Raw genomic sequence first — 132475 nt, 5'->3', positions numbered from 1 at the left:
CCACTGCCGCGATTAACTTATTTGTGGCAATCAAGGTCGTGAAATCGGGCAAAACTTACCTAAAAGATTTCTCACTTAGCAATGGAAATTTTTGACTCGATTGTTGTCAGGGCTACCTATGCTTTTATTTATTATACATTGCCTATCTCACTCTGTAAGGGACTGAGTGGCTGACAAACCAAAAGGCCATTAAAATCCTTACAAAAATATCAAAATTAAAAGGACAGAGGGAGCATTCTCAAACACCACTGCCAGGAGGACTACATACCACTCCTGGATTCCCATGTTAGCAGGACCAGATTTTTAACACTCTTCCAGAAGGCCAGAAGAGGGAGCGGGGCCAACCTCACCTCCGGGAACAAGATATTCCATGGAGTGGAGCGGTGCAAAAAAGGCTTTCCCTGAATTCCACCAGTCGAAATTCTTTAGCTGACAGGGTCTGTGGCTGGACTTCCTTCTAAACTAGTTGGGGTGGGTCAGTTGCAATTGGGACAAGACGATTCCTCGGATAACCTGAGCCCATGCCATGATGGGCTTTAGCAGTTATATCCAACACTCTGAACTGGACCCCAGCATCCAATGCAGCTCACACAGATGCGTTACACACACACAGCCGTAGAATAGAATTCCCCAACCTTTCTGACTTCACAGATTTAGGGCGGGGGGGAGAGGATTGTGTGTGTGTGGTGGGCACATGCATGCTCGCCCGCTAGTTGTGCACTTGCCCGCTGTTTGTTCAAGTGGCAATGTGAGCGCTCATATCCCCCGCTTCTGCAGCTTGGTTCCAAAAGGCTCAAGGCCCAGTAGAGAACTTGCGGCCCTGGGGGTTGGGGACCCCTGCCTTAAGAGGCATCCATAATGCCTGCACTGCTGCATTCTGCAAGAGCTGCATCTTCCAGGTATTTTACAACGGTAGTAGTGTGAAGAGTATTGGCAGTAGTTTGTATGGGGGATGACCAGAGAATGAATGAGAGAGAAGGGCTTCCCAATCCAAGAGAAGGGACAACTGGTGTACAACAAACCACAATAAAGGCCTTCCTAGCCGTTTTCTGCTACCGGCTCCTTGAAATAGGAGTTATGAATCTTGGTGGATCCCTGCATTATGCACTGGGTCCAGCTAAGACACTTCAATCCCATCCAGGATCAATGATGATAAACCCCCAGATACAGAACAGCCCTACAGCCACTCTGTCTTCCCAAGGTTCAGTTGAAGCCCGTTGTTCTTCATTCAGATGCCCACGGCTTCCAAGCCCTGCAGAACATCATCCATGGCATCACTCGGTTCACCCCAGACAGAGATGTACAACTGGGTATCATTCACATGCTTATGATACTCATCCTGTAGTGATGGGTAATCTCACTCGGTGGGTTTCATGTAGGTCAGGAGTGTCAAACTCAAGGACCACAGGCCAGATCCAGCCTGCAAGCTGCTTAGATCTGATCTGCAAGGACTGGCCCGCAGTGCCTCTACCAGCAAAAATGGAGCTCAGGTGCACCACACACAGCCCTCCCAAGCTGTCGCAGCTGAAAATGGAGCCACCACAGGTGCCCCCGACACAAGTGACATCAAGCCGGCCACACCTACCCTGGACCTCCCGAGGTCAAACACAACCCTGATGTGGCCCTCAATAAAATCGAGTTTGACACCCCTGATGTAGATGTTAAAAGGGAACAGAGGGAGCACAGAACTCTGTTGTACCTCATAGTTGAAAGGAGATCACTTCTTAGCAAAGCAAAGTAAGATTAGCAACAAAAAAACGAGAGAGCAGGTTGCACGTGGGGTGCCCAAAATACACTTCAGCTTCAATTCTATGTTTCTTTACTAAAGAAAAGCTATCAATTGTATATTTCTTTTTATCAAAATAGCAACGTGTGGATGGTGTCTTGAGCTACATAAATGGAAATAAACTTCAATATAAGGCACATACAATAGCTGCCCCTGAGCATACATATGTACCAGAGTCATATATGTTTCAAAGAATACATACGATGTACTGTCATTTCTGTATACAGCAAAATCAATTACGAAGTTCAGATCTTTGATCATCAACAGAAGAATACATAATAACATACACCACTGGATGTATTACAATGCAGTTACCAGGCAGTTTGTTATCCAGAGATTTGGATACATCACAAGTACAGTTTGATTAGCTGGATCAAAATCAATAGCTTTGATTTGTAAAAGGGAAAAAAAAAAGCAGCCAAATTACCCCCGTTTGTCTCTTCAGTTTTGAGTACAAATCAGATGCATACAAAAATATGTTTTTATAAGGAACCTCTTTAAAAAAGTATTTCAGGTTAGAAAAATGGTTGATTAATATATCGGAGGGGAAGAGACAGAGTCCTATTCAAATAGAGCATTGTAACAGTTTAACAGCTAAAATAAGAAAAATAGGAGGAACGTATTAGCAAAAAAGAAACAAATGGTTGCTACTTGTAGTAAATGCTGAGCATGATGATATTCTCACAATATGGTGAAGATAAACCAAATTCCCAGTTGAGTTTTGGCTTAGATTCCAGGTTGTCATATGGCACTTCTGTCAAGGGTTTTTTCTTCTTCTTAAAACAGTCACTCCCTTCTCCCCATAACAAAACACACCAAACATTGTTTAAATTGGCTATCCATGCCACACAGCCAGACTTCAGCTTATTTTGGCAAAACCAGAACACACAAAAAAACAGTTTGTTGAAGTTACCTGGATATTGACTTATGAGCTCCCATATAAACAATTTCCTTCAACTACCCACTCCCATCAGCAAAAAACAAAAACAAATTGTTTAGAACAAAGGCATATTTTTGCAAGTAAAAAATGTAAACAAAGTGTCTTTTACTTGGCTAAATCCCACATTCATAAAAGCATTGGCAACAGTTCTTTGGGCTTTCACTTCAAAATTCCTCAGGCCCTTTCCTAGAAGTTCATTAAAAGCTGTAAGAGTTGAATCAGGATGGATGGATGGAAGGAAGGAAGGAAGAAAAAGAAAGGAAAAGAAAGGAAAGGAAAGGAAAGGAAAGGAAAGGAAAGGAAAGGAAAGGAAGGAAGGAAGGAAGGAAGGAAGGAAGGAAGGAAGGAAGGAAGGAAGGAAGGAAGGAAGGAAGAAAGAAAGAAAGAAAGAAAGAAAGAAAGAAAGAAAGAAAGAAAGAAAGAAAGAAAGAGAAAGAAAGAAAGAAAGAAAGAAAGAAAGAAAGAAAGAAAGAAAGAAAGAAAGTGCATCCCACCATGGCCTTCTTTCCTGTTTTATCCTAGAAACAAAGATCTGCCAATATGAACAAGACTTGTCTTTTCATCCTCCTGCAAGATAGTTCAAGCATATCTGTATGTTGACAAGAGCTTCTACTGCATCTAACATACTTGCTAAAGGAGTGTGTTAGATTTGTAGAACTACATCAACTTCATAAGACCCATGGTAAAGGGCAAAGCAGCCCTCAAGAAAGAAAGGCAGATGGGAAAAGAAAAGAAATCTATGTAACAGAAAGCGAAATGGATAAGGAAAGGAGAAAAGAAAATGGGAAGGGAAGGGAAAGGAAAGAAAGGAGAAGGGAGGGAAGAGGAGAGAGGGGGAGAGGGGATGGAGAGAGGAGAGAAGAGGAGAGAGGAGAAGCACTAAGCAAAGCTTAAGAATGTTCAAGACAGTTTGTCAGGATCCTCATTAACAGATCAGGCAAGGAGCAGGACTTACAATAACTCTCTTTGGGGAGATTCTGAAAAATCAGTACATGTCACAGAACACACAAAGTGAAGCATCAGATTTCCCATTTGAAAAGCAAAAGGTTTAGCAATATGAATTTCTGTTCCTGAAAGCCCTTTGAAGTGTGGATGAATCAACACTTGAGTAATCCAACCCAGATAACAATTCAACAAACTAATCACAACGCGAGACGACGTCAGGTGACAAGAAAAGGGAAAGACCAAACTATACTTGCCTGGACCTCACCCATATATCCTTTATTGAAATGTTATCATTTTTAAAAGCCTTTTAAAAATGTTTCACATTAATATTTGGAATCAAACAGATGGAGAGTGCGCCTCTCATCTGAACACGTTCCCCATGCCGAGATAGCCAACAGTGTAGGTCTGTCCTGACCGGTGTCTTGGCAATTTAAAAAAGAATTGTGAAGGCGTATACAAAAATAATCTTCTGCTCCCATTTTTTTTTTTTTTTTGTGGAGCTCTGCAATGTGCTAAGGCAAGGCTTTAGTGTCAAACTGTTAGCCACAGGAATGCGATAAGGCAGCAGTATTATTATGTGTAAACTGTTATTAAAAAAATTATTAGAGGGGGGGGAAAAGGGGGCTATCCAAAAGAGACCTTTGGCAAAGAACCCATAGATGACCGAGATGCCTCAAACCAGGCTGTCCCAAATACAAACAGACCTCCAAGAACACCACTGGAGATCAACCCAGGAATACGGAATGCGCATGCATGGTGACAAGAGAGACGCCACTATATAAAGTCCTAACGTTTTCAGGGTGGGAAAGGATTTCAATGGCCAATTTCCTGCAAGACGATCCTCTCTGTTTTCATGCATGTTGTCAAGAGCTTTGTCCTTCCCACCCTTTCAATCCTAGCACAGCCAGGACAGTTTGGGGACTAGTCTGAGTGTATCCGCTTGGTGAGGGTTCACGTTATACGCATATTCACAAAGTCTTTTGTACAGTCTCTTCCCCCATGCTTAGGGATTCGCTGGGGTGCTACCCTTCACCTGCGTTCTTGTCCTGAAAGTACTGATGGTGCAAGGCTTGGAAGGCAGATATACGCTTCAGTGGGTTGAATGTCAGCATTTCCTAGAGAGATACAGACACAAAAAAGGAAATCCATTACATACAATCTCATGAAAACATACATGCACACGTTCATCCACCACCGCAGCTGTGTTCCAAATCCCTCTTGAGCAAGAGCCACAAGAGAGGGCCTGAAGGCAAGCAAACCAAGAACTGGAGCCATGGAGATGGGTCCAACTTCAGTAGTCCTCAGATCCTAGAGACAGATCCCTGGCGTGCCTCTAAAACTTGAACTTACTCTGAAAGTACTGCTCATGCTATTCTCCGATTAATGTTGAATTTCACACAGTACATTATTCAGATGCTAGTTGTAGTTGCCACCAGCAGCATGACTGGAGGAAAATTAAGTCGCTCCTGGTTATCAAATACTGAGTCACCAAAACTCGGTGGGGTGCAAAGAACCAATGACTTAGTGACTCATGGAAGCTACCTAGATCGGAAATCTCTCCCCTTTGTTGCACATTTCCAGTCTCAGAATAATACCAAGCTCAGGCTCTCAATGATCATTCTATCCCCAATGCTCAACTCCCATTTTGCTCTTGTTTGTGCTGAAATTACTCTGGTGTCTCGGAACTTACCAAAAGCAGCTGAGCTCCCAGGACCTCGATTTCTGGGACAAAGTTCTCCACAGGCTGTGGCGAACGAGCAGCAAAGGCACAGCGTGGTAGAGACACGTCCAAGGGCCAATCTTCCTCTGAAGGGAGACCAATCAGGCTGAAGGAAAGAAGGGGGAAGAACATGAGCTAGATCCAACTCAAGACTGGTTTCAAGGCTGCAACTCCGAAGGCTTCCCAGCCATAGCCCCAATCTTCAAATTACACGAATGAATGGTTTTTCATCTTGTAATCATTGTTCTAAATCAGGATTTCCAGAGCTTGTAAGCGCAGAACAAGATTAACTCCCCTAAATAATACTTCCCCTGTGGCCCTGCCTAGTATGAAGATCATGCAATTTAACTGGAGTCAAGCACAACTAACCATTAAACTTCAACGATAAAACAGACCGAATTCTATTCACGTAGTTTCTTACTCTCTTTTTTTAGTACATTAATTGGAAATCTGTGTTCTCCAGATATTGTTCAACTACAGTTCCCAGCATCCTCCATGAGAGGCCCTGCCCCTTGAATGTTACAATGTCCTTGCTTTAACCCGCAAGAAAAGCCAGTGGCCAAACCCCTATTACTTCTGGCCATTTGCTCAATTAGAAAGATCAACAGAATAGGATCCCGCAGCTATAATGAGTCACTTCTGCTTTCTCTGGCTCACCAAACCCAACTCACAAGCCTTTGCTCTGCATCTTTACGTAGCGCAGGATCAGTCAAGCTTCCTCAAGTCACATTGAGCAAAACCAATGCTCTAAATAATGATAACAACTTCCTCTTTGTGATGATTTACTGACCCACAACCTTTGGTACATAATAAGAAGTTGAGACTCACTCAAAGATCTTGCCCAGTTGGTCAGCTTCTGATTTGCCACAGAAGAGAGGTCTAGAAAGAAGACAAAAGGGAAACTGTGGTCATGGCAGTTTATGACTGTAAGGGATATACACCCTAGCAGAACCTGCACGGCAGTCAGGCAGGCAGGCAAATATGTGAGACAAACGTGTTTGTAGCTTACACTCAGTAAAACAGATACACTGTGCTAAATAGTTTTATTCCAGTAAGAGTTTTTTAGCATAGTCAAAAACAGTCCATATATCATACACTAGTTCAGTCCGTCCGGGGATTATTCAGTTGCAAAGTCTAGTGTCGAAAAAGAGGTCAGTAAACTTACAAATATCAGTCCAGTAATATATCTCCTCGCAGTAGAGATATGAAGAAGTCAAACCTCTTTTCTTCCTTCAGCAACAGGGAACACGCAGTTATCAAACCATCAATCCATCATCGTCAGCAAGCAATCCAGTAAGCCAGCAATCAATCAAGTTCTCTTGCTCCCTCTTATGGCGATTTTACAACCGCACCCAAAATTACATGCTTTGCACTTTAAAGTGACACACACTTAAATTCACTATCATAGTTTATATATATTATTTTACCCAAACTACGTTAGGTAACCATGTTATTCCTAACAATGACGCTCACAAGTTTTGACTCTCTTAAAAACCAGGACTTCTCCTTCCTTATTTTTTCCTGATATCGAAGCACTGAGGTCAAACATAGGGCTTGGTTAATGTTGTATTATTCAAGAGCAAGTGTAGGAGTCCATTAGAAGGTTAACTATTTTAGGGCAGCTGTGATTCAATCCACTGAACTGATAAAAGTAACAATTTAAAAAGACTTCATAGAGACAGGCTTTGAATTATCTCAAGATAATGTAGGAGTCAAGCTAGACCACTGGAATTAGCAAGTAATGGCCATTGGGGAAGGCCTGGCCACAGACAGGAGATGACTGTATCTATTGATGGAGTCTACTGATAAAGATATATTATGCAGGACAGCCCAATTCTTCATCAGATTGCCCAAACTATTATTTCCAATTCATCAATATCCAAGGTTCCATCAAACATGAATCTCTCTCTCTCACTCACACACACACACACACACACACCTTTTTTCCAAATTTCTAGTTCTTGGCCAATGAATGTTGAGTTTTAAGAGTTGTATAAAAGATCTAGGAAAACACTTCATGCATCATTAGATGTGCCTCCTCTCCCAAATGAAAACAGTAGGTCTTGCATAAGGTGCGGTGCCCCTTCAATCAGATATTACAAAGCTATAGGCAAACTCAATGGAATTGCCTCCTTTAATTAGAAATCGAAAAGATGACGGACAATTGTTAACTAGGCTCACAACTAATACTGGATTGACTACAGTGTCTAAAGACCAAATGTCTTAGAAAGAAAAACAAGAGATCTATGCAAAGAGATGAATAAAAGCTTGAAAGAAACTGATAAAAAACCTAGACCAGATGTATCCAGCCTGCAGGACACATGCAGCCCTGGACTAATGCAGCCCCACAAGACTGTAAACTTTTAATATTATGTGATTTATATACATGAACTACTGTATATTATATGTTTTATGTGCAGCCCAAGATTGTTCCTCTTTATTCAATGTGACCCAGGCAAGCCAAAAGGTTGGATATCCATTTTCCTAGACCAGTGGTTCTCAACCTTTTCTTTCACCATCGATCCCCTTTTAAAAACTTTGGTGGCCATGGAGCCCCCAAGATATTTCTTCAAGCCTTTGCAGCCCCCTATGACAACATCACAGCCCTCCAGGATCTGTTGACCATGCAGATGGAAAACCACTGTCCTAGACCAGTGGTTGCCAACCGATGGGCCGTGAGAAAATTTTGGTGGGCCGCAGAGAAATCTCACCCCCACAGCAACCCCCCCCCAAAGCAATTAATCCAGGCTCCACAGAAACACAAGGCTGCGCTGCCCACATGGCCCGCGGGAACTCTCCCCGCCCACTCACTCCTTACCCAGCAAACTTGCCTGCTAAATTACTATTTTTCCTTTTTCCGACCATCAGGTGTTCTGCTGTGCCGGGAGATTTAGATTAGCTAGGAAGCAGGAAATGGTTGGATTTCTTGCTTTCTAGCTAGTCTCTAGATCTTTTACTCTGCTTCTAAGCAGAGCGAACCTCCCTTAGGACTGAAGGTTCTATTATTCAGTGCAGACTCACGGCAAGCAAATTTTGAGAGACTGAGCTAGCCGATGGCAGAAAGATCACTGAATGATTCTGTGAGCAACTCAATCTGCCTGCCTGCTTTGCCTGCTTTTGGGTAAAAGTTGCTCTTTTTTTTTTAATAAAAAAATTCCACATTTACATACATGGTGTGTTGTGAGTTAATTTTGTGAGTTTGCTTGCCAGCAAATTTTATGTGACAGACTGAGCTAGCCAACGGCAGATAGATAGATTTCTGAATAAATCTGTGATTCTCTGAGCAACTCAATCTGCCTGCCTGCTTTGCCTGATTTTGGGTAAAAGTTGCTTTTTGTAATAAAAAATTCAATATTTATATAAATATTTATAATATTTACATACAAGCCATGCCCAGCCAGTCATATGACCACCAAGCCACACCCACAAATTAGGCCACGCCCACAGAACCGGTTAGTGGGTCCTTGGGATTTAAAATTATGAGTTTGGTGGTCCCTGAGGTCCAAAAGGTTGGCGGCCCCTGTCCTAGACCATCTGATAGCCAGAATTTATGCTAAGTACCTGACATTCTATGTAGAAAAGGGAAGCTTGGACATTCAAGTGTGGCTGGCCAAAGTTACAAAGCACAACTGGCTTTCACTGATAAACCCCACGCCACCACGTTCCCTTCCTTTCCTACAATTGTATGCCCAAGGGACCAGCTCTTGCACAAAATCTCTGAAAGCCGGTGATGGCTTCTTTTGGGCTGTCACCTTCTATTATGCTACTCCCTCTGCTGGCTTTGAGCCGATAGAACAGCTGAACAGAACATTTGTTGAGATGCTTCCAAAAGAAGCAATTAAGACTCCAAAGGACAGGCTACTACGGTATTATGCTATGACAACATGAGGGTTAGCCTTGTGTATCATACACAAGGTTTACTGCACATTTAGTAAACCTACAGCAGGAGGAATTTGGAGGAATTCAAAAAGAAGGGAAAGCCTTAAAGGAAAAGTTACAGGAAAAATAAGAGAGAGGTTGAGAAATGCAAGTAATCATTCCCACGTTGCTGCAGCCATGAAAAGTTATCGAAAGAGAAATTCAGGCAGATGCAAAACACAATTACAGAGTTGCAAAACAGGAAAATCAAATGCCAGCAATAATAGAGCTAATTTTAGCCTGGCAATCCAAAATTTAAACATGAAAAATGTTTCGACTATTCGGTACAAAGATATTCCAACCATAGAGGTAATGAAAGAAGAATGGATTAGAAAAGATTACAAAGCGGTTACATGCACGAGAACAGGAGATTCCCAACTGTTGTCCCTGATGGGCCCTGTTATATATTGAACCCCAATAGCATTTATGATATAACAATGCTACTTGAAGCAACGCATTCGAAAGACAGCAGCGGAATTATAGCTGCTCCATTGTTCATTATAAATATTTTAAGGGAAGGATGACCCAGTTCGGTGTAGTGGTTAAGGCATCAGGGTATAAAACCAGAAGAGTCTGACTTCAGGCGTGAAAGCCAACTGGGTGACTTTGGGCCAGTTATTCTCTCTGGCCAGTCCACTTCACAGGATTGTTGTTGTGGGGAAAATAGGAGGAAGAAAGAATATTAGATATGTTGCCACCCTGGCTGATTTATAAAAAATAATAGTGAGAGATGGGTAGGTAGATGAGTATAGAAGTATGGATAGCAAAATAGATTACAATAGATAGATAGATAGATAGATAGATAGATAGATAGATAGATAAAGACAGACAGACAGAAGCAGATGATCACCAAACAGACCCTTGGACTGGACTGCACTGCATGAGGAAAAGTAAGTAAAATTAATTCTCAACACGAACTTCTACCAGTAATGATGAAGAAATGTACTGCAGTCATTTCCCTGCCAACTAATTTGAATAATCAATACAGCCAATATTTTGCAGAGATCACAAAGGAACAGGTAAAGTGATGAAGAGGACTGGTGAGAAGATATAGCAAGAAAAAATGGGTTAATTTAGGCTCATGGTATCTCAAAAGGGAACTAACAAGAAACAAATGGCATTTGTTAATTAAAGGAAATGGGAGAAAACAGCTTAGTAGGATGGAAAACTAATTGCAGATGGAATCTTAAAAACAGATAATAGAAAGGATATGAGGAGGAAAAAATAAGCATCAAAACAGTAATCCAAGATGTTTTTAACAACAGACCATAGAAATAAAGGACATATAATGTCTGAATAAGGATTGCTTAGCAGAAGCAAGTTCCACTACTTAGTAATACTTGGAAAGATTGAAATACAACTGGAAGATTATTACATAATGGATTGGTGATTAGGAGTGTGTGGAAGCAGTGCAAAAGGCAAAGATAATAATGGCAGAACAAGGGGAAGAAATATCATTGTAAAACAGGGGGAAACAGAAAACAAACTTGAATGAAGCTAAGAAAAAGTAGCTTTAATGGGTGAAAAACACTCTTTCTGAAGATCCACTGATAAAAAACTAAGATGGGAAATTAGTAAAGATAAAGATTCATTTGGGGATGAATTTATTTATTCAACTTGTGGTAAAAAATCTATATCTAGACATAGATATGCTCAAAAAAATAAAGGGAACACAAAAATAAGGCATCCTAGATCTGAATGAAATTTTCTTATTAAATACTTTGTTCATTACATAGTTGAACCTGCTGACAACAAAATCACACAAAAATTATCAATGGAAATCAAATTTAGCAACCCATGGACATCTGGATTTGGAGTTACACCCAAAATTAAAGTGGAAAAAAACGCCACAGGCTGATCCAACTTTGATGTAATATCCTTAAAACAAGTCAAAATGAGGCTTAGTAGTGTGTGTGGCCTCCACGTGCCTGTATTACCTCCCTACGACGCCTGGGCATGCTCCCGATGAGGTGGCTGATGGTCTCCTGAGGGATCTCCTCCCACACCTGGACTAAAGCATCCCCCAACTCCTGGACAGTCTGTGGTGCAACGTGGCGTTGGTGGATGGAGCGAGACATGATGTCCCAGATGTGCTCAATTGGATTCAGGTCTGGGGAACGGGCGGGCCAGTCCATAGCATCAATGCCTTCGTCTTGCAGGAACTGCTGACACACTCCAGCCACATGAGGTCTAGCGTTGTCTTGCATTAGGAGGAACCCAGGGCCAGCCGCACCAGCATATCGTTTCACAAGGGGTCTGAGGATCTCATCTCGGTACCTAATGGCAGTCAGGCTACCTCTGGTGAGCACATGGAGGGATGTGTGGCCCCCTAAAGAAATGCCACCCCACACCATTACTGACCCACTGCCAAACTGGTCATGCTGGAGGATGTTGCAGGCAGCAGAATGTTCTCCACGGCGTCTCCAGACCCTGTCACGTCTGTCACATGTGCTCAGTGTGAACCTGCTTTCATCTGTGAAGAGCACAGGGCACCAGTGGTGAATTTGCCAATCTTGGTGTTCTCTGGCAAATGCCAAACATCCTGCACGGTGCTGGGCTGTAAGTACAACCCCCACCTGTGGGCATTGGGTCCTCATACCACCCTCATGGAGTCTGTTTCTGACCGTTTGAGCAGCCACATGCATATTTGTGGCCTGCTGGAGGTCATTTTGCAGGGCTCTGGCAGTGCTCCTCCTGTCCCTCCTTGCACAAAGGCGGAGGTAGCGGTCCTGATGCTGGGTTGTTGCCCTCCTACGGCCTCCTCCACATCTCCTGATGTACTGGCCTGTCTCCTGGTAGCGCCTCCATGCTCTGGACACTACGCTGACAGACACAGCAAACCTTCTTGCCACAGCTTGCATTGATGTGCCATCCTGGATGAGCTGCACTACCTGAGCCACTTGTGTGGGATGTAGACTCCGTCTCATGCTACCACTAGAGTGAAAGCACCGCCAGCATTCAAACGTGACCAAACCATCAGCCAGAAAGCATAGGAAGTGAGAAGTGGTCTGTGGTCACCACCTGCAGAACCACTCCTTTATTGGGGATGTCTTGCTAACTGCCTGTGCTTTCCCCCTGTTGTCTATTCCATTTGCACAACAGCACTTGAAATTGATTGTCAATCAGTGTTGCTACCTAAGTGGACAGTTTGCTTTCACAGAGGTGTGATTGACTTGGAGTTACATTGTGTTGTTTAAGTGTTCCCTTTATTTTTTTGAGCAGTGTATATAGATACACACACACACACACACTCACGAATAGCCATGTTGGCGAAGTGGTTAGAATGCATATTGCAGGCTAACTCTGCCCACAACCTGGAGTTCGATCCTGATATGGCTCAAGGTTGACTCAGCCTTCCAAAGTTGGTAAAGAGAGGACCCAGATTGTGGTGGGCCAATATGCTGACACTTAGAAACTGCTAGGAGAGTGCTGTAAAGGTATATAAGTCTAAGTGCTATTGCTAAGTGCTGTTAGAGATGATTCAGTATTAAAGCTTTAATTGTGGAAAATACAGATGATGTGATAAAGAGGAAAAGCCACTTCTCCAAACACGATTTGAGAATATATTTATGAAGCCCTACAGGATTCCGAAAGACAAACTGTAGATAGTAGGAGTGTCCATATCACTCTCTTGAGTGGACATTTAAAGTGCACAACAAGGTTCCTTGGATCGTTCTGGAAGGGTCTAAGCTCAACATACTTCCAAAATGACCAGGACTGCCCATTTCACACCAAAAACAGGTTATTTTTACATTCAGGTAAGGGTGTCTCAATCTTCAAATAGTTCAAATTTGAAATTCAGGTACACCCCTGCTAACGATCCAGAAAATAATATATTAGAAAATAAATGCCTTAAATATGAATTCTATAATAATAAAATTACCCAATTACCAACTGAGCAGATACAAAGTACGATTCTCTTTCTTGATTTAGTAAAACAAGAACTGATGGGAAGCAGGCACAGAATTGACTAAACCCAACCTTATAAAGAGGCACAATTACTAAATAACATGAGGCCAGGCAATACTACTCAGCCAATCAGAGAAAACATTGTAATGTTTCTATGGTAGTTCTGCTAGAAATTATATGGACTTTGACAGATTATCATATCAACAATAAAGGGCTATCCATGGGTAATCCATGGTTACAGCAACTCATTCACCGACTGTTCAAAATTACAATGTCAGCACCCACCAGCCCAGCCACACTCAATAGTCTCATCCACCTGCCGGCCTCCTTGTAAGGCAAAACTTATTGGGCCTGGGACTTGAAAATTCCTGCCAGCTTTCCCACTGATTTTGCTAGTTGGAAGTCAAAAGGCAGTCACATATCATGATCAATGAGGTCTTCGCTCAACATCACATAATCCTCACTTAACAACAGTAAACCAGGATTAACATCACTTAGAGATGCAGTCACACAATGTCATGCTTTATGACCACAATGAAGCTTAGTAACCAAAATTCAGGCCCCAATAACCATCATTGCGGACTATCTGTAAGAATACACACTTACTGATTATAAACTTTCTGACAATGAAAAGTATTCAAAATATGAATAGATTTCATTTTCAGCTGGATATAAGAAAACAAATTTCCTGCTTTTCTAAGAGTGAGGATAGTGCCTTCCCCTCTCGAATAAGCAATCTTATAAAAGAGAAATTTAATTTGAATTTACTTGATCTAATTATTCTTTGCAAAATTATATTTATTATAATTTTAGGTTGCCAGAAAAGAGTGGCTTTTCATTTTCTTTATAATGAAGTTTCAATCAAAAACAAATCATAACCAATGAGAAACTAATTATCCATCTAGAAAATAAATCTGTAATATTTTCTTTATATTGGAATGGACTTAAATCAGGCAGAAACATCAAAATCCTTCTGTAAACATACGATTTAGTTAACTATCATTTACATAAAATTATGTATCTGTCTCTTTCACATCAACACTTTGATTCAATATACTTGAATAATACTGTATATGTGTTCTATGGTGAGATCACAATTCTATAAATCATTTACTTTTTTTAACTGAAATTCGAAGAGTCAATTTATCCTCAAGTTTTGTAAGAGATATACCAGGGGTGGGGAACTACGATCTGTAAACTTCAATTCCCAGAATTCCCAAGCCAGCCATGCAGAAAACATAAACGTAGTTAATTTTAAAAAAATTAAGATCAATATTATACAAGAAGAAAAAAGCTTGAAAAGGAACAAAAACATACAGGACAAATGTTCACAGATGTTTAGCTCTTGAAAAGGACCAAGTAATGTACTGACACAGAATATGCATACTGAACCGAAGGTCAGGAAAAAAAGAAAGAAAGACCCGCACCATTTACTTCCTGATTTAGTATCTCTGTTGTCAGGTTAGATTCTAACAGCTTCCTTAAAAAGCTGATATAGGATGACATAAAGACCATCTTGTGAATCCACAAACCGAATAGTAGAATAACTTCATTGTGCCATTTGCATGTTAAGTAGCATAAGAAGAAGTACGGTTTCTTCAGAAGAGACCCACACTGTATTATCTATTTGCTAACATGTGGAAACTGTCACAAAGACCGCTATTTTAGTAACTTTCTGCTTTCTGTTTCCAAAATACCCTAGAATAAGGCAGGGGCTGCTCACATCTGGTAAAACAGATACATTTGTCGAATTTTAAGAATATGAAATTTGGGCTATCTGACATTTGGGGGTACATTATTTCTAACTATCAGGAATGAAATAATTAGGAACAACTTGCCTCTAGAAGTTGTGAATGCTCCAACACTAGAAGTTTTTTAAAAGATGGTGGATAACCCTTTGTCTGAAGTGGTGTAGGGTTTCCTGCCTAGGCAGGGGGTTGGACTAGAAGACCTCCAAGGTCCCTTCTGTTATTCTATTCTATTCTAAATTCTTTTCTTTTCTTATTCTTATTCTATTATGAGAATAAGTGCCTATTATTTTATGCTTGTTTATAGTCCAGAGATGCTGTTTGGAAGTAAAGGAGAATATCCCAACTGTAGAATTTTGGACATCTGCTGTGTTTCACAAAATACACCCCTCCCAGATAAAAACCCTTAGCATCCAAGGATGTAAATAATACCGTCTGTTGCAAAATCAGCTCAGAACTTTTTTTACTTTTAAGTGGCAGTAAACTGAAGATTGTTGGATGAAATCCAGTAATGAACTATTCATGTGGTACGTGCTGCAAAGGAAGCCTTTTCTGTTGGCTTCACTCTTGAATTTGGCCAGAAGAAATTTATGAGAGCAAATTATGTAAGTAGTGAGAAATACATTCCCAAGTTATGTATACCCCGATTTGAACAATTCTAGTTCGGAAACATGGTCAAAATAATCAGACCTGATTTGATTCCAGAGCAAACCTGCACACTTCAAATACCACAACCTATAGAAATAACGGATGGGCATTTTTTCCCCCTTATGCAAATGAAGGCAGCAGTACTTTAACTCACTTAAGAATGGAGAGAAAAACTGGCAAAAAAAAAACCTGTTTAATTAAAACGGGGATTTTTGTAAACTTGTCTGTTTCCTCCTCACTGCAGCCGGAACATTTTTAAACTCCACAGTGAAGAGATTAAGCACGTGAATCTGTGTGACTTGTGATTGTGATTATTATTATTATTATTATTATTATTATTATTATTATTATTATTATTATTATTTTGGGGGTGGGGGAAGTTACCCTTAAGTTACCCTCAAACGTAAGTTACATGCAAGATGATTTCAGGCTCTGTAGTCTCCCTAATCCTATCTTCTCTTGAAAGGGGAGCCTAAGGAGAACAAGAGCAGGTCACTGGCTCCTCCCTATCAATCCTTCGCCTGAAAGATAAGCAAGACAGAATTCTGGCAGGCCAAGCCTTAATCTATTGTTTCCCATCTGCTGACTGGGATCATGTGCTAGCAAAAAAGTATATTCACCAACTCTGCTCTGACACAAGGACAGCAAAGGTGGCAGGCCGTGAGTCTACTTGGAAGACAGAACATGCCCTGGGTCAGGCCTTGCCTTGCTGCTGGCCTCTCTTCCAACCATTCTTTTTATTATCCCTTCTTTTATCAATCTTCCCCTCGTTTCAAATTATCTCATTCTGTCCTTAAGGCTGTGGAAAAAGGAGGCACAGCATATGCAAATGCAACACCCTCACCAAAGGCTTCTCAGGGGTCCCCAAACTTGGCAACATTTATGAACTTCAATTCCCAGAATTCTCCAGTCAGCTCTGATGGCTGGAGAATTCTGGGAGTTGAAGTCCACAAGTCTTAAAGTTGCCGAGTTTGGGGACCTCTGGCTTATGTCATGGTCCTGAGCAGTGAGCCCAATTGAATCAGGACTCGGAAGCTCCATTCAGGCTTGGAAGACCTTTTTATTGAGTATAGCCTACTTGAAGCTAGCTCTGGGTAATTCCCACGCTTCAGAGTAATAAAGAGAATAGAAACATCCCACCCCACAACCCCCAGGTGTCATGGGTCACGTTAACCAATCAGTCCAGCAGGATCTTCCCCTTATCAGATGTTCGTTGTGGCGCTGCGCCTGATGGATATTTTGTCTAGTGCAGGGGTCACCAACCTTTTGGACCTCAGGGACCACCAAACTCATAATTTTAAATCCCACGGACCAGAGACTCTGGGAAAATCCCAAAAAAAAGTCTGCAGGAAAATCCCCCCCACCCTGTTTTCCTACCGATGGATCATTCTTTATTTGGGATTGCAGGGAGGGAGGGAGGGAGGGAGGGAGGGAGACAGACAGACAGACAGACAGACAGACAGATAGACAGACAGACAGAGAGAGACAGATTTTTGGCTTTGTGCAAGGAAAGCAGCAGAAGCAGAAGTCTTTCTTTCTCTCCCCCAAACTACACCAGAAATGAGTCTTTGTGAGGCCTGTCGCGCCAGCGCAGCCTCTTGGAGCAGGATGCCTTGCAGGGTCCCAAAGACTCATTTCTGCAGAGTTTGGGGGAGAGAAAGACTTTTGCTGCCTTCCTTGTGTGTGGCCAAAAGCAGAAGAAGAAAGAAGTGGAAAGAGGCAGCTCAGTGGCCAGGCCAGGCACATCGGGGGAGTGGGGCAAGTTCCCCCCCTCCGCCCTTTCCCCCCTCCCCTCACTACCTCATGCTCTTCGCAATGTAAGCGATGCAAGCCTTGTGTTCCCGCACAGCCTGGATTAATTGCTTTGGGGGGTGACATTTCTCTGCAGACCACCAAAATTTTCTTGCGGACCACCAGTGGTCCCTGGACCACTGGTTGGTGACCACTGGTCTAGTGGGATCGGGCACTGCATTCCAGTTCTTTCTAGCTCCCCCCCCCCCCCCAAAGAGTGGCAACTAAGAAACGAAGCAAAAATAAATATGGCATCGGCCGTGGTCATTTCGAAGTTGACAGCTTACCCAAGCACACCCTGAAAAATCATTCCCACCCAGACTCAATACTATAAACACCTATAATGATATTCTGAGGAAAGTCCACCTCATGAAATGTTTTTTTTTAATAAATAGAAAATGCAAGATTCAAAATTGGGGAGAAGGAAGATGCATGAAATTGCAGGCATTATGAGGACCTATGCAACTGCTTTGGAACCATCTGAAATCAGCTAACTGAAGCTCTGCTACAACCCTCCATGATTTGTTTTCCCAACACCTCCTTCCTCTTCCTTCCCCTCAACCACTTACTTCCTTCGGAACATCTCTGCAAAGATACACCCCACACTCCATAAGTCCAAAGGAGTAGCATAGGTTGACTGGAGCAGCACTTCGGGAGCACGATACCAGAGGGTGACCACCTGGATGAGAGGAGAACACGAGAAGCATGAAGATGGAGAAAAGCCCACAGAAGGAGACTCAAGCTCCATGCTGGAGGTGAGGCTAAGTTCCATAAGAAAACATCCTGCCTATTCCCTGGGCTTCCATCCGTCACAGTTCCTACTCAGTCCAAACTACCCACTTCCCCCATTCCTACCAGGACATCTAAGCATCTGTTTTGGTTTGGAAATGATATTGTTAATATTGAATGAAGATCTGCAGAGGCACCAGGCTACTTTCCATTACGCCTACCAAGACCACAGAGATTAAGGAATACCCCAGGGATGTCAAACACGATTTCACTGAGGGTCACATCAAGGTTGAGTTTGACCTTGGGGGAACAGGGGGGGGGGGTAGCTGGGGTGGGCATGGCCAAGTGCTAAGACAGGACTTCCCTCTCATAAAAATCTTCCTCCCTCCCTCTTTTTCCTTCCCTCTCTTCCTTCTTCTTTCCTTACTTTTGCTTCCTTGCTCTTTTCCCATCTTCTCATCTTTTCCTTTCCTGTCCCTTCTTGCTCAAATGCAAAAGGGGAAACATTTCTCCTTTTGTTTTGTTTTGAGTTTGCTTTGCTAGCCCTCTGCAGCGAAAACGGATGGGGGGGGGGGCATACGGTCCTCCTGAGCTCTGTTTTCGCTGGCAGAGGCACCACAAGCTGGTCCTTTTCTGTTTCCAGGGCAGCCCCACGGGGCCAGATCGAAGCACCCCAAGGGCCGGGGGATCGGCCTGCAGGCCTTGAGGTTGTCACCCCTGGAATACTCCTTTTCCCACTATCAACAGTAAAAAAAAAAAAACAGCAACAAAGCAGGCCCGTCCTATTAGCTGCAAAGATATCTAAAGGTAGAAACAGTCACTAGGTGTTATAACCTAGCAGCCCCCAACCTTTTGGATGCCAGGGATTGGTTCTATGGAGGGCAGTTTTTCTGGGATCAGGGGGCGTGGTTTCACACGCTACCTGGATTCCACGCACGTGCAGATGGGCTTTCGCTCGCTCACGCAGCCCAATTCCTGGTGGTCCACGTACCAGTGGCAGTCCACAGTCCGAGAGCTGGGGACCCCTATTATAACGTAACAGTTTGGGATTCTAGTAGCTGGAAGTCTACAATATTGGGATATAATTAGCTGATTTATTCCCGTCGTCGTGGATCTCCCATCTTAGCTATGGTACTTTAGCGGGAACAGACCTTTTTCTTTCCCATAAGATCTGGACAGCACTCACCAATGGTGTCAGGGCCATCTGGCAGCTGTAGATACGGGCCAGTCCAAAGTCAGCCAACTTGACTTGCCCAGCGCTGGTCACCAGGATATTCTCTGGCTTAAGGTCACGGTGAACAATGCAATTCGAATGTAAGAAATCCAAACCACTCAAAAACTGACGCATCATGTCCTGGAGGTGAGAGGTGGGAAGAACATGTGACATCGACATCTCTGCTTAGGTTTCCTTGTATTTCTTACCAATCAGCCCAGAACAGAGTACTGGATATCAATCTAAGGCTGATTTACCTTTATTACTTCTGCGGGTAAGCCAGGAGGCGGTGTTTTTTCCAAAAAGGCTTTCAGGTCCTGATCTACATGCTCAAAAACCAGAGTCACTTTGGTTTCTCGTTCAGTCCGGGTGGTTGTGCACACATCCATTAGTCTAAAGAGGAATGAAAGAAGAGACACTCAGCAAATGTTCCACAACGGCCGAGGAAGATGGAGACTGGTGAAATGAAAGTCTTAAATCAAAAGGATCCTTGAACAGAATTTCGCTGATCCTGAATCACATCCAGGCCCATCGAATGTCCTGAATAATGTGCAGATGGGCTTTTGCTTGCTCACGCAGAAAACTTACAGCTTGCAAGAAGTAAGATAGGTCTTTAAATAATGGATTTAATTTATCAGGCTCTTAAGGGTTCATACCGTCTGGCCCATATGCTTAAATTTTCTTTGTCTCACAAGCCTACCAAGATATTTCTATTCCCGTCTCAAGATCCTCCTATAAAAATTCTATTGATATACCCCTTCCCCCAATCTCTCTTCACTCCCATCCCGTGTTTATCTCCCATTCTAATTCTTTCAGTTCACCCAGTTTCTGCTGTGAGTCATCCTTAAGACAAATACTGACCATGTTGTAAATTATCAATAGAGCCAGGGCCTCCGCTCTGCCTTTGTCAACACAATAACAGAGAGCCAAGTGGGGAGTGGAGGGGGGGAAGTCTCTGAGCCCACCAGATTCCCCTAGACCCAATTTGTGATCTTATTTGCTAAAAGTGATCCTTTATAATCCGGCTCTCCACATACATTAGATCTGAAACTTCAACCAGTCTCTTTCTGTTGCCCAGATATGGCACTGTAAAGACTAGGCTGCACTTTCAGTAAAAGATCTAACCAATATAGCCTATGCCCTTAATTGGCCTGCTCCACACAACAAAGGCAGATGAAAGTGCCCATTGTTACTTGGAGCATGGAAGAAAGAATTGAGAAGACCAAATAAGTCAAGAACTATATAATCAGAGACAAATTATTCTAAAATAGTTCTCACAAATTATTCTAAAATAGTTCTCACAAATTATTCTAAAATAGTTCTCACAAATTTAGATCACCTGCTGTACAGTCATAATCTGATTGTTTCGGTTTAGGCTCAGCGTGAGACAGAAATCCAATTAACGTGGCTTGCAAACCATGAGTTAAAGTTTAGCATAATTTATAAACCTAAACAAATTGTGGTTTATTCGATAAATCAGTTCAGCAAGCCAGGTCTTAGTTGGCTACCATCCAAACTCCCATATATATTCGTAATTACAGCATATACTTGAAGAGGGGCTACTACCTTCTCCACAAGTAGTTACGGCAGTTATCAATATGCTCAGTCCTCTTTCAGATTGTGATTATCCTAACCGAGCTAGGAAGTGCAACAGCATTGTGCTCTAGATAGACGGCTAAAAGGCCAACCCATACTTATCACACTACACATAGATTTTCCTTCCTGTTTAAGACTGTATGATCCCATTCTTCAAATCATCTTTCTCCAGGAACAATTTTCTTCTGTGTACAATGGCCACACTGACCAAAGATTGTTAAAGTTGTAGTTCTACCTACTACAATTCCACTTAGACTACCAGTTTCCAGGCCTAATCCAATTCACTTAAAAGAGGCACGCTGAATTTGGAAATTTGCTATAATTGAAGAACAGCTCCACTTGCTAATTCTCAAACATTACCAACTAAACCCAAGCAGCAATAAAGCAGACCGCTGAATAAATTTGCACTGAATCTCTCATACTCCTTCTATTCAGCCCTTGATATGAACCAAGTCTGATCCTGTCTTCATCCCCCAAGACTCAAGTCTATAATCTCACACACGCAGAACAAAAGGCCATTGAAGAAAAGCTTTCCAGTGAATTACACTTTATCTAGAAAAATAAATGGTTTCTGGTCCCCCTGTTAGTATTAATTTACTTAAATGGTGAACATCAACTTCTGTTCTTTTGCATACATGGAAACATTAACTGAACTGTCCAAAGAATGGGGTTTATGGCTGTATTATACCATTTAAAGCCAACTACACACACAGGCACATATTCTATATATGTGTGTGTTTATGTGTGTATATGTATAGCAATAGCGCTTAGATTTATATACCACTTCATAGTGCTTTACAGCCCTTTCTAAGTCGTTTACAGAGTCAGCATATTGCCCCCAACATTCTGGGTCCTCATTTTACCAACCTCGGAAGGATGAGTCAACCTTGAGCTGGTCAGGATCGAACTCTTGGCAGTGGGCAGAGTTAGCCTGCAATAATACATTCTAACTACTGCGCCACCACGGCTCGTGTTGACTTGATGGCACATATGGGTTGAGAATTACTCATCATCAGATGAACTTTACAAAAGCATACGCCACAGTAATACATTTGTACTATTTGTATTTGCAAAATAATTACTATTATCTCTGCAAAGATACAAAATGTGCAATTTGAGCCAAATCTTTACTACAATTAACTCTCAAAGGCTGCAGTTCCAGGTCTCCAGTCCTGCACCAGCTGCAAATCTACCAACCCCAAAACCCAGTGGTGGGCTGCTGCCTGGTCAGACCAGTTTGGGCAAACCGGTAGCTATGATCACTGGCTGGGCCTGTCCACCAGCCCCTGTGCTATGCTCTCCCTATATAACTAACCTTCTAGCTTGTTTCCCCCGTCCATGCTGCCCAGCTGTGTTCTACGCGACGCCTACTGTACATGCTCACAAACAGCGAACCAGTTGTTATCGTAAGTGCAGCCCACCTCTACCTAAACCCCACCCCTGGAAGGCTTGTAGTCACAGATGAGGCTCTCACCGCACGATGTTGGGGTGGTCAAGGTGCTCCAAACGTTTCAGCAGGGCCACCTCTCGGACTGTTGACAGAGGGAGTCCATTCTCACTGTTCTGCACTCGTACATTCTTGAGAGCCACAAATTTGCCACTCTGCAAGTCCCGGGCCTTGAAGACAGTGCCATAAGCTCCAATACCAATTTCAGCCACAGGTTCATATTGTTCCTGCACGCCCATGGCCATCCTGGCAATCCCTTGCTGGAATCACTGAAGTTCTAAAAGAGTGAGGAAGAGGAGAAAGGCCACATCTAGTCTATCTCTTCTCATAGCAAGCTCCTTGAGTACCCCGTGGACAATCCTTTTGGTTTTAAACCAAAGCAATTTATTCCTCCTATGTCAGTGTTTTTCAACCTCAGCAATTTTAAGATGTATGGCCTTCAACTCCCAGAATCCTGAGCTGGCTGGGGAATTCTGGGAGCTAATGTAGACACATTTTAAAGTTGCCGAGGTCAGCAAACATTTCCCAAGGTTCCATCCACACAGCACCTCCATTCCTCTCTGCCTGACAGTTTCTTTCTGCACCTCACCTGACTATACGCCTCCAAGGGAGGATCCCGATTATTTTGATAATGAAATGGATTCGGAACTCTTTCCATCTGCATTCAAGCCAGTAGTGGATCTGTTTCAGCAGACAGTGCTAGCAGATTGAGATATAACAAGATGTAAATAATTGTTGGTGCTTTTAATATTGAAACGGAAGAGGGAATTTTAGCAGGTGCTGCTTTTCTCAATCTTGAATGAAAACTGGCACTTTGGGGAACTCCACCTTCTAACAGCACTGCTAGGGATATAATCAATGGAAGGAGGAAGACATAAATCGGGAACCTGAGAGCATTCACTAGGCTTCCCACATAGGCCCAGATGATACATGGATATAGAAACTTTCCAGTCCTTTTATTTGCAATGACACAACTGGGGTGCATTCCACCAAATAATATTACTATTTTGAGCGAACCAAGTTGTCATAAGTGTGTGCTTTCGACATGTTCACTTGGCAACAGGGGAGAAAGGAAAAACCCTAAACTTTATACATCTTCAGTCAAGTGGACTACACAGCTACTAAGTGAGCATAAAGAGGGCAGTAACGCTTTCTGTATATACATAAAACTATATATGTATAGATCATACTCCGCAATTATTCTGAAAGGTTATTGAAGGCATGTTAAGCTTAGCTAGGCTTCTCCAATTCCCCCTTGTCCTCCTCCTCCACACCAGATCCTGAGCAGGTACATTCATGTTGTCTGAAAAGAGCAGCTGTATCATAATTATAACTGGAGGAGGAGGAAGCTGGCCTTTCCTCACATTCTAATAAAGGGGTAAAAAGAGATATTACACGGGCATAATTTTAGGCTCTGAAATTATATGTAACTTGTTCAATTCTACCCAAATCAGTCCTCCTTTGTCCCACGGAGGTATAAGTAAGGTAATAAAATCACATTTGCCTTGTCTTTTCAAGTTGCCAATTTTTTTTGCTAGCTATCATCATTTTTGCCCACAAATTCTCCAAACCGGCCATTTCTCTCTGGGCCACGGATGGCGTTTTTAATACTCTTATCAATCGCAAACCATCTCCACGTGCCCGTCCCCAAACAGCGTTTAAAAAAAAGAAAGAAAACCTTTTCCCACAGCAAAGCTGCTGCTCCTGCAGCAAACGAGGCGCCGAGGCCCAACAGCTTCCTTAAAGGAAAAGGAAAAGAAGAAAAAGAAAAAAAGGGGGGGGAGGGTTGGCTTATCGGCGTTTTCAAACAATAAAAGACGCCCGTCCGGTTGCGGGACGGTGGGTTCAGAGTCCGCAGGAATCATGAACCTCAAGTCGTCGGAATGCAAAACTTTTACGAGAGTGGAATAAACGAAACCAAGCTAAACTAAACTCCCCGCTAGCGCTTTGCTCTTGTGCATTTCACACTCCGGCGCTCCCCGCACCCGGACTCCACAAGCAAGAAACAGTTACATTTCAAACAACGCCCTAGCCTCCCCATTCCCCGGTGCGATCCCGGTGGATCCCAAACTCTTACCCGAACAAAAGCCTAGCGAGGGCTACGCTTCCGACATCGCCGCCGTTTTCTCCCCCTCCTCCTTTTGCAGCCTCCCTAAAACGCACACGGCACACCGAGGCAGAATCGGAAAAGGGGGGAAGCGTCCTCTTCCCCCTTCGTAGCTTCATTCACCAAACTGCAAGAACGGATTAAAAAAGAAAAAAACGTTTGCAAATTATATATATATTTTTAAAAAGCCTCTTAAAAAACAAAACCCACCCCAGGCCGAAGCCGCCCGCGGCGGCGATCCAAAGACCTCTCCGCTCGCCCCTTCCCCCAACGACGGCCGCCCTCTGACTCACCGCCGGTGCAAGGCTTTCCTTACCGGGATAAGCATTCCCCGCTCTTGAAAGAGCCACGCGGAAGAAGCGCAGGAGCGCGTGCTCCGCAGCAAGGAACTTCCCCTCCTCCCTCCCTCCGTCCCCCGCCCCACCCCCCTCCACCACGTTCCAAAGAAGCAGGGCCCGAACTCACCCCGGGCGAGGAGCCGCGAAAGGGGCTACAGCTCAGCAGCGTTCTGGGTAGCGGGCTGGGGAGGGGGGCGGGGCTGGAAGACCCGGCGAAACCAGAGAGGCGTTACAGCCAGAGTGGCTCCCAGAGAAGGAAGTGGGTCTCCATAGTTACCATTCTAAGCCGAACAGTCCCCTTTCTCCCCCCCCCTCTTCCCTTCAAAGAGGCGGGAAAGTGCTTTACTTCCTCTTTGCTGTCAAGATGCGAGTACCGGGGCCAGGTGTCTCTTCCTGCTCTGTTTTAAAGGACAAAAGGGGTTGCCATGCACGTATTGCATGGAGAGGGAGAGCGAGCGCTTGTTTTGCATTGGATAGCCTTTAACCCTCAAAGGGCTCCAGCGCCTTTTATTTATTTTAAGTGGGAGTCACGACAAAGGCAGTTTGTTAACCCTTACCCCCAATGCTTTGCTGTCCCCCCCCTACTTTTTTTTTTTGCTTAGTTTTGGATTTCACCTTTGTTGTGTCCCCCGTCCCTACCCCCACCCCGGATAGGGCTGCTGAAATTAATGGGATCCGAGATCAAGCACATTCAGAGGCCAACAGGTGAGCTGATGTAGAATGATGTAGACTCAAGGTCCATCCCACCCCTGAAAGGACCTAATGGTAAAGACTGCAATGACAACACCGTTAAAGCCAACCTCTTTAACACATTCTTTGGCTCAGTATTTGTAACAGCAATGGATCATGCCCAGTATTTCCTAGTAGAACCACAGACAACTACAATGATCTAATACATATCGATTTTACAGAAGACAATGTTGAAAAAGCACTACGCAATCTAAAACCATCTCTATCTATTGGACTGGACGGAATATGTGCCTACTTCTTAAAAAAGCTACCCACTGCCATAGCCGAACCTCCAAGCATAATCTTTGAAAAATCTTTCAGAACCAGCTCCTTGCCAAAACTATGGTCACAAGCCACGGTCATCCCCATCTTCAAAAAGGGAGACCCAAGCCTAGTTGAAAATTACAGACCAATCTCTTTATGCTGCATCACCTGTAAAGTCATGGCATCAATTATTAACCAATCCATCATTCTCCACTTAAAAACAAACAACCTGCTCTCTAATAAGCAATTTGGTTTCAGAAAAAAACTATCCTGTAATCTGCAACTCTTACACTGCAAAAACATGGACTACACAACTCGATCAGGGCAAAGCAATAGACACAATCAACATAGACTTTGTAAAGCCTTTGATTCAGTGGTACACGACAAAGTATTCCTAAAACTAAAATCTTATGGTATCTCTGGACACCCGCATAACTGGATAGAGGCATTCTTATCAAACAGACAACAAATGGTCAAAATTGGGAACGTCCTATCAAATTCTGTACCTGTCAATAGTGGGGTCCCCCAAGGCAGTGTTCTAGGACCAACTCTCTTCATACTCTACATAAATGACCTGTGATCATATTAAGAGCAACTGCGTTCTTTTCGCTGATGATGTAAAGCTATTCAACACCATCGACAATACTGCTACTCTTCAAAAAGACCTCAACTATGTATCAGAATGGTCAAACAAATGGCAACTTCAAATCTCAACAAATAAATGCTCTACCTTACATATTGGCAAAAAAAATTCAGAAAAGAAAATACAAGCTAAATCGTCAAGTCCTTGTTGATGATCCAAACTCTGTCAAGGACCTTGGAGTACTCATCTCTAATGATCTAACTGCTAGAGCCCTTTGTAACTACATAGCCAAAAAGGCATTAAGAGTTGTTAACCTAATTCTGCGTAGCTTTTTCTCAGGTAATATCACACTACTAACTAGAGCATACAAAACTTTTGCTAGACCAATACTTGAATACAGCTCATCAGTCTGAAACCCGCATTACATATCTGATATTAATACAGTGGAGAAAGTCCAGAAATATTTCACAAGAGTTCTCCACTCCTCTACTCGTTGCAGAATATCTTACGCCACTAGACTTGAAATTTTAGACCTAGAAAATCTAGAACTACGACGCCTTCGGTCTGGTCTAAGTATAATACATAAAATCATACATTGCAATGTCCTACCTGTCAATGAATACTTCAGCTTCAACCATAACAATACAAGAGCACACAATAGATACAAACTCAAGGTAAACCGCACCAAACTTGATTGCAGGAAATACAACTTCAGCAACAGAGTGGTCAATGTCTGGAATACTCTGACTCTGTGGTTTCTTCCCCAAACCCCAAAAACTTTAACCTTAGACTGTCTACTATTGACCTCACCTCTTTCCTAAGAGGTCTGTAGGGGGCATGCATAAGCGCACCAACGTGCCTATTGTTTCTTTTTATTTTTCTTATATGTATCCATTTCATGTATTCATAAATAAGTTCATACTTATATCTGTTATCTTATAATTGCATATATATATATACATATATATACATATATATACATATATATACATATATATACATATATATACATATATATACATATATATACATATATATACATATATATACATATATATATACATATACATATTTTCTTAAGTTTTCGGGTACTTACATGTATGGTGTTCGGCTTGGTTCGGGTATTTTCCCACGTCATTGTAGTTCTTTTAAAGTTGTAGCAACGTTTCAGCAGAATCTCATCTGCCATCATCAGGCTTCTGTATTGTGTCCGTCTGTGGGTCAGACTTTTACAGTGGTTTCAGATTTAAATTTGGGGCAGCCTATTGCTGTGCCAGAATGGTTTTTCTTCATCCTGATTGGTTGGGAGTCTTGGTCTGTGTTTATTGGTCTCGGAGTTTGCTGTGTTCTGCTTGATGGGTGTTTCTGATATCTTCTGTCTGTTTTTGGCTCTTTTTGTATCTTGATTGGCTGGCAGCATTGTGTTACTTTAATGGAGGTCTTTAGTGCAGCTTGGCTTCGGGTAAATGGACGGCTATCATTAGTTAGGAAGCTGGGTTTCATCTGGGTGCCTGGTTGGGGTGTGTTTGAGCTGGAGGTATCAGGGGGATCTGTTTGTGCCCAGGTGTTTGCCTGGCTTGTGGTGTGGAGATTTTTTTGTTTGTGAGTGCAGGCTTCCAAATGATTGACAGCCTGGTGGAATCATCTCTTCTGTTCATGCTTTCTGGTCTTTTTCAATCTCTATGGCTTCTCTGATGACTCTGTGGCTAGGGTTTTCCATAGTGGCCAGGGTTTTGGTGCCATTGAAGTTGATGCTATGACCTGTAGCTTCCATGTGTTGGACTAGTGAGGAAGTGTGTTCCAGCTTTTTGACTGCATTTTTGTGTTCATCCAGGCGGGTACTTATTCTTCTATTGGTCTGTCCAATGTATGTGGCCGGGCATGATGCACAGGGGACTTCGTATATGCCTTGGTTTTCCAGGTCAATTTTATCTTTGGGGTTGCTAAGGATGGCTGCTATTTTTCTGTCTGTTTTGAAGGCAGTCCTGATGTGATGTCTGTGTAGTACCTTACTAATTTTGTCTGTAGTACCTCTTATGTAGGGCAGGACAGCTGTTCCATAGGTCTGTTCATCTTCTGGGTCTCTATTATGTTTCAGTGTGTTTTTGTGGATCAAGCTGGTGATTTTGCTTTTGTGGAAGCCGTTGGCTGTCAGTACTTTAGTCAGGGTGCATAGTTCAGCCTTAATGTGTGTCTTGTCTGCCAGGCGTTTGGTTCTGGTAATTAGTGTTTTAGCCACGGAGTTTATCTGTGCTGGGTGGTGGTGGGATTGGGCGTTGAGGTAGCGGTTGGTGTGTGTTTTCTTCTGGTATATGGTGTGTCCTAGTGTGCCATCTGTTTTTTTGTAGATTAGTACATCTAGGAATGGTAGTTGTTTGTTTGTTTCTGTTTCCATGGTGAACTTGATTTTGGGGTGTGCGCTGTTTAGGTGTGTTAGGAAATTGTTTAGGTTTTCTTGTCCATGGGGCCAAATCACGAATGTGTCATCGATGTATCTTAACCATAGTTTGGGTTTGAGGATGGCATTGGCCAGGGCTCTGGATTCGAATTCTTCCATGAACAGGTTAGCAATGACAGGTGACAGTGGTGATCCCATGGGGGCTCCTTCTATTTGTTTGTATCTTTGTCCTTTGTATATGAAATATGTGTTGGTTAAGCAGTGTTCTGTTAGTTCCATGAGGTGTTTGGCTGGTTGGTATTTATTTTTGATGATTTCAAGGGTCTCTTTTATCGGGACTTGAGTGAATAGGGAAACCACGTCAAAACTTACAAGCAGATCTTCTTGCTCCACGTGTAGATCTTTGATCATTTCCAAGAAGTGGTATGAGTTTTGTACATGTGAAGCTGCTGTTTCAGCATGGGGCTGTAGCTGCTTTGCTAGGTATTTGGCTAGGTTTTGTAGTGGTGCTCCTCTGGAGCTGACTATGGGTCTGAGAGGTATGCCTTCTTTGTGTATTTTTGGGAGGCCGTATAGTTTGGGGCATCTGGAAGATTTCTCTCTGGGTATAATCGTGTGTTGGATCTCTTTGCTTATGTGGCTGGTTATAATTTTCTTCTTGGTTAATTTTTCCAGATATGTGGTTGGGTCTGTGTTTATGGGTTTGTATGTGGAGTCTTGGAGTAGGTCTGTCAATTTTGTTTCGTAGTCTTTTCTGTCCATTACTACAGTGGCATTTCCTTTGTCTGCTGGGAGGATGATTATGCTGCTATCTCTTTTCAGGGTTTGTAGTGCTTTAATTTCATTTTCTGTAAGTTGCTTTTGGGTGGCTTGCTTGTGCATAGGATATTGGTAACTTGGTGTCTTATTTTATCAGCTTCATCTGTATTTAATTTAGTTAGGCTGGATTCTACTGCACATATGATGGATTCTGTGGGGATTTTTTGGGGTGCTATAGCATAATTGAATCCTTTGGTTAGAACATCTGTTTCTGTTTTGGTGAGTTCTCTGTTGGAAACGTTGTGCACTAATTGTTTCAGGTGTTGTTGTGAGTTGTTGGGGTTTTCTTGTCATGTTCTAATTTCTTTAATTTTTCAATAATTTTTCCTGTTTGTAAATACCTTCAGAATCAGCTCTCCAAGTTGTAAGTTGTTTTATCTTGTCCCAAAGTAGAGGGTGGATTTTGCTGCTCAGTTCCAGGTGTAGTGCTAGCAAATCTTTGTTTAACTGATCTAATCGGAATCTCTTACTGTGGAGCTCGTTCCGTAGTAAAGCCATTTCAGTTCTTTTCAGGATACGTTTAGTGGCTGCTGTGCTTTGATGAAATGTTAATTTGAAGCAGGTTGGTGTAGTATTGTTGTCTCTGCAGCTGCGTAGGAATTGGAGGTCACATAGTATTCCTGCTCTTTTAATTTCCAGTTTCTCGTAGGTTTTGATCTGGCTGTTTATTTCCTCCCGTAGAGGTTTGATATTTGTTTTCTTAAGTTTTCGGGTACTTACATGTATGGTGTTCGGCTTGGTTCGGGTATTTTCCCACGTCATTGTAGTTCTTTTAAAGTTGTAGCAACGTTTCAGCAGAATCTCATCTGCCATCATCAGGCTTCTGTATTGTGTCCGTCTGTGGGTCAGACTTTTACAGTGGTTTCAGATTTAAATTTGGGGCAGCCTATTGCTGTGCCAGAATGGTTTTTCTTCATCCTGATTGGTTGGGAGTCTTGGTCTGTGTTTATTGGTCTCGGAGTTTGCTGTGTTCTGCTTGATGGGTGTTTCTGATATCTTCTGTCTGTTTTTTGGCTCTTTTTGTATCTTGATTGGCTGGCAGCATTGTGTTACTTTAATGGAGGTCTTTAGTGCAGCTTGGCTTCGGGTAAATGGACGGCTGTCATTAGTTAGGAAGCTGGGTTTCATCTGGGTGCCTGGTTGGGGTGTTTTTGAGCTGGAGGTATCAGGGGGGATCTGTTTGTGCCCAGGTGTTTGCCTGGCTTGTGGTGTGGAGATTTTTTTGTTTGTGAGTGCAGGCTTCCAAATGATTGACAGCCTGGTGGAATCATCTCTTCTGTTCATGCTTTCTGGTCTTTTTTCAATCTCTATGGCTTCTCTGATGACTCTGTGGCTAGGGTTTTCCATAGTGGCCAGGGTTTTGGTGCCATTGAAGTTGATGCTATGACCTGTAGCTTATATATATTTGTTTTCTGAGGTTCTCGCGGGTATTTGTATGTGGATCTTTGGTTATTCGGGTTTTCTCCCGCGTAAGATTCAAAGTATCTAGGCAACGTTTCGGCGAGGTCCCACTCGCCATCTTCAGGCTGGTGCTTTCGGCTTAGTGCCAGTGCAAGCAGTGTGTGACCGGAGCTGCCATCTCTCTATATATACAAGTGGTGGGGGATGGTGTGCTGGGCTGGTTGGCTGTGCTGCAGCCTCTTGATTGGTTGATGGAGTTGATGTTGGTATAATGGGCTGTGTAATGGCCTTTTGTTGTAGAGATATCCTGGATCTTGTGCTGTCATCTCCTGGGTCGTTAGCCTCTTGTGTTTTAACGGCTTGGGTAATGGGTTGTGTGATGGGCTTGTGAGTTCTTTTGTTGTGGTATCCTGGGTCTTGCGTTGTAATCTCCTGGGTCGTTTGTGTTTTGATCTCTTTTCCATCCCCCACCACTTGTATATATAGAGAGATGGCAGCTCCGGTCACACACTGCTTGCACTGGCACTAAGCCGAAAGCACCAGCCTGAAGATGGCGAGTGGGACCTCGCCGAAACGTTGCCTAGATACTTTGAATCTTACGCGGGAGAAAACCCGAATAACCAAAGATCTATCTATCTATCTATCTATCTATCTATCTATCTATCTATCTATCTATCTATCTATCTATCTATATATATATATATATATATATATATATATATTTGTTTTCTGAGGTTTTCCGGGTATTTGTATGTGGATCTTTGGTTATTCGGGTTTTCTCCCGCGTAAGATTGGAAGTATCTAGGCAACGCGTTTCGATGAAGTCTCATTCATCATCTTCAGGCTTCTGTCTTCAGCTCTGTGCTTCTCAGAGTGATGTGAGCTTGCAGCTGCTTCTTCCTTTTAACTGCTAGTGGGGGTGTGACTTGATTGGGTGGGGGCTTGGCTGTGTTCTGATTGGGTGGGGGTGTGTTCTCATTGGTTGGGGGTTTGGCTGTGTTCTGATTGGTTGGGGGGTTGGCCATGTTCTGATTGGCTGGAGGTGTGTTCTGTTCAGGTGAGGGCTTGGTTGTGCTCAGGTTGGTCTTAGTTACTGGGGATTTGAGCTGGTGAGCTGTGATCTTGCTGTTTGGCTTCGAGTTCGTGGTCGTGCTGCATCTTCATGGTGGGGGTCAGTTCGCTTCATGTATGGCTCAGAGGGGTTTGAAGTGGGTAGTGATGCAGCTGCAGTGCGGCTTCTGGTCTGTGGTCGTGTCTCATCTTCTGTGTGGGTGTGAGTCTGCTTTTTACGTGGAAGTGTGGTGGTGGCATCTCGTGTGGCCCTCGTGGGTGTGGGTCTGGTGTCATTCATCATGTTAGGTACTCGTCTGTTCATGAGGCGGGTTTCCAAATGGCTGGTAAGCGGGAGGTGTCATCTCTTTTATTCATGCTGTGTGGGCGTTTTTCTATCTCTATGGCTTCTCTGATTATTCTGTTGTTGAAGTGTTCGGTTTTGGCGATAGTTCTGGTATTTTTAAAGTCAATCTCATGTCCTGTGGCTTTGAGGTGTTGGACCAGGGAAGAGGTCGGTTCTTCTTTTTGATTGAGTTCTTATGTTCTTCAACGCGTGCACCTATTCTTCTGTTAGTTTGTCCAATGTATGTGGTGGGGCAGGCAGTGCAAGGGATTTCGTATACTCCTTGGCTTTCTAACTCGATTTTGTCTTTAGGGTTTCTTAGGATGGTGGATATTTTTCTGTTTGTGCAGAATGCTGTTTTAATGTTGTGTTTTTGGAGGATCTTGCTGATTTTGTCTGTAGTGCCTTTTGTATATGGGAGGAGGGCTTTGCCGTTCTCTTGTTCTCTGTCTTGGATTTTGGTTGGGGTTTCTTTTTGGATTAGGTGGGTAATCTTCTTTCTTTGGAATCCATTGGCTGTTAGTACGTTGGTGAGAGTGTTTAGTTCGGTTTTTAGGTGTTGTTCATCAGCTAAGCATTTCGTTCTGGAGATGAGTGTCTCAGCTACGGAATTGATCTGTGCTGGGTGGTGGTGTGAGAGTGCATGTAGATAGCGGTTTGTATGTGTTTTCTTCTGGTAGATGGTGTGTCCTAGGGAGCCATTGGGTTTTTGTATACCAAGACATCTAGGAAGGGAAGTTGATTGTTAGCTTCTGTTTCCATGGTGAATTGTATTTTGGGTTGTAGGCTGTTGAGGTGTGTGAGGAAGTTGTTCAGTTTTTCTTTCCCGTGTGGCCAGATTATGAAGGTGTCATCTACGTATCTGAGCCAGAGTTTGGGTTGTGATCATATTTTTCTAGAGCTTGTGTTTCAAAGTGTTCCATGTAGAGGTTTGCGATGACAGGTGAGAGGGTGATCCCATGGGTGCTCCTTCTATTTGTTTGTATTTTTGTCCGTTGTAGGTGAAGTATGTATTGGATAGACAGTGGTTGGTCAGATCTAGGATGTGCTGGGGGGGTTGTATTTGTTTTGGATGGCTGTCATTCTTTTATTGGCACTTGGGTGAAGAGGGATATGACATCGAAGCTCACTAGTAGGTCGCTGGGTTGTAAGTTTTGTTTCTTTATGATCTCGATGAACTGGAATGAGTTTCTTACATGTGAGTTGATGGATTCTGCATAGGGCTGTAGTTGTTTGGCGAGAAATTTGGCTAGGTTTTGTAGAGGTGAGCCTATGGAGGTGACTATTGGTCTAAGTGGAGTTCCTTCTTTGTGTATCTTGGGGAGACCATAAAGCTTGGGGCATCTGGATGATTTCTCTCTGGGTATGATTCTTTGCTGGATTTCTTCACTGATGGGGGAGGCTTTTATTTTGAATCTGGTGGTTTTTTTCTAGGTAGGTGGTGGGATCTGTCTTTAGGGGTTTGTATGTGGGGTCTAGGAGTAGGTTGGTTAACTTGGTTTGGTAGTCAGATGTGTTCATAACCACTGTCGCGTTGCCCTTGTCTGCTGGTAGGATTATTATGCTGGTGTCTTCTTTCAGGTTACGTAGTGCAGTTTGTTCTTCTTCGGATAAGTTGTTATGAACACATCTGACTACCAACCCAAGTTAACCAACCTACTCCTAGACCCCACATACAAACCCCTAAAGACAGATCCCACCACCTACCTAGAAAAAAACCACCAGATTCAAAATAAAAGCCTCCCCCATCAGTGAAGAAATCCAGCAAAGAATCATACCCAGAGAGAAATCATCCAGATGCCCCAAGCTTTATGGTCTCCCCAAGATACACAAAGAAGGAACTCCACTTAGACCAATAGTCACCTCCATAGGCTCACCTCTACAAAACCTAGCCAAATTTCTCGCCAAACAACTACAGCCCTATGCAGAATCCATCAACTCACATGTAAGAAACTCATTCCAGTTCATCGAGATCATAAAGAAACAAAACTTACAACCCAGCGACCTACTAGTGAGGCTTCGATGTCATATCCCTCTTCACCCAAGTGCCAATAAAAGAAGCCTTGACAGCCATCCAAAACAAATACAACCCCCCAGCACATCCTAGATCTGACCAACCACTGTCTATCCAATACATACTTCACCTACAACGGACAAAAATACAAACAAATAGAAGGAGCACCCATGGGATCACCCCTCTCACCTGTCATCGCAAACCTCTACATGGAACACTTTGAAACACAAGCTCTAGAAAAATATGATCACAAACCCAAACTCTGGCTCAGATACGTAGATGACACCTTCATAATCTGGCCACACGGGAAAGAAAAACTGAACAACTTCCTCACACACCTCAACAGCCTACACCCCAAAATACAATTCACCATGGAAACAGAAGCTAACAATCAACTTCCCTTCCTAGATGTCTTGGTATACAAAAAACCCAATGGCTCCCTAGGACACACCATCTACCAGAAGAAAACACATACAAACCGCTATCTACATGCACTCTCACACCACCACCCAGCACAGATCAATTCCGTAGCTGAGACACTCATCTCCAGAACGAAATGCTTAGCTGATGAACAACACCTAAAAACCGAACTAAACACTCTCACCAACGTACTAACAGCCAATGGATTCCAAAGAAAGAAGATTACCCACCTAATCCAAAAAGAAACCCCAACCAAAATCCAAGACAGAGAACAAGAGAACGGCAAAGCCCTCCTCCCATATACAAAAGGCACTACAGACAAAATCAGCAAGATCCTCCAAAAACACAACATTAAAACAGCATTCTGCACAAACAGAAAAATATCCACCATCCTAAGAAACCCTAAAGACAAAATCGAGTTAGAAAGCCAAGGAGTATACGAAATCCCTTGCACTGCCTGCCCCACCACATACATTGGACAAACTAACAGAAGAATAGGTGCACGCGTTGAAGAACATAAGAACTCAATCAAAAAGAAGAACCGACCTCTTCCCTGGTCCAACACCTCAAAGCCACAGGACATGAGATTGACTTTAAAAATACCAGAACTATCGCCAAAACCGAACACTTCAACAACAGAATAATCAGAGAAGCCATAGAGATAGAAAAACGCCCACACAGCATGAATAAAAGAGATGACACCTCCCGCTTACCAGCCATTTGGAAACCCGCCCTCATGAACAGACGAGTACCTAACATGATGAATGACACCAGACCCACACCCACGAGGGCCACACGAGATGCCACCACCACACTTCCACGTAAAAAGCAGACTCACACCCACACAGAAGATGAGACACGACCACAGACCAGAAGCCGCACTGCAGCTGCATCACTACCCACTTCAAACCCCTCTGAGCCATACATGAAGCGAACTGACCCCCACCATGAAGATGCAGCACGACCACGAACTCGAAGCCAAACAGCAAGATCACAGCTCACCAGCTCAAATCCCCCAGTAACTAAGACCAACCTGAGCACAACCAAGCCCTCACCTGAACAGAACACACCTCCAGCCAATCAGAACATGGCCAACCCCCAACCAATCAGAACACAGCCAAACCCCAACCAATGAGAACACACCCCACCCAATCAGAACACAGCCAAGCCCCCACCCAATCAAGTCACACCCCACTAGCAGTTAAAAGGAAGAAGCAGCTGCAAGCTCACATCACTCTGAGAAGCACAGAGCTGAAGACAGAAGCCTGAAGATGATGAATGAGACTTCATCGAAACGTTGCCTAGATACTTCCAATCTTACGTGGGAGAAAACCCGAATAACCAAAGATCCACATATATATATATATATATTTGTTTTCTTATATATATATAAATACAGGCAGTCCTCAACTATCGCAATTGAGCCCAGAATTTATGGCATCCGAGGGAGAAATCTGCTAAGCAAGTTTTGCCCCATTTTGTGATTTTTATCACCACATTGGTTAAAAGTGAATCACTGCCGTTAAAATTAGTAACATGGTTGTTGAAGTGAATCCGGTTTGCCCGTGGACTTTTCTCGTCAGCAGGGGGCGCCAAAGGGGATCCCATGACTTGGGGATCCTGCAACCGTCATAAATGTGAGACAGTGGTCAAGCATCCAAATGTAAATCACGTGACCACGGGGATGCTAACAACGTGAAAAATGGTCAGAAGTCACCTTTTTTTTAGTGCTGTTGTAGCTTGGAATGATCGCTAAATGAACTGTATAGGGTAAAAGGAGTAAAAGTAAAGGATTTTCTTGAATCCAGAATAATTTCTGATGATTATATGAGCATACAGGTGATATCTCAGCAAACAATGGTTGCCATTGTTGCCTTTTCGTTGTTTTTTTAAATTTTCAGACTAGGCTACAGCTCTGAAATATCTTGGTGGTTTCTCATTCAAGTTTCAATCAGATTGTAGATAAGACCACACATAAGGTTTTTTTTCAGGATCAGCTAATTGTTTCCATCTGAGTGGACAGTGAAAGTGAATCTGGATTCCACTTACAATTGTTATAAGTTAGCTAGCCACATAATACTGATGTTTGGGGAAACCAATGTACATATCTCTCCAATCTGTTCACAGTGCACCATTGTGTATCTTGGAGAGTTTATCCTGAGCCACAGCAAAAAAGTCCAGTGGTTTTCCATAGTAGTCTGAGCAAAGAGAGGCTTTTGCAGAACTTTTTGGTCCTGTGTCAGGTTAGAATGCAGAATTGCAGGCTAACTTACTGTTCACTGCCAGCAGTTCGATCCTGACCTAACAAGGTTGACTCAGCCTTCCATCCTTCCGAGGTCAGTAAAATGAGGACCCAAATTGTTGGGGGCAAGATGCTGACTGTGTAAACCACTTGGAGAGGGCTATAGCACTATGAAATGGTATATAAGTCTCAGTGCTATTGCTATTTAGAATTCATTTAAAATGTATTAAAAGAGAGAGAAATGACAATGAAATTAAGAGGTCCCTAAAGGAAGGACTTGCTAAAGCCACAGTTAACACAGGCAGGTTTGTTGAATACAAGGTTGTTCCTTGAGTGTGGTCTCACGTAGGAATGAGTCAGTGGGTAGAACTAAATGCCTCTGCCTCTTCAGGCCTTACTCAGCTGAAAATGTGACCATGAATATAAGTTTGTTTTCCTCTTGTGTCTACTTACTTTTGGAAGTGTCCCTCTGAAGTTGTGTCTTGGTTAAAAGATATAATTCTTATTTCTACTGAAGGAAGCATTTAAATCATATTAAATAAAAATTTCTCTTTATTGTGTATATTACAAGAATATAAAAGACTGTTCCCAGTTCCATCTCCATGAACGTAAAACATTTGATGCCCAGCAGGGGAATAATCAGTAACACAACTTGACAACACTATAATTAAATCATTCCAAACTTAATGAGCTAGGACCTGACTGAATCATACAAAATAATTTACGCATAAAAGGAATGTTTTTACCCTTTCCTGCACATTTGAAATGCTTACTAAAGCAGACATTTTAAAGGAAAGTTCCAGAATCATACAGATAAGGTCCTACCTTCAAATCTGAAATCTCTTTAAACACAGTGTGTCTTATTTTAATTAAATCCATATATCAGATCTCATTCCTTTTTCTTTTGGGGAAAAAGTGAATTACTTGTATAGAAAAGGATTAATCGTTTTATTCTTTAAATGCCTAGATTTCAGAGGTAGACAGTGTCTCTTTAAAATCTTATTTTTTCTTTCTTTCAGTAGAGCCGAAAGGAGAGGAATAACTAATTGGGACAGAGAGAAGAGCTGGGATAGTTGATAGGTTAGACCTGTGGAATGTGAATTTGTTCCTAAATTTTTATGTAGAAAGTGATTGTGCATTATATGACCAGAGAGAAAGTATCAAGATTATTTTGATAGTGACGAAATATAGAATATAGGTAGGAGGTGTTGGGTAGGCTGTTGCAGGAGAAGGCTAAAAATCTATTGCTGGTCTCCACCTCTGGTCCAGATGTCCCACTGCTGGGCCTAAGTAATGATTGTTGGGGACCCTAGACTCAAGTCTTAATAGTGAACACCAGGTATGTGCAATATGAGTGCATTTATCCATGGTTTGACCATGGACAAGCAAACTGTGTGTTTAGGTGAATTCATCACCTTTATATGAAATCCCAATGTATCCTATAAAACATGTTCTCTGTTGCACAAGCCTTAAATACAAACTCAACAGTTCCAATGTTTTATATCCTGAAGGATGTAAAATAAAGTTTTATTCACACAGTCCTGTTTTACAGTTGTTGCTCTGCTTACTAACACATTTCCAGATACAATTCAAAGTATTGGTTTTGACCCACAGCACTGTATAAAAGTCCTACATGTTTTGGCACTGGGGTACATGGAAGACAGTTTTGTCCAGAAATAGACAATTCATCTAGTGCGGACTTGGTCAACATCTCTTAATGGTCTCCCAGTTAGGTGAGCTGAAATGGGCCTTCCTTGCGGGCAATGTTTGTTACTTGCAGCCTCCAAATTATGGTCGTTTTTTCTGGAAATTAGGATGTCAGTCTCACTGTTGAGCTTCTGGAAATTATTAAAGACAGAGCTGTTATGGTAGTGAATGGTCATCATTGTGCCCACTGTATTGTGGCAGATTTGAGCTTTTATTAGTGCTTAGGTTTTTTTTATTATGTTTATATGCTTTTTATGATGTGAATTGCTGGGAGATGTTTTCTGAGTCCAGCAGTATGTAAACAAAATGATAGCTAGCTAGATATCGCTAGCCAGTCTGCCAGCCAGCTAGAGAGGCTGACAGTAGAATTTGCTGCCAGCAGTTACAGGCATGGTAGCCAATGGAGGTGCTATTAAAGAGACACTGGACAAGTGTATGAAGGATCAGGCTACCAGTGGCTACTGGTATTGCTGTTCAATACCTCCTTAATTATAGGTAGCATTCTTTATATCCTGGTTGCTGGGAAACAACAGCAGGAGAGAAGTAGCACCTTGCAACCTCCTGTGTGACATAGATGCATGGCTTGATCCAACAGGACCTTTCCTTAAGTACATATCTTAACATGTTCCTTGTGTTTTTCCTTTGTGGAAGGATCTGCCGGTTTTGTTTTTATTTTTAAAGCAACATCTTCCATCTGCTTCTCTTTCCTTGCACTGAGGCATTTTGCATCAGTTCTACACTTTTACCAAAATCTTCTTCCCTGCCCCCACACCGCTTTTTTATTTTTCCCGAGGAAGCACTTTGTAAACTCATTGTGTACTAAGCTTGTTCCTAATGAATATTTGACTGCCTGGGTTTTTTAAAAAAAATACTGCCAGGGATTCCCCGTCCCCATCTCTCTTTTAGATTCTTACATTCATAGATTCATGGGATAAAAAACATGGTTGCAGTTTTTTTTTTGGGGGGTTTTTTGGTTATTTTGCTTTGGAAATTTTGTGATAATTGTCCCAGTTCTCTATAAACAATAAAAATTCCCAGCTGCACTTATCTGGGTTTGATGTCGTTTGGAATAATGTCACTAACCATTTATGAGACTTGGTAGTGTTTGTGAGTATTACCTTAACGTATTTACAGTATTAATTATATAGCCTAAACAGAGTATTCACTTGCGTGTACATTGCATCTTTTTTAACAGCCAGTATTCCAAATTGCTTGTAGGTTTTTCACAGCTCAACCTCAGTCTCCTTTGTGTGCTGAGTCTCTTTTGTGCCTATCTGCAAAAAAACTTCCAGCTTGCTTCCTATTTGTGCACATTAAGCTGGCGGAGAGGAGGGAGGGAGAACCATTCTGTTCTTCGCTGGTCCTTGACAAGAAAATTTAAAAGCTATCAGCCTGTTATTTTCCTAACAATGGTTAGCTACTACCAGTAGGCTAAGCTTGTCCAACTAGCCTGAATATGTTATGCCTCTTCAATAAGTACATAGGAAGAGTCCTGCTAGATCAGTTCAAAATCCATGTAATCCAACATTTGGTGTCATACAGTGGCTGATCAGATGCCTCTGGAAACTGTCAAGAGGATATGAAGGAGGCATTCTCCCTCTATGGTTTCTCCCCCAAAAGCATACAGCAAACAAAAGTGGCAGCCAGTGGTATTCTTCCCAGTCTCCCTTTAAAGTCTCCCATCAGGGAGCAAAGAATTGGAAGAGATACTTGTTTTCTAACAATACTTTAAGAAAAAAAATCCTCATCTTGTGTGGTCCTTTTGGGTTGGCTACACGGTAATTTTATTAAGGGGAAGATCAAATATCTAAGACTCAGATGATATTTGTGACTGCCCTAAAAACCGTCTGGATTTAAAACAGTGCACTAATTCACAATGTGATTTGTAAAAAGTAGTTTATGGTTTAATGAGATAAGTGAAACTTGCAACTGAGATATATTTAATAAACCAGGGCTTAAAATGTTTTTGATTTGATGCAAAACATGATCCCAATCATCGAGCAGTAGATTTGGGGAGATGCTGTTTTAAATTCGCTACAATACCAAGCAGCCATTTCACACTGCATATCCGGAGTCATGATGTTTCCTAGCCACTCACCGGATAATGGGAAATGGAGTGTCCACTATTCCTAGATTACCCTTTTCCAAGGGCATCTTCTATACCAAAACTGTAATCCAAGAGCCACGAAAGGCAAAGCTTCTCCAACCAGGAAAAATATGGCTACTATCAGGATAGTTTTGGTCTGCTGCTTTTATTCCTCCACAGATATACCTTTCCCTGTCTGGCTGGTTTTCGGAAGGAGTCTATTATAATTCTCTTCCAATAGTACCAGTGGGATTAGTACTGTAACTTTATGGATTTTTATACTCCCTGTGCAGGAATTCATGAGTGTAATTATCTGAAAGAAAGATAATTCTGAATATAAAGCCCCCATCCAATTTTCCCACGTCAAAGTTAAATCGAAAATTGAGAGGGGGAATTAATCTTTTTTCAGGTCAGCGTACAGGTAGTCCTTGACTTACAACCATAATTGAGCCCAAAATTTATTTTGCTGAGACATTTCTTAAGTGAGTTTTGCCCCATTGTACCACCTTTCTTGCCTCAATGTTAAGTGAATCACTGTAGTTGTTAACTTAGTAACTTGGTTGTTATATGAATCTGGTTTTCCGCATTGACTTTGCTTGTCAGAAGGTCGCAAAAGGTGATCACATGATCCCAAAACATTGCAACTAACACAAATATGAGTCCATTGTCAAGCATCTGTATTTTGATCACATAACCATGGGGATGCTGCAATGGTCATACATGTGAAAACAGTCATATGTGCCGTTGTAGCTTTGAACAGTCACTAAACAAACTGTTGTAAGTTGAGGACAGTCTGTAATATATGCAAGGATTCTTAGTGCTTCTCTTCTCCAAAATACAACTTAAAGGCAGGCCGCCCCCAAAAATGAGATTATTTATTTTATTTATTTATTTATTTATTTGATTTGCCAATTGTTTACAAGATAATAAGTATAAGTGTATACATAGTTGTGAATACATGAAATGGGTACATATAAGAAAAATAAAAGAAGAATAAGAGAAACAATAGGACAGGGATGGTAGGCACGTTGGTGCGCTTATGCACACCCCCTACAGACCTCTTAGGAAAGGGTGAGGTCAATAGTAGACAGTCTAAGGTTAAAGTTTTTGGGGTTTGGGGAAGAAACTACAGAGTCGGGTAGAAGTATTCCAGACATTGACCACTCTATTGCTGAAGTCGTATTTCCTGCAATCAAGTTTGGTGCGGTTAACTTTGAGTTTGTATCTATTGTGTGCTCTTGTGTTGTTATGGTTGAAGCTGAAGTATTCATTGACAGGTAGGACATTGCAATGTATGATTTTATATACCATGCTTAAATCAGACCGAAGACGGCGTAATTCAAGGTTTTCTAGTTCTAGAATTTCAAGTCTGGTGGCATAAGGTATTCTACAACGAGTAGAGGAGTGGATTAATTCAGCAACAGTATGTTTACTCTGTCTGACCATAGTTCTTGAGGGAGAAGCATGTATTTTTTTCATAACATGTAAATGATCACTAACTCTTACCTGGAATGCCATCGTCTCTCCCTAGGGAAGAACTAATAAGTCAGAGGTGTTTATTGTTACTCTAGCCAGCCTGACAACAGAATTTGAAAATTAGCTGGGCTGGGGTTGAACTGCCTCTGGTACACCACTAGCAAGACAGAATGACTCTGGGTTTATATTTACTCAGCATCCAGTAGGACACAATACTTCAGCTGCAATCTGATCAGTCAGCATAAAGTAGAGTCCTATTTGCCTTGTTTGCTGCGCCATATCTCTGCTGTAGTCACCAATCTGCACTGGTTGTTTTGGCAGCTGTGATTTGTAATCTGTGGATTACCAGGATACCCAGATCCTTCCCATAGTAGTATTGCTCAGCAGATACTTGTATCTTGCACTTAATGTTTCCTACATGAATGTAGAGTCATACGTTTCTCACCACTAAACTGCATATTGCTGGATACTGTTCCAAGTCTTTTGAGGTGTTAGCAAAACTTCTCCTCCAGCTTTGTGTTGTCTGCAATTTTGATGAGCATCTACCCTATTTGTTTATGACTAAGCAGGTGTCTAAGTCATTTTCAAAAATATAACAAATGGTCAAAATTGGGAACGTCCTATCAAATTCTGTACCTGTCAATAGTGGTGTCCCCCAAGGCAGTGTTCTAGGACCAACTCTCTTCATACTCTACATAAATGACCTCTGTGATCATATTAAGAGCAATTGCGTTCTTTTCGCTGATGATGTAAAGCTGTTCAATACCACAGACAATACTGCTACCCTACAAAAAGATCTTGACTATGTATCAGAATGGTCAAACAAATGGCAACTTCAAATCTCAACAAATAAATGCTCTGTCTTACATATTGGCAAAAAAATCAGAAAATAAAATACAAGCTGAATAGTCAAGATCTTGTTGATGACCCAAGCTCTGTAAAGGACCTTGGAATACTCACCTCTAATGATCTAAGTGCTAAAGCCCACTTCAACTACATAGCCAAAAAGGCATTAAGAGTTGTTAACCTAATCCTACGTAGCTTTTTCTCTGGTAATATCACACTACTAACCAGAGCATACAAAACATTTGCTAGACCAATACTCGAATACAGTTCATCAGTCTGGAACCCACATTACGTATCTGATATTAGCACAATTGAGAAAGTCCAGAAATATTTCACAAGAAGAGTTCTTCACTCCTCTACTCGTTGTAGAATACCTTATGCCACCAGACTTGAAATTCTAGAACTAGAAAACCTTGAATTACGCCGTCTTCGATCTGATTTAAGCATGGTATATAAAATCATACATTGCAATGTCCTACCTGTCAATGAATACTTCAGCTTCAACCATAACAACACAAGAGCACACAATAGATACAAACTCAAAGTTAACCGCACCAAACTTGATTGCAGGAAATACGACTTCAGCAACAGAGTGGTCAATGTCTGGAATACTCTACCCGACTCTGTAGTTTCTTCCCCAAACCCCAAAAACTTTAACCTTAGACTGTCTACTATTGACCTCACCCCTTTCCTAAGAGGTCTGTAGGGGGCGTGCATAAACGCACCAACGTGCCTACCGTCCCTGTCCTATTGTTTCTCTTATTCTTCTTTTATTTTTCTTATATGTACCCATTTCATGTATTCACAACTATGTATACACTTATACTTATTATCTTGTAAACAATTGGCAAATCAAATAAATAAATAAAATAAATAAATAAATATTTAAACACAATGAGCTCAGGACAGAACTCCTTAAGACAACCCAGTGCATATCTCTCTCCATGTAGACACAAAACTATTTTGGACCATATATTGCAGGGGTGTCAAACATATGGCCTGTGGGCCAGAGTGTCACATGCCATGCCCACCCCTGGTTTAGCAAAAGGAAAAAGGTTGTGATACGTTATGTTCAATGGCTTTAGAAATCAAAGTACACTATATCCAAAGCACTTCCTTGGTTTACTAATCTAATTTATTTGTCAGAAACAGCAATAAGATTTGTCTGGAACCACTTTTTTAAAACAAATCTAGTAATCATCTAGTTCCTAAGTGCTTGGATCTTCCCAAGTACTGATGTCAAGCCAATTGGTCTGACATTTTCTGGGTCTACTTTTCACCCCCCCCTTTCTTTTAAAGATTGCAACAACATTAGCTTCAATCAACTGGCACTTCCCCTGCATTCCAGGAGTTCTCAAAGAGTACAGCCAGTGATACTGAGATCACATTTGCCAGGTGTCTTTTAACAGCCTGTCCCAGAAATGTAAACTCATTCAAAGCAGCTAGGTGTTTTCTTACCTTGCTTAACCTGCATTTCTCTTCTGCTTCCCATGGTGAGGCTTCCGACACATTGAACTATGTTTTCCGCGTGTGAAAAGACAGATGCAAGCTAGGAATTAAGCAGTTTTACCCTCCCTGTTGTCTGTCAGCATCTTGCCATCTTTTTCAGCCAAGGGACTGACATACCAAAAGACCCTTATTTGTTATTTTTGGGCATTTATGTCAAGCCTCAGTTCTTACAGTGTTATGACTTTGTGTAACAAGGACTGTAGCTATTTACACTCTGCCCATCATGGGGAAAAAAGTGTTTTTTTATATTTTATTTCTTATTTACTTAATTTCTCCCATTCTTTGGTTCATGCTGTGGCCTCTATAAATATGTTTGAATATACTATAAATAAACTTATAAAGGAAAGGCCATAGATATAAATAAACTTCACTTAAACATTTACGATATATATTTCTCTATAAAATTTGTACCTGGAAACCCCATTGATTGTCTTCATTCCTCCACATTTTTATTAGGACATTATGTCTGTGGCCCTTTCCTTTCTTCCCTCTACTGACAATTTTTTTCCCTTTAAAAAGTCAGATCTTTAAACCTTAATAGGTAAAGATAAAGGAGTCCCCATTTTATTCCGCTAGTCGTTGCTGTCTATAGCGGGTGATGCTCATCTCCATTTCAACGCCATTGAACCAGCGCTGTCCGAAGACATTTTCGCAGTCATGTGGCCAGCACGATACCATGGAGCACTGTTACCTTCCCACCAAAGTGGTACTTATTTATCTACTCGCATTTGCTTGCTTTCGAAACTGGGGAAAGAATGGGAGCTCACCCTGTTGTGTGGCAATCAGGTCTCGAACCTGAGCTGCCAGCTTTCCAGATGAGAAGCTTAACTTTTTAACTGCTGAGCTACTGTGCCACCCTAACCTTAATAGAGCTGTCTAATAATACAATACATTAATTTTTCAATGCAAACGGTTTCGATATAAACAGCACCTATGAATCCAAAGTAAGCGTGATTCAAAAACAGCTAATATTTTCAAATTATTTCAGATATGAATATTTGAAAAGGTCTGCTTTCCAGCTTACATTAACGATATCCATTTGGAAAAGGCCCTGAGGATAGGATTTTTCTTCAAGTTCCCGAGCAAAAACCAGGTTCCAGTTTCATACGCTTTGAGAGTTTTGTTTTCATGACCACTGTGTCACTTAGTCTCAGGAGGAGGCAGGAGACTTACAAGCACAATCTGTTCGTCCTGGGTGGCTGGTCTTGCTCCAGGTTTCCAACCAATACACCTGCTCACGGGGGTGGCTTACCAGTTTGTGCATCTGCTTCTGAGGTCCCCACCAAAAGCTGAAATCATGGTGGGCCTGACTCAGCATTGCATGCTTGTGTGGGAGATAAACTGAGCTCTGCCAAGCTTCTGGGAATAGGCTTCGGTCCCAGTGAAGGCAGGAGGGAGGTGACTGTGATAGAGAGAGGCCTCAGAGCAAATATTTTCTTTCCAAATAATTTTGCCAGTCTTGAATTTTGAAACATTTTGATATGTAGATGTTATGGCTACCCGCCCCCCTTTCATCTCAAGATACATTTCAGAAGAAAATGTTTACTGGGGAAAAAATGTCACTTGATTGATAGTACTCTGACAGCCATTCTGCAATGTATTTCTTCATTTTTTGTTTGTGGCAGTAAAGATGAGACAACTGACAACAAGGTTAGGACAACAGAAAGATATGGTGTTAATAAAAAACCCCTATTACTAGGATTAGAGCTGGCAGGGAATAGAATAATACAGAAGAGTGTGACACAATGTGTTTCCTGTTGGTACATCAATAATAACTTTGGTGTGTTGGTAAGATTCGGTTAAGCCTATCTTGCTGTTTAAAATAAGATAGAATTTTGTCTCCAATTAATGTACCAGCTATAGATGAATTTAGCATCGTAGGACTGTTTATGGATGGTTGGCAAGGTTGCATTTTTATCTATATTTTTCTTATACTGATTCATATTCATCTTGGTTTTACTAATCAAGGGTAAAGGAACAAAAGAAATATGTAAGACATAGAAACCTTTAACTGGATTTCAAGTCTTACCAGTCTTTCTAGATCTTATTAACTTCCTTATTTCTAGCAACATGGCCCACATGTTTTCAAACAGAATTGTACAACTGTAGCCTTAGGAACTTCAAAAAAAAACCTGTAGACTTGCTGAATGCTGAAAACAACATTAACTTTCTTCATTATGATTTATTATGATTCTGCAGAATCTATCTTGCAAATCTCCAGTTTTAGGAGATACAGCAGTATCTGTCTGCTTGTTTCTATCTATCACAGATACCAGAATTCGTACTTAGAACCAATTTCCACTGATGTGCTTGACACAGAAGTGGGCAACCTGTGGCATTACAGAAGGTTATGGGTTATTACGATTCCTTAGGACATGGATGATGGTATTTATAATCCTATATCTAGAAGACAACGGGTTGCTCATTCATTTCTTTTAAGGAGCTGAAGGCGTAATAAATAAGGATGTCCAAACCAGCAAGGAATTTCTATTACTGGGAATTATTGTTCTACATGCACCAAATTACATGGGATAGGTTAACTATAAACAAGAATGATATATCAACAAAGACTTCTATTATGTACAGGTTGAATCAGGGAGAGATGTAGATGGATGAGGCAGAACATGAATTGTCTAATGTTACTTTCCATAACCTTTAATAAAGAAGTAAAATATTAGGTAAGATTTTAATGATGAAAGATAAATGTTTCTGGGTCCAAATGTTGGGATTAAAACCAAAAGACATTTGGAAGCTGGGTCAAGTTGGCCTAAAATTTCTCTTTTCCCCAGGTCAGGTAGCAGCAGGTTTTCTACTCTTGTTTCATCCAATATTCTCTTACATTATCTGGGAGCATGGCACACAGCTTTCTGTTGTACATAATTAGCTATTCAAATTTGTTGTCTTCATTCTCACCCATCTTGCCTGAGGTTCAGACAAATATTTTGATAACATAAGACACACACATACACACCCAATGCTCAGATGGACTTGGTATTGCCCAGGTTGCTGAGTAGGAAACAAGTTTGTAAACAGGAGCTAAATGGTATCACAATAATGATTTTGCAACTTGATGTCTTCTAGTTATGTTGCACTTTCTGGCTGGGGATGATGACAGTCATCATTCAAAATAATTGGGGGGCACCAGGATGAAGAAAGGCGATACTGAAAGTTTGCAGCAGAAAATAAACAGGTATATAGTACTCCTTTGGGTTCTGGAACTTACCAAGAGTTAGTGGTGTATAGGTTGGCCGCAGAAAGTGAAATTGTAAGTAAATAAATATGGTACCTGAGCTTTAATCTTTCAGATTAAGAGCTTCTTTGCCAGATGCATGATCTGACAGCACAAAGTTCAGAACTGTTCAAGGCATGCTGGCAATGAAGTCAGAGAGGGTTAACTATTCTGATTGAAGCCCTTTGTTACAAAGCAGGTTGAAGTATTCAAGCTGGAAGCAAGGAACAGCTTTCCCACATCCCAAAAAGGATGTGACAGAACCATCCTTGCCTATGATGTGGTACAGAGTTATGCTTTTGTTATTATATGAAGTACGGAATTGTGATTTTTTAAAAACAGAACCATGAGATATGCATTTCTTCAAAGTTAATAGTGTCCACTAAAAAAGCCAAAGGGCACCCACCAGCAGTAATTGTGGTTTTATTGTACAATTTTCTTCTAAACAATTGCCTGTCCTCTGGTAATGCCAGTTGCAACTGATTGATTTCTAATTTGCCCATTAAGTGAAGTTATTTATTTACTTTGTTTCTTTCATCTCTTGTCTTTTCTCTGGCAGCTCAAGATACTATACACGTGAGAAACTTTCCGACTGTGATTTCCCACAGCAATCGATCCTCCAAGCTGAGGATGGGCTGAGGGACAGCCATTGGCTCAAAGTCACCTCATGAACTCCATGATGAAATGGGGAATTTGAACCTGGGTTCCACACCAGTCCCCATCAGGCTATCTCAGTGTGAGAAAATCCCCAGAAGTGAGTCCCTCATCTGAACTCAAACTTTCCTTTTGATTGTTTATGCTTGCCACTGACTTCACTGCTTTGCTTTCTTGGTTAAAAACCAACAGGTTGAGCTTTTCCCCTTTCTTTCTGCTGCCCTGAGAGAATAATCTTCACTGATTCATTTCTATAGGTGAGGTAGCTTAGAAAGGCCAAGTTATCCATTATATGATTGGAACACTCAATATTCTTTCTTTTTAAATCAATAACTACAAGGGACTGTCAGTTGTATTAGATCAGCAGCAGTGGCAGTAGGGAACGGTTCAGAGCCATTTCTCTTCTTAGTATTTGCTTCTCCCATCTGGGTCCTTTTTCCTAGTAGGGGAGGAAAGTACTTCCCTATGGGTTAATGAGATTAAGAGTGTTTTCTCCCTATGTGAAGGATTTTGTTCTTAGAAACTATAAAGGGGGGGGGGAACCCCTCCTTTCTTCCTTATTCAACTCTGATCAAATTGGCAAGTTGCCTCCACTTCATTTTATTTAAAAAAATGAAAAAAGCCAGACAATCCATTATGCATCCTCATGTAATATAAAATAATTTGATCCCAAGTGTCGACCAGACCTATTATTAATATAATATCAGACTTCAGGGCCAATACTAAAGCGCAGGATGGAACTACGTCTATCCTTTTGAAACAACCATAATCATTTGTCTCTTTCAGGGAGAAGATTTCATTATCATTGTTCCTCTTTGATGTCTAGGAGAAAATCTGAGTGTTGGCATAAAATCAGCCCAAATAGCTGCATTCTTTTCTAACCGATATAAAAGTTGGTGTTAAACCTTAAGAGCTTTTTACCAGCTCCTCCCCCGCGAATACAGTCTACCAGGTATGAATTCCAATTTTTAGTAGCTTTAGAACTCTTTTAAAAATTATATAAAAGTCAAAGGGAGGAAATCTGTTGAATTGTGTATCGGCATCCATAGGCTGGTGAGTTTTACTTGGCTAGGCAGGTCAACAATTGTCTGTATGTGTACTTTATAAGCATGGAGTAACAAGTGTGGACATTACAGCCCTGTACTATATATAATAATTGCATTGTGTCACATATCATTTAGCACAGCCTTTCCAATTGGGTATCTATAGGTTTCCCAATTGGTGGTGATAGATTCTGGAGAAGACTGTTATGCTAGTGTGAATTATCCTCTGAACTTTGGCTCTTCCCTCAATTTTGTAGGTACATATAAATGCCAGGTTGAACAAACCACTACAGGTAGTCAGTGACTTACAATAATTCGTTTAGAAATCATTCAAAGTTACTAAAAAGTGACTTATGACTCTTTTTCACACTTAACAGCCATTGCAGCATCTCCATGGTCACCTGATCAAAATTCAGATGCTTGGCAATGGACTCATTTATGATGGCTGCAGTGTCCCAGGATCATGTGATTGCTTTTTGTGATCTTCTGACAAGCAAAGTCAATGAGGAAGCCAGATTCACTTAACAACTGTATGACTAATTTAACAACTGCAACGATTCATTTAACATCTGTGGCAAGAAAGGTCTTAAAATGGGGGCAAAACTCACTTAACAAAGTAGTCAAAAGTTGGAAAAGTTTGAGAAGAACAAAGGACCAGTTTTTGATTGATAAACTGGTTTTAAAGAATTTGGGGGGAAAAGAACAATTTTGTTTATGGCTTGGATAGATTATAAAAAGGCATTTACTTCTGTTTCACATAGTTGGATTGACAAATGTTTCAAAATTTATGGAATCATCAGAGACATTTGGCAATTTATGAATACTTCAATGAAATTTTAGCAAACAAAACTGATGGCTAATGGGGAAAAGTTAGAAGTTGAAATCAAACATTGAATTTTCCAAGGGGACTCATTATCACTTTTACTATTCATACTGTCAATTGCCCACTGACAACAATTTTGAACAAGACAAATTGTGGATATGAATTTGGCAAAAAAGGAGTAAAAATAATTATATGTCTACTCTATGATTTACACTCATTTGGAAAAACAAAGGCTGAGCAACACAAAACACAAAAGAAGTTAGTGAAAATATTGGAATGCGATTTGTGCAACTGTAGCAATGAAGGCAGACAAATTGATGGATGCTGGAATACAGCTCAACAATGAATATTTGGTAGTAGCACTAGAACAGGAGTGTTAATCTCACAGTGTCACAACATGACCAGAGGTGGTATTCAACAGGTTCTGACCAGTTCTAGAGAACCGGTAGTGGAAATTTTGAGTAGTTCGGAGAACCGGCAAATACCACCTCTGACTGGAGATTTTACAGTATCCTTCCCCTGCCATGCCCACCAAGCCATGCCCATAGAACCGGTAGTAAAAAAAAATTGAATCCCGCCACTGCATATGACGTATCATGACTTTTTCCCCCTTCGCTAAACTGGGTGTGGGTGTAACCAGCATGTGACACATTTGGCCCACAGGCCGCGAGTTTGATTGCCCTGCACTAGAAGGAGGTTACAAATATTTATAAATTTTGGAAACTTCCGATTTATTATAGAATCAGATAAAATAGAATATATTTTACCAAATAGATTTTTAAAAACTTCAGAAAACTTTGAAATCAAGGCTAAATGATGGAAACATTTAACATCTGTGGCAAGAAAGGTCTTAAAATGGGGGCAAAACTCACTTAACAAAGTAGTCAAAAGTTGGAAAAGTTTGAGAAGAACAAAGGACCAGTTTTGATTGATAAACTGGTTTTAAAGAATTTGGGGGAAAAGAACAATTTTGTTTATGGCTTGGATAGATTATAAAAATGACAATGTGCCATGCTTTGCACCCAAAAAGTGCTGTTGATCAACTATATTTGCCAAGAGCTGATGGGGGTGGAGGATTTGTACAGGTGAAGCAAACTGTAGAGGAAAAAAGAATGGCCTGAATGACTACATTAAGAAAAGCCAAGAACCCTTGCTGATAGAATTCAATCAAATAAAGCTCTTGAAAACAACAAAGATGAAAGTTGAATATGGGGGTGGGGGATATGAAAACCAAATTGTTACTTTAACAAACAAGTCAATGCATTTGAATGATATACAAGGAAAAGCTGATAAAAAAAAATACCCACATAGAGTTGGTTAAGATCAGGAGTGTCAAAGAAAGAAATTGAAGGTTTATTTTAGAAGCTCAAGAACAAGCTTTGCCAACTAATTTCATAAAGGCAAAAGTTCAACATATAACAATCAACAGCAAATGTTGCCTTTGTTGTAAAAAGGATGGAACAATTGACCATTTGATCTGTGGCTGCAGCAAAATTTCACCAACTAACCACAAGCAGTATGTAATGCCATTTGCCTACAAACAAGAACTGGTGGGACTACAAAATAGTCGGAGCAATAGAAAATGAAGAAGCAGAACTTCTGGTTTGAAGGGCTTCGGCGACAGACAGGAATCCACGATCGTGCACGGTTTCTGTCTGGGCTCGCTGCTGGAGCGCTCCGAGCCAGCTGGTTTCGGGGCTAAGCCACCCCGTAGAGGTGGTGAAGAGGGGGGAGACCGCCAGCAGGGTCGAGGAGAGCCGCATCTCTCCTCCTCAGCTGGCCATTACTCCCTTTCCCGAAGGCGGTAGGAGCGGTGGTCAGAAATGGCCACCTCAAAGAAGAACTCAACTGGAAAAGAACGTGCAGGAGGAAGATGAGAAGTGAAAGTTTTGGCTGACCGGGTTAAGTTGAAAAAGCAACAACTAAGGTACCCTGGAATTTAAATTTTACAAAAAATAACATCGCTCCCAAAGAAGAGTCGGAAGCAGCGAAAGAAAGTGAAAAGGGAAAGGTTTGGCTTTTTTTTCTTCTCTCTCCTTCCTAAGAGATCTAAATAAGAAGATCTAAATAAGAAATCAGAAAAATCCGCTTTGGCATCAATAGGCAATTAAGCTGAAAATATAACTAAATGCCAAAGGGACAATAAAGATTTCTGGACATTAAAAACTTTTTCTTCTATAAGCAGGAAGGGAGAGAAAAAGAATAAGGGCAGGATCTGGAAGAGGGAGGAGACTGCCTGGACTTTAAAAGAATCTAAAGTAAAACTTCAATAAGACTTCTAAAAGATACATTTTAACTGAAACTTTGCAACTAAATAGTAACCCCAGGAAGTGAAAAAAAGAAAGAAAGAGCAAAAAGAAACAGCTTGCTTGTATTTGGATTACTTGATGACTTTTGGATTTTTGGTTATTATATTTGAATGACTAAAATCAATCGGGTGGTTGTTTAAAAATTTATACAATGGCATCACTTCTGGATGAATTGAAAATGGAACTTAAAAAGTACAAAGAAGATGCACAAGAAGGGAAGGGTTCTTTTGGCTTCGTTTTTCAATTCTTAGAAATGGAGATCTGGCACTATGAGAAACAACAAGAAAAGACTACAAAACAAGAAGACTGGAACAAAGAAGAAGCCATCTTTGATGAACAAGTAACTCTATGTGGGGAAGAAAAAGGAAAGGGGGGGGAAGAGAATGGAGAATTTAAGACTTAAAAAAAACAACCAAAGAAAAGAAAAATAATTCGAAAAATAAGTATAATACTGGAAAGCAACAGAAAAGGGGAATACAGAAGAGGGAAATAGAGGTAGAGAGACAAAGGGGTAAAAAGGGGAGAGAGAAGAAGAGAGGGAAGAAGGAAAGGAAAAGAAGTTACAAAGGTCCGGAGCAAGATATAAAGAAACAGGACCTATTTAGAGATAATGGGTGAAAAATCTAACTGAAAAAGGGATTCTGTAAAGGTACATAAGATTGTATTGTTATATTAGTAATAGAAATAACTTTAGAAAATTGGAAACAACATATGATTAGAATGAGGGATAAAATAGTTAGTGTAATTTAGTGAAATGTTTGTGAATAAAATAAATGAAATAAAATAAATGAGAAAATTGAATTAGGAAGGAACGGGAACATTTTAATTAGTCAATGTTTTATAAACTATAAGTGAAAGGGGGGGGGATTAACTATGGAAAGTTTATAATTGTTCCCATAGAAGTATGATATTTAATTGAAAAGTAACATGAAAAATGTTAAGACTTTAATGAATATTAATATTAATGATAGAATTGAATTGGAATGGAATGTTGTTTTAATTATATACATTTATAATTTTTTTCTTTTTTTCCCCAAGAATACTGTGTGTAGCTTAAGAATGTACCAAGCAGAATCCAAATGGAAGTTATGTATTATATTGAGTGTTATAACTTTAGGGGAAAGATATAAAGGCGTCATACTCCAATCAGTAACTACAGGAGAAATTTTGTTTAATGAGAAAAGATAATAGACAATTGAAACAGGACAGACAAAAATATAAATATAATGAATTGAATTGAGATGAAATAAATAAAATAAAATTGAGAAAATTAAAAGAGGGGAGAAGCTATGTAGAAAATGTAAAATAGTAATAAGATATGGAATAGAATATAAAAATGAGCATGAACCTGAATTTGCGTCTGTACGAAGAAATGTAACCCGGGATTATGCTGCTTTCAAAAAAGATGTTTTATTTGTATTTCTTTTCTTTTTGTGAAAACTCAAATAAAATTTACAAAAAAAAAGAAAGAAAAGAAAATGAAGAAGCAAAAGCACTCTGGGATTTTAGAATTCCAACAGGCAAAGAGCTGTCACATAGCATCTCAGATTAACAATAGCTGATAAGACAGACAAAAAAAGCTTGGATACTAGATGTTGCAGCACCTGGAGACAAAAGAATAGAAGAGAAAGAACCACAGAAAATCACAAAATACAAAGAACTGCAAGTAGAAGTAGAACGATGGTGGCAAAAGAAAACAAAGATAATACCAATAGTGATAGACAATTTGGGCACATTCCCAAAGCATCTGGAGCACCACTGTAATACCATCAGCATTGACAAAATCACCAGTAAATGCAAAAGACAACTTTATTTAGAACACTTTACATTCTGTGACAATACTTTTAACACCATCAAACAATATCTGTCCTTGGTCTTTGGGAAGGACTTGGTTAAAAGTGGTTAAATATGCCAAATCCAGTCTAAACATCTCATAATGCAACCAAATAATAGTATCAATCATGTTACCTAGCTGTCAATCCTTCTAAAATCAGGCCGATTAATTTTCCATGGGTAAGATAGGTTGCAAGAAGAAATGATGATAAAAAGTTCTACGGATCTTGCCAATATTTCTAGTCCCAAAATATAGTCAGCCAATACATGTACTCGCTTCACCTTCCTTCTTCTTATTTCTGTTTTCACTTGTAAAAGCTGTGTGCTCTCAGATCTTCAATAAACGCACATCAATAGTTCCCTGCATTTATATATCTAGCAAGTTTCCTATCATCTGTTTGGGCAGCTAGCTTAAAAGCACTTAGCCCCTTGTTCTAAGTGAAATGCTCCATTACCTAAAACACTTCTCCATTGATCGTTGATCTCTTGTTCTGCTGCCACAAAGAGTAAAGATTGAGTTCTTGAACTCTTCATGGAAGAATTAAGGCCATAAATGTGAAACAATATAATGATGTTGAGTTAAAAAAAAATGCTTATCTTTTGGAGAAAGAATGGAATGCTGGTGGGCTCAAATCAGAATAGATTTTCCACCCAAAGCGAATCAGAATTCTGATTGAAGTTTACATTTAAACCATTCTGGAACCCTGCCACCAATTCTCCATACATTAGGAGCCTGCTCATTTCAGTTTCTAATATATAGAGCAAATATTGTCAACTCTCAACACGACTCTGACTCTAGCTGAAGCCATATATTTCTTGCTTTGTTTCTTAGTTGCCATACTTATGGGGGCGGGGGGGGGGAGATTTTATGGAATGTAGAATGTTTTCCTCCAATGTACCAGACAAAACAACAATAAGGCTCCTGAGAATGAAGGCCAAATCACCATGCCCTAACAATGACAGGAGGGAGTGCTAAGAAGTTCATCACATGCTTGGTTGGCTAACGTGACCTGTGACACGAAGGGGGTGGCCACTATTTATTCTTTAATTATATCAGAAAGATGGGAATTACTCAGTGTTGGTTTCACTTTTGACTGTGCCAATATGATGTACTGTACCAAATAAACCAGATTTTTGAGGAAGCCAAGGCCTCAGAGTCTTGAATTGGTTGGTAGCATAACTTGGAACCAGGACATATATATTCAAAAAAAGATTGCAAAGATCAGGCAGCATTTGGAACCTGGAGAGAACATTGTTTTGGGTCATTCTCAGGCAGATTTCACAGACCTCTACAAATTTATTTAAATTCCTTTTAAAGCTATATAAGCCAGAATTTTATTGCCAGAGAGATAGATTTAGCAATGCATCCCATCAAACCTTTAAGACAATCTCTTTTCCCTTTGGAAAAGCAAGATAAAATTAGGTCTGAAATTGCAAAGCTAGATGAAGAATCTGCTATGAAAGTTCTGTTAGCTGCTATCTCTCCCTGCCAGTTTTTCTTTGACTGCCCTTCTCATCCCTCCAGCTGAGCTTCAACTCTGTAGGCACCATCAGAGCCTTCTGTTTCCAGAGCCAGATTAATCCTTCCGTCTTGCAAAACTCTGCTTTCCACCTGCAGGTACTTCTGGCTTAGCAAGCAGTTCACGAGCTTGTCCCATAAATAAAGTTTAAGGAAGGTTAAAATACAAAGTTGCCTTTTTATTACATTATAGCAGGGCTATCAAACTCGCAGCCCATGGGCCAGATGCATCATATGCTGGCCATGCCCACGCCATTTCGCGAAGGGGAAAAAAGTCACAACATGTCACATGACGCCACCGTGAGGATGCGGGTTTGACACCCCTGCATTATAGGTAGTCTTCAACTTACGACAGTAGTTGAAATCTCAGTTCCATAGCACCATTTGGTGAAAAGTTACAACTTTCAAGTTTCTTTGTAACAATGGTTTTCTTCATATTCTTTTCCAAGGCATTCTTTACCTCAGATTCCTTCAGACTTTCCACTTACACTTGGAGGACACAGGAAGATAACATTATAGAAAAGAAGCCTCAATGTATGTTTTCACAGATGATAATTTCCATTTTAGTTCTTTTCCATGATTAACAAATCTGAATTAGATTTGTGGACCAGCATTCTCTCCTATTGAGACTTGTCATTGCATTTTTGTTTTACGGATTATTAAGTTATTTTATTATATTCAGCCTCCAAGGAGTTCACTGTGGCAATTCATAGCTCGAGTTTTTGTCTCATTTTACCCTTGCATTAGCCTTATGTCACTGTAACTGGTCTATAACTGGACTGTAAATCATCATTATGGCTGAATTAGGATTTTTTTTCCCAATATCAATGTAATACAAAAAAAAGGGCCTGGTAACTTCTGGTTTTAGTATATTCTGAGTTCAGATAAATCGATATCATTAGTGCACAGAACTAGCCTAGAGTCTTTACCATAGCATTAAAGACATTAAACAAAATGAGCAAAATTATTCTATCATATTTAGTTGAATTCCCAGTTCACTCACTGATGTCATTTGGGGCATCTCTTGCAAGCCATTTAATTCTGTACTTTTGTCCCCACCTGGCAGATTCAAGCTGAATTTAAAAGCATTATGTCTAAATATTCTGTTCGATCTCTCCATAGATTTGGGGGATGCTAATATGCATATATTAAAAAGCTTGCAGGACTAATTAATTAATTATAATTGATCGATTCATTAGAAGCTAATTAGAATTACCTACACAGAGGTCTTCTCTGCCATTCTTCCAAAGGGTTAAAAATGTAAGGATTTTCTCTCAGCTCAGGGGAAATTCCTTCAGTTGCAGTTCTGGCCATACTTTTGGCTTGTCCATTACCTCGATTGCTTTGGAATTTGCTAATAGGAGTATCAAGCACCTGGTAGATCTAATCAAAGTTGTTGTCTTGAAAGACAGGCAATAAAGGCTGCAGCTGTCTCCTTCCAGCCTGTACCTTTACCTGCATCTCTGACTTCACAGCATTAGTTAAAGCTCCCAGGTTTACTCGGTTGATGCTTTTCCACTTGAACAGCCATGCCAAGAGACAAGCGTTGAATTGGACTAGACAGGTTACTTCAGAAAGGGTTATGTGATTCGAAATGGATTCCCAGGTGAGACAGTTAGATTTGGGGGGGAAACACATCCATCCGTTTTTCATCTGAACTTTATTTGTGGTGCATCAAAGACCCCCTTTGATACTCACAATCCAATTTGATCAAAAATCAAATACTGATTAAAGTCACAATGCCTAAAACTCTTGGTGTTACACCTTCTCCTGTTCATCCCACCATTGGTTTCTCAGGGCAGGCTAAGAACTCCATTTTTAACAAATGCTGCCAACTACTCTTCCTCGCAAGCAGCAAAATCTGTTTCAAAGGAAATACAGCTAGTCCCCACTTACAACCGTTCACTTAGTGACCATCCAAAGTTACGACATCACTGAAAAAAGATGAGCTATGACAATTTTTCGCATTTACAACCATTGCAGGATCTCCATGGTTGTGTGATTTACATTCAGATGCTTTACGACGGTTGTAGTGTGCCAGGGTCATGTCATCACCTTTTGCGATCTTCTGACCAACAAAGTAACTGGGAAAGCCAGGTTCACTTAACAACCGTGTTAATAAGTTAACAACTGCAGTGATTGACTTAACAAATGTGGCAAGAAAGTTTGTAAAATGGGGAAAAACTCGCTTAACAAATTTATCACTTAGTAACATAAATTTTGGGCTCAACTGTGGTCATAAGTCGAGGACTACCTATAAAGGCAATATATACAATATAATTGCAAATAATAAAGGAAGCAAAGAAGCAGCAAAAGCACCGATATGATTAAGAATCAAAGCAACAATTCATACGAAAGGGGATATCAACGGCAACAACAGGAAAAGGAAGAGCCTGAGAAGATAGAGTGAAATATCACCTGCATCTGTGGTTTGAGATGAATTATACTACAGCATGTTTCATGGATAAAAAAAAAAGATGAAAATGGTTCAATAAGCATTTTTACAGCACTTAACAACCCTAAAGCATTTTCAACTAAAGCATTTAAATAAAGAAGTTAAAATTAAATATTAATCATAATCAAAAGTATGTGATTTCGGCCTCCTGCCTCCATCATCCACATCCGGGGACCAAGTTCAAAATGTTGTCCTTAGGTTTTAAAACCCTAACTTTCTTGAGAGCTGACTACCTGGATTTCCTTTACTCATAATTGTTCACTGAAGAAAAGCCAAAATGCAACTTTATTCATCTTTGGTGAATATGAAGGACATCTAGTAAACAGGTAGGAAAACTGTTAACAATTAGTTTTCCCTTATTTAAATTCCAGATTGCTACTGCCAACCTAACCTATATGGACAAGGAAATTAATGACCTGTAGTTGGAAGACAATTTGGCTCAGATTATATATATACATATATGCATCTGTATAATATGTTACATTTATCAAAGTATAAAACACAAATAAAAATGAAAATAGTAGGAAAATGGGGAAGGGGAAAGGGGGAAAAAGTGTATGGTAAAGAGGGATGAGGCTTTGACTTTTTATTTTAAGAACGGTAGAATATAATTTATTTGTTTGCCACCCTTCTTGCTGCAAGGCAACTGTGGGCGGAAAGAATAATATTACAGCCTCAACTTTTTACTTTTTGCATACACAATATATAAGTATATATATTTCTATAACAACAAACTTATCTAGTCAGCAAAATACAAAGTCAAAATTTTATTTTATTTTATTTTCCATCTCAAGCACAAAATCCAGAATCGGTTACCAAGTAGAAACAAAGTTGGATGTATTTTTTTATTTAATTTGAGCAGTTAATTTAGCCATCTCTAATCTAGTTCACATTTCAGACACATTTTCAAGCCTATTTTAGGGGATTTAATATGTTTTTTTGTTCAGTCTAGGAGTTATTACAATTATGGGTAGCATTTTAAATGCTAATTCAAAGCAAAGAAAGATTTATGTCTTGTTTAAATCACCCCAACAGTGTGTAGAAACAATGTCTTGGTAGATAAGTATGAAAAAAGTTTTAGAGGATTTTGGAATGTTTCTGAAAAGGAGATTCTTTCTGGATTGTGTTTACTCTTTTTTACCTCTTGTTAAAATATTTCATTATCACAAACAGCGTTTGTGTTGAAATGTCTTTGAATATTAGTAGCTTGGATTGGTAGTTATGTTGTTGGTTTGAGCTCCAAGCTTGGCGATTTGGTTGCAAATGTTTCGCCCCATTCAAGGAGACATCTTCAGTGCGCTTTGGATTGGGTTTGTGTTCTCGGTCATAGCTCATTCTAGTAAAGAACTGGTCAGTCAATTCTATATTTATAACAAAAAAAAAGTTGCCCTGACCTTAAGTACTAAAAGTTTGACTTTTGTCCCCATCTCTACTCTTCTTCATTATCCTATTCTGCACCACCCCAATGCATCTGGTGGTGACAATTTCTCTCTTAACAATGCAATGTGACTGGGACTTGCAATAAAGAAAATGGCGGTTTAGATGCCTCCAGTGTTCTCAGAGATGACAACTCAGCTTGTTTTGCCCCCTGCACAAGGTATGTATGTGTCTCTCTTCCTCCTGATTTAAGAAAGAAACCACTTAAATTGACCCACTTGACCCCAAAACTGTTGCTCCTTGTGAATAATTCATAGAAATGAAGGTTTTATTTCATTGGCTTATGAGCTCAATGAAAGGGAGTGAAGGTTCTGTCAGGCTCAGGGAACCAAGACAACACAGGTAGTTGATCAGAGCGGTATATTTATTGCTACTCGCTTATTGACAGGAATCTTGTCAGACTAATTACACTCACAAAAGAACACCTAGATAAGCACTCCAAGGTTTGGGAAGGACCTGCTTTCTGCCCCTTCCTATCCCTCAGCAATTCCAGGCTAGTTAGCCTTTAATTCCACCCCTTACTTCAGCCCCAGATTCTACCACAGGTTCATAGCTTTATGAACACTAAAACTAACCATCATTTCTAAATCACTTTTTGGATTTATTCATCTTTGTAGTTAAAGACAGACTTTCTTTGGAATAGATAAGTACTTCTCTTCAGAGATTTTCTTTCTGGACTTATATTTATATTGAGGTAAGTTATATTCAAATAGAATTGTCGTCCCCCCCCCTGCCCCGAAATTTGTCTAACTTGCAAAACTTTTGAAACAAAAGAAACTAAAAGCATTTATATAGAAGGACTTAATGTTTACTTTTAAGGGATTGTAAATTGAAAACTTTTTTTTTTAACAAATATGCATTCTGGAATTACAGCGTGAAGCTTTGAACTGACTATGCTTTTTTTTTTTTAATCTACACTCCCATCAAATAGTTAGATGTATAAATGAAAACTTCTTCCTTTAAAGGTTTTTAATATATCTTTAACCAGCTAAGTGTGCTAGACTATGGCTGCAAATAGAGGTATCAGACGTTGGTCTGGAAACAAGGAATAGATTCTGCTGTCTCTTATGAAGGTGATGTTTGACTTGGATAATACAATTAACACAATCTTTACAAATTAAGCTTGAGACTTTGGGAAAAAATGGATAAAAGACTGGACAAGATGTCAGGGGAAATCAAGCAGGTTAATGACACAATGGAACATTTAGTGAAACAGTAATTAGAGTTTTGGACTGAGAGAGCTGGACATTTTGGCTATGCTGGAACTCAAGAGAGAAGAAATTCTGTCTGAAGTTTAGGAGTATTTTGGAGGATCTTTCTGAAAACATATGAAAAAAACTAGTTCAGGAATTAACTGATTTATTGAGCTGGGAAGAGGAATGGATGGAGAGAGAATTGGACTAGATCTATCACTTAAATGCATGTTAAGCTGTAATGAGACAAGCATCAAGACATGTTTGGGTACCTTTTCTGAGGAAAAGAATAAGGGATCAAATTTTGCAATGTCATTTTGAGACAAGATTGATAATATTGATATAATTGCTTTAAAGGAGATTCTTATTAGGATCCTGAGTAAGAGGAAAGATTACTTCTTCCTAACAGATATTTTGAAGCAGAAAAGGATTCCATTTCACTGGGATAAATTGGAAGGAGTAATTCTTACTTTTCAACACCAAAGATATAGATTGATTACCGTCCAAAAGTTAAAGATTTTCTGGAACAATGTAAGAAGGAACTGTACTTCAATGGAGATGACTGATAAAGATTCACAAAAACTGCAACCAACTAAAGATACTGAGGACTACTTTGGGAGCTACAGTTTTAAAGACCTTGATAAAATCTTCGCTTGAATATGGATGATAAAATTTTAATATAGAATATAAGTGGGGAGGGAAAAGACTTTTCACTGTAGGTCAGTGATGGCTAACCTATGACACGCGTGTCACTCGTGACACGCCGAGGCACTTTGACTGACACGCCTGTTGGTGTGGGGAAAACCTGCACATTTAGAGGCTGCCTGTGCTCTGCTCCAATCCCTGCTCCTGGCTTGTTGCGTGGAGGCATGGTGTCACCACTGCCGGGAGATCTTTGCAGCAGAGAACCAGTTTTAGCCGCCATAAACTGAGGTTTGTCAGTTTCATTACCTCAGGAACGCTACAGGAGGAAAGGAGATCCATGAGGTTCACAGCCCTGTAAGGTGGCCTTCCGATCCCCACATCCTGCACCTGCAGCCCTGAGACCAGGGAGACGAGTTCACAGCCCTGTGTGATCACCCCAGCCCAGTCCGTCATAAACCAAATTATTGATATTTCTTGAAGTGACACACGACCCGAGGAAGGCTACACTTTTTCCCGATTTTCGACACACCAAGCTGAAAAGGTTAGCCATCACTGCTATAGGTAGTCCTCGATTTATAATCATTCATTTAGTGGCCCTTTGAAGTTACAACAGCACTGGGAAAAGTGACTTATGATTGGTCCTCGCATTTACAACCTTTGCAACATTCCCATTGGGCACCCATGATCAAAATCTAGGTGTTTGGCAACCAGTATGGATTTACAATGGTAGCAGCATCCCAGAGTCATGATTGTCATTGGTGAGCATCAATCCATAATTAAAACCTAAATTATTATTGACTGATGTACTTGGTAGATATGTTGCAGTTGATGTTGATGTCCAAGGGATTAAATCTATAATTGTTGGTCTTTCTGTTCCAAATGAGGATTAAAGGAAAGTTCTTTAATTATCTTATGGACCAATTGATTCTTTTTTCATATCATAGTTTGTGTATGATGGGGGATTGGAATGGAGTTATTGCTCCACACAATTTGATAGGGATATAAGGAAAATATAAGGAAAATAAACTTAACCAAGGAAAAGTTGTTAAATATACCCCTGACAGTTTGATACTTAAGAAAAAAATCTACAACTTTTAGGTGGAGATTAAATGAAGTGTTATTACAAAAGTTTTGGTAGTGAATGACTGCAGGAAGAAAGTAACTGAATTCTTTGACAATTACCTCGATAAAAAGACAGATTTAAAAACCATTTCAGGTGCCAATAAAGGTATTATGAGAGTTTTATTTTATCCAATATGAGCAAGAGTTAAAAAGAAAGTCTCAAGAAAAAAAATGCAAGTTACTTGGATGAAATTAAAAAGAAGATTTATAAAAGTCACCAACAGATGCATGTATTATATAACAGATTAAACTTTTACAAGAATTATCTATGCTGACTGTAAGGGAAATAGAAACAAAGTTGAAATATGTGAAACAGAAGAATGTGTATGGAAATTCTCAATCATGGTTTTCCCAAAGATGCTTTTTCAAAATGCAACTGGACTTCCTTTGTTTTGCTTGAAGATGTTTCACTTCTCATCCAATAAATTTCTTTAGTGCCTTTTGAAAAAGCAACTTTGGGTGAAACAGAAGAATTTTGAGTTTACAAATAAACCTGGGAAACTGAGAAAGGAAAGAGAAAAGAAAATAATAGTAACAATTCAAGGAGGAGATAAGGTGTTAGTATAATGCAATTATAGAAAAAGCTTTTTATTATTACTATTCCAATTTCTATAAGGCACAAGATATTTTCTCTGGAAAAACTGAGGAACAGTAAAAAAAAAAAAAATTTAACAAAATTTTCATAATCCCAGAAACAAATTATGAACCTCCTATATCTGTTTCAGAGATAACAGAAACTATACACCAGGACTGGAAAGGCTACCTGATTTTTATCATACGCATTTTGAAGACCACCTTGTACAACTACTGAAGAAAATGATGCATTCTATTCTACAAGGAGATGCAATGCCAGAATCCTGGAAAGAGGCCAATATTGCCTGGTTACCAAAGGAAGGGTAATATTTAACTTCTATTAAAAATTGTAGATAATTTTTTTTATTGAACAATTACTATAAAGTGTTGCCATCAATTTTGGCAGACAGGCTTTTTTACTAGAGTTTATTCATGAAGATTACATAGTGTTTTTTTTTTTACCTAAAAGGTCATTATAAGATGTGAGAACAGTGCTGGGTGTAACAGAATACATACAACAACATAATGAAAAACAAGCTGCATTAATTTTTGCTGAGATGCTGAGAAAGCTTTTGACAATTTGAACTCCTTTTTTAAAAAGTTCTGGAAGATATGGACTTTGGTGATAATATTTTTCATGGAATCAAGTTGATATACAATCCCAAAGACTCGAATTATACTTAATGGTGAATTGACTAAACCATATGATATTCAGAAGAGAACATGATATTGTCCTCTTTGTTTATTTATTTTGGTTCTTCAAATTTTACAAAGAAACTTTGTTTTGCAACAAAGACATTGTTTTAAAGTATGTTTGCACACGTATGATTGTACGGTGTTCTTATGAAAAAATCTGGTTTTAAAAAGTGAGAAAAACATTAAATGTTTGGTGGTTATTTAATAATATGACTTCAAATAACTATGGAATGAAGTTAATAAAAAATATGCAAAGATGGGAAAACCTACAATTATCATTGTTGGGAAGAATGTCTATGATTGAAACGAATGAATTAAAATGCACATTCTTTACTTAGAATGTTATTTTTTTCCCCAGACAATAGAGGTTAGGATGAAAAGAGTAAATGGCCTTAAGAAACAGGAAGTTATTGGAATTGGAGGCATACGATTTAAGATATACAGTGTATCTATATCTACATAACTTTGTGCATGTGTGTATATATATATGTGTGTTTTCTTAAGTTTTCGTGGGTATTTATATGTATGGTATTCAGCTTTGTTCGGGTATTTGCCCACGTCATTATAGTTGTGCTTTTAAAATTGTAGCAACGTTTCGGCAGAATCTCATCTGCCATCATCAGGCTTCTGTATGGTGTTCGTCTGACGAACACCATGCAGAACAGACGAACACTATACAGAAGCCTGATGATGGCTGATGAGATTCTGCCGAAACGCTATAACTTTAAAAGCACAACTATAATGACGTAAATACCCGAACAAAGCTGAATACCATACATGTAAGTACCCGCGAAAACTTAAGAAAATATATACATATATCTCATTGGTTGGGGGTTTGGCTGTGTTCTGATTGGTTGGGGGGCTGGCTGTGTTCTGATTGGCTGGGGTTGTGTTCTGTTCAGGTGGGGGCTTGGTTGTGCTCAGGTTAGTCTTAGTTGCTGGGGGATTTGAGCTGGTGAGCTGTGATATATATATATACAAACAGTTCGCTTCATGTATGGGTCGGAGGGGTTTGAAGCGGGTAATGATGCAGCTGCGGTACGGCTTCTGGTCTGTGGTCCTGTCTCATCTTCTGTGTGGGTGTGAGTCTGCTTTCTACGTGGGAGTGTGGTAGTAGCATCCTGTGTGGCCCTCGTGCGTGTGGGTCTGGTGTCATTCTTCATGTTAGGTACTCGTTTGTTCATGAGGGCGGGTTTCCAAATGGCTGGTAGGTGGGAGGTATCATCTCGTTTATTCATGCTGTGTGGGCGTTTTTCTATCTCTATGGCTTCTCTGATTATTCTGTTGTTGAAGTGTTCGGACACTTCAAACCGAACACTTCAACAACAGAGTAATCAGAGATAATAATAATAATCATAAACTTATTTTATTTTGCCTTTATACCACTTCAGTGATTGCCAACTATTAAGCAGTTTATTTACACAATATCTGTTAACCCCTCAGATGTTAGAATGGTCCCAATCCTGTTGGCCTTTCATAAGGCTTTAAAAACTTGGCTGTGTTCCCAAGCCTCTTATGCTGAGTGTTTTAAGGTCCCCCGTTTCTTGGTTTTACTGGTTAACTATCTTGGCTGCTATGTATATTTATTTTGGATAATTTTTATTGTTTTTATATGTTTTTTTTGTTGTTTTAATTATTTTTATAATTTTGGAACTGTGAGCCTCCCAAGTCATTGATTGAGGTGGGTGGCTGTAGAAGTGTATAAATAAAACTAAAATTAAAAAGAATATAGGTGGGTGGGAGGGAAGCAGCTGAGAAGACTTCCCTCCCTAGTTCTTGCTGGAGGCTTTCTCGGCTCGATTTTTATTTTTGAGACATTTGTTAAGTGAGTTTTGCCCCATTTGATGACCTTTCATGCCGCAGCTGTTAAGTCAATCACTGCAGTTAAGTTAGTAACATGGCTGTTAAGGGAATCCAGCTCCCCCATTGACTTTGATGGTCAGAAGGTAGCAAAAGGAGATCACATGACCCCGGGATATTGCAACCCGTCATGAGTGAGTTGACAAGCGCCTGAATTTTGATCACGTGACCACGGGGATGCTGCAGGGGTCGTGTGAAAAACAGTCATGAGCCACTTTTTTCCGTGCCGTTGTTTCATATGGTCCTTAAACGAACTGTTGTAAGTCGAGGACTACCTGTACAACCAATGTAGATCCTGAAATAGACATGCCGAATAACTGAAGTAAATGTGCTGGTAAGTATTCAAGCTGCCACAACATTCTGGACTAGTGGTGGCTTCCAAGTAGCCTTCAAGGGGAAGTCCACACGGAGAGTCTTGCAATAATTCAATTGGTTGTGACTGAAGCATGAGGACGGTGTAATCAATGTAGAGGAGTATAAGCATCCTATGGAAAAAATATGCAGGGGTGGGCTTCAAACATCTTAGCAAAGGGTTCTCTGCCCGGTTGCTGGGTGGGCGTGGCCATGGTGAATGTGGACTAGTCAGTCTCCTGCACCATGGTGCCGGGGGGGGGGGCTTCAGAGGTTTTGTTTGAGCCTCCGGGAGGGCGAAAACGGGCTCCCCAGGTTCGGGAGGCTCTCTGGACTTCCTGAACTTCTGGGAGGCCCGTTTTTCACCCTCCCCGAGCCTCCCCGTGCATCCTGCACGCACCTGCATCCAAAGCAGGCTGCGTGGGGTGGGCACAGAATCTTAGCTAGGGGCTCTCTCCAACCCCTGCGAACCCCCAGCAGCTCACCACCCCTGAAAATATGCAAGAGCGGTTCCCCAAACATCAGCTTAGTCCCCTGAGAGGAGAAGAAAATCAAATTTTTCCTGCCTTGATTCTCCTTAGTTCAGGAGGAGGGGAAAAGAGAAACTGTGCCGACTTTGAAGATTATCACGATACCTTTAGCAATAGAGTTCAAATAGGATCATTCACTTGAGAAGAAATTAATCTTGGAGACTTTTTCCCATGCCCAATACATGAGCACGTGAGACATACACATACACGAATGCATGCAACTTGTATGCATTTATGTTTGTACACAAAAGTTCGCCCAGCAGAGTCATGGAGTATATATACATACACTCTACAGAAGGGCAAAATATGATTTATCAAATCTTGACACTGAATTAATAATTACCAATTCAAATTAATTGACTATAAAATGAGATACCCTATCCTTATATTCCAATCATTCTCTCGTATGCACAAACCATTGTGACACAGAAATACACAGGCATACATGCGGACATATTCATATAATCCTCTCCCTAAGATTTACACACTTACGGTATATTAGTAATTAGGATGCCAGTAGTGTCATCTAGCAAAAAGTGAAAGGGTCTAGATCAGGGCTGTCAAACTCACGGCCCATGGCCCGCATGCATCACACACTGGGCACACCCACGCCCAGTTTAGCAGAGGGGGGAAAAGTCATGATACACCATGTGACACCGCCGTAACAACGCGAATTTGACAACCCTGGTATAGATTAAGTAAATCAGTATTGTGGGTTTGTGATGTAAGTCCTGTCCCTTTTCTATGAGCTGTAATGTTGCTTGTTGACTCAAAAGAGTCAGAGCTTGTGATGTGACTGCAACTGTGGTGTGAGTGTGACACCACAATTCTGAGGAAAGCAACAAGATCCTGTGGATGACACGGGTCACAATACATAATGAATGACGCTGTATAATGCATGATTTTATCATTGCACAAATGTGTCATTTTGACACGAATTTGATTTGCCTCATAGGAAATCATTTGAGGGTAAATTTCTTCATGGTAAATGTGGAATTTCAGATCTTTTTACAGAATCCATTTCTCTAGCAGTAGAGCATCATCTAGTTAATGCTGAAAATCACATTTAAGTGACCTTCAACACTCAGCAGTGTATCTCTGCTGATATGAGCAGCCATTCAATCTTTACTGACAAAAGGAAACAAAGCAAATCTGATGTTTGACAAAGATCCAGGTCCGATGGCATCCAGCGTAGTAACCTCCTTGCTGCTCAGCAGGTCTTGGTCGCCTAGGAAGGGGTTGCTTTAAAATATCATTTATGCTATCTTGAATTCAATAAAACAAAGGAGAAGAAAATAATAAATTAAAATCGTTGCTTTGCTTTGGCATAGCTTGGCACAACTTAAGAGTACTTGTCTCATGGAGCACATTACAGCAATAAATAGTGCAGAAGTGGTATTCAGCACAACTTTTTACATAGGTTTTTCCTTTCACCTTTTCTGTCATTTCTTTGCTTGCAATTATATAAAAATTCCAGATGCAACTCTTGTGTTCAAGAAACCAAATCGTGTTTTCTCTGCCAAATTAATTTATTGGATTTTAATGCAAATCATGCCCTGTGTGACCTTCTGCCTATCGGACAGAATGTAAATTTCAAGAGCCAAGCAAGGAGACCAAACAAAAGCCATCTAATGTTTTCAATGAGAGACAAAAGAAGACTCGCGTATATTACAAAGTCTGCTCCTGGGTTTGCCAAAAAAAATAGCTTTTGAAGTAAAAAGTGGTCCTCCCCTTCTGAAGGATGTGCCAGGCCTTTCGGTATGAATGGAATGGAATGGAATGGAATGGAATGGAATGGAATGGAATAGAATAGAATAGAATAGAATAGAATAGAATAGAATAGAATAGAATAGAATAGAATAGAATAGAATAGAATAGAATAGAATTCTTTATTGGCCAAGTGTGATTGGACACACAAGGAATTTGTCTTGGTGCAAATGCTTTCAGTGTACATAAAAGACACATTCATCAAGAATCATCAGATACAACACTTAATGATAGTCATAGGGTACAATAAGCAATCAAATCATTCTAGGAAACAGTCCATATAAATTGTAAGGATACAAGCGACAAGGTTACAATCATACAGTCACAAGTGGGAGGAGATGGGTGATAAGGACTTAGAATGCAGCATGGAATACAGGTAGTCTTCAACTTACCACCACAACTGAGCCCAAAATTTCTGGTGCTAAGTGAGACATTTGCTAAGTGAGTTTTGCCCCATTTTACGATCTTTCTTGCCACAGTTAAGTGAATTGTGCACTTGTTAAATTAGTAACACCACTGTTAAATAAATTTGGACTCCCCATTGAATCTGATTGTCAGAAGGTCGCAAAAGGAGATCACACGACCCCGAGACACTGTAACTGTCATGAGTCAGTTGCTAAGCATCTGAATTCCAATCACATGACCACAGGGATGCTGTAATGGTTGTAAGTGTGAAAACCCATCATAAGTCACTTTTTTTCAGGGCCATTGCCACTTCGAATGGTCACTAAATGAACTGTTGTAAGTTGAGGACTACCTGTACACTAAAAGCAACCCAAAGGCCCAGTTCACATGAGTGCAGGCCACAAAGCCCCAAATTGGTTCACTGCAAGAAGAGACACAGAATTTAAGGGATGCTCATCGCTTGCCAAATCATGAGAGATGTGGGGACCTGCTCCTAGGAGACATCTCACTCCAGCTCAATTTGGGTAGGGAAGAGGACTCATTATTTCTCGTGTGCTGAGATTTAGACATGAACATAATACCTAAACTTGGCTATTATTAAGTCAACACAACTGTAAAGAAGGAACTACAGAACATCTTAGCTAAATTCCTTATTATCCAAAGGTCGTAGTGTCATACAGTGTACAGCTGAAGTTAGTTGCTGTAAAGGAAAGAGATTCCATCCTCACTCACACACCAAAGTTTACCGAGTGACTTTGGGGCAACCTCTCTCCGTTGATTACTTCACGTGATTGTTGTTTTAGGAATACTACGAGAGAAAATTATGCGCACCTTATGAACAGCTTACAATGTACCAGTGATTTCCCATTGCCTTTACTTTTGGAGAAAATTATCCTTATTTTTACATTCTTCCTAGCGGTTTCAAGCTTCTGCTATTTTTTAATGACTTTATCTTATGTTGTTGCTCCTCCAACTCTATAATCACTGTCCATAGTCAAACTACCTGGCTTCCTTTCCATCTTTCCTATTTGCTACTCTGTTTAGGCCTCCTTCCCAGAACATATAGTGCTACCTTGTCCTTTTCCTTTTCAAAACTCAGTTTTACCAAAAAGATTTTTAGGTATAGGGTGTCCTGCTTGAGCAGAGGATTGGATTAGGCCCCTTCCAGCTTTATTCTGATTGACTGATTTGTTTTATTCCTTATAATCCTCATTTCCAGACCAAAGTATATTTAACATGTGAAGTATATGCTCATATTCATTTTTCTGCCTGCAGCCTTTTTTTTTTTTTGGTCAAAATTTTGGTTGTTAAAGATTCTTCAGGGAAGGGAAATTATTTTTACTCCGTTCTTCTTTTGCTTTCTGCTTACCTGTCAACATTAATAGCACTTTGGCGCTAGGAATAAAGCAATACTTCGCTTTGTTTTTTGTTCACCCTTCTTGTCACTTCATTGTAGTGTGAAATAAGTTCATCTGCAATCAAACTCATCCACCCCCAGCTCTATGCCTTCTGCCAGGTTGGTGACTACGTTAAAAACAACCTCCCCCAAGTTTCATTACCAGCCTACTTTATCCACCTGCTCTTTAAACCTCTCTTTTTTATCCCAGTCAGAGATAACCTGCCTCATTTCAGACATTGTGCACTGCAACTTCTATTAAAACAGTTGTGGTAAGGGATTATAGGAGATAAAGTCCAAAACATTGGGAGAGCACCAAATATAATCTATTCCTTTCCTAATCCTTTTTAAGTTCTTTCTTCACTGAACCTCTTTCCCTGTCCCTGTTTTATCCATTAGGCATATCTTGAGGGTGGGGTGCTGGGGCAGAGATAATTTTTATTCTAAATAATGGGAAGTTGGTTGGGCTTAAGTCCTTTTTCACTATTTAGAGAAGATTGTTATCCATCCATCCATCCATATATCAAAGTAACATTTCTACTTCAAGGCTTAGAAGGCAATTTAACCATAAATACAACCTAGGCAAAGAACATTGCTTATCTGCCCATGTTCCTTTGTGCCTCAACATCCTACCTGACCCAGAGCCTCACATGTAAACAATAGCACTGGAGTAAGAGAGGTCACCAAACTTTGGGGTCAGGACAGGAATATTCTTCCTAAGGGAGAGACAGTTTTAGCCTGCTTGAGTTAGGGAATGGTTTTCGGTGAAGGGGCCAAGCTTTCACGGTCGTTTAGCGAGGACCACTGTCAAATTCTTGCCATGAAAGGAACATGCCTGCGTAGGGCTGTGAGGCGATTGAAAAAATCTGGGGTTTTTTTTGGCCCCCTCAGAGCAGCTTTCCCAACCCCTCTGGAAAGGGGAAACGGGGAATGTTTCGTAGGGGACTTTTCGCATTTCCCGGGGATTCTGCCCCTCTTCCACGTGGTTGAGGTCGGCCGACAGTCGAGTGGCGCAGCGGTTACGCATCAGCCCCCTCGGTTTTCGTCCGACGCCGGCGCGCCTCCGAGGCCCCACGCAAGCCCCGCATCCACCCGCTTCGCGCTCTCGCTCTCCTCCCGAAATGTTTTATTTAACATGCTGTACCGGAAGGAGAAGCCATCTTCCCTCTCCTCAGCCCTGAGCCGCCGCCGCCACCACCGCTGCCATTCGGGCTGTCGTGCGCCCCAGCCCCCGGATCTCGGGGGTCGTGGGAGGAGAGGCGTGGGGAATCGGCTGGCAACCCCGGACGGCTGGGGGCGCCCTGGGACGGAAGCCTAGGGCCCGCCGGGGCCGGCTGCATAAAGAGCCGAGGGGAAGAGGGCTCCGCATCTCAGACGCTGCCGGAGCCTCCCTTCCCTGCGCACGCACGGCCCCGATCCCGGCAGGAGAGGGTGGAAGCGGCCGCCTGCCGCCGGCGGCGCAGGGGGAAGACCAGCTCGAGCGCGCAGGGATGCGGTTCCTCCAGCCCGGCGGCGCGGCTGCAGTTGAGTTTGCAGCAGGGAGCGGAGCTACCGGTAGCGCTGCAGACAAAAGAACCGCCTGCGCCTGCTGCTGCCCAGCCAGCTCCCGAGGGGGGGGGAGGAGGAGGAGAAGAAGAAGAAGAAGAGCGGGCCCTGTCGCTGGGGCTGCAGGTCCTGAAGCGGAGGAGCCGCCTCCCCGCCGCTCTGGCGGCCGGCGGTAAAGGGAAGCTCCCGAAGAAGAGGCGCAGCCCGCGGTTGCAGCGCGTCTGCTGAATCCTCCTCCTCCTCCCTCCTCCTGCCTTCCTCCCTCCCTCCCTCCCTCTCCGGATCCTCCGCGTAGCCGATTGCAGGCCCTGGCCGCCGGAAAGCTCTCCCTTGACTCGCCTCGCTTTACAATGGCCCGAGGAAACCCGGACGCCGGCCTCCCGCGGAGGGTCCTGGAGGGACTTTTGCAGCGCGCCGAATCCTAGCGGAGAGCAAACCGCCCCCCACTCCCCCCACCCATCCCGCTTCGGAAAGAGGGGGAGCGCGGCTCCTGTTCCAGCCTAGCAGCCGTCCCGCCAACACCTGGACCTCGCGCCGGGACGCCTGCCCAACTCCCTACCCCACACCCCTCTCCCGCCCCGATCGCCCACCCCGGCGGGACCCGGCGCTGTAGAATTCCGACCTCTCGCCCGCCCGCGCCCAAAGCCCTTTCTCTCCGTCATAGCGGGCTGCAACCTCCCCTTCCCATTTTCCTCCTGCCCTTCATCCATCTCTGCCACCCCCCCCCCCCACCCAACCACGGTCCCTCCCCGACACCTGTAAACGCGCCGCTTGGCTTTCCCCTTCGTCGGCGAGATGTGGGCTGCGAGTCTGGCTCCTTCCTTGCCCCGGTCTTCCACCTGCCGGGCGCTTTCCCGATCTTCTCCGTCCCCCGATGCTAGGCAGGAGGGGCACAGCTAGACGGCGGCGTCCCGCACCCCACCTCTCCGTGACTCTCTCTCCCCCCTCTCCCCATCCCGAAAGGTACACGCTGCCGCCGCCGTCGAGGGGGAAAAAAAACAAAAAGGTAAATGATGTTCAAGTACCGGATCCGCATGTTTTTCAACGAGCTGAAGCTGCTGGTGTTGATGCGGCGGGGCCGCCCGGAGCCCGAGCCTGGAGCTGGGGGAAGCCGGGGAGCGCTGGGCGGCAGTGGCTGCGGATGGCCGCCCTTCGCCGATTGCTCGGTCCAGCAGGACGATGAAGCGGAGTATTACGGCGGAGGAGGCGCCGAGACCCGGCCCCGGAGCCTGGCTTTGGAGGAGAAGGACCCTCGCCTTCAGCCTCCGGGGCACCAGCCGGGGCATCAGCCCACCGCGGGGGGAGCCGGAGGAGCTTTGGACTCAGTCTCGCTCAGCAGCAGCTTGGATAGTGGCATGAGGACCCCGCAGTGCCGGATTTGCTTCCAGGGACCAGAACAGGTCAGTGGGATGAAAGCAATGTCGGAAGAGGGAGAAAGAGGTTGTCCTGGGTTTTGAGGTGTGGCTGAACCCCAGAGGTAAAAAAAAAAAAGCGCCTCTGGTGCCTGGGTCAAGTTAGAGCTTGATGGCAGGAGGCCAGACCAGATGGATGTGAGGGGAGGGTGGGCCAAGAGGATGGGCTGGACACCACTGGACAACTTCCTCCCCAATTTCCCCTAGGGCCTGAATCTTGTTGGGGACTCCTGTCAGTTTGTGGTTCCAAATGTCCTGGGGTGATGGTGGGGGGGAGGCAAAGAATAGAAACACTGAGGCCAAGGTAGTGGAGGAGTGTGTCAGGCATCAGTGCAGCAAGAGCCATAAAGTTATCAAGATGTCAATGAAGTTAGTTACTTAAATATATATATATATATATATGCTGAGGTAGAGAGACTTGGATGCCTCTGTCACCTGGTGTCAAGGTGGAGACTACATCACCTCCTGAAACCTGGTTTCCAGGACGCCAAGGATTTGAGATCTGTTTGGGGACGAGCTGAGCGATAGCTCCCAGGACTTGTTTCAAGACTTGTTTTATGTTTGTTTCTGGAGAAGCTCCCACGGTGCCATGGGATGAAAAGAATGGCATGTGCATGCCAAAGTGATCATAGTTCTTCATCCCTGGGAAACTACAGCCACTTCCCTCTTTTCCTGCCAGCTCACATGTGGGTTTACGCCTGCCATTCATTTCCAAGGAACTCCAAAACCTTTTGGAGGAAGTTGTATCAGATGACCTCATTATGGATATGGGGGAATGGCCTGGGTATCAACCCAGGTCACTTACTCTAGATAGGGAACCACAGGAGAAGCATGCTATCTCTTGAGATGGCTATCATTAGCGTTTGAGGAAGTGGAAGCTGCACTGAGACCATAAAGAGAATCCTGGGTTTACCAAAGGTGTATTGTGCTATTTAAGATGCTTGGAAATGCAACATATTGTGCCAGGATTGGACCTGAGGTGCTTCCTGTGAATTCCTTTTCTTTGCCTGGCATAGAGCGTTTTATGTTTGCCTGTGCTGACAGGGTGTCTTTAGGATTTTTTCTCCCCTAGCCAACTGCATTTAAGAGTGCAGAGTGATGGGCTTTATGTACTAAGACAAAGAAAGGGACGTCTTCTTTGAAGAGTGCCTGTGCAGCAACATCAGTTGTAGCGGGTCCTTGCAGGGATGGGAAAGGCTATTCTAAAAAGACTGGGCAGTAATTTGCTGCTGAAAGGAGGCTGGGTGGAAAATTTTGGGGGGGGAGGGGTTCCAGTGGCTAAAAAGCAGCAGGAGGCTTAAACACTGAACATGGCAAAAGGCCTCCTGAGTTGTGTGTCAATGGGAAGAAGACCACACCTCCAGGAGTTGTCTGGTTGGTTCAGAGAAATGCCACCTATTGATCCCTGTCGCCACCTCTTGCAGCAAAGCTGTGTTTTCCTGCAAGAAGCAGGCCGTTCCAGGCATGCCAGTGATGGTCACCTATGGCTTAAAGCTTTGAAATGCACAGAAAAGACAACAGTTTGCAAAAAAAAAAAAAGAGTAGACACTGGGTGCCTCTGGCTTCCTCGCCTCTGAGATACTCATGGGAGAGACAATGGGAGGATCATTTGAAATCTCAGTGTCCCACTTTAGATAAGTGAGGATCTATGAAATCGATACTGATTGTATTGTGCAGGGAGAATAAATTGAATATGGGCATTACAATTCATAGTTCAGGCAGCCATAATCGTTAATACCTTCTAATTCTCCCTCTGTGTGGTCCTGGACAAAAGTGTTCTAGTCAGAATACATTGTTACTGACCCATTTGGCATAGGGAGAGCAATTGGTCTGTGGGGTTTGCATTTTTGGGGAAAGGGGGAAAGGCAAGGAGAGTGGCTTCATGTGTTTTATTTAACAATGCCCCAGCCCGATTCCCTCCAGATGCATTGGACTTCAGCACTTCCCCTAATGCTCAGACAGCGTGGGTTTAAAGTCACGTTGGCTGGAAACTATGAAAGTTGAAATCCAGCACATCAAAGGTGATTAGGCTGGCGAAAGTTGCCATACGGCAAGATTACCGTGAGTGGGAAAGACTCCATTTAGGTGAAATAAGCCTGAGAAATGCAAAAGCAGTAGTAACCATGCAGATTATACCCAGTTACAGAATTGGACGGTACCTGCGCTGTTTCCCCCCCCCCCACCCTTTGATTAGTTAATCTGAAGTGATCGGATAGGTTAGCCTTGCTGAGCGTTACCTATCCTAGCTAGTGTTGGCTCTTCAAGTTCTTCAGCAAGAAAGATCTGCTCCTCTAGTCATTTTAACTAGGGATACCAGGAACTTATTCCTTCCTCCTGCAGAACATGTGCTTTACTACTGGGGGGAAAAGGACCCTTTCAGAAAGGTCAGCCAAAGTGTTAAAAGAGTTGGGTGTACCAGGGAGAGAAAGTGCTGAAGTCGAGCAAGCGACCATTCAGTGATCCCTTCTACAGGGTGGCAGTTCAGCCGGTCTGATGGAGAGGGGTGGGTTTCCCCCTTTTTAGCTGAGATGAAGAGGTAGAGAGAAGCCGGGTGTCAGTAAGGCATGCAAGGAAAAGCTCTTTTCAGATCATGCCCTGTGCATGCTTGCATTACGCCAGGATTCAGACTGAGGAAGGGAGGCTATTGTGTGGAAGGCAGCATTGATTGGAAGGCTGCTTGCATCCTTTCACGTATTGAATGAATGGAAAGCTCGGAAAGCTCTATGAAAAAGCCAGGCGACTGAGCTGGCATGATTGTAGGGTGTGGCTGATTTTTTATTTTTTGTTTGTTTCCGTGACTGCACATGTCGACGTGAAAAAAAACAAAAAAAACACCTCCACTCTGATTTCCTTTTCACAAATTGGAGGGAGGGAAATAAACGAAGGCGTCCATGCACTTTTTGTGTGCCTGTTGCTCAGATTTAAAAAGCTTTTGATGAACCCCGGTGCAAACCAGGACCGCATTTTGATGTGCTTCGAAGCACCTTGGTAAAACTGGGTTCTCACCACGAGGCATGCGTGTTACTTGGCGACTCCCTTCCTGTGTCGTTAGATTTCAGGAATATTTGAGCATTTGCACTTCTGTCTTTGGGCTCACGTGGATGCACACCATGCTTATAAAGGGTGTACAAGGTTACCAGTACAGGGTATAGAAGTATTGTACTGGTGTTTCCTCCACCTCAAGCTTCTTGGTGTGTTGTGTATTGCCTCAAACTAGCAAATATATGTGTCTGTGTAACCAGATTCTCATTTCTAAGTAGTTCTGTGTTTTCTTGAGACCCAACTTGGAGTTGGGAGGCCTTTCGCTTTCTGATGAGTAGATGTGTATATTGTACCTCAGGTTCGTTGTGCATGTCCATATGGGCATGCAGGTGATTGTATTTCCATGTGGCCAGTCATATGCATGTAAACCTAACCTTTTGCAAGCTAGAGCTCTCCAGATGTACTGACTATAACTCCCATCACATGCCCAGCAGGACAAAGCCTGTGATGCCTAGGAGATAGTGAGTGCCACACAATTGGATCAACACAATTGGATGCCCCCACTTGGAGGACCCTGGGATAGATGATGTGAGCGAGTTCTCTAACTCTTAGTCTGGCTTAATGAACTCTTAATTTGAGTCAGAATTAGCCCCAGACTTCTTTTTAAAAATTCCACCAAAGCTTCAACTGTGCTGCATGCAAAATAATGAGACAGGGCAAGCATATTAGACGCTGAAACATAATAGGCATCAAGTGGCACTTTTTCTCCCCCTCCCCACCAAAAATACTTCTTAATAAAGGGTTAGAGTCCAGCTGAAGTGGCTCCACATGGTGAAACAAGAGCATCCTTGTGTAGCTTCCCTTGATTCCAGGAGGGCTTTGGCAGAGCACCTCCCTGAGGGATTATGCTGCATAGATCAAATTGATCCAGTTCCCCCCAACCAATTTACATGGCCTGAGTGCCTTGACTCTTGAAAACACTCCTGGATTCAATTGTGCTTCTGTCGTACATGTATTTGGAGCACATAAAATGACTTCTGGTTTAGGTTTATCTGTCTTGATTCCCTTGTGATATTGTTGAAACTTATTCCCAAATATAAAATAGTGCAGGCAACAAACACTACATTCCCCTGTTTATAAAACGTATACACCCATCTATCTGTACAGGCGCCTGGACATGGAACCACAACTGGCCACAAGCTCTCTATAGAGTACACGTTGGACGGCAGACCTGGGTTTGCTTCTGCATAATGTACGAAGTATCCCTCTGCCGAGCAAAAAAAAACAACACCATAAATTAAAGCTTGAAAGTTGTACTAGGAGCAATAGCGATGCCTGCCATTGATTCAGGAGAATTGCCTAGAAATTTTTGGCTTCCTGGGAGGTGGTCTGAAAGTGGAAGATATTCTTGGAATTATTAAAAAGTCATGTGGAAGTTGAACACCGCTCAAAAAGAAAAGAAAGAAAAGCAAACACCGCTTAAAGTTCTCGGGGCATTTTATTATTATCATGATCTAGCATTTGGAACAGTTTATAGGGAAGAAACTATTGTAGTTCAGCTCATGCCAATTTCAGCTCCTGGCATGCCTAATTAAAAGGATCAAGCAGCAGATGATGGGGAAAGCTGCTTTCCAGCTGAGATCCTGGAAAAGTTCATTCCCTTAAAGGGAGCAATACTGGATTAATCAAACAGACTGTTTCACCATGTTGATAGCAGCTGCTTCTGTCCTGATCAACAGAAAATCCCTGCCACACCCACTTCCAACCACAAAATCTATTGTCCCTCTCTCTCTCTCTGCTACCCTGATATAAATTGCTGTTCATTTTCATAATTTCTCCTCATCTAAATATAAGAGAGGAATAACAGAAATGCTGGATTTTTACTCTTCTATGCTCTGCCAGGGTGAAACTGGTAATCATTGTGTTTGTGGTAGACCTGATTCAATCCAGAGATCCATTCATACCTGAGTGAATATTAATATTGTAAAAGGTGCTAAGCTTACCCAAAGTCAGGGGTAGGGAACTGTGCATTTTCCAAAATACCTAAAGATCTGACAGGTCTATTTTTTTCAAATGCTTGATTTTTTTTTTCCCTGAGGAAAATACTCCCATTTCATACGTTTAACAACAACAACTGTTACTACTATTACAGTGTTGGGCAAGATTAGTCATTTCTAAATCTAATTATGTTTCTGTCAAGTGATTAGCTTTCTTAAATATGTGAGATCAGCATAAATGTCATCTGTCAGAAACTTTTCTAATGCAAATTGGATGTTTTCTGGTGTAAACTGCCTGGTTCAAACTAACCTAGTCATAGGAAAACTTTACAATTTGAAAAATTTTCAGAAAATCCACATCACAGTTACAAATTTCTGGAAAAAAATTTTTTTCCCCATTCTACTTTTCTAGCTTGGTTTCAGTCTTGTCACTCAGTGCTCCCAAGCATATAAACATGTGAGTGTTCTGAATTATGGCTGTAGATTAAAAAATACAAATTTGGGGCCCTGGTATTGAATTATAGGAATACTGAATCTTACCACATGATTTATTTATGCTGTTCTGTGCTTCTCCAAAAAGTAGTTCATAAATGATTTCAAATCTGCTTACCTTTTAATGTGCTTATTAGATGGCTCTTGGAAACAGGATATAAATGTATACATTTACAGGACTGAAATCCAATTATTTCTAATCTAATGCTGTAACTGGGCTCTGCTGAAGCCACAAGGAGAAGATACTCTACCCAAATGTATAATCACCAACCAATACCCCCAAGGAAACATTGTTTCCAGGTCAGAAACTCAAGTACACATCTTGATTTGGCCATCAACCTCATTAGATGACCTTAAGCCAGTGGCTATTAGTCAGCTGAGTGCACCTCCAGTTGGTTCAAGAGCTGCATCTACTTTACATAGCACATTGTGGGACACACTCTGGAAAATATTGTTTTAAGGGTAACAGGGATGTCCTAAGCCTTTGTAAAGCTTATAAAAAGCATATTGCTTTTTAATGTACACCCCAGTGCTAAATGGGAGAAAGACTTACTTTGGAAAGCTTTGAGGCAGCTGAAGAGATGCTAGTAGGTTACAACTGACCAAATGTATAATAACCAACCAATACCTCCAGGGAAACATTGTTCCCTGGTCAGAAAACTCATGTGCAAATCTTGATTTGGCCATCAAGCTCATTAGTAGACCATAAGCCAGTGGCTGTTAGCTGAACGTACCTTCAGCCAGCTCAAGAGCTACATCAAGTTTACATCGGACCCCATGGAACACAATCTGAAAATATCAGTTTTTCAGGGGGAATAGAGGTACTCTAAGCCTCTGTAAAGCTTACAAGTACTCCTCGGACTAACAACAGTTCATTTAGTGACCGTTCAAAGTTACCACAGCACTTTAAAATGTGACTTATGACCATTTTTCACACTTACGACCATTGTAGCATCCTCATGGTCATGAGATGCTTGACAACTGACTCACATTTATGACGGTTGACGTGTCCTGGAGTCATGTCGTGAGCTTTTGCGACCTTCTGTCAAGCAAAGTCAATGGGGAAGCCAGATTCACTTAACAACCGTGTTACCAATTTAACAGCTGCAGTGATTTATTTAGCAAATGGGGCAAGAAAAGTCGTAAAATGGGGCAAAACTCACTTAACAAATTTCTCACTTAACGACAGAAATTTTGGGCTCAATTGTGATCGTAAGTTGAGGACTGCCTGTATTGCCTTTTAATGTGTACTACCCAGTGCCCACCATTTTTTTTTAAAAAAAGGACATTTTTGGCTTTACTCCCTTTGAAGAGCCATGGATCTGCTGAAGGGATGTTAGGTAACACATGCAGGCCACAATGTTTGACCTTTAGCTTAATATATTTTACAGTTTGTTACTGAAGTGGAATGGGTAGAAGCAGATCTGTGTACACCAGGCTGAGCTCCTTATTTATTTATTGCTTATTTAAAATGTTTTTATCTCTCTTTTGGCCACGAGGCCTCTCATCCCAACATTAGTACATGATTAACAGAGATGACAATAAAACAGCAACTTGAAGAAGAGTACATTAGCTAACAGAATGAGATAAAACCAAGCCAAATTTCAAATAATAAAAACAATAACACAGAATGTTAATCCATAAGTCATGATTTGCAAAACCACAATAGTTAGAATTGTACAATAATACTAAGCCAAAATCAAACAAACCACATTATGGCTTAGGGCAATGTGTGAAGCCCATCTGTTTGAATCAAACATTCACGCACACATTCAGAACCATAAAGGCAACAAAGGATGATCAACAGAGGTTACGTAGGGAGGGAGATTTGTAATCTGGATGGCACTACTGAACTGGATTTCTGAAAGTCCATTCAGAAAAAGGTGAACGGACTTCAGGGATTGCAACTGTAAATCATAATGAAATCATGTGACAGGAATCAACCAAGTTTGCCTAACCTGGTGCCTTCCTAAGGTGTGGTAACCAAGGAAGAGGACTATCCAATTTTGTTTCCAGACTCATCAAACCTACATACACCAGCAACTCTAGTTGAGGCCAGACAGCAGGATTTCCCATTAAAGGGAACATTCAGTAGTTTCCTCTATAATGTAAACAGGCCAAATGTCTCTGTAGAATGAAAAATTAAGCTGAGAGAAAGGGCTCCTAGATTAGAACAATACTTCATATTCTTGATTTTCAGAAATATATTTCCAGAATTTAGCAGGGTTGTGTCCCTTTTGGGAAGGTTGTGATGGTGCAAAGAAGACCAACATTTCTTTCTTTCTTTCTTTTTTAATACAAAAGTTTTATTGAGTAAATTATTAAAAACATTGGACATGGTGTGATCGTCCTGACAATCCTGTTTGTCATACGTATTATGGCACAAAGTACATGTTTTATATACATTTATACAATATTTTCTATTTCTAATTATCCGTTCTGCCAACCCTCCTATCTTTTAGTTCTACATCCGTGTTGGCAAACCTATGCCACGTGTGCCTGAAGTGGCACTCAGAGCCATTTACCTCGGCACGTGAGAGGTCGCCCGGAAGAGCCCCACTGCGCATGTGCGTGCGTCCTCCTGACAGCTGATTGTCGGGTATCTGGTGTGCATTCGCAGGGGGCAGAGGGGGGGTTGTGTGGGAGACATGTGCGCAGGGACGGGAACTGCGTATGCATGCACAGATGCGCTGTGCATGAGAGGGGAATTATGCACGCATGCACAGATGCGCGGCATGCAAGGAGGGAGTCACATATACATACGCAGACATGTGGCACACAAGGGGGGTCATGCACGCATGTGCAGGAGGCATGGGGGGGCCAGCACGCATTGCTTTCTGGGTGCTGGCATGTGAGTGTGCGCAAGTGAGCGAGTGCACAATTATCAGCACGGGAGCCGAAAAAGGTTCGCCACCACTGTTCTAGATCAACCTTTTGGCCCTCAGGGACCACCAAACTCACAATTTTAAATCCCGCGGACCACTAATGTGAATTTTGACTGATGGTGGCTTACTGACATTTTCCCAGGGTCTCTGCAGAAAGCAACAGAGACCCTGGAAAAATCCCCCAAAAAGTCTGCAGGAAAATCCCCCACCCTGTTTTCCTACCGATCGATCATTCTTTATTTGGGATCACAGGATACTGTCTCCAGCTCCGTTCTCAGGGGGAGAGAGAGACAGAGACAGAGACAGACAGACGAACAGAGACAGACAGACAGACTGACTGACTGACTGACTGACTTTTGGTTTCATGCAAGGAAAGCCGCAGAAGTCTTTCTTTCTCTCCCCCAAACTCCGCCAGAAATGAGTCTTTGTGGGGGTGACATTTCTCTGCGGACCACCAAAACTTTCTCACGGACCACCAGTGGTCCCTGGCCTACTGGTTGGCAACCACTGTTCTGGATCCTTCCTTTTTTCCCACCATTGATAGAATTTATCCCATACTTTATAGTATGCTGTTTCTTCTTTGTCTTTCATTTCCAAAGTTAATTTATCCATCTGAGCACAAGGACCAACCTTTCTAAGGGGCACCTCATGACTGAAATTTGCAGTCAACAGATACACCTAATAGCAATGTCTGGATGGTGAATTGTAGGAGTTACAGTCCCTCACAGTTCAAATTGAGAAAAGACTGATCTACTTGATGGCTTGATTTATAAAATGGCTACCCTACTTTTTCATTGCTAAAATCAAACTCAAAGCCCATCTAGTGCTAATTAGAAAATGCAATCAACTTCCCTAAGATGCAGCAATGAGGTCAATTAACTAAGATGATCTTTTTGTTTGGCTTGGTAGGGGTGAGGCACATTCCATATGCATATGTTGCACCATGATTAATGACCCCATAATTAAATATACCTTGCTTATGCGGGGAAGTTTGCATATATTCCAGTTTGCAAAGGGTGGCCTGCTCTTGCAGAGTTTGACTAAATCAAATCCGATTTAAGAATAAGGACCACTACAGCTTTATGGCACTTCATTTAGTGACATTCAACATTATAATGGCACTGAAACAAAATGACTCATGACCCATTTCACACTTATGACCATCACAGCATGCTCACAGTTACATGATCTTTTTTTGTTACATGATCTTGGCAGCCAGCCCACGTTTACAATGGTCTCCCATGGTCACTTAGCCACTATTTGCAATCTTCCCAGCTGGCTTCTGACTAGCAAAGTCAATGGGAAAGTCAGCAGGATAAGATTGCAAATTGCAATCATGATGCTTCCTTTAACAAGTATGGTGAATCACTTAATGGTTGTGGCCAAAAAAAAAAAAAAGGTTGTAAAATTGGGTGGGGGTCATGTGATGCCTTTCTTAATGACCACACCACTTCATGATGAATGTTGTGGTCATACTTATAGTTATAAGTCAAGGACTACCTACAGAAGGGACTGTAGAGTAGCCTAAGTCAGCACTTGGACAGCTCCTACATAGAATCCACTCTTGTATGCTGTTTCGATTGAAACCAGTTTTCCCAGTCATGGCAATTTCTTCTTTTTCTGTATGCTGCTTTTCATTCAGGACCTCACTTTGGTCCCGGTTGGTTCTGAATCTGCACCTCTGCACTCACAGTCCACCACAATACATTGGTTTTCTTCCAGATTTGTGGGCTTTCGATGCCCACATTCCCCAATCAGCAGGGTCATTGCTGACACTTTTTGAGAGTTGAAGCCCGTGCATCTGAAAGTTACCAAGATTGGGAAACAAGGATTTAAATTATACCTCCTAAATTGGCATCTGCAGATGTAAATTAATATTTGGGGGTGTGTGTCTACAGGTAAACGTATATCCTATTTCATCTTCTTTGATGTTGCGCCTTTTAGTTTTCAGACAGAGTCTTTCTGATACACAAAGGCATGAGAGTCTTTGTGTACCAGAAACAGTGGAATAAAACCTTCGCCCATCTGTACTTTTGGAAAACCCCTAGCTGGCTGCCATTAAGTGCAGAATACTGCATGACTGACCTGGCTCTCATTTAGGAAAGCAATTCTTTAATTTTTAACAAAGGGGTTGTAAACCTTTGTCCAATCTGCTCTGGCCATCCTCCTAGTCCCCATGGCTGACCAAAAGCAGATCCCAAAAGGGTTTGTTTGTTTGTTTGTTTTTTTATAAAAGGGCTGTTTGTTAGCAATAAGCCCATGGGTTTTTGCACATGAAGCAGATGGATCACAGCTGATTTCCCACTCCATAAAGATTCTTGGGAGGAGTGAGTGGGAGTGTCTCCACTGGGACAAAACATATGGTTCAAAATTTTAATGAATTTCAGAAGAAAATGATCCTGGGCTTTGCTGTTTGATTAGCTAGTTTAGCCTTTTTCTCAGAATCATTTCAACGCTTTCACCAGAAGCATTTGAAATGGGAATGGCTAGTAAAGGTGATACTGCTTCCTAGCCAGGTAGCCAGAAGCTCTGGTTTATTGGATACATAAGTGTGAGGTTGCGTTATCATTATAAAAATAACTTTTATCAGGGGTGGGATGCAAATATTTTTACTACCGCTTCTGTGGGCGTGGCTAGGTGGGCATGGCCATGTGACTGGGTGGGCGTGGCTCCTTTTTTGTGTGTGCAGCACACACACACACATGTTGTTTTTTGCCTCCTGGGCCTCAGGGAAGCATCCTCGGTGAACCAGTAAGACAGTGAGGGGGATCCTGGCACAACTGATTGTCGGAACAACTGATGCTTGGGAGGGAAAATCAAAAAGAAATACCGGTTCAGCCAAACCGATAGCTGTTTTTTTACTATCGGTTTGTCTGAACCGGGCTGAACCGGTAGAATCCCACCACTGACTTTTATGTGGTCCAACGTGCTTTCCCTCCACCTAACGGATGAATTCATTCCCGCTTCAGAATAGTGGTTGGCACTGTGACAGGTAAATCCTTGTCTTATGACCACAATTGAGCCCCAAACTGCTGTTGCTAAGTGAGAAACATTTGTTAAGTGAGTTTTGGCAACCTGGCTTGCCGCAGTTGCTAAGTGAATCCTTAATAAGCCGTTGTTCAGTTAGTAACTCGGTTGTTAAGCGAAACTGGCTTCCTCCATTGACTTTGCTTGACAGAAGGTCACAAAAGGCGACCGCAGGATCCTGGAACATTGCAACCCTCCAAAATATAAACCCAGCAGCTGAATTTGGATCCTGTGACCGTGGGAATAATACAACAATCGTAAGTGTGAGAAACGGTCATAAGTCACCTTTTCAGTGTCACTAAACGAACTGTTGTAAGTCAAGGATCATCTGTATTTTAGCGTGTGATGGCCTCGTTCCAACACGATACCTAAACTCTCCTTGGCCGCTTCTGGAGCCTGTGATTTGGGCCTCTCCTGTTTCAGGTGGGCTAGCCATGTGCCTAGTGAGGGGGGTCTTTCCTTGAGCGAATTTGCTGTTAGCTCCCAAAGCTTCCAAGAGAACGGAGTCTAGGGAAGGAGTGAGTCATTGGAGAGGCAGGGTGCACACTTGAAATGTCACTTTAATTGTAGGGCTGACTTATCCCACTGGCTTCTGGCAACGGTTGAGACATTTCCCAGCTGATGCAGAGATGTCCTATGTGTTGAAGCTTTGGCTAACCGATTGATAAGAAGCACTTAAAATCCATCGAGATTGTGCCAGGATGCAACCTATATAAGAAGGGGAGTCCTTTGAATGCATGCACAATGCCTCATAACCACCTTTCTCGCATGATGGGTTGCCTGATGGCAGATCAGTAGAGCTAAAGTGGCTGGTAAATGGCTCATTAGATGATACAGATTCCTTGACTAACTCACAGGAGGAGTGGTTCCCATTGTAATCCTTTCGGATCAGAGGTGGTTATTCAGCAGATTCTGACAAGTTCTGGAGAACCAGTAGTGGAAATTCTGAGTAGTTCGGAGAACTGGCAAATCCCACCTCTGACTGGCCCTGCTCCCCCCGGCATCTATTCCCTGCCTCCCGAGTCCCATCTGATCGGCTGGGTCTTCTTTTGTTGCCCTGCCCAGGAGAACAGAGCTGGAAAGCAGGCTAGTGGGATGGGGGAGCAGAGGGGGATTTTGCAGTAACCTTCCCCTGCCACGCCCACCAAGCTATGCCCACCAAGCCACGCCACGCCCACAGAACTGGTAATAAAACTTTTTGAATCCCACCACTGTTTCAGATAGATCTTTCGGGAAAAATTGGATCCAAAAGTCTCTACTGATCCAAATGTCTCTACTGAAACTTATTGAATCAACGCCCTTTCCACATTTAAGATAATATAACCTTTGTTGTCACTTTTTTCTGTGAACACAGCGGCACACATTAAAAAAATGAAATTCTGATGCCCATTCCCCAAGGAATATGTATGATGTATATGATGTATATGAATATGCAGTCCTCAACTTATGAGCCCCAAATTTGTGTTGTTAAGTGAGACATTTGCTAGGTGAGTTTTGCCCCATTTTTATGACCTTCCTTGCCACAGTTGTTAAGTGAATCACTGCAATTGATAAGTTAGCAACCTGATTGTTAAATGGATGTGGCTTCCCCATTGACTTTGCTTCTCAGAAGATCACAAGAGATGATCACAAGAGATGACCCTGGGACACAGCAATGGTCATGAGTATGAACCAATTGCCAAGCCTCTGAATTTTTGATCACATGATCGTGGGGATGCTGGAAACATCACAACTGTGAAAAGTGGTCATGTCACTTCTTTCAGTGCTGTTGTAACTTTGAACTGTCACTAAATGAACTGTTGTAAGTCGAGCACTACTTGTATGTGTTTATGTACCTATAACCATAACCATACCCATACATGCACATATATATGATCGATAGATATAGATACACACAGACACACAGACACAGACACAGACACAGACACACACACACACACACACACGAACATATATACATACATATTTATGAGCAGATCCAAGATGCCAAAAGACCTCAGATTCCTCTGTTGGAAGAAATATCCTTCTAGGTTCAATTCCAAGTGGGGAAGAAAGACACTGGAAACATGGTGACTGCTTGGAAAGATGGTTTAATGGTGGACAGGACCACATGGCTTGGAGCTCCAAAGCGAAAAGGATGATCACATGCTTCAAGATGTTGGGTGAAGGAAAAGAAGGAGCAAGATACTGAGAGACCCTTGGTTTTATGCCCTCTGTTGGGATTTGAATTGCATTCTGATTGGTTGTCAGACTCCCATGAGGCCTTGCAGGGGCAACTCTGTAGGCTGTCCTGAGTTCCAGGCTTGGTTGAGCCTTGCTGGATGATGATGTAATGAAAAGGGCTTTGGCCAATTCCTATTATGGCTGTACCTGGAGTAGATCTTTGTTCTGTAAAATAGATTGGCCCAGGCCAGAGTAATGGCCCATTAGCAAAAATGGGGGCTGAGTTTCTGCCTCTCTGAGTTTCTACTTTTCTATTTAGGGGAAATATTCTGCCTCTTTAGTATATCCTAAAATATTTCACTTTCCTAGGAGAGGGGTAGGTTTTAACTTCCAACACCTCCTATCTAGAAAATGGTTCCAAAGCTTCATCTTTCTTGGTCCAGCTATGCCACCCGTTTTCATGCCCTGGGCATTAAACCTGACATCTGAGCATGTTATTTCCTTGGCTAACATCACAAGGCTTAAATAAGAATCTGAGCATGTAAGTTGCTTGGTGAAGTCCCAGGAGGACCTCGGTTTGCTGTCGGTTTCCTCAATCTCAGGGCAGGTTCAGGTCAGCCAAACTAAGCCAGAAAGGAGAAGTAGGACAAAACCAGAGGGTAACATTGGCTTGAAAAGCCACAGGGACACTGTTGCTGTAAGAGAATAAAAAGTGGGGAAATGTTAGGAAGCATAATCCGTATCAGAATACAATAGAGGAGAACGGTTAAAGCAAAACTGGAGGAGCAAGGGGGGGAAAAAAAATAAGAGAGAGATGGAAAATCTTTTGTAGGTCAAGAACCAAATTTCCAGGGAGATGGAAATCTCTGGGGACATAAATCAGGAAATCGGGGATGGGCAAATCTGAAGCCTAAAGTGGACGAAGTCAGAATTGGCAATAACTCATTGATTTTCTTTCTTTTCCTCCCCGTTGTCATCATCATAATCTTTCTCTTTCTCTCCACTCCTTTATAGTCTTTTCTCCTTTTTTACCCAGGCTTTCTCTGTAATGAATGCTTTAGGCCTTTGCAAATTATGTTGTGGATTGTAAGACCTTTTGTTTTCACCTATCGTCCAAATGCAGTTTTCATGGTGGCTTTTAATGAGTTTATTTACATATCAACCACTATGAAAGAATTCTTTCTTTTCCAGTGGATTGTGATCCTGCTATTCACTTGTTCTGGAATTTGGAGGTTGTGGGGTCACTACGTTAAGGCCGCCAAGAAACTTACTGTCATCAAGGCCACATTTGCCACGATTATATCAGTGTCAATATTAATTTCTCACCTTTCTAAAGTATTTCCCCTAAACGTGGAGTTTTCTAATTACGCTAATTGTAATATCCCCCTTGTCTCACAAGGCACAAATCGGTAAAAGATCGAACATGGAAATTTTCTGAAACCCACACCAATTAGTAGCTCCAAAACATATTGAATTGCAGCTGCTGCTGCTGCCACTCCGTGGAATTAATGAGTGAACAGTATAACCTTTCTGCATTCCAAGGTATGCAGGGGTGAACTTTGCAGTATTTTTCCCAGCTATAAATTAATTACAACATCTGTTCAGATAGCTGAGTTGAGCTTTGGCACTTCAGTATTAACATTCCATGAGCCACCTATGGGTGACTTTTGGATCAAATGTATCATATAAGGAGATTATAACATATGTTATTAGTTATTTCTTTATTGTCTTCTCATTAAAAAAAAAAGGTGCAGGGAAAAAAACGGTTTTCAAGAAGACTAATCCAGTTTGGTTTCTCCACAGACTACAGGTAGTCCTCAATTTATAACTATTCACTTAGCGACTGTTCAAAGTTTTAGTGCCACTGAAAAAAAAAGCGTTCATGACTAATACTCGCGCTTATGATCATTGCAGTGTCCTCGTGATCAAAATTTGGGCATTCGGTAACTGGCGTGCTTTTATAGCAATAGTATTTAGACTTATATACCGCTTCACAGTGCTTTACAGCCCTCTCTAAGCAATTTGCAAATGTCAGCCTATTGCTACCAACAATCTGGGTCCTCATTTTATCAACCTCGGAAGGATGGAAGGCTGAGACAGTAGGAATTGAACTCCTGGCACTGGGCAGACTTTGCCTACAATACTGCATCCTAACCACTGAGCCACCACGGCTCTTAGGATAGTTGCAGCATCCCAAGGGTCATGGGGTCATCATCTGGGACCTTCCCAGCAGGCTTCAGACAAAGTCAATGGCAAAGCAAAGTCAATGGGAGAAACGAGCTTCACTTAGTGCCCGTGGGATTCACTTAACCATTGTGTTGATTCACTGAATGAAAAATTGTACTTAAAAAAAAAAAAAAGTAAAATCAGGCATGACTCATTGAACAGCTGCATTGCTCAGTGACAGAAGTTCCAGCCCCAATAATGGTTGTAAGTGGAGGACTATCTGTAGTGAAGCTAGGACATTTGGGTTTTCGTTTACTTAGGCAATTGGCATATCTTTGCCCATGTATTTTGTTTCCGTTGTATGGTTGATGATTCCAATTGACTTTGAATTTGGTCCCACAGAACAAAACTATAGGGGCAGGGAAGCAATATGACTACAAGCACTGAGTGACAGCTTGTTTTACCACCATTTAACATGCATTTAATACCAAACAGCTTGCTAGGAACAGTATTGAGCTTTGAAGTGACAGCTCTTTGCTTAAGGGGCTAACTATCATGAAGTTACATGTGCACCGTTTCTCAAATCCTCAGTGAGGTCTATCAGGACCTGCTGTTGCATGGTCTGAGACGGTGACCTGATTCTGAAATTGTCACTGCATTTTGTTGATCTCCCCGATTCTAAAGCAGTCACAGTGTGATTGTGCTGAGAAATGTACAAGAGGAAAAATATCCAAGCATCAGGCTAAACTTCCATCCATTGTACCACAATGTTGTAACACAGGATTATTATAATGTAAAGAAGAAGAAGACGACAACTGCAAAATAGAATAGAAAAGAATTCTTTATTGGCCAAGTGTGATTGGACACACAAGGAATTTGTCTTGATGCAAATGCTCTCAGTATACATAAAAGAAAAGATACATTCGTCAAGACTGAAGAAACTGCAGTAGAGGAGGAGGAGGAGGAGGAGGATTTTTATGTTGGCTGCATGAAATTTCATTCTTACATCCTGCATGCAATTCCTTCCCACCTGTGGCTACCAAGCAAGTACTGAAATGCAGGGCTGCAATATTGCTTTACTGCAGTGGGTCAGTATATTCTAGTCAATACAGGTAGTCCTTCGATTGCGACCATTCATTCTGAACCATTCGTTCAGACTTACGATGAGGCTGAACAGAAGGCCTCAGGACCAGACCTTAGATTTCCAACCATCACAGCATCCCCTCAGCCAGATGGTTGTAATCCACACTCTCGGTACCCAGCTCACTATTACAACATCACAACAAGCATGGTTCTGTGATTGTTCTTTCTGATGTTCCCTGCCAGTTTCCCACAAGCAAAGTCAATGGGGAAGCCAGCAGGAAGTCAGAAGTAGCAAGCACTCACATGAGATCCTCAGTTAAAAGTCTCGTTTATCAAAGGCAACCAGAACTTCTGGAATTGCCATCAGTAAACAACTCAGTCCTGTGACATTCCACTTTATGACTGCGTCAGTTAGTGGCAAGAGTTCCTAGTCCCAGCTGCCATCACAATCCAAGGACTATCTGTATGGTGGAAGTCGTAAGATCTGTGGCTTGGCAACATATTAAGGAGACCAAATTCAGTAAGAACCTGTCTATGTACAGCTGTCAGACTTGCATATATATTGCTGGCAGCTGTAACATTGAACATAATTTTTTTAATGTGGTTATTTATTGACAGAATATATAACTGTGGCTTGAGGCCAACCACATTGCTTTTTTTTTTTTTTTAACTAACAGCTGTGTTGCCCATTAACATGAGAACAAAATCGGTGTAACAGAACAGCAATAAGGAAGAGACTGGAATTTGTTGATAGATTCTAGCTGATTGGCACTGGATTGGTTAAGGTTTTGGTAATTTATTCTATATAGTAGTAGCAACACAGAACCATTTTTCTTCCTAAAAGAGAACGTTGGGGAAGAAAGAGAATGGTTGTGGAAAAGCTGGGAGTGGCATTTTTTAAAAAAGATAGATTAACATAATTTTGGGCTAAGTTTGCATGTAGTCAGGATCCCTGTTTCTTGGCTGTCTGCCAATATATTTCATAAACTGCAGATGGGGAAACTCGAGGCTCTATTAAAATAGGGGTTTCAAGCTCAAGGACCGGGTGCCAGATCCAACCCAAGGGGTGCTTAGATCTGGCCTGCAGGGCTGCCCTGGAAACAGCGAAGGACTGGCCCGCGGTGCCACTGCCAGTGAAAAAAGGAGCTCGGGAGGGTTGTGTGCGGCCTTCCTGACCTCCATTTTCGCTGGCAGTGGGTTGCAGGAGGCCGTCGCACCTGAAAATAGAGCTCACGAGGGCCACAGGTGGACCTCTGGAGCCCGTTTTTGCTATCAGAGTGCTCGGGCCACCACAGGTGCCCCAACCCGAGTGACGTCGAGCTGGCTATACCCACCCTGGTCACGGCCCCCCCGGCCATGCCCCCCCCCAGCCTCCCCACAATCAAACACAACCCTAATGCGTCTGTTCTGACCAAGGCTTCCTGAGACACCAACAAACACACATGAAATCCCAAACCCTTTTATTTTAGTTCAATGGCTGTGAATTATCGTCATTCACAGCCCGGAATGAGTTTCAACCCAGTTATAAATAGTCCCAGGAACATCTGCCAAAGTTCTTCGGAAGAATTCTGATAAGAACGTACCTTATCTGACTTGAAGTGCTGCCAATGACTAAAGTCTCAATTAGTCTTCCAAAACCAAAAACGGAGAACAAATTAAACAGGGAGTTTTCAGAGTTCAAACCGATCAGAGCGAACGACGTTACTTCCTGCCAAGGTTTTCCTACCTTTGCACTTCCTTTATACCTTATGGGAGGGGCAATCACCTCTAGCGTTACTCACGAGTCACCCCTTTTGTCTTAGCTGCTCTTGCCTTCTGGCAGCTCTGCGCACACGCGCACTGGGAACAGGCTCCCCTTGTTCCTCCACCTCGCTGCTGCCAGATTCTGGAGGCTCTGGAGTCAGCACGTAACTCCCAGATGGTCTTGGCCCCATCTTTGTATCGGACACAGGACCCTCGTTCGAGTCCTCCCCAGACTCCCGGATTGGTCCCTGTTCTTCCCCACTGTCCGATTCTGCTGCCATCTGCACAGGTTGCTGGCGAACCACAACAGCGGCCCTCAACGAAATCGAGTTTGACAGCCCCTATATTAAGTGTGGGAGTGTGCCACTAATTACAGGAGGCCATGGTAGCAAAAGTCTTTGTTGGGAGATCCTCATCAGAGGTGGCATTCAGCAGGTTCTGACCAGTTGTGGAGAACTGGGAGCAGAAGTTTTGAGTAGTTTGGAGAACCGGCAAATACCACCTCTGACTGGCCCTGCCCCCATCTATTCTCTGCCTCCCGAGTCCCAGCTGATTGGCTGGGTCTTCTTTTGTTGCCCTGCACAGGAGAACGGAGCTGGAAAGCAGGTTAGTGGGGTGGGGAGGGAATGGGGATTTTGTAGTAACCTTCCCTTGGAGTTGGGTGGGAATGGAGATTTTACATTATCCTTTCCCCTTCCACACCCACTAAGCCACGCCCAACAAGCCACACCATGCCCACCAGGCCATGCCCACAGAACCACCAGTAAAAAAAATTTGAATCCCACCACTGATCCTCATGGATTATACCATTTGGCAGACTGAATTCCCCTTTGGTGGAAAAGGAGCCGTCAGTCTGAATGGCCTGGAAACGGGCAGGCAGTACACAGCAACAGAACTTGCAGGTTGTGGGGCCAGCGGATTCTCCTGCGGCTGCTCCTCACTCGCAGTTAGGCAAGCAAATAACAACAAATGCACTCACTTGCTTTTCCTTCTCCAATTAATCCCAACCCCTGGCACTGACAAAGCAGACTTGGGCAGCATCCTTGTAAATAATCTTGCTGTTCACTTGCCTGCTTTTCTCTCTCCGGTGAGGGGGAGAGAGAGTGTTGGTGCCACTAAAGGCATGCTACTTGGGGCATGTTGCCAAGAACTAAAAAAAAAGGGGGGTGGGATTTTCCATATCAACTGATATGAACCCTCAGAATCTCCCCGCTTCCTTTGCCAGTGAATATAAGTCAACACTTTGGGCTCACAGGCTGAGACTTTGATTCAAGGTTTTGCCTCCCGCTTGAAAGTTTCCACCATCCCAACTTTTATTTATTTATTTTATTTATTTGATTTGCCAATTGTTTACAAGATAATAAGTATAAGTGTATACATAGTTGTGAATACATGAAATGGGTACATATAAGAAAAATAAAAGAAGAATAAGAGAAACAATAGGACAGGGACGGTAGGCACGTTGGTGCGCTTATGCACGCCCCCTACAGACCTCTTAGGAAAGGGGTGAGGTCAATAGTAGACAGTCTAAGGTTAAAGTTTTTGGGGTTTGGGGAAGAAACTACAGAGTCGGGTAGAGTATTCCAAACATTGACCACTCTATTGCTGAAGTCGTATTTCCTGCAATCAAGTTTGGTGCGGTTAACTTTGAGTTTGTATCTATTGTGTGCTCTTGTATTGTTATGGTTGAAGCTGAAGTATTCATTCACAGGTAGGACATTGCAATGTATGATTTTATATACCATGCTTAAATCAGACCGAAGACGGCGTAATTCAAGGTTTTCTAGTTCTAGAATTTCAAGTCTGGTGGCATAAGGTATTCTACAACGAGTAGAGGAGTGGAGGACTCTTCTTGTGAAATATTTCTGGACTTTCTCAATTGTGCTAATATCAGATACGTAGTGTGGGTTCCAGACTGATGAACTGTATTCGAGTATTGGTCTAGCAAATGTTTTGTATGCTCTGGTTAGTAGTGTGATATTACCAGAGAAAAAGCTACGTAGGATTAGGTTAACAACTCTTAATGCCTTTTTGGCTATGTAGTTGCAGTGGGCTCTAGCACTTAGATCATTAGAGGTGAGTATTCCAAGGACGGCGGGATTCCAGCCTCTTTCTACTTCCTGGACTGAAAACCACCCATATTGGTTTCAAAGGGAGAATCAGAGAGAGTTATTATCATTGGTTTTGGAGCTGGCTAAAAGAGCTGAACGGGTTATTACCAGTTCAAAGCCTTGGACTCGCTTTTGGGGTCATGGAAGAGCCTCTGCAATCTTGTCTCACCTTCAGATGTAGGGGAGAAAAATACCAGATTACTTGGAAGGGTTGCCGAAACTGGCAAAGGACTTGCTTTACTTTAAGACAAACCAGGACCTATTGTGAACCCTTGGCATGGATTTTAGAGCACGATCTAGATCAGGGGTGTTAAACTCAAGGCCGGATCCGGCCTGTGGGGTGCTTAGATCTGGCCCAGGAGGCCATCCTGCAAACAGCATAGGGTCGGCCTGCGGTGCCTCTGTGCCAGCATTCCCTCCCCCCGCTCCATTTTTGCTGGCAGGGGGCTAGCAAAACAAACTTAAAAGCAAAACAAAACAAAAGGAGAGATGTTTCCCCATTTGCATTTGAGCAACCAAGAAGGGACAGGGAAGGAGAAAGGAAAATAGGAAAGACAAAGAAAAAGAAGGAAAGATGGGAAGAGAGCAAGGAAGGAAAGATAAGGAAAGGGGGGAAGGAAGAAGAAAGGAGAAGGAAGGGGAAGGAAAAAGAAGAAGGAAGGAAGGAAGGAAGGAAGGAAGGAAGGAAGGAAGGAAGGAAGGAAGGAAGGAAGGAAGGAAGGAAGGAAGGAGATTATAACGAGAGGGAGGAAGGTCTGAAGGAAATCCTGCCTTAGCACTTGGCTACCACAGGTGCCCCCAACACAAGTGATGTCAAGCTGGCCACGCCCCCTGGCCATGCCTGCCACCACCACCACCCCGAGGGCAAACACAACCCTGATGCGGCCCTCAATGAAATCGAGTTTGACGCTCCTGATTTAGCTAAAGGCCATCCTCTAGTGCAGGGGTGTCCAACCTTGGCAACTTTAAGACTTGTGGACTTCAACTCTCAGAATTCCTCAGCCAGCAAAGCTTAAAGTCTTAAAGTTGCCAAGGTTGGACACCCCTGCTCTAGTGTTTTCTGGGGAATCCTTGATGCTCTCCGAGCATGGTTGTTGTTGTTTTTTGGAGATGTTTTATTACCCAACTGGGTAACACCTTCAGTATTAGAAGAGAGTAGGTTTGCTCTCTATATTTCATGGCTTGCCCTGTCGGTGTTGATGGGGGTGTTGTTTTCTAGAACAGACCACACTGCCTTTCAACATTGAAGACGTTACCTAGTTGGGAAATGAAACATCTGCAAGAAGACGGCCAAGAGAGCATCAAAGCCTCCACAGTTCAACTCTGAGCTACAGAATTATCTTCTAGAGTTTTCTCCTGCCTTTGATACCTGCGATTCTAGCCTAATAGGTTATTTTTCATCTGAGGAGAGGATTTGACTACATGTATCAACATCCTTCAAGTCAACATGGCATCTGTGATGGTGTCTTGGTATTAAATTGGCCTCAGCACGTTGTCCGTGCTTTGTTTTAACCCAGCGTGGGCCTCCCATGTTTGAGGAGCTAAAAGGTCCTTGGTTGAACATAGAAGTCCCTGGATATGCCATAGATTAATATACCCTTAGCACCTAGGTGCGATGACAGACAGAAGCTGAGGTGGACGGCTGAACTAAGCAGGGCAACAAAGATACTCACATCTTGTGTGCCTCTGACATATTTCCAGATCTCTTCTATTTTCAGCAACCCTGAAATTATTATTATTATTTTTCAGTAAATGTATGTGCGTGGATTCAGTTTGTGACTGAAAGGCAGAGCACACGCATCGAAATGAGGCCGAACAAGGCAGCAGCAAAAGGAATTAGCTAGCTGTGAAATTGCCGATTACAATATCCCTCCATGCCGATGGAACGCTCCTGGCACGAATTGGGAAATATGTCCTGGGCACAAGTTTCTAGTGAGAAGTATCATCCACTGGCATATGCACTTCCTAGAAGGGTGGCAGTGGTTTTGAGCTTCCATCTCTCCTGTAAACCTGTGTTGGGAGGCAGGTAAATTCCAGTTGGCATTTAGCAGACGGAGGAGAGCACCGAGAAGCTGAAACTAAGGGGGAGTGTGGAAGAGTGGTGGAAATTGATAGTAGCAGCAATTGGAGTAATTTTCCCTGTAGTGTAAAATGGATTCCATTATACCACCAGAGCCTACTAGTATGTCATAAATAGCTAAGCAAAGTGGTTATCACCACACAGTGATTTCGTAGTTTAAAATGGGCTCTGTGAACAATTGATGTGAATCGTCATACAGATATAAATGCACAAAAGGCATCCTTTGCCATCTACTTCTCAGCAGCTACTGACGACGATGTTTGAGAGAACCAAGGTGTGTTTCCACCAAGGGGTTACCCAAAAAAAATCATCTTAGAGAAAGCCACTCTCTTTCCTGGTGAAGAACTGGGCAGGCTGCTGGGTGTGTGCGTTTGTCCACCTGGGTGTGTGGCTTGGTCATGAGTGGACAGCAGTGGTCTTCAGTGGCTCACGGCCTTTTCCGTGGAACTGAAAAATAAGCAGGCAGATGAACTTGGCTTGCCTATTTTAAACTGCACTCTGTTGGAAAGTGAGATGTGGGGGGGGGGGCAAAAAAAACCCACCAAGTGCCAGTTTAGCTTGTAGAGTTGGAGAAAACTTTGGCAGCCAAGCCTGATGTTTCATGGGGGTAGCAATGCAGAATACCTCCTTCTTGCAGAATACCTGCTCCTCAGCCTATATCACGGGTGTCAAACCAGATTTCTTTGAAGGCCGGATCAGCATTGTAGTTCTCCGCGGGCCGGCCGGGGGGTGAGACGGGACGGATGCCTCCTGCAGCACTTTGCTGGCAGGGAGTACAGCAAGCCCCCCCTCCGTGGCCCCTATTCTCGGCCTGCATGGCCTCCTGCAGCACTTTGGCAGCCAAAATGGGGCTCGGGAGGGCTCGGGAGGGCCCCCCTGTGGCCATTTTAGCTGGCAGAGTGCTCCAAGATGCCATTCAGGCCGAAAATGGGGTGAGGGTGGCCACTGGCAGAGTCACCCCGGGCCAATCCTTTGCTATTTCCAGGCCGGCCCCACAGGCCAGATTTAAGCATCCCATGGGCCAGATCCGGGCCTTGAGTTTGACACCCCTGTCCTATATAGCGTCTGTGTGTGTGTGTGTGTGTGTGTATGTGTGTGTGTGTGTGTGTATGAATTACTGAGTTCTAATTCTCCCTTTCCTTAGCAAAAAAAACCTGTACAAACTTGTCTTACATTCTTTTTATTGCTTAGGAGACCTGGTGAGAACCCAAAACATTACACGCAGTCCTTGATGTACGACCACAACGGAGCCCAACAGTTATGTTGCTCAGTTGGACATTTGTTAAGGGAGGTTTGCCCCATGCTACAACATTCCTTGCCCCGATTGTTAAGTGAATCACTGCGGTTGTTAAATTAGTAACAGTGGCTTCCCCGCTGACTTTGCCTGTCAAATGGTCAGAATAAGATAATCTCGTGAACCCGGGACATTGCAACTATCGTGAATATGAACCGGTTGTCAAGCATCCGGATATAAATCACGTGACCATGGGGATGCTGCAACGGTCATAAGTGTGAAAAATGGTCACAAGTTACTCTTTTGGTGCCCTTGTAACTTTGAACGATCACTAAACGATCAAGGACTATCTGTATTACTCGCCTTTTTTTTCCTCCCCTGCCCGCTTACATTTCTTTTGTAACTATGTTTGAGCCCCATTGCATAAAAATGTTCACCTCTGGTAGGAGAGAGCCTTAATTTTATCTCAATTAAAGAAAACGATCACCAAAACAGAGTCTATGAAAGGCAGGGTTAGAGTTCCAATGTAGCAGGGTTACGTTGCAGGGTTAGAGTTCCATTGCCTTGGCAGCAGCACGTACCAACCTTCAATCCTTGAGAACAGCTCCCACCTGCCTATTTTAGGCTTAGATTTAGACTTAGAATAACTTTATTGTCACTTCGAATCACTTTTGTCACTATCAGATTTGGATTGCCTTGTGCTGATCTACGATTGTCAAAAGCATTTGAATCGGGTTGCCAAATTCTAGATAAGCAGATTTTTTTTCTGTCTCCTTGCTGCCATTTAGTGGCCATCTGGAGTTTTGCCTACAGAAATACAGAATAACAGAGTTGGAAGGGACCTTGGAGGTCTTCTAGTCCAACCCCGTTCAGGCAGGAAACCCTACACTATTTCAGACAAATGGCTGTCCAATCTCTTCTTTAAAAATTCCAGCGTTGGAGCAGCCACAACTTCTTCAGGCAAGGCATTCCACTGATTAATTGTTGTACTTGTCAGGAAATTTCTCCTTAATTCTAAGTTGCTTCTCTCCTTGTTTAGTTTCCATCCATTGCTTCTTGTCCTGCCTTCAGGGGCTTTGCAGAACAGGTGAGGTCTTCTTTGTGGCAGCCCCTTAGATATAGGAACACTGCTATCATGTCTCATCACACACACACACACACACACACACACACTCCTTCTTTTCATTAAACCAGACATACCCAGTTCCTGCAACTGTTCTTCGTATGTTTATGTAGTTGTGTAATATGAAGAAGTTTAGTCTCCCTGAATATCTATGGAGAGTCTCAGTCATCCAGGCCGTGCTTGTCCCAAAGGTGCTTTTTCAAGAGGCAACTGGACTTTCTTGCTTTTCTTTGGAGAAGTTTCGCTTCTCATCCAAGAATGGCTCCAGTTGCCTCTTGAAAAAAAAAGCGGCTTTGGGATGTTTAGTCTCCTTGCTTCCCTGGATAGAAGTTCAACACCTGAGATGGAACCAAGGGATTCAGAACAGATTTTCATCCTTTGAAGGGGAGGGGGGAAACAAAAAAAAACTCTACACACTTCTAATAGTAACACTCCCTTACATGAACACTGCCGGCACCATCACCGCAACTGAAATGTATGAAGCTGAGACACAAGTTAATCATCTTAGCAACAGTCTGTGCCTTGGGCTGGCTGGCTGGCTATGAATTTGAGAGTTTGCAGTTCTGACACATCTACAAGGTGCCAGGTGGGAAAGGCTCTCTGTGATGTTTCCCTGGGGAAACAAAAGTGTGAAAAAAAACAAATAGGGGCAAGCTTGTTTGCAAACATACATTCATTAGGAAGCCACAGAGATATCTGCAGCTGCTTGTCAGGTATATTTTTAGGAACAAACTGGAGTTTTACTACTTAGGAATGTGTGAAAAGGCTCTTGTGTCTCTAGGATTTGTACCAGAGGCTTTAATAATTTGTTAAGAGGCAGGAGGGGGGAATGCTGAGAGGTTGTGGGAGGTTTTGTCAGTTGGATTCTGCAACCAACCCTGACATGAGCTGAATAATTATGAAAATTGCACTGTAACATTTGACTTTCCCATTTAATTAAATTTGATTTTATTAGATGCAGATTGCCCTCAGCCTCAAGAGAAGTAGTTAAGACTTATTTGGATGACAATAGCTGTACTCATACGTTCAGCTGTACAGTGTTGGTGGCAGGTGCTGTGGGAAGAAAGCATCATGCCCCTCTCATGGCTGGCCCTATCGTTGGGTAGAGTAAAGCCATAGTTATCGGTAACAAGTGGGAACCATCTGTTGGAAGGGAGGATTGTGCATAGGCCATGTTACTCTGAACTTAAGGCTACTTCGAGTTATGCTGAGATTCAGCTAATCTGTAAGGTCAGTGCAATGCTAGCTTGTCTTGCCGATTTTCCAATCAACTCTGAACTGTGCATTCAAAAATGTGCATAATGGAAGTTTCTAATCTAGTATGCCTTCCTTATTCCAAGTTCCAGATCAGACACACAACCAGGGGTGGGCTTCAAAATTTTTAGCAAAGGGTTCTCTGCCCGGTTGCTGGGTGGGCGTGGCCCTGGTGGTTGTGGCCTAGTTGGCCTCCTGCACCAGGATGAGGGGTGTGTGTGTTTTTGTCTTCTCTGGGCTCAGGAGGCTTTCCTCAAGCCTCTGGGAGGGTGAAAATGGCCTCCCCAGGCTCCGGAGGCTCTTTGGAAGCCAGAAAGAGGCCCATTTCTGGCCTTCCCAAACTTCTGGGAGGCCTGTTTTTCACCCTCCCCAAGCCTCCGCGCTTATCCTGCACTTACCTGCATCCAAAATGGGCCACGTGGAGACTCCTGGGAGGGGGTGGGTGGGGCCAGCCAGGAGTGGGATTTGGGGGTTCTCTGAACTGCACAGAATCTTAGCTAGAGGATCTCTTGAACCCCTGCGAACCCCCAGCAGCCCAGCCCTGCATATAACATATACTAGGAATTATGCTGCATCCTTGAAAGCCTGACCTTCCTTATTTCATGGACAGAAGGAACATGGCTAATGGTCGATGGGCTACACACAGGAATGACTTACTGATGACTTTCTTTGAGTTCATTCTGGACAATTGTAAAATAGGAGGGCATGATCTTTTAGTATATTCTGGTGGTGACCAAACAATTAAATTGGTCAAGAATAAAGAACAAAAATTATAATTTATAATTTTACAACAACTGAATGAGAAACTGCTGGTGACCTTCTACCGCTGCACCATAGAGAGTATCTTAACTTACTGCACCTCTGTATGGTTTGCCAATTGCACAGGGGCAGATAGGAAAGCACTCCAGAGGGTTAATGTTATTGCCCAGAAGATCATTGGTTGCCCTCTCCCCTCTTTGGAAGAGCTTTATAGCTCCCGCTGCCTTAAGAAAGTTCAAAACATTCTCAAAGATCCATCTCATCCTGGGAACCCTTTTTTTGAACTATTAACATCTGGCGGTACAGAATATTAAAAACAAGGACAAATAGGCTGAAAAACAGTTTTTATCACAGCTCTTTTGAATTCTGTTGTATAGTGCAGTGTTGGTGTGGTCTCGGGGGTTTCCGGTTCAATGTGTGAAGGGTGAAGGATGTGTGTTTGTGTTTATTTTCATGGTCATGATGTGCACTGAAGATGGTGTTTGATTGTACGAGGTGCAATGACAATAAAGTAAACTAACTAATGAACTTATACATCGCCAAACTCACTTAAATGCGACTCTGGGCAGCAAACATCTTTTTTAAAAAAACCAATTACAATTAAAAGTACAACAACAGTTAAGAGACTATCAGCAACTCTCAATATAACACTACACTTTTGCAAGACAGGATCTCCTATCATCCTGGCCCCAAACCGCGGGGGATTGGGAGAAGAGTTTTTAAAGTCTTTCTAAAATGAGCAAGGTCAAGATCACCTGTATGTTGGAAGGTGGGAGAGGTAATTCCAGGGGGAAGGAATTGCAATAGAAAAATCATGCCTTTGGAATGTGCAGATAATCGGAGAAAGGCAGTCCCACAAATAACCCAGTCCTGTACCATGTAGAGCTTTGTAGAAGTCAGCAATCCAAGGCAAAATAGCTGAGGAGATAAATATCACAAATAATGCTAGACCTTTATTGATTTGGGCTACAATAACAGAATCTTGAAGGGCTAATGGTTTTTCCTCCTTTGTCCCCTCTTATACCAGTGTTGATATGAACACAGTCTTGAGTCTTGTTTACCTAACATTTGTCGCCTGCATCTTTTTTTCAAAACCATCTCTGTATAATAGCAATAGGACTTAGACTTATATATACCGCTTCACAGTGCTTTACAGCCCTCTCTAAGTGGTTTCACAGAGTCAGCTTATTAAAACCCTCCTCCCCAACAATCTGGGTCCTCATTTACCAACCTTGGAAGGAGGGAAGGCTGAGTCAATCCTGAGCCGATGAGAATCGAACTGCTGACAGCCGACAGTCAGCAGAAGCAGCCTGCAGTGCTACATTCTAACCTCTACAGTCACCTCTACAATAGGCAATATTCAAAGTCATGTGGAAGCCAACCAAGAGCCAGTGCAGCTCATGAAATAGTGGTATTGCATAGCTGTAGCTGGTTCCTTCCAAATGTGTTCGTTGCCATAATTCTCCGTTGTCCAGCTGGGAAGGTATCAGTGTGGTATTGAATGGATTCAGACAAAGGCAGCGATGTTCATAGGGGGTTAAGAATTCTAATTTATATTAATAAATGTTTTTAAATTTATGAGTGTATGTCCACTTTGTATTTCCCACCCAAGACAGATCAAGTTGAAGCTTTCCTAAGATTGCTTAGAGTGATTCCCTGCAACATTTTCTTTCTTCTTAGAAAGTATAAAATCTCTGTGCTTTGTCACCACTTGATTATGACATTTTATTTGTAAAAGGTGTATCCAGATGTACTGTGCATTGCTGTATTTTTGTGGACTTTTGAAACTACCTACAATTTAAAAGTAAAATAAAGTAAGAATCATGATAAAGTGTGATGATCCTGATAAAATTCAATGGAACTATATCCACTGAAAAAAGCCAATGAAATCCACTAAAAAAAGACTAGCGTCAGTTAATCCAGAGGTACTGTTTTGGGTCTTCCTGAAACTCCTGAAAGATTGTAACTACCCGGGTAAAATTCAGAGGCAAACTGGTGCATTCAACTTGGAAAGCGCTATTGTGGAGGACATTTTGAGTGCCAGTATAGTGTGAGGGTTAGTGTATTGGACGAGACCAAGGAAATTCATAGTCCAAGTCCATTCTGTCAGCTGTAGAAGCTGATGAAGCAGCTTAGAGCCAGATTTTCTCTCTCTCCAGTCAACAGATTTCACAGAGTGATTGGTGTGGGAATAAAATTGGAGAACAAAGGCCTATGGATGCCATTTTGAGCTGCCAGATAAAAAATGGGATGGTAACCAACACTTAGACACACACAGAAAATAGGACCATACCTGATCTCTTTTAATATACAAGGAGAAATAAGAAAGAGAAAAAAACAGTGTTGTGTTGAACCAAACTGGAGTCTCATCTGTCTTGTTCCTAACCAAATCCCAACCAGACACTACAGACTGCAACAACAGGATTCTGCTGCTCATGTTTTGCAGCCACTAGTACTAAGAGGTTTTGAAAATGCAGATGAATGAATGCATGCATGCATTAATGCATTAATGCATGCATGAATGAATTCTTTATTGGCTAAATGTGGTTAGACACACAAGGAATTTGTCTTGGTGCATATGTTCTCAGTGTACATAAAAAGATACATTCGTCAAGAATCATAAGATACAACATTTAATATAGTCATGGGGTATAAATAGGCAATCAAATCATACTAGGAAACAATCAATATAAATCATAAGGATACAAGCAACAAGGTTACAGTCATACAGTGGGAGGGGATGGGTAATAAGGAGTGATGAAAAGGTTAATGGTACCGTGTTTCTCATAAAATAAGGCCGGGTCTTATTTTTTTTTGAGCCCCGAAAAAACGGCTAGGACGTCTTTTCGGGGGTGACTTAATTTCTTCCCCCACGCACACCTCCACCTAGAGTGCCCCATGCGCCCTCACCTCTCCATGAGGCTGCCACTGGAAGTTCCCCAAAGGTAGAGTCACCAGCCGCTTCTATCAGCCGGTAGAAGCAGCCTCGGGGCAAGCACCCACGCGCACTCACCTCGCCACGAAGCTGTTTCTATCAGCTGATGGAAGCTCCCCAAAGGCAGAGTCACCAGCCGCTTTGGGGTGAGGCGTGGCTGCCCACAGAGTGCTCCTCTCAGGAGCGCCCCACGCACACTCTCCTCGAGGCCGTTTCTATCAGCCGATGGAAGCTCCCAAAAGGCAGAGTCACCAGCCGCTTCCATCAGCCGATAGAAACGGCTGCGTGGCGAGGGGAGCGCGCATGGGAGAGCGGCTGCAAACTTTTCTTAGCAGAAGGGAAGCAAGCTGAGTTTCTCTCTCTCTCTCTCTCTCTCTCTCTCTCACACACACACACACACACACACACACACACACAAACACCACCCCTGCTAGCCCTCGTCCCTACACCGGGTCAGCCAAGCCCTTCTGGTGAGGGAAGGTCTCAGCATCTGCGGGCTCCCACTGCCGCCCTCCCTCCCCAGGCCAGACCTTTTCGGGCACCCTGCCAAAGTCCCAGGGCAGCCGACCTCCCTTTACCTGCTGCTGCCGCTGGTTTGGGGAGCGGCGGGGGCGCCAGGGAGGGAAGAGGAGGCAGCAGAGCTCGGCTACCCTTAGAAGGGAGATCGGGCGGGCTCCTGAAAGGAGATGCAGGAGCGGTCCTCGTAGGAATGCGGCGGGAAGCGGGGTGAGTGTGAAAGGAGCGCGCCGGCACAGGAGGGCAGGAGGGAACTGGAGTGAAGAAGGGCAGGAGAGAAGCTAAACCGTCTTTTCTATTGCTCTGGTGAAGGCCGAATATTTGCAGGGGCTGGTTGGAAAGGCCTAATTTTAGTATGAACCTTGAGTCGTGGTGGGGGGAGCTGAACAGCGAAGGCACTCTGCACATGATCCGAGGCAATCCTGCCACAGCTCACGGGTGGCGTTGCTAACAGTTGGGGGGGAGTCTGATAACTTCAGCGACGCCTCCTTTTCTCTCTCTCTCTCTCTCTCTGAGCGCCTGAAAGAGTGCCCGTCATTAACCAATTAACCAATGCCAGCCTCGGAATCCCTTATTTTGGCATAATTCGGGACGAGAGAGGAGCCGTAAAACCAGGGACTTGGCGACGAGGTGCAGGTTCTTTTTTTTTTTTTTTTTTGATTGAGTTCAATCACGAGACATTTCTTGATTTCATCGGACGTCAGAGGCGTTCAGAAGAACTTTTGAAAAACTTGTGGGCCTAACTTGGAGAAGCAATGAGTTTGGTCCTCTCAAATGGCGGAGGTTAGGATGGTCTTTGGAGACCCCCCCTCTCTTTTAACTGAGGGAGACCTGGGCGATTTTAAGCTAAAAGCTGCCCCGGAGAGATTGATCAGAGAATGGGCAAGAAAGCAAAACAAGAATACATTTGGGCTAAGGCGTTTTCTCCCATTCCCATCTCACAATTTTCATCCAGACACAGATACGCCTGTGCTTTCTCTCCTGCCCCGCTGGTAGATTCAAAGACAACTAATGCGAGCTCCCCTCATGAGGCCGTTTCTATCGGCTGATGGAAGCTCCCCAAAGGCAGAGTCGGCAGCCGCTTCTACCGGCCTATAGAAGCAGCTGGTCACTCTGCCTTTGGGGAGCTTCTATCGGCTGATGTTCTATTGGTAGTAGATCAGGGTATTCTAGCCTAGGCTACCTGCATGGCGCTCCTAAAGGCAAGTTTTCTCCCCCCCTTCCCTTCCCATTTCTCTTCACCTCGTGTAGTTCTAGCGAACTATGTGAGAAATGGTGGAGAAACGCATGGTTTAAATAGGCCTAAATTTTGGGGGTGGGGCTTAATTTTACCTCATGCCTAGAAATCATGCTGGGCCTGCCTATTGGTGGAAGCCATATTGTTGGAGAAACACGGTTATAGTAATGCAGACTTAGTAAATAGTTGGACAGTGTTGAGGGAATTATTTGTTTAGCAGAATGATAGCTAATGTATAATATGTATGTATGCTAATGTGTAATATGTATATATGTATGTAATATGTATGGCTAATATGTATGTATGTAATATGTATGTACATAATATGTAACCATCTTTCTAATAGCCACCAGTAGCCATCATCCTTCATGAATGAACAGGAGGAGGTATTCTCCAGAACCTAGGCTAGAAACATGCATGGCTATAGGCGTATTAGACAGTGTACAGCCACACTGCTTTGCAGAGTTGCCAACTTCAGACCTTGGTTAAACCAAGCAGATGCTTTGATTGTGATGGCCCTGTTACTACACCTAAAAGTGGGGTGCTACTTTGCTTGGCAGAATGGCTTCAAAGGGGTGCTTAAAACCCCAAAAGCTGAGCGAATGTGTACATGTGGCAATGGTATCTCACATGTCCTATTACACTGTGTTGTGGCCTGCTGGTGGAGCTGGCAGCAGAGTTGGATAGTAATGAGGAGGTTGGGGAGGAATCCGAGCCATTCCTGGACTCTGAGGAAGGCTCGGATTAGGGCTCTGCATCAGAGGCAGAGATGGTTCCAGGGCAGGCTGGCAGTCATCAGCTGCCTTCGGGCTCAGACAGCAATGAGGTGAGGGGGCTTCTGGAACCAGTTCCCAGACGGCACATGCGCAGAGCTGCCAAAAGGAAGGCACAATTAAGAACTCAGTGTCGACATGAGAGTAAGGCCACAGGTGCATGATGAATGGCCCCTCCCATCTGGATTAAAAGAGAAGCAAAAGGGGAGGGGGCTTTTGTAGGAAACAACTCACTCATTCGTTCATTTGTTCGTTCTAGCCTCATGAAGATTTGTCTGTATAACCCAGCCCTTCCCTGTCAGCACTGAGTGTGGAATTTTACCAGGCAGTGTTCCAGGATTGATAAAGGTCTGAGCTAATTAGTCTACCTTTGCAAGACTGTTTGCCAAGCCGTTGGCTGACTGTGAATGAAATAAATTCACATTAATGTAAATAAAGAGGTTTTTGCCAGGACTCAGAATTGACTTAGTGCTTTTGGGGGAGGCCTACGACAGAACATGCTGCAAATACTACAGGGACATCAGATCAACATATCTTCTCCCTCTATTAGAGAGATTTCTAGGGAGATCAGATAATTTGTACGCAAACCATCTCCTTCAGGATTCAAATCTAGTCATGCAGAAGCAAAATTTTGTGCTGCGGCAATGATAAGAAAAAAACACACCTAAAGAACTAAAGATCCTTATTCGTATTACTACTTTGCTTAGTTATTTTCTAATAATTTTTAGAGAATGTATTTATTTGAATGCTTAACTTTTGTGCTGTCTGTGACCGTAATAAAGACAGATCCTGATTCAAAGGGGTGCTTCATTGAAGGTCCATTCAAAGCCAAGACCTCTGAGGTGCCTCACGGGTTTAACATATCATGGCACTGTGCACCTCATGAGAAGCCAGAGTTAGTTCATAGTGTAGACAAGTTGCAGCACTACAATCTTGTACTGTTACGGTGTATGATTGCATATGGAATTCATATTCTACCTAAGAACCAATGAGACTTCACCTGTGTTATGACTATACTGTCCTGTGGTGCCTGAAACAGCAATTGCTCATCTGACCTGAAGCTTTTAACTCCTCACCCTGTTGACAAATGGAAATATATACCCCCCACCCTTCTCTTTCCATATCTTGTTCCCCTTTATCCTGCCCCTCATCTTCCTATTTATCTAAAGCAGTCCAGGAGCCTAGACTTTCGTCAATCCCCCCCAAGGGCAAATCCCCCCCCCCCCCCCCCCCCCCCCCCCCCCCCCCCCCCCCCCCCCCCCCCCCCCCCCCCGGCCCCCCCCCCCCCCCCGCTGCGCGGCGGCGGGCCTGGGAAGAGCTAGGCTGCGCCTCGGCGGCGGAGCGAGGCGAGGCGGATCCAGGAAGCCAGACGCCCTCCGCCCACTCCGGCAGGGAGATACGCATTAGTAAGGCATGCTGGGGCAAAAAGTCGTAGTAATTCATTGATGCTTTTCTTTCCAATAGTTTGTGGCTCTGAAAGGGGTGTGTGTGTGTGTGTCTTTTTCTCCCTTCAAAGCATGTACCGTAAAACATGATTCTAATTTAAATTATTATTTTTCCGCCTCATTTCTGTTATCTGTTATTATGGTGGACAACATTCATAAACTCTGCATACGTGTGTGTGATCATTGGTGCGGTACCCAAAGGCCAACCCGTGAAGTCATTCCCCAATAAAATCTGTCATTTCTACACCGGTCTCCTTAAATTTTGAAGTCCTTCGACTACTGTTGTATCTCTCTCTGTGTTCATACGTTGGGAGGTATTTTTCAGCAGGATGCCGGTACAGAATGCAGCGTGGGCAGAAGCCCATTACTTCTGTTTTCCTTTCAAAGTAAAAATGCCCAGCATCTTTAAGTAAATAAAGTGTGTGAATATGTGCGTGTGTCTGATTTTTACTTTACAAACAGGCAGGGGTGGGCTTCAAAAATTTTAGCAACGGGTTCTCTGCCCGGTTGCTGGGTGAACGTGGCCGTGGTGAGTGTGGCCTAGTCAGCCTCCTGCACCACGGCAGGAAGGGGGCATTTTTGCCCGCTCAGGGCTCTAGTGGCTTTCCTTGAGCCTCCAGGAGGGTGAAAAGGGCCTCCCCGGGCTCCAGAGGCTCTCTGGAAGCCGGAAACAAACCCATTTCTGGCCTTCCTGAACTTCCGGGAGGCCCGTTTTTTGCCCTCCCCTGAGCCTCTGTGTGCATTCTGCACTCACCTGCATCCAAAATGGGCCACTGCCGTGGGGACTCCTGGGAGGGGTGGGTTGGGCGGGGCAAGCCAGGAGTGAGATTTGGGGGTTCTTCAAACTCCACATAATCTTAGGGGCTCTCCCGAACCCCTGAGAATCCCCAGCAGCCCATCCCTGCAAACAGGTGACCCCGATCAGTGTCTTCCGGTCGTTTGTACCTGGTCTTCCCTCTGTTGCTATGCTCAGAGTAATGGGATTCATTAGGTGATCAGTCGTATCTGAAACAGGATGTGAGAGGACTCTTGCTGACCTCTGCGTTGCCGGTCGTCCATTTGACAGGAGCCCACAGCAATTTCCTTTCCGAGGCTCATATCCATAACACATCATTAATACTTCCTGCAAGCGGGTCTGAAATATTGATGCTAATTGCTCTTCTGGTTTGCCCAGCAGCACATTAAGCAGGTAGAACTAACAAGCCATTTTTTAAAAATAATGAAACGGGGCTAATGGACAGCTAGCCTAGAGATGGGCCTTCTTACCCAGAATTCTCTTGAGTGGGCTTTTGAGGGGATTGTTTGCTCCGGTTGGGTGTTCTTGGCATGATGGGAGATCTATCAATCAGAATCGAGCTGGGAGGGACCTTGGAGGTCTTCTAGTCCACCCCCCTGCTCAAGCAGGAGACCCTATGCCATTTCAGACAGGGGGCGACCCAGTCTCTTCTTAAAAACCTCCAGTGATGAAGCACCCACAACTTCTGAAGGAAAGCTGTCCCACTGGTTAATTGTTCTCACTCTTAGGAAGTTTCTCCTTAGTTTTAGGTTGCTTCTCTCCTTGATTAGTTTCCATCCATTGCTTCTTGTCTTGCCTTCTGGTGCTTTGGAAAATAAGTTGATCCCCCTCCTCTTTGTGACATCATCATCACCACCACCACCACCATTATTATTATTATTATTATAATACACAAAAAATGACAGTGTACACAGCAAATGAGATAACTATGCTGGGCTTCATATCACAAATCACTAGTTGAACACTTCTCAAGCACTTAGGATTGTGTGATGTATCGACGGATTATGCGAGCAGATCCCAGTAAGAAGGATTATTATTATTATTATTATTATTATTATTATTATTATTATTATCATCATCATCATCCAAGACTGGGAGGATAGGGTATAGGTTAGGAATAAGGAACGATAGTTTTGCAGATGGCGTCAGATACCAATACCCATTACCCCCAGCTAGCCTGGATCATTGTTATCCAGCCAGAGACCATAGAGTCTGTTCCTCTGCTGGAAGCAGTAAAGGATTCCCTGCTTTAATGTGATTCTTCCAACTCTCTTTTCTTGCAGGGGGAGCTGCTCAGCCCCTGTCGCTGTGATGGTTCCGTCCGCTGCACCCACCAGCCTTGCTTGATTCGCTGGATCAGTGAAAGGGGCTCCTGGAGCTGTGAGCTGTGCTACTTCAAGTACCAGGTCTTAGCCATTAGCACAAAGAATCCATTGCAGGTAAGCCTTGCCTGGTGACTGAGCTTTAGGAATAGTGGCTGGAAGGGGAAATAGAGGAGTCAAGAGCAGAGGATGGTAGACATGGTGCCTCTTGCCCATGTGTCTTACATAATCTTTCTCCTCCTCCTCCTTCTCCTCCTCCTCCTCTCACACATGCACGCACATGTACACACACATGTACACACACACACGGCTACTATCACATTCAATTATGACTCCATCTGTCCCCCCTCTGAGATATGGGGCAGATGAGAAGGTTCCCCAGAAATGCCTGCGTTCTTGGAGGCACATCCCCCTTCCCTCTTGTCTTCTTTTGTTTCTCCACCCATATACTCTAGCCTTAGCAGCCCGAAATGCTCCTGGAGGAACTGCCCAGAGGGAGCAGGTTCCGCTGTGGAGTTGTCATTCGCTCCAAACACATCAGCAGAGGCAGTTGGGTGACCTCTGCCAGGAGTGTCACGCTGAAAGGGATCTTGGCAGATCAAGAGATATCTTGCCCGCCTTCCCTTGTTCCCTTCTGCAAGTGCAACATAATCTGGCAGACAACATTTAGGATGGAAAAGTCTCATACGTAACCTTTATTTATTTTTATTCTGGGGAGGGTCACGATGTAGCATAACCGTCTCCTTCAACTTGGGGTGCTCGGTTCTCTCTCTGTACAGCCTCTCGTCTGGTGAATTCCAGCTCCATGTAAGGGGGTGAACGGAAAGGGAAAACTACCAAGTGACAGGCGAATAAGTCGCATAGTGGTGACTCTGCCAGTGACAAAAGAAATGAATTGGTCCTGAGTCATGCACAGGCGGACAGTTTGCTTGGCAACGTCAATCCTTGTCCTTAACTCCAGGGACAAGCTGTTCATAGAGGAGCCGCTTCCTCTCTCCCTAACCTGCTCCTTCCTCATGGAAGGAACTGTAAAAGTTTATATACATACATGCATACATGCATACATACATACATACATACATACATACATACATACATACATACATACATAGAATGTGGGAGTTTCAGCCGTGGGTTCTAGCACTGAAAGTGGACTAAAGGAGACCGAGCAACAATTTACCTTGCAAATACGATGTATTGATTTATTTAGGTATTTTGTGTGGCTGCCCAACTCACCACAGTGATTCTGAACAGCTAACAGAACCTGAAAAACTAAACAAACAATATGTGCAAACCCAGATCTTAACCCACACTTAAACCTAATGGTGTCACACCCCTCCCACCCACCCCCAACGACAAAAGCCACAACATCTCATGGACACAGACTAACCTTCCAAATGATCGGATGATCCAAACACACCCTTGGGGATGGATAAGAGTGAAACTTGTGTGACTTCCTTATCAACTCTACACACCTGCATGCTCTCCCTTTTATGCAAAAAAAGCCACCCTCCGATGCTAGAATTAATGCTTTTTAACTTGACAGGGGGTTGAGTTATGACAGGGAAGAATAAAGAATTGGTGGCTCTCAAGATGTGGCCGGATGTCTTTGTACTCCCAGTGATGGATGCTGAGATGGTGCTTCAGCAATCTCTGGTGGGCTGCTGCCTCTCCCACTTTACTACAAAAAGAAGGAACACGAAGAGAACTTGCAGCTAAGATAGGAGAGAAAGTAACATTAGATTTATTCCGCTAATACCAGAGGTGACTTGCATCGTCTCTGTGATGAAGGGGGATCTTCAGATGTGGCCCTCTCAGTCCTATTGGGTAGGGACTGCCATCAACTCCACAAGAATAGTCACCCCAAGATCAACCCTTTTGGTTTGTTTTCTCCTTTGCAGTGGCAGGCAATTTCCCTGACGGTGATTGAAAAGGTGCAAATTGCAGCCATCATCCTGGGTTCCCTCTTCCTCATTGCCAGCATCTCCTGGCTGATTTGGTCATCGCTCAGCCCCTCGGCCAAGTGGCAGCGGCAGGACCTGCTCTTCCAGATCTGCTATGGGATGTACGGTTTTATGGATATCGTCTGCATAGGTGAGAACTTCCTTTTCCCAAGCCTTCTCCTGTCGCTTGTAAAATGACCAGAGAAGGTTATTGTTCCCTTCTTACAAACAGAGGATGCCACAGGCAGACAGAGGCAATTCCTCATGTTTCTCTGGTTCGCCTATGAAAATCAAAGCAAAGAAGTGCCAGGGTAGATTTCAAGCAGATTTGTATCGTGGTCATTAATGAAATCCAGGTTTCCCCACGTGTCTTCCAGGAGGAATCTTAAGGGTATAGAGACACGCTAGGTGAAATTAGGACAGGCAGTGACAGACATGTTTTTTATTGCAGTCAGCTTGAATTTGAGTTTGCAAGACTTTGCTGCCATGCCTTATCATGTTTTTGTTTTCGTTCTCTCTTTTGCTCTTTTTAAATAACTTCGAAGGCTTAGGGTCCTTTGCCTGTCTGCAGTTTATGCAAACGTACTGTACTCCGAGCTCAGCATCTTGAAAATCACTTTACAGTGTTCTGTTCCTCCTGCAGACAATGCCAGTGAAGTTCTGTTTCTGATTCAGAGGGCTAAAATCTCTAGTTCATCTCACATATATACACGCAGCTATAGTTCAAACACAAGCTCTTGATATATAGAGATAATTACCGTATATCGGATAACACTAGAAGAGACACAGATTGAACCAATGAACTGATTTTCATTGGTTAGTTTCAAGATCCTTTCCCTTTCTTAAAAATAAACCAAACATACTAATGTGCGTTGTTTTCATAATTTAGATACTGTACAATGTAGAATTTAGCTGTTTTTCATACCAAATTTACACACTAACTAAAGTCAATCCTAAAATTTAAATTTGCTAGACAGCACCAGCCCTCCAACATGTGAAGACAGGATATAGGGGGTGATTTTTTTTGTGAACATTAGCATACTGAAATAAGGGACAAACTTTCGTACTGTGTCCAAAGCCACTGAGTTTTATTTTAGGACTTACATATTAATTCTGAGGTTGCTTTTGCTCTTTCTAGGATCAAGATCAGCTTTGCTTAGAATAAGGAGTGTCTTTTAGTTTCCCTAATATGACTTCCAGAGAAAGCTGAAGAACTTGGGTGCTTAGGAGAAACTCAATTTTTAAAAATATAGGAAAAAATTACCCAGCTGGGTGGCAGCACCTAGACCAATCTTAGCAGATACCAAAAGAAGAGAATATTGGTAGTTTAGGCTTTAAATGAGGGGTCCTTGGTGGTCTCTGAACTTGGTTGTTTTCTACTTGGTTTCATTACCAAACTATGCAACGTCATCATTCTTTGGTCATGAAACATCTGCAAGTAAACAGCCAAGCTCAGAGACCACCAAGGACTCCCAAAATCTTAGCAGATCTAAAAAAAAAAAAAATAACCAAGTGGGGTTAAACTTAGCTAGTGCTTGGCTCGATGACTAACAGGAAATCTCTGAATTATAGGCTAAATTGCAAAAATTAAAAAGAAAAATACTTTAAAAAGCCAACAGATAACTATTGTTGTCAAAGAAACTACACGGATATATCTACGAATTCACCAAAGTTCAGCTTGAGTTGGAGACTTTATCTTTCATAGGAATATTTAAGGAATACATCTAAGAGTAATTAAAGGAGCCCAGCATTGTTCAGGCTTCAGGGTGAAGCTGTGAGGGCTGAAAAAAAAGAAAGAAAGCAGAAAGGAAGTTGCTGCTTTAAAGGACCCAGAGGACTCTTAAAGCAGTGGCAAATATTATTTTTAGGGTAAGCGACAGCCTGAAAAAGACTCAACTCTTTTAAAGGGTATCGGAGGGAGGCTGTGCTTATGAGCGGTCAGAATCATTTCTTCTTGTGACGCATGCATTATCCTAATATTAACTGCGTGATGCTACATCATGCAGCTTAGTCATAGCCCTAGAATTTGCAAAATATTCTGTCGAGGCCTTCAGAGCTGAACACAATGCCCATCCCTGGAGAAACCGTCTGTCATCTAGGCTGGCATGTCATCATTGTTTAGTTTACAAATCACCCCGCCCTCCTCTGCTACCCACTCTCCTCCATGGGACAACCTTCTGGTTCCTTCTTCCCCCTCACTTCTGCTTTACCCTTATGTGCCAAATACTCCATCGTAACCGGCATAAGTGAGACAATCCCCTCCCTTGAAATCCCTAGCAGATTGAAAAGCTATAATTCCCATTCCGGTACTTTCAAGCAGACAAAATGAGTAGCATTATGATGGAGGGAAGCGGCTTGAATATTTCAAGACCACATGGGCAGGGTGACCACCAATTCAGGACTGCAAGAATCCAGACCACTGTTGGATGGGAGCAAAACAAAAACAAAAACCTCAAAAACTCTCTTGGACACCATGTAATGGTCAGTTAGAGGTGTTACCCTGTTTTGGTAACCCTATGCGGGTTGGGAAGGAATTGGGAATCATGGTTCCTGAATCGTCATGTGACGGTACAATATCACAGGGTCATGTCAGATAGTGATAGAGAAAGGAAGACAGCTTTCTTCAAATGCCTGGTTCAGCATACTCCCTGGGCTTCTGACATATTAAACAAAGCTTTTAACTGAATTCCATATGAACCCTGAATGATAACCTGCAAGCAAGAACTGCTGGGACCACAAAATAGATAAAGTAATATAAAATGAAGAAGCTAAAGTGCTCTGGCACTTTAGCATGCCAACAGACAAGCCCCTGCCACACAATACCCCAGACTGAACAATTGTTGATTTTAAAAAAAAGACGAGGCTAGTGGTCATGGTAGTACCTGAAGAGAAGCAAAACAGAAGAGAAAGAACTGGAGAAAAAATCGGGACCTACAAATAGAAGCAGAATTGCTGTGGCAAAAAGAAGTAAAGATAATGCCAATAGTGATAGGCACCTTGGGTGCAATCCCCCAAAATCTGGAGTACCACTTAAACACCGTCAGCATTGACAAAAATCACCCCTCAATTGCAAAAGGCAGCTTTGCTTGGAAGGAGTGTACACCCTACGATAATACCTTTAACACCATAAAACAACATCTGTATATCCCAGGTCCTTGACAAGATTCAGTAGGCAAATAAAAATGCCAAATCAATTGTGCAACCAATAATAACAACAATAACAATTGAATTGAAGACTAAATCAATAATAATAATAATAATAATAATAATAATAATAATAATAATAATAATAATAAATAATAATAATAATAATAATAGCCCGCCCCCCGCCGCGAATAATAATAATAACGCGGCCGGCCACCCCGGACGCGCGGGCCCCCACCAAGCCGGGGCCAACGGGGGCCGACCGGCCCACGGCGCCCCGGGCGCCGAGCCGGGCCCGCGGAGCAAGCAAGCCGCGGAGACCCGGCGGCCCGGCCCCCCACCGCCCCCCAGGCCCATAATAATAATAATAATAATAATAATTAATAATAATAATAATAATAATAATAATAATTGATGCATGAATTGAAGAGAATTTAAAATAACTAGAGCATACAAAACATTTGCTAGACCAATACTCGAATACAGCTCATCAGTCTGGAACCCACATTACGTATCTGATATTAACACAGTTGAGAAAGTCCAGAAATGTTTCACAAGAAGAGTTCTCCATTCCTCTGCTCATTGCAGAATACCTTATGCCACCAGACTTGAAATTCTAGACCTAGAAAACCTAGAATTACGCTGCCTTCAGTCCGATCTAAGTATAGTATATAAAATCATACATTGCAATGTCCTACCTGTCAATGAATACTTCAGCTTCAACCATAACAACACAAGAGCAAACAATAGATACAACCTCAAAGTAAACCGCACCAAACTTGATTGCAGGAAATACGACTTCAGCAATAGAGTGGTCAATGTCTGGAATACTCTACCTGACTCTGTGGTTTCTTTCCCAAACCCCCAAAACTGTAACCTTAGACTGTCTACTATTGACCTCACCCCTTTCCTAAGAGGTCTGTAGGGAGCGTGCATAAGCACACCAACGTGCCTACCATCCCTGTCCTATTGTTTCTTTTATTTTATTTTTATTTTTCTTATATGTATCCATGTATTCATAACTATGTTTTTTTTTACTTATACCTATTATCTTGTAAGCAATTGACAAAAATAAATAAATAAATAGAAACAACTAGAAAAAATAATTAAATACAGCAATCTGCAAATGGAAGTTGAATGTGGAGGAAGAAATAAATGGTTATACCAATAGTAATTGGAGCCCTTGGAGCAATCTCCAAAAGGTTGCCTAGATACATGGAAATTTTGAACTTATCAGATGTGAATATTCTGACTGCAAACCAAAAAAAAGCACTTTACTTGGAACTACCTACATATTCAGACGTTACCTTAACAGCTCTTAGGTTCTTGGTTAGGACTTGTACTGTTAAGTTTTTACCAGTCACAGACAGTGAATCGAATTGAAGTTTAAATCTTAAAATAATAGTAATAATAATTTCAATCCTTCTGTAGTGGGTTTTTTGTGTGCAAAACTACCAGTTTTACTTTCAAAGAAATGTGTGATAAATACTTCTTTATCCTTATTAAACATGATGGCATCCAAACTATCTGAGTATAAAACGATACTGCCAATTTTGGAGGACAGGGAAATATTGGACCCTTGCTTAATTTCTTTTTTCCTTCCCTAGCATGCATTTGAGTAGCAGAAAATAAAACGGTAGAGGGTTGGAGAACACAAATGATTGGAAGATTAGTTCTGGGTAAAATAGTGTTGCACATTTCCATTCCTGTAATACCTGTACCTTTTTTTTTTTTTTTTTTGCTGTCTCTGTAGACAGCAACAGCATTTTTATTCCATAGATGAAATGGAGCAACTGCTCCCATCTGGGCCGCTAAACCCAAAGAAATAAATGTGGTGCATCAGGATTTTTTTTTAAATATCTTGATGAGTCTTTCTATATTATTACCCCTATACTATTACAGTAAACCTCAATTTAATAACCTAACAGGGCAAAAGGAGTATCCATTAAACCAAAGTGTCCATTACTTCCAAATAAGAATTTAGACAGGAATACATTTTTGTAATTTGTGCATGTGTAAAATGGCATTGGATGCATGCAAGAAAGAAAGTGTGGATATGAAATTTGGTGTTTTGCATCCAAAATCTTCTAAACCGAGATCTTTTAAAGAGAGGACCGTCTTTATCATTGCCAAATGACATTGTCAGTAATTCAGCCCAAATCTTTTCATTATTTTAATTATTAAATTATTTAAATTGAATAATATTTGTAATGCATACTTCTACATAAGAGTCATTGATTTCTGTTGAAAAAAAAAATACCTTCCCGAGTTATTTCCATAAACAACAGTGACTTCTAAAAGTTTTGTAGATTACAAATACGATTTAATTGCATTAATTGGCTATGCTTTTAAGAATTGTATTAATTTTAAGGGGTAGATTCCTTAAAAGGCTAATATCTTTTTTTTTAGGCGTGCCTAACAATTGAAAACAGCTGACCCAAGTGCTTTAATGAATGACCATAAAGGTGCTTCCTTTTTTTTTTTTTCCCTGAGGTCTGAATCATTTTTGAAGCATATTCAGTCTTAGTAATTTGTCCTCGGGGCACCTTGTGTTGTAGTTGCTGGTGGGTTTCTCATCAGATGGCTGGATATTTTTCCTTTAGCACTGCACACCCTCGATTGGAAAAAAAAACTGTTTTAAATTGGATGCTGGTGACATTCACTACAGGGACTGAGCCAGGTCTATGGCACTGATGGATGAGCTCTGTTGAGTTGGGCAGGATAACAGGCAGACTCTTGCGGGCAGGAGCCAGACACTGTCACTGAGAAATGAATGGATGACTTTTCTGTTTCCCCCTTGATTTGACTGAAGTATCTGTGTTGCATGGTAATGGCACACCTTGGGAGATGACAGCAGGGTGCTCAAGTGATTGCCACTTGGGTGTTGCCTCTTTGGTACATATTTATATTTGATCAGCGTACTAGGAGTTTGTGAACAGACCGAGAGGGAAGATTTGTATTTCTTTCACACAAATTTTTGTTTTAAATTTTAAAAAAAAATACAGGTGCCTGTGATCACACAAACATAAATCTATTTCACTTGTTGAAATACATATAAACTCTATTCTGACATCTCGTCTAGTAGAATGGTTCTTGGAAAAGTTCTGATTAAACATTCTGATCATCCCATTTTATTTGTATAAAGAGAGTCGAGGGAGAGTTTTGTTTATTCCTAAACATGGCATCCAGGGTTTATACAATCTTTTAAGGACAAGTGATTCACAAAATGTGCATTTCCCATCAATATCTCAACTTGAAGAATTGATTTTATGTCAATTCACTTGAAGAATTAATTTTATGTCAATTCCCTATGCATGTAAAATAGATATTTCTAACTGAAAACTGTAAATGTTCATTATTTTTTTCCATAATAAAGAGCAGCAGACACTGAACTGGTTCAGTGTTTGCTGCTGTTTGGCCCACTCTCCCACCTGGGCTCTTACCTGTCCTTTATTCCCTGCTTTTTCAACCTCAGCTGCTCTGCATGGCACAGCTGAGGTTGAAAAAGGAAAAAAGAGGCTTTTCAAACACTGCAGACCCACACGCAGCGCTTTTCAGTTGTCCGGGTGGCACAGCTTAAGGTCTTTTACACACGCGCACAGCATGCATGCACATACAAAACGTAGTCACCAAACTGGTAGTAACACCGGTTGAATCCCACCCCTGACGGGGTGAGTTCATCTAAGGCAGGGTGGGGAATAATGGCTTTTTTATGACTTGTGGACTTCAACTCCCAGAATTTACGAGCCAGTCTCAGGAATTCTGGGAGTTGAATACCACAAATCACAAAATGGCCATCTTTCCCCACCCCTGATCTAAGGCTTGGTGGCAATTTCCCAAAGCAAAGATTTTGTAACAGAATAGTTATCTATTCACCATCATTTTAGACTATTAACAAATAGAAGGATTGTGTTATGCCAGTCTTTATGCCAGATACTTGGATCCAATTATTTTATGTTCAGTTTCTTCTTATTCTATATTAAGGGCTACATGTGGCTTACAAGAATTTTTTAAAACACAATTTATTTAATTACATAATTTATAGCCATTATATGCTGCTCCAGTCATAACATTTTATTACACATTTTTAAACAATAGACAAAATACTAAAAAAGCACACTCCTAAACCCAAAGTAATAAAAACAGCGGGCAAAACTAAGAAAAACACTTCTTACTAAACTAGTGATAAACAAAATAGAGAAAAAGAAAAAAATGATGGGCAATCTAAGTATATTATCTATACATCAATATTAAAGAACATACAGGTAGTCCTCAACTTACGACCACAATTAAGCCCAAAGTTCCTGTTGCTAAGTGAGATATTTGTTAAGTGAGTTTTACCCCATTTTATGACCTTTCTTGCAACAGTTGTTAAGTGAATCACTAGAGTTGTTAATTGAATCTGCTTCCCAATGTCTTTGCTTGGCAGAAGGTTACAAAAGGTGATCACATGATTGGGACACTACAATAGTTATAAATATGAGTCAGTTGCCCTATGTCTGAATTTTGATCACAGGTTGAAAAGTGGTCATAAGTCACTTTTTTCAGTGCCATTGTAACTTTGAAAGGTCACTAAATGGATCGTTGTAAGTTGAGGACTACCTAGATTAGTTTTCAAATGTAAAAGAGAATAAGAATCTATTATTATTAAATATCAACACATGTATGTAAAAGAGAAAGGTATTATGTTATTTTTAATTCATACAAAAAATCTGGATAATTATCCTTAATGTCTGGAATAACAACAATAATAACAATAACAATAGTTATTACTCTTTTTCAATTTCTCGAAATAATTGTCTTAATAATTCCACATGCTCAAGGTAGCCAAAGCTGCTCAAAATCAAATTCCATATTTTTTTAAACGTAATCCGATATAACATTATTGTCTTTAACATTAAATGATTTCCCCATAAATTGACTGACGTATATTAACATATTGTTCCAAAAAGATGCCAACTCAAAAGGAAGTATGATACAAGTCAGTGACCTCTTCCATAAAGTTAAATATTCATGAGCTTCGATATCAGCAATCCAGTCTACAGCCCAACAGGGCCCAAACGTCTCCGGCCCTTTTCAGCCTCTGAATTGAAAGGTCCATTTTACTATATATTGACCCAAGTAATTGCTAAGGGCTTTTAATGCAAATAAATCAGAAAGTTTCCAATGAGATCCACAAAGGATGACAGTCTATTAAATCTCCATTCCACATAAACATGGCTGATCTGATCAAAGCTCAGTGATATTTTTGAAATCAACAGCATTAAAATATAACCTCAGTTTAAGCAGGGAAATCCTTGGTAGCCCTATAAATGTTTTGCCCTATAAATGTGCTCAATCATCTGGCTATCTGAAGAAAATACTTGGAGGAGTTTTTTACATTCAGCTTCTTCCTGTTCTTTATTAAGAGGTTATGTGCAGTTCTAAAAATTCTATTCTTATGTCCAGTCCTGAAACTCAACCCCCTAAAGCTGAATTAGTACAGGTAGTCCTTGACTTATGACCACAATTGAGCCAAAAATTTCTGTGGTTAAGGGAGACGTTTGTTAAAGTGAGTTTTTCACCATTTTGCAACTTTTCTTGCCACCGTTGTTAAGTGAATCATGGCAGTTGATAAGTTAGTCACCCCGTTGTTAAGTGAATCTGGCTTCCCCATTGACTTTGCTTGTCAGAAGGTCACAAAAGGGAATCACGTGACCCCAGGACACTGCAACTGTCATAAATATGAACCAGTTGCCAAGCATCCAAATTTTGAGCACGTGATCGTGAGGATGCTGCAAAGGTTGTAACTATGAAAAGCAGTCATAAGTCACATTTTTCAGTGCCATTGTAACTTTGAATGGTCACTAAATGAACTGTTGTTAGTCGAGGACTACCTGTAATAACTTGCTGAATGCCAACTCAATTTTTGTAGCTGAGCAAGAGATTTAAACCTTGTTTTACAGAAATGGAGATTTTTCCCCCTCCCTTCCAGCTCTTAAAAAAACAGATCCAGTGGGGAGAAGGTTTAATTTGAATTTGTTTCTTTGGGGGGAAAAAAAAAAAGCAGGATGAAAGTTCTCATACCCATTATGAATATTTTCCTTTAGAATGATGAATAAAATATATATTTCCACTCTTTTCCTGCCCACAAGTTACGTCTAGGACTAGGCAACCAGAAGACTTTGTTTACCCAGAATCATTAAATTTTCATGCTAAGGACATGCCATCCTTGCAGGATTGCTCCAGCTTGTGCTGCAGTTTTCACTAGAGAAAAGCAAGAATTCAGTACCGTTTTTCTCTGAGTGCCTGCACGCATTCGCTGTGGTAGAGGTTAGAGCAGGGGTGTCCAACCTTGGCAACTTTAAGACTTTTGGACTTCAACTCCCAGAGTTCCTCAGCCAGCAAAGCTGCTGGCTGAGGAACTCTGGGAGTTGAAGTCCACAAGTCTTAAAGTTGCCAAGGTTGGACACCCCTGGGTTAGAGGGACAGAAAGGACCCAGCAGCGGGCCTGCCTCCTCAGAAGAGCAGATCTTAAAGTTGGAAGGAACTCTGCTTCCTGTCCCTGTAAAAACAACATATATTATTCAGTAGTAGAATCCTACCTTAGTCGCTACCAGTTTGGTGGGTGAGCACGCACCACATGCGTGTTGTGACTCTAACACATACTCCCCTAACAAGCTAATCAGCTTGAGAGGATGAAGAAAGGAAAAGCTAGGAGCAACCCTCCCATCCACCCACCCACCCACCCAGGCTCTTTTCGGTCTTTTATCCTCTCAGCTGATTGTCGATTTTTTCCCCTCCTTTCAGCTTATCGGAGATGTTTTTTTTTAACTACCAGTTTGGCCGAACCGGGCCGAACCAGTAGCATACCACCACTGATATTATTGTAGCTACAATACGGCTTGATGAATTCAATATTCCAAACATTCAATAAAGAAGTATGTTTTCATTTCTTTTAGCGCCTTCTTTACTGAATGTTTGAAATATTGAACTCACTATATACTCGCTGTATTGTAGCTACAGTAATATATATTTTAGACGAGAAGCCAAGTTAGTCCTCTGCCAAAACAACAAGGAAGCACTTTAGCACTTCGATGCTGGTGCCTTGTCCATATTCAGGTCATCCTTTTTCAGTGCCCACAGTTGGGAGCCAGCAACTTGATCATTAATCAAAATGGTCATTAAGTGAATCGTCATGATTTTATGGCTTTACTTCAGCTCTCCTTTGCTTTACAGACCTGTGAATGCAAGGATTAGTTGCAAAATTAGTTCTTTGTCATTATTGTAACTTTAACGACAGGTTAATTGCGTGAGGTAGTCACTAAGCAAGGACTCCCTGTAGTTCATTAGATGGATTGTAATCCATAAAAGCGTATATGTGATCATAAATGTTAGTCTTTAAAAAAAATAAAATTGAGTACATCGGGTGACTTACACAGACATAGTTCATGCAGACTATAGAAGTAATTTGCAATTGCCTTCTGCATTTTTTTTTCAACCTTCCAATTCAGCATCTGATCTTTAAGGTCCCTCAGACCTCCTTTGTTACTATTTTTCCTAGCTTATGTTAATAGTACTAGAATTCTTATTTATTAGAACTTTAGAACTAGACACATTATTAAATTAATGGAGCCTTTATATTCTTAAATTAGAGGAGCCAAAGATCAGGATTTTACAGCATACCAAATCATGCATAATGTAATTTATATTCAAAAAGTAACAAGGGGATTTTAAATCTACAGAGAATACTGAAGAAAAGCACTTCAACTCCCCCTCCACCCCAAATTTCCGTATCATTTTTTCTTGGCTTCCAAAGGTATGAAAATCTTTAGATCTCTCCTATCTTGAAACAGAGCTTTGTGCCTCTGTGAAAATTGAATGTACACAAGTACACAGCAGAAGATAAATGATCAGAGAGATATGGGTGTTTTGTGGCAGAGTGATGAATTTCAGTAAAGTTGGAGGTAGAAATAAAAAAATAAAAAAAAAAGGACTGCCCAAGTGCATTCAATGGATCCGATCGCCTGTTATCCCTGACCTTTATTTCATGTATTCATTCATCTAATTAGATGGTGTCAGAATGTGCCCAGCACTATACAGGAAGTGTGGGGGGAAGGAAACAAGGCTATTTCCTGCTCTGAAGAGCTTAGTGTGAAGTTCAGGAAAATGAAGAGATGGCAATTGGGTGCGGGGTGGGAGAAACATGCTCATGCTTTGCTGCAGATTCAGTTGGAAATAAAGCAAAGGAATAAGGGGAAAGGATAGCTTAGCAAATACTGTGAACCCAACTAGTTTTGGTTTATTGGTTAAGCCAATCACGGCTTCATACAGCGTGTGAATCCAGACAGGGTGAGAGGTGCCTGCAGGAACTAAGAAGATGGGCTGAAGTGTTTAGGGGAAATGATTTACCCTGCATAGCAACTGACTGAATATGCAAAATGGATGATTAATTGATTGTTGCCTTTCTATCCTACCTTTCCTCAAGGATTGAAGGCAGTGCATATCCTTGATTTAATCCTTAGAATAATTCTGTGGGATGGACTGGCCTGAGAAGTAACAATGTAGCCCAAGCCACCACTTCCTGTTCTTGGCCCAACTTTTTGAGCTGTTAGATCAGGGCTGTCAAACTCGCGGGCCGTGGGCCCACTGCATCATATGCTGCCCAGGCCCATGCCTGCTTTAGCAAAGGGGGGAAAACTCCCAATACGTCACATAACACCCCCGTGATGAAATGAGTTTAACACCCCTGTGTTAGATGAAATGGGGCCTCAGTGAATCTGTTTTCTAAGCCTGTGACTATTTTTCTACTGGCTGTTGAGTCGTTTGCAAATCAGACAATGCCCTCTAACCTAAGCGTATTGGTTCAAGCCAGTCTTTCCTTCACTCGTTTGTCTGTGCAAGGATCACAGTTGTCCCTTGTCTCTTTCCACAGGGCTGATCACCCACGAAGGCTCCTCGGTGTATCGAATATTCAAACGCTGGCAGGCAGTGAACCAGCAGTGGAAGGTGCTGAATTACGACAAAGCCAAGGACCTGGGGGAACCCCTCGGTGGGAGCACAAAGCCAGGGGGGCGGAATTCACGGACGAATCCCTCCACAGGGAGTGAGAGGACCTCCCAGCGGGGCCAGCGGGTTAGGACTATTTTGAACCATCACTGTGGCTATACAATTCTGCACATTCTCAGCCACCTGCGGCCTAATGAACATCGCGGGGGCTCCGGTTCCAGCCGCGAAGTGGTCATGAGGGTGACGACCGTATAATAACCGCTTAGGGAGCGCTTGTCAAGAGGGAGAGGCTCTGCAGATCCGATGGAAGGAAGACACCGATGCCCTCGCTTCCACACACAGGCTCCGTTCTGAGCCCCTACGGGGTTGGCCACACATTGAATACTGTCTGACGAAGAAGGCACATGTCCCTGTGGCGTTGCCACAGACCCCACTCAAGCCTTCCTTGTAAAGGAGAAGCGCCTCAGTGTGGTTTCCTCTTCCTGATCTCCCATAATGTGAATTCTTTTCCTTTCCATCCAGGCCTGTGATGAAAGGAGAGACAACCCAGCCCTCCCCACTGTGGCTCAGCCCTCCTGACGCCACCTCCCTGCTGGCTTCTCTTGTTATGATTAAACTCTTCGGGAGTTGGGTGGGCTTTTAATTTTATTTATTTTATTTATTTATTTTTAAAAAATGGCTCCTTGCTGGGTCCCTTTCTGGACAAGTCTTGGCGCCAACCCGTCCAGAAATTTGGAAATATTTTTACCTCATCTTTCAAAGGAAAACCTGCCAGAAGAACCACGCCTTGCCACCCTCATCCTGTTGCTCTCTTTCTCTCTGACCAGGAGATGCCAACCAGAGAGGATCTGAACTTTGACCATCCCCTCCCTTCCCCCCCAAAAAATAAATTTGAAAAATGGTGCAATAAACATGTTTCTTAAAGCAAAATGCCATCTTGCAATAAGGTTGCTGCACATTTCATCGTTAATTTACTGCATGAAAGTCTGTTTCTCCTGTTTCCTCCCTTTCTTTTCTCTCCAATTATGAAAGGATAAAGGATTGTTTATATACAAATAGGCGTCTTCCATTTGCATTGTGCATTTTCCTTTTTAAAGTTCTATTCCAGAGAATGGACATGTATGTGGTAGATCCTGGGGGAGAAGCAGAAATGTACACTTGGGGGAGTCAGGTAGGAAGGTGGGTGGAAACCTCACTGTGTTCGGCCTTTGGGCCTATTTTGAGAAGAAAGAGCTTAAGACTTATTTATTTATTATTTATTTAGTCAAAGGCTGACAATATAATAGAAATAAGAATAAACATAAGTTTAAATATATGAAATAGGTACAAATAAATAGGGACAATAGGGCAGGGACAGTAGGCACGATTGTGCGCTTATGCACGCTCCTTACAGACCTCTTAGGAATAGGGTGAGGTCGATAGAGGTTAGTTTGAGGGTAAAGAAGTGGGGGTTAGTTTAGGATTAAGCTACTTTGAACTGAATGGGGTCTGTTTCTGAATGGACGTTTATAGGATTGCTCCATATATCCCATATATGCCACAATTATGGCAATCGTTTCTTGCATTTGAGAACTTGACCTCAACTGTAGGCCAATCCTATGCTTGTTGATTTGGATGTAAGTGCTACTTTATGTTCAGTGGCAATTTACTCTGGTGAATAAGCAGTGGATGGAAACATTAAGTGTCACTGGTATCTCCTTCTTGTCATAGCTGAACATATTACAATTATGGTTTTTTTTCCTGAATTTAAAAGGAAACAGTATGACATTTTGAGACTTTCAAGCATATTTCCATAGTTGAGGTTACTTTCCTCCAAACTCTTCCCCAAAAGAATGTTTCTATTTCATGGTTTATTGTGTGAATGTAGGATTCACTCCAGAACCTGACCATCTAGGCCAGGGGTGTCAAACTCGATCTCATTGAGGGCCGCGTCATGGTTGTGTTTGACCTCGAGGGCTGCGGGACATGGCCAAGTAGGCATGGCCAGCTCGACATCAATCATCGAGGCTCTGTTTTTGGCCACAACAGCCTCCTGCAGCCCTCTGCCAATGAAAACGGAGCTCGGGGGTGCTCCCCTGTGCCCGGTTTTCAGCTGTGATGACTTCCTGCATCCCTCTGCCAGCAAAAATGGAGTCCCCCCCCCCCGAGCTCTGTTTTTGCTGTCACAGCCATTGCAGGCCGCTCCTTTGCTGTTTCCAAGGCGGCCCCACAGGCCAAATCTAAGCACCCTATGGGCCAGATCCGGCCTGCAGGCCTTGAGTTTGACACCCCTGATCTAGACATCTTTAGTTTGATTTTTAAAGATGACTTTCCTGGTCTTCTGGTTATGGAGATAATATTTGTTATCTTAACATGGATATTCAAAGAAAGGGTCTATAATGGCTCTGGTTGGCTAGAAGGCAGGATCTGGATTGCCAAAAGATACTCCCCAAACACATTGTCTTTTAAAACAGTATTATCAGATTTTTAATAGAGTACTTATGCTTTTCATTTTCTAAAACTAGAGATTTGATATAAGAAATGTTGCAATGCAAATGTGACAACATTATATAGCTGAATTTAGGCAAAGAGAAATTCAAAAGAAGGTACATCATGTGAAAAACTATAGGAAAAACTACTGTAAGGTTTATAGAAAGCACAAGATATTTGTTGATATATAGACAGGATATCATCACTGCAAAACTTCATTCTAATTGACACTGCTATGCAGATATTTATAAGGGATTGTATTAATTACTTGAACTGGTATATAATTAAATGAAACTGAAAATTAAACATTCAGAATAGCTGTTAATTTTGCCTGGCATACATTTGCTTCGCATATTTAAATGATCGTTGAAAACTTCACTAAGAGTTAATTTGAGTTAATATATATTTATATCATCGTCCTGACTAGAATCTGGGTCTCCCTGCTGCTAGTCCAGCATGTTAACCCCTAAACTCTATTAGTGTTTAATGCAGATGATATGGATATAAATAAATATAAACTCAATTTAACTCTTAGTGGAGTTTTCAACGATCATTTAAATAGCTATGTGAGGCATATGTATGCCAGGCGAAATTAACAGCTACTGTATTTTGAATGTTTAATTTTCAGTTTCACTTAATTATATACCAGTTCAAGTAATTAATATCATCCCTTATAAATATCTGCATAGCAGTGTCAATTAGAAGAAAAGGAAGTTTTGCAGTGATGAAATCCACAGCAGGGGAAATGAGCAAAATGAACGGTGAACCAGAAATTAAGAAATGACAGTCACAACATTGCCACAAAAACAACTCTTTGCAAAGTGGAAATGAGTAGTTATTATTGTTGCTAGCATTTTTTCCCCTCCTAAGATTGTAATGTGTCCTCTAAATTGAATGAGGCTCTTGTTGGGCCAACATAGGCCAAATTTATTTATTTATTAAATTTATGTACCGCCCAATTGTCCAAAGATGATTCTGGGTTGCAGCATGGGTAACCATTCATCTTAATGCTTGGCCATCCTATGCTTGTTAATCAACTTTTCCACAAAATCGGCAAAGTGATCTGGAACTGTTATTCCACTGTTGGGCAACAATTGCAAATGGCTGTTCGTCAAAGAGCTGAGTCTATATAGCCTCAGGCGGGAGTTTCCAGAGAATGGATGCTTTTATAAAATGTAGAACGAGCTTTATATTCAACACTATGATACATAGCAACGCTAATTTTAAATAGCACAATGATTTTAAAAAGCGTTCCCTTGGGCTCAGGCCCCAGCGGGATGATTATTAATGCCTGTCCTTGGAAACCCCTCTAACCAATCTGTGCCAATCCAAATGTCGAAATGAAAAACAGCTCTGCTATTGCCAGGTCACCATACTCTGTTACAGCATCATCCAAGAATGAAGGTATCATCTCCACTTCACAAGATATGATCACGGCAACATGGAAGGTGGATGGCGGAAGACTCTCAAGGGTCTTCGCAAATCCACCTTCATGTTTCTACACCATCCAAAGTTCCCTATTCTTCCCTATGCTTGATTAATTGTAATGAAGTACACACTGCTGGCTATGACTGTCCATGTCATAGTTTGAGCTTCATCCATTTTCTGCTAGTAAAACACTTGCTGTGTTAAGTTTCTAGTCCAGAGCCATAAAGAAGCACTCCCACTTTTCCTCCAAGCAGCTTAAACAACACCCTCTGTTCCCAGTTTTCTCATTCCCTTGGACTGGATATTGACTTAAACATGGTTTCCTGAGTTCTAGTTCGAAACCATTATCTCTATTCCCCCCCCCACACACACACTATCTGTCACCCGCAGCTTGCTGTCCTAACAAAGTCAACTATCTGGATACTGCATCTCAGGATAGTGAATTGGAAAGAGAGGCTAGGTTAATGAGACAAAATTAACAGCTGCGACTTCACTGCAGGGCCTTCTTGCTGCTGGTGTTACATCTCTGTTAAAGGGTTCCTGAGATAGGTGAGGGGCTCTTCCTCCTCATTTATAACAATTGGAAAACTTTCTTTGAAGCTGATGCATTTGGATGCTGCTGTTTTTGCCCAATGAATGTCATGATAAGAGGACGTAGCAAGGGCCGAAGAAATTTTAAAAAACCAACTCTGTGAAGAAGTATCATTGAGCAGTCCTTGGTGCTCTCTGAGCTTGGTTGTTTTCTTGCAGACATTTCATTACCCAAACTAGCACTGATGACATTACCTAGTTTGGGTCGTGAAACATTTGCAAGAAAACAACCAAGCTCAGAGTGAATACAATAGAATAGAATTCTTTATTGTCCAAGTGTGATTGGACACACAAGGAATTTGTCTTGGTGCAAATGCTCTCAGTGTACATAAAAGAAAAGATACATTTGTCAAGAGAATCATAAGGTACCAAGCACCGCTCATTTCAACTCTGAGCTTCAAATATTTTCCTTTAGAAGGGTCATCCTTGGACAAAAGGATTCCCACATAGTGCATATGGCTGAAAGATAATGGTGCCAAGGAGGGTTGCGTGGAGAGAAGAGGGGTGGGCAGTGGAGGCGGATCAGAGCTTTCACTCTGCTCAAATGCTCAATATTCTCACTAGAAATCATTCCGACAGCTGGAAATGCAGAAACAGTGTTCGAAGGAGAAAAAAGTCAGCGCAGAAGGGGAGGAGAGATCCAACCTGGCATTTCTCTTCTCTACATCCCAACTACCTGGTTTGAGGTTAACTGGTTTTCAATATTTTGAAAGGAGAGGCCATAGGACACTGCTGAGAGATGAGTGGGAAATGGATGGTACTGGCTTTTATCCACAGGTAAGAACATCCTTTTGGTAATGCTTCTAGTAGTTGGGCATAGCTCCCTGAACTTGTCTACTATCTTCCCTAGTTCATAACATTTAGATGAATTATGACTTGGACAAGATCTTGCATCCATGTTCTTCCCCAATGCAGGACGTTGTGTGGATTTTAGAATGGAGAACTTCTTCAAAGCCAGAGGTCTCCAAACCTGGCAACTTTAATACTTGTGGACTTCAACTCCCAGAATTCTGGGAGTTGAAGTCCACAAGTATTAAAGTTGCCAGGTTTGGAGACTTCTGTTCAAAGCCCTACATTCTCTGGCCTGCACAGAGCAATTTTAACATTTTCTGGGTCTCTTTGCTAGATATGTGGGATCAATGTGTGGAATCAGGTTCCCATGTGACCTTTAACCTTGGTTAGGGTGATGGAAAATACAGCACATGTGTCCACCACATCCTTTTCTCAGCTTTTGTTCACAGTTGCTGAAAATCAGGGACATGATGGCTTGCTTGGGTGGGATATGAGACACAGCAGAATTATGATGTAAGCCTTAAGCCTAGTTGTTTTTCCTCCAATAAATGCATAAACTCACTTCCCAAACACAAGGAGGCAGAGTCAGCCTTGGATCTACTGAGACCCAGAAGTTGCAGTTGCTCCAACAGTGGAGGTTTTTAAGAAGAGATTGGACAACTATGTGTCTGAAATGTTATCGGGTTTCCTGCTTGGGGAAGGAGTTGGACTAGAAGACCTCCAAGGTCCCTTCCAACTGTTACTCTTTGGCATATGGCAAAACCTCACTTACTTGAGTTTTCATGCGTGAACCCCCATAATGAATCCCACTGTTATGCCATGAGCTGGTGGAGCAGATTGGAAAAAAGTACACTTGGAAACAATTGGAGAAGGCCCACACTTAATACCTCCATCAGTAATACATTCCCTAATCATATAAGTTCAAAGATAACAATTTGAAAGTTCCCTCTCCACAAATACAGTAAAACATAGCTATAACAACGGGATTAAGAAACAAGCTGCCAAGGGCAGTGTGCTGATTTCTAATGTATAGGCCATGGGATTTGACAAATAGTTGCCACTGAAAACCCAGTTGGAATTAAATGGGCACAGGAGGTAGTGTGTGTGTGTCTCTATACACAATGGCCTCTAGAGGAAGCCATGAAAGCTCAGGATCATGGGAATGTTTGTTCCGCATATCTAGAGAGCCAAAGTATGGTGAAAAAGAATGGTTCAATATGGAAGATTTTCAAACATCCGGCTTTTCCTCAAATTCTTAAATACGGACTATACAGGTATGACTAGTAAGGTATGACTAGTAAGCCAGAAATATCTATGGGCAAAGACCTGTGTGAATTCCACTGAAGGAGAACAGATTGTAAATTTAATAATAAGTAAGGTCACATTTATACACTAATACAGTGGCCCCCAACCTTTTTTGTGCCACGGCCCGGTACCGGCATCACAAAATGATCCGCAGCCCGGTACCGGCATCAGCATGCATGACAAGGCAAGGCAAGCCGAGCGACCGGCCAGCCAGCCGTCCCCCGCTTCTCCCCGCCACCTTCAACTCCTCCTTTCTACCTTTGTCGATGGGCTTTGCTTCGGGACGGCTTCGGGACGGTCGCTCAGCTCACCTTGCCTTGGGTGCTGAAAGAATCCTCGTGCCTTAGTTTCGTTCGAAGCCCCCCCCCTTTGATGAAACTAAGGCGCGAGGATTCCTTCAGGACCCAAACGCCGCTTTCCAACTGGAAAAGCTCACCCGGAAGCACTTTCTCGTCAAACAAGATGGCACCCAGCAAACCGGCGGCCCGGTAGGAAATGTTCCACGGACCGGTACCAGTCCGGGGCCCGGTGGTTGGGGACCCCTGCAGCAATATAAGAACTGCTAAGATATCTATAGCTCTCTCCCAAATGTTACCCACAGCTTCCACCAAATTAGAATTTTGCATTAAAAAGAATTTAAAAGTTGAAAATGGGTGAAATGTTGAGACCACAAAATTCTGGCAATTGTTGAGCCCAAAAATCTTATAAAAATCTCAGATAACTGCCAAAACCTCATGCGGTTCTATAAGATTTTTGTCTTCTAAGGTCTAGTTTTGGTGAAATTCGGTGAAAAATTCAGCTTGGTGGTTGGTTGGTTGATGTTAATGATAGACGTGATCTTAGAGTATGAGAAGCTGTGACAGCCATGTATATCATAGCCTCAAAGAACTATGAAATCATATTACACTTCCTGTTGTAATGAAATATAACAACTTCTAATGTAAAAGGTGATAGCAAAGGAGTCCACAAGGAAAAGGAGGGAGCCATAAGTTCCTTAGTCCAATTGCTTTATTACTTTAAATATTCTGCAGTGGGTGCTCTAAAGCAGTGGGTGCTCTAAAGCAGGGGTCCCCAACCACCGGTCCGCGGACCGGTACCGGTCCGCGGAACAAGTCCTACCGGGCTGGTTGCTGAGCTAGCGCCATCTTTTGATGAAAAGTGCTTCCGGTGAGCTTTTCCGGTAGAAAGCTCACTGGAAGCACTTTTTCATCAAAAAGATGGCGGCGCCAGCGCTCGTGAGCTTTTCCGGGTGAAAGCCATTTCTCCCAGAAAAGTCACGAAGCTCACCTCCGTGAGGTCACCGGAAGCACTTTTTCATCAAAAAAAGATGGCGGCGCCCAGCTGATGCCGGTACCAGGCCGCGACGCCCAGCTGATGCCGGTACCGGGCCGCGGCGTAAAAAAGGTTGGGGATCACTGCTCTAAAGCATATTCCTTGCTATTTTCCCCTGCTCATGTGAACTTCACCCCCTCTCTCCCCCTCCCTCCCTCCCTCCCTCCCTCTCCGTCCTTCCCTCCACTCCCCCTCTCTTTTTTTACAACTTTGATTATAATTTACAGCATACAATTGTGTTTCCAACTTGGCAACATATGTTATAATGAAATAATTTCTGCCTATACAGAACATCAGATACAATCACCTAGATAGAGAAAATTCTTGGGAAATATTTGGATAGGTAAGACACAAGGATTGAACTATTGATTGAATTGGTTCGATCTGGCAATCCTAATTTTTTGTTTTTGTTTTAGTCTCATGCATCATGGGACTATGGCACTTTGCAAATTTTTTAATTTCTAAGGCCAGAATGTTAGTTTAAATACCCCCAGTACTCCCTGCCTCAAACATGAATTTTAAAGATATTATTGTAAATCCTTAATAAAAATGACAAAGAGAACTCAAGGTATATATAAGAATATAAGAAATTTTTCGAGATATTTAAGGTACTCGTTTGGTAAAATATTTTTTGTATATTATTTATGATCCTGTCCATGGTGCTGAAACTCCAGCTTATTTTATAGGAAGAAAGAGGCTGCCAAGCTCCTGAGCAAAATTCAAATATTTCTCCATGAATGATTATCTCACTGGTATGATAATTGAGTGGAGAGATGCATCATTAATCATTCAGTTTATAATATAAATGCTTTAAATGCTGGTATTATGCAGGGTTTTC

The 132475-nt window shown here is 42.2% G+C and overlaps 2 protein-coding genes across 7 annotated transcripts; one reads left to right on the top strand and one right to left on the bottom strand.

Moving 5' to 3' along the window:
• Positions 1-3886: 3886 nt before the first annotated feature.
• CDK4 (cyclin dependent kinase 4) lies at positions 3887-25169 on the bottom strand. 6 transcript variants are annotated; one of them, XM_087956352.1, is made up of 10 exons: positions 24814-24887; positions 24468-24624; positions 22980-23089; positions 22418-22667; positions 19605-19740; positions 19321-19488; positions 17975-18084; positions 6220-6270; positions 5362-5497; positions 3887-4786 (listed from the first exon to the last, which is right to left on the bottom strand). In XM_087956352.1, the coding sequence occupies exons 4-10, from the start codon at positions 22633-22635 to the stop codon at positions 4694-4696; spliced, it is 912 nt and encodes a 303-aa protein (XP_087812478.1). In that variant the 5' UTR covers positions 22636-22667; positions 22980-23089; positions 24468-24624; positions 24814-24887; the 3' UTR covers positions 3887-4693. The 6 variants fall into 6 exon arrangements, with proteins under 6 accessions (XP_087812478.1, XP_087812479.1, XP_026533109.1 ...); XM_087956353.1 differs by having other exon boundaries at positions 24791-24853; XM_026677324.2 differs by lacking the exons at positions 22980-23089; positions 24814-24887 and adding an exon at positions 24963-25169.
• A 47915-nt stretch (positions 25170-73084) lies between these two features.
• Positions 73085-124714, top strand: MARCHF9 (membrane associated ring-CH-type finger 9). Its single transcript, XM_026677382.2, has 4 exons — positions 73085-73510; positions 109607-109762; positions 111547-111739; positions 123647-124714. The coding sequence occupies exons 1-4, from the start codon at positions 73121-73123 to the stop codon at positions 123973-123975; spliced, it is 1068 nt and encodes a 355-aa protein (XP_026533167.1). The 5' UTR covers positions 73085-73120; the 3' UTR covers positions 123976-124714.
• The last annotated feature ends 7761 nt before the right edge of the window (positions 124715-132475 follow it).

This window comes from Notechis scutatus, chromosome 2, assembly GCF_049901735.1.
Source record: "Notechis scutatus isolate UNSWTSFEM ecotype Mainland chromosome 2, rNotScu1.2, whole genome shotgun sequence".
Classification (NCBI taxonomy): domain Eukaryota; kingdom Metazoa; phylum Chordata; class Lepidosauria; order Squamata; family Elapidae; genus Notechis; species Notechis scutatus.
Note: the sequence above shows the minus strand (reverse complement) of the source record. Positions and strands in the feature narration are given on the sequence as shown.

Coding starts and splice junctions, on each gene's coding strand:
- CDK4 (XM_026677324.2), bottom strand. CDS start 22,635: ATGGCCATGGGCGTGCAGGAACAATATGAACCTGTGGCTGAAATTGGT. Junction 19,741..22,417: donor GACCACCCCAACATCGTGCG/GTGAGAGCCTCA, acceptor ATTCCTCTTTAG/ACTAATGGATGTGTGCACAA. Junction 6,271..17,974: donor GCAGAGATGTTCCGAAGGAA/GTAAGTGGTTGA, acceptor TCTTCTTTCTAG/ACCTCTCTTCTGTGGCAAAT.
- MARCHF9 (XM_026677382.2), top strand. CDS start 73,121: ATGATGTTCAAGTACCGGATCCGCATGTTTTTCAACGAGCTGAAGCTG. Junction 109,763..111,546: donor GCACAAAGAATCCATTGCAG/GTAAGCCTTGCC, acceptor TCTCCTTTGCAG/TGGCAGGCAATTTCCCTGAC. Junction 111,740..123,646: donor TATGGATATCGTCTGCATAG/GTGAGAACTTCC, acceptor CTCTTTCCACAG/GGCTGATCACCCACGAAGGC.